The sequence below is a fragment of the Podarcis liolepis genome (assembly GCF_965112155.1).
Source record: "Podarcis liolepis genome assembly, chromosome: 13".
Lineage (NCBI taxonomy): Eukaryota > Metazoa > Chordata > Lepidosauria > Squamata > Lacertidae > Podarcis > Podarcis liolepis.
Genome location: NC_139573.1, coordinates 17,584,260 through 17,694,185, shown reverse-complemented (window position 1 = coordinate 17,694,185; position 109,926 = coordinate 17,584,260). Strand labels below are relative to the sequence as shown.

At 47.0% G+C, this 109,926-nt stretch overlaps 4 protein-coding genes and 1 long non-coding RNA gene across 7 annotated transcripts; 3 read left to right on the top strand and 2 right to left on the bottom strand.

Moving 5' to 3' along the window:
- Positions 1-36,733: 36,733 nt before the first annotated feature.
- ZG16 (zymogen granule protein 16) lies at positions 36,734-43,941 on the bottom strand. Of its 2 annotated transcripts, XM_083469270.1 has the most exons (5): positions 43,181-43,941; positions 42,321-42,723; positions 39,817-39,872; positions 39,549-39,681; positions 36,734-37,345 (listed from the first exon to the last, which is right to left on the bottom strand). In XM_083469270.1, exons 3-5 carry the CDS (start codon positions 39,869-39,871, stop codon positions 37,024-37,026), a joined length of 510 nt encoding a protein of 169 aa, XP_083325396.1. In that variant the 5' UTR covers position 39,872; positions 42,321-42,723; positions 43,181-43,941; the 3' UTR covers positions 36,734-37,023. The 2 variants fall into 2 exon arrangements, with proteins under 2 accessions (XP_083325396.1, XP_083325395.1); XM_083469269.1 differs by having other exon boundaries at positions 42,321-43,941.
- A 1,878-nt stretch (positions 43,942-45,819) lies between these two features.
- On the top strand, positions 45,820-66,208 carry LOC310690385 (serine/threonine-protein kinase NLK2-like). The gene is made up of 11 exons (XM_083469201.1): positions 45,820-48,091; positions 49,681-49,810; positions 51,176-51,231; positions 52,185-52,291; positions 55,325-55,410; positions 57,272-57,481; positions 58,468-58,569; positions 58,698-58,784; positions 59,724-59,922; positions 63,970-64,063; positions 64,532-66,208. The coding sequence occupies exons 1-11, from the start codon at positions 47,850-47,852 to the stop codon at positions 64,578-64,580; spliced, it is 1,362 nt and encodes a 453-aa protein (XP_083325327.1). The 5' UTR covers positions 45,820-47,849; the 3' UTR covers positions 64,581-66,208.
- A 391-nt stretch (positions 66,209-66,599) lies between these two features.
- LOC310690427 lies at positions 66,600-68,878 on the top strand. The gene is made up of 2 exons (XR_014518078.1): positions 66,600-66,978; positions 67,036-68,878. It is a non-coding gene; the product is annotated as an uncharacterized lncRNA (long non-coding RNA).
- Positions 68,879-73,195: 4,317 nt separating this feature from the next.
- On the top strand, positions 73,196-92,013 carry SPN (sialophorin). Of its 2 annotated transcripts, XM_083469197.1 has the most exons (4): positions 73,196-73,509; positions 75,668-75,797; positions 79,439-79,557; positions 89,024-92,013. In XM_083469197.1, the coding sequence occupies exons 2-4, from the start codon at positions 75,795-75,797 to the stop codon at positions 90,264-90,266; spliced, it is 1,365 nt and encodes a 454-aa protein (XP_083325323.1). In that variant the 5' UTR covers positions 73,196-73,509; positions 75,668-75,794; the 3' UTR covers positions 90,267-92,013. The 2 variants fall into 2 exon arrangements, with proteins under 2 accessions (XP_083325323.1, XP_083325322.1); XM_083469196.1 differs by lacking the exons at positions 73,196-73,509; positions 75,668-75,797 and adding an exon at positions 78,452-78,644.
- A 69-nt stretch (positions 92,014-92,082) lies between these two features.
- LOC310690376 (uncharacterized protein) lies at positions 92,083-100,104 on the bottom strand. Its single transcript, XM_083469167.1, has 2 exons — positions 99,879-100,104; positions 92,083-95,487 (listed from the first exon to the last, which is right to left on the bottom strand). Exon 2 carries the CDS (start codon positions 95,485-95,487, stop codon positions 93,781-93,783), a length of 1,707 nt encoding a protein of 568 aa, XP_083325293.1. The 5' UTR covers positions 99,879-100,104; the 3' UTR covers positions 92,083-93,780.
- Between the last annotated feature and the right edge of the window lie 9,822 nt (positions 100,105-109,926).

Genomic DNA, 109,926 nt, shown 5'->3' with positions numbered 1-109,926 from the left:
CTGCAATATCTAAGTAGAAAGTTGGATAGACTATATGTGTCCTAAATCTCCTCCTAAGTGTGTACATAGTGAATAGGGGGAAGGAAAGATAGCAGGTTGAAGAATTTTGCTTTAGTCTTAGGGTAGGTGGGGATTTTTGTTTTTTTTAAAAAAACAAGCTTTGCAAAACCACATGGAAAATGCAGTTTAAAACACCTACCAATGCAATGGATTGTCAAAAGAAGGAATGGGCTACAGGCAGGAGAAGGGGTCTGATGTGACAGACTGGATGGGAATTAATTGTGTGTGTGTGTGTGTGTGTGTGTAAGATAAAGAAAAGTATTTGCAAGTATGGAGAATGGATGGAAAGGGGGGGGGCACCCTGCCCACCCTGCAGCAAGACCCTGTATAGGAAAAAGTAAATAAAAAAGTGGTGTGTTTGTAGATGTGGGTGATTCAGTGGGGAGCTGGCCCTAGAGGTTTGGGGCCAGGGTAAAAGGATGAAAAGTCATTGGCTTAATTCCAAGGGTGGCTGGGGAAGGAGGGGGTGTTGTGTGCCCCATGGCGGGGCAGTTTGTACAAGTTGTGTGTGTGTGTATTGAACCTGGGCATGGATAAAATCGTGCCAGAGTTGGGCAAAAGGCAAGCAGGCACAGGAGCTGTAGGGGCACGCGAGTGACAGGAAGTCTGTGGAAGCAATTCTGTGGGTTTCTCCGAAGAAGTCAGCCCTGGACCATGGTCCTGCCACCTCAACCCACAAGTTCTTGCCCACCCCACAGGGGTGGGGGTGCCTCCCCCCCTCCCAAGACAGTGAATTCTACCCAGCTTGCCACTCCGTTTTCGTTTTATGTGGGTTGTGTCGTGAGGTTGCAAATGCAGCCCAGAGGACCTTTAAAATATCTGGAGCTGCGTGGCATTATTGCGTCCCTTGAGTTTTGGGGGACTGAAGTTTTTTCGCTCTCCCCCCTCCCCTCCCCTCTGTTACTATGGCAACCCTGTCCTGGACCTACTCCAGACCAGGAAATATTTGTGATGCTGCATATGCTGTTGAATGACATTTTAAGTGTGTTAGTCAAATAGATAAACCTGCGTTTTCAATAGGCAGGGGGAGCCAGGCCAGAAATCCCGAGTTTCTTGGAAAGTGGGGCTTAATCAGAGTCAGTTTGTGAGGGCCTACCTGGAATATGTGGAACAGAATAAGGCCCCCACTCCAGACTGGAGGATGTATTCCGCAGCATCTTTGTGACACAAGATGCTGTATTCGTGGTGTATTTATTCTGCTTTATCGGTCGTTCTGCAATGCTTCCCCAGTGCTGCCACATTATTGCTCTCCGGAGCGGGTATAGCATAACAAAAGCAGGGCAACCCTACCCCGCCCTCCACAAATCTGTGTTATCAAAAGTTATGGGATTTCAGCAAGAAGTTACAGGATATGCACTGATTGGAAATAAAGCAGTAGGACTGCCTCTAAACCTTTTGCACATGCAAATTGTGTATTGAAAGCAGGGTTGCGCCTGACCTCCCTGATAGCATCCTGTGCACAAATGATCATGAATAAAATGGATGTCTGGGGTGACCCAAAATGTGGAGGTTCAGAGTGCCTTCTGTCCCAAAGTCTCCTAGGTTTGGAGTAGGGGAGCAGGGGAAAATGAGATCCACAACTCCTGGGATCCCAGGAGCTGTATAGATGCTTAATTAACACATCTAGACTTATGATAAGATTTTAACTAGGGCTGGAAGCTGTGAAATCAATTAACCAGGGCAATTCATCAACTGGAGTTTTAATCACAGATTCGAAAAGCATACTGATTAACCAAATAAACTAACCTTGAGAAAGACAACTCTTTATTGTGCTTCAGAAACGACCTTGGATTGAGCAAAGGACTGTGAAGCACAGGTTTTAAAAGAAAACCCTGTATATTTCATAGTCACGTTTGGGCCTTGCAGCAAGTGTTCAGCATTGCTGCCATTGTGAAGAAGAGCCACACATATTTCTTGCTTCTGCTCGGCTTTAAAAGTCTGAGCCCCAAACGTCTGACTGATTGGAAGAACATTTACAGTGTCAGCTTGTGTTATCTCTGAACTTGACAGTTAAATTCATAACTCAAAGAAAGGCAGCGAGGTACCTGCCTTCGCAAAACTGTCAGAAATAAGATGACTTTCTGTTCTCTGAAAGTGAGCGGTGGCATTTTGTTTTGTCTTTTTAAAAAAATGTCATATTTGAAAAACTGCCATTTTCATTCATCAGGATGTTCCTTTAGTGATTGCATGTAGATTTAATTCATTCTGCATTCAAATTCATAATCCCTAAGCTAGGAGCACATTATTTCCACACTGGCAGCGTTTTATATATATATATAAAAAAACCCTCTCTCCATAGTGGTGTTTGCACACGACTCTAAATACATTTCCTGCCTCTTTTTATGTGAATGTAAAAGGTGCATTGGCTAGAATGTACATTGAACACCTATTTTTTCACTTCCCCTCTTGCATTAACCGCATTCACACATGCACTGGCATGAATGGTGCTCAGGCCATGTGCAAAAAATGCTACGAGAAACTTGGATTTGGGGGGGAGTGTCTTTCCCCTCTAGGGGGCACTGGAACTTATTCCTGGACAATCCGTCTGCTGGCGGCTGCGTTGGTGTTAACATCACAGGCCCCAGTATCAGGCCTTTACGGGTTTATTTCCCTCTGAACCGCAGTGAGAAAAAGGATCAATTTAATTCCCTTTGCAGCCATTAATTTTCTCCGCTATCTGTCACTTTCTGAAGCAAGAGGGGCCGAGAGACTGGAGAACAGAGAGTTTAATTAAGCAGATAAACAGCAGGGGGATGGGATACGGGCCACTTTTGCCCATTGCCCCTCCCAACCCCAACTTCTCATTGCCACCTGAAAGACAGTCCCAGGCTCCCTGCTGTGAAGCAGGGGGGGCGTGCGAAAAGGAATTATAATAGTTTTATGTGATATCTCTCTTTCTTATTAATTGGCTGCCTGATTATAATGCCGTTGCCGTCCAACTGGCGAGTGACATTTTGTCTCTGTCCCAGCCGCTGTACACGCCATGCCTCTGGCATTTGGGAAAGGTAGAGCGGTTGGCAGGGTGGCGTCGAGAAGCAAGGAGGGGGGAACCTCTGGAAATGGTGGATTCCTCTCCCCCACCCCGTGCCAAAACTCTGCTCTCCCCACCCCACCCCACCCCACCTTAACCGCTTCCCTCTTCCCAAGCCCCCTGATCATCCTAGCACAGTCTGTCCAGATTTTGCTTGGCACGTTTCTTTCTTCAGCTGCTATTCCTGGAAACATTTTCACTCCCGCCTCCAGGGCTGTATTGGGGGGCATCTTGAACAGAAGCGTCTGTTTGTGTGTGTGTGTGTGTGTGTGTGTGTGTGTGTAGGTGTGATATTTTGGTTTGAGGATCTGGGCGCTGACACCTGTCTCTGGAGGCGTTGAGGGAGCTGAACAGAGGCGGGAGTTGGAAGCTTGCATTTCTGCCAGGACCTCGTCCAAACTCCCCCCAAAAACAACAACAACACCTGATCCCTCCAGATATCCAGATGTGCCTCAAATCTCGGGGTTTTCTCAGTACTCTTCTTAACTTCCTCCTGTATGAGATCCAACATGGTGTGGTTGCTAGAGGGCTGCCTTCCAATGCTTCTCTATTATGGAGGTTGTCTTGATGGGTGGGTGAGGCTGGCGCTGACTGCATGCCCCCCGCTTTGCCCCATGGGCTCACGGTCCTTTCCACCTGTGTGCTCCCCAATAACGGGGAGAGAAAGAACCGTTACACTGGTGATGCAATGGAAGAGGGCCATGTGACCCTCTGCACACAGACTAAGAAGATTTGACCAATCGTATCTTTGCATCCTGGGACGCGGGTGGCACTGTGGGTTAAACCACAGAGCCTAGGACTTGCTGATCAAAAGGTTGGTGGTTCGAATCCCCATGACGGGGTGAGCTTCTGTTGCTCAGTCCCTGCTCCTGCCAACCTAGCAGTTCAAAAGCACGTCAAAGTGCAAGTAGATAAATAGGTACCGCTCCGGTGGGAAGGTAAACGGCATTTCCGTGCGCTGCTCTGGTTTGCCAGAAGCGGCTTAGTCATGCTGGCCACATGACCTGGAAGCTGTCTGCGGACAAACGCCGGCTCCCTCGACCAATAAAGCGAGATGAGCGCCGCAACCCCAGAGTCGGTCACAACTGGACCTAAGGGTCAGGAGTCCCTTTATCTTTACCTTTACCTAGCTTTGCTTTACCTAGCTTTACCTAGCTGTGACCTCCGGTACGATCACCACACCTGTCAGTCCACGTACGGGGCCCTATTCCTCCCTGTATAAAAGCCCCTTTTGTGTATGAACTGTGGGGACATGGGGTATCTCCCTAGAGGATCAGTGACCTGCCACTCCAGTGAAGTTCATGGCTGGCTGAGTAGAGGCCCTGGGTCACTGGTGGACGGTGGACTTTCAAATTTTAGCAGTGCTCTGTGTGACACCAAAATTTGGCGCCCACTGGCTTCTCGCCTTCCCTTCTAAGTCATTGTGGCATGGATGGTAAGCCTCTCTTGTTGCTTGGCTAATGTCCAGAGCAGAAATATCTCGGTGACAACGGAAGATTTCAGAGACAGAAGAGGACCTGAGAGGTCTGTGCATGCCGGTCTGTCTGTCTGCGTTTCTTTCAGGCCAGCCCCAATGTGTAAGTGCTGGCAGAAAATAAAGTGTGATTTATGGGTCACAGGTAAATGGGATCTCCAGAATACAGCTGGCTTTACAGAACTCCGGTGTCCTGAATCTGATCCTCCCTATTTTCTACTTTTGGTAACAGGCAGTTTCACTTTCGGGGGTTGATTTATAAGGAGAAGGGTCTGCTTTTATGACAGGATAAATGATTAACAGGAGGGTGGATGTGTCTGTTGGTAATGGAAAAGGCTGGGCCCTTTTCCCATTTGTAGTTTGGGGAGGGGGGAATTCATCCTTGACAGTTGCAGTTAGTCTGTCATCTGGGGGACAATTTAAGCCTCCGGAGACAGGAATGTAGCCAAGATGGGATAAAAGTCTGGATAACAGTCTGGGAGATAACAGGAAGAACACATCTGAAATGAGGTTTGGAAAGCATCTAGTAAAGTTGAGGTTTGTGTTAAGAGGGAATAATAGAGATTGCTCCAGAACAGCTGGGAGAGAGTATCTCAAAATAGATTCAGTAAAAAATTAGTCAAACATGGCTGTAAATTGTCCAACAAATTAATCAAGTACCAACTTGCCTCTAGAAAGTACTGTGGAAAAGCACACATTTTGAAACTTCCAGATATCTGTTCAGAAGAAAACCAGGAATGTGCCTGAAAGATATCTAAAGGGGAGGAAAGCTCTTTTCAAATCAGCTGATTGGTTTTAAATTATGTTCCGAGTGCCCTTTATGCAAAAGATTTTATAATGATTATTGAGCCCGATGCATTTTGAACTGAGCTCTTTCTCAGGGGCACTCTTAAACAACCAATTCCAGTCCAGTTTCAATGATTTTGCAACAGTGTGGAGAGACTAGGATTGAAAGTGGTTGCTTAAGTGTGTCCTGGAGGAAGAACTGAGTTCGTGTGGCACCATATTATTTTCACATACCTGGAGGTTCCCTAGAGTGACCTGAATAGTTGTGAAGAAGAGGGGATTTCAAGAGGTGTTGCTTGCATGATAACTGTGCTGGAGCCCTATTCTCTTTTTCATGCTTCTCCCAATAAGGTGCCCTTCTTTCCTTCTGATTGGTTCCTTGCTGTTTTTCCTTTCCTTCTCAGGTTGTTAGCATACCCATTTTACAGAGGGGAGCAACCGAGACCAAGACACAGGTGCTTGACTACCATGGCCAATCCGGCGGAGTTTGTGGTGGCTCTCTCGTTGATGGGCCCATCAAACCCTTCACTCTCTTCAAACACCTGCCCGGCGTCCAGTACCCTCTCTGTCTAACCAGTAGCTCCTCCGCTTTCCTGTGTGGAATCCTGACTCCTCTGCCTTTCTCGCTGTGTCCCATTAGGCCCTACTTTCCTCCCACAAAACCCAGGAGTCCTGTCATAAAGCAAAGGCAGGGAAGTAATGAGTGACGCATCTGCTTGCTTGTGTCCCAGCAGAGACCTAATTAAGTGGCAGGTTCCGTGGTGAGAAAGCAAGTCACACTGTGCTAATGAGATCCTAAAACATCGCCTTGTTAACCCTCCCTCCTCCGCCGAGGCTGACGCATTTCCCTTTGTCCCCACCTGCCACCCCCTGTCCGATGCCAACCTTTTCTGGACAGGTGCCAAAGCCCTCTTCAACAAAGCAAAGACACCCCCCCCCCGAAACACACACTGATACCCTGATAACCCTCCCTGCCTTTTTGGACCAGCCAATTCAATTTCTCTACCCTTTTCCAGCTGAGGCTCCATTCTCTGAGTGACACCTGTCATTTTGGTCTCACCTCACCAGCTGGGCCCCATTTCTTAATTATATCCCAACGGGGGCGGCCATTTGACAGGCAGTAGGGGAATTTTATGGGGAGTTGAGGAGAATCTCTAACCTTTAAATCCATAGTCTCGTTTGGCGGCTTCATGCTGGCCCAATTAGTCTTTTTCCCCCCTCGCACTCCTTTTGTTTCCTTCCCTGTCTAGATCTGTTCTTCGATCAATGGCAGCTCTGGCCTCAACCAAGGCTTTCTAAAACTCTTTGTTGTAACACTTGCCAGCCTGCTGATAAAACCTTCAGCTTCATTTCAGGAAAGAGTGTGTGTGTGTGTGTGTGTGTGTGTGCACGTGTGTGTGCGCACACACACACACACTCTGTCTCTCACACACGGAGATCAATGTGAAATAAAATATAAAACGGACGTGCAGCGATTTATTCCACCTTTTGAATACACACGCTGATTGATGAAGAATGCTGTGATACCTGAAAGCTTGCACTCCCCTTAAAACTGCTGGCTGGCCCAGTAACAGTGTGTTGTTACTCTTCCTATACAGTACAATAGGAGCTAGGCGTGGGTGACTTTGGCTTTAGGGATCCTCTGCAAGGTGCCAACAGTGCCTCCGAAATTGACTGTGTGGATATAGGCGGGGCCAGCTCAAGTCATTTTTTTGTGGCCTGAGGCAAAAACAGCTCATTGCTCCCTGTATCTCCAAGTCCTAAAGCAGAGTCCCCAGGACTAGCCAAGTTATTTTGGCACCTGAAGCAGAAAATCTCACCCACATTTCCCTTCCCTGGTAGTACAAGTACGGTATCTATAAATTAGCTGCCTGAGGCAGCTGCCTCCCTCTGCCTATTAGCTGGGTCAGCCCTGTATGTAGAGAAACCTCTCCTCCCTCCCTGGCCTGTGATACTGCTGTGCCCTCTGTGTGTGTGTGTGTAATGGCAGCCAGCCACAGGCTAAAAGGGTGACTGTCCTAAGGAGGGCGAAATCCCTCGACCATAGCTGCAATACAGCCGCAGCTGGGGGCGGGGGCGGCGTAGGTGGTGTTTTGTACAGGGATCCCTCCGTCAGCTCCAAGCCGCAGACACCTCCGTCTCTAACCTTTCCCGACTCTTTGTCTGACTGCCGCAGTCTCTACCTGAGATACCTTTATTAATTATAAGCCATCTCACCTTGCTTTCTGTGTCTCCCTCGCGGCGTTCACACCCCCACATCCTGCCAACCCGTTTACTTGTGCACCTTGTCCATCCATCCACCTATCCCTCCCTCCTTCCCCTCTTCTCTCTTGCTTTGTTATCCCCACACCTGCCCTCCCACTCTCTGTTTTGTGTGTCTCGGTGAGGGTACCTGAGGGTGAAGTTTGTGTGCGGTTATTTCCGCTGTTTATGCACCCTTTGGGATAATTAGGGCTTTCTGTAAGATTGCTCTCCTATCTGTGCGTCCTGTGACGATTTCTTCAGGTGCATGCATTTGTAATAAAAGTGTGTGTGTATGAGTGAGTGAGAGAAAATCCGTATGTGCAGGGATTGCTTCATGTGTTATATAACTCCTTTCCCTATCGCACACCTCCTTTCAACTCCTTTTTTTACCTGGCTATAAAGATTTTGATCTTAGGTGTCTATAATTGTCACTGGCACCTTTGCTGATCGTTTGTCAATGCTTTTCGTAGATAATACTGTGAGCCATTAGCATTTTGAGGTTCAGCATAATCCCTTGCAGTTTGTGGTGTGTGTGAGGAAGGGATGGAAGGGAATGAGTTTGGGGGCTGACAATTTCTGCTTTGTGTGAGTTTGTGATGGCGACAAATGTTATTTCAAGACGTTAGCGTACTTCTTTCGCTGATGATGGTTTTATGGCTTGCTTGGGAATGTTGTACGTAATTATTTTCTGATGCCTGAGCATGAATTCCCCTCTCTCTGGAGAATGGAGGAAACTGTGCCTATGTAGTAATAAGCTGAGGTGCTTGGATTTGACTAAGCTTGAGTTATTGCCAGGAGATTTTGTCACCGCTTTAGAGCATTTCTAATTGTGCAAGCACTGATAGTTCTGATTCGTTACCCGCCTTCACCCTCATTTCTAATATTTATGAGTCATAATAAAACAGGCCTTTGAGGAAGGCTGCAACGTCTCCCATTTTACAGGCTAGAAAACCGAGCACAGAACGGCATGGTTTTAAACAAGCCGTCACCCAAGTCATTTCCCTCTTCTTGCACTGCAGTTTTGTTACTTTGGCAGCACTGTACCTTGTCTTGTGTTTTTATTTTACGATTTTAATGCACTTTTTCCTGAATAGTCGTCGTAACATTAAAGTGATTCCAGTCTGAGTTTTACCAGTTCACCGTCTTGGAGGAACTCCAGCCCAGGTTTTGTGAAAGAGCTCAGGAGTCTAGAGATTAATTAGGCCCGGAGGCACTTTGAGGAGAATGAGATTTCTGGTGGGCTTTTCCTCCTGCCTCATGTGTGTTGGAGGTTGTTATTGTAAAAGTGACCTCTTACCATTTGTGGCAGATTTGTAACCTGCCTTGGGGCCACTTCTGGTGGTGCCTGTAAGCACAAATAATAAAGGATAAATCTATAATAAACAAGTACCGGACATAAACTTGCATTGGCTGCCAGTAGTCAGCTGAAGGGTATGCGAAGTAAGGAAGGAATATGAGAGCACCTTTTAGCATGCATGGAATGCCTTTCCTTCATTAGCGAAGAGACACCAAAATCTGCCACACATCTAGGATGAAAAGGCAAGGTTTCCAGAGTGTGGGATGTTTCAGAAAGTAGGCACAGTAATGTGCGGGTTGCACTGTTTTGTGATACGATGAGTCGCCGTATTATTCACAACCTCTCTCTTCCTCTCTTTTTGTACTGGCATGAATGCAGCAGCAGCATAACTGAATGTGAAATATTTGAGGTGAAAAACAGTCAATACCTGCTTAATCTCTTGAATCAACCATGGAGAGGAACACAGTGTCTGAAAAGGCTATTTCACCCAGCTATTTCTGTGCCAGGGAGGACTGAAGGCTTGATACTTTATTATTAAAGGTAAAGGGACCCCTGACCATTAGGTCCAGTCGTGGCTGACTCTGGGGTTGCGGCGCTCATCTCACTTTATTGGCCGAGGGAGCCGGCGTACAGCTTCCGGGTCATGTGGCCAGCATGACTAAGCTGCTTCTGGCGAACCAGAGCAGCGCGTGGAAACGCCATTTACTTTTCCGCTGGAGCGGTACCTATTTATCTACTTGCACTTTGAGGTGCTTTTGAACTGCTAGGTTGGCAGGAGCAGGGACCGAGTAACAGGAGCTCACCCCGTCATGGGGATTCGAACCGCCAACCTTCTGATCGGCAAGTCCTAGGCTCTGTGGTTTAATCCACAGTGCCACCCGCGTCCCTTATAGAGCTGTCTAAATGGCCTCTTTCAACCATCGAGGTGGGCAGGCTCAGGGACACAGGGGTAGACTACAACCACTGGATCACAGAATCTCAGAAATTAGTTAGAGTTGGAAGGGACCCTGAGGGTCATCTAGTCCAACCCCCTGCAATGCAGGAATCTCAGCTGTAGCATCCAAGACAAATGGTCATCCAGCCTCTGCTTAAAAACCTCCAAGAAAGGAGAGTCCACAACCTCCCGAGGGAGACCATTCCACTGCTGAACAGCTCTTACTGTCAGAAAGTTCTTCCTGATGTTTAATCAGACTCTCCTTTCTTGAAACTTGAAGCCATTGGTTCGAGCGAGTCCTGCGCTCCAGAGCAGGAGAGAACAAGCTTGCTCCATCTTTCATGTGACAGCCCTTAAGATATTCGAAGATGGCCGTCATGATCTCCTCTCTGTTGCCTCTTTTCCAGGCTAAACATACCCAGCTCCTTCAACCGTTCCTCATAAGGCTTGGTTTCTGGACCCTTGATCACCTTGACTGCTCTCCTCTGCACACGTTCCAGCTTGTCAATATCCTTCCTAAATAGCAAGTTAATGTCAAAGTGCCGCTGGCTTAATGAGTGAACTCAACAACAGTGTTGGTTTGTCTCGGTAAATTCTGTGGTAAATTGCTGCTGGGAATACATTTGCAGCTCTCTTGGGAATCCTAGTCATAAGAAATCTCATCCATCCATCCATCCATCCATCCATCCATCCGTCTCCACCCTTGTCTCCCCTTCTTCCATCTTAGCAACAGCACATTGATCTCGATCTTGTATAAACAGCTGGGTTACCTTAAGGGCAAAAGAAATATTGGCAGATGCTGACAAAAACAAAGAGTTCTGCACGCAGGGTTATTTCCACCCCTCAAGTGGATGAAAACTTCTCAGCAATAAAGACTGAGGAATAACAGGTTGCTCTAAAGCAAAAAGGCTGCCAGCCAAGATCCCTGGGGATTCTGGGAGAGGAATAGGGCTTAGCGGATTTGAGAGGTGGGGGTACATGCGCAGGCTGGGGGGTCGGGTGGGAAAGTTGTAGAAACTTTCTATTCTGCCTTTTCTACTGCAAAGGGACCCCCAGACCAGTTTTCAGACAGAAAGCGGAAACTTTCAATAAAACAATCATAGATCCTCCAAGTGTCCTTGTTTTCCAGGGACGTCTCTGATTTGGAGCAGCCATCTTGGTTTCTGATTTGATCCCAGAATGTCTTACTTTTCCTTAGGATGTCCCTATTTTCACTGGAGAAATGTTGGAGGTAAAGCGTTATCTGACCCCGAGCCATCTGAAGGCAATCTGGTATAGGGAAGTTTTTAAAAAATGTTTATTATTATGTTTTTACATATGTTGGAAGCTGCCCAGAGTGGTTGGGGCAACCGAATAAGATGTGTGTGTGGGGGGGGTATAAATAGTAAAATTATCATTATGGAATGGGATGTCCCTCTTTTCATCGGAGAAATGTTGGAGGGTATGCAATCATAGAATTGTAGAGTTGGAAGGGACCCCAAGGGTCATCTAGTCCAACCCCCTGCAATTCGGGGATCTCAGCTAGATCATACATGACAGATGGTCACCCAACCTCTGCTTAAAACCTCCAAGGAAGGAGTCCATCACCTTCTGCAGGAGTCTGCTCCACTGTCAAACAGCTTCCTGATGTTTAATGTGATAAAAACAACTAATATGCCCCAGTTAAATCATCATATTCCTTGATGTGCTGAACTAATGAATTATGTGAGGAAATAAGAGAGATACTGGGTCCTATCTACCCTCCCAGTTCTATATATGAGGAGATGGACAGACTTTGGCTACTGAGGAAGTGCACTCTGCACAAGCTCCAAGCTATTAAGTAGTGGGTGGACATAGCAGACAACACAGAGATTTCTCCAAGTAGTTCTTTATAAGTAAGCTGGAACTGAACTGAAGTGAACAGCTCAGCCGGCCTGCTTTGATAGGCAGCCGGCTGTCAACACTGTAACAACAACAACCCAGGGTTTCCTGCCTAAATTAACTGGCGTGGACCTGAGTGAAAACTATATACACAATACCCCTGGTGGCCACATAACACCGCAACTCTTTTCTTCCTTGTCCGCTTAATTTTTCTCTGACCTGTTGCATGCTGACATGACCCCCATCTCAGATGAACTCGTGAAATCAAGGCTTCAAAGCAAAGAGGGGAAAGGAAAGAACGGTAGTAATTAATAATAAAATATTCAGCTCCTTAGAAGACAGCTGGGATATGAGTGTTATACAGTATGTACCTCCAAGGAGCTGAAAGTGGCAAACATGGTTCTCCTCTTCTCCATTTTGTCCCCACAACAAGCCTGTGAGTAGTTAAGCTGAGAGACAGTAACTGGGCCGAGGTCACTCAGGGAGCAGAGATCTGAACCGTGGTCTCTCAGGTCCTAGGGCAACGCTCTGACCACCCCACCTCCTGGGTCGTCAGTGCTATAAAGCTTCACCGTGCTCATTATTTTGAGAGGCCCCCGATTTAAAGAACACGTTCAGCTTTAGACAAACCAAAAAGGAATCTTGTGGCATCTTACATATTAATGGACTTATAAATATTAACAGGTTTGCACAGAGAGGGCTCCGGTCCATGGAAGCTGATGCCATAATAAATCCATTTGTCTTCCAAGGGGATGTTCACATTAGTGGCATAAAATGCAGTGAGGTCAGCCCCCTTCTGCCGCGTTTCAGGCTGCATTTTGCAAGGATGTCTTCCCTTGACGGTGCATGAACATTGTGGTTTCCCTGGCCCTGCAATCCCGCCTCCGCTGCCCTTGGAACTGCTATTCATGAGGCTGCCACGTTACTGCTTACCCCACATCCAGATTTTGTTGTTGGATTGAAGCTGGGTGGAGTAAGAAACTCGCCGCAGAGCAGTATTTAACAAAAAACAACAGGATCCATATGGATTGTGCCTAACATCCTGTGAATGCGGCTTCAAAAACCAGCAGCGGCAGCGCATTGCATGCAGAGTAAGCAGTAACGTCAACATAACCTAAGTTACCACAAGACACATTTTTCTCCCTTCAGATTTAAGGATATCAGACAAAACGGATTTTTTCCAGAGGATGGTAATGAAGACACTGGAGGCAGGTATAAACAAGGGAAGAGTACCATATTTTTCGCCCCATAGGGCGCACCGCCCCGTAGGACAGACCTAGTTTTTTTTGGGGGGGGGGAATAAAGAAAAAAAAAATATTTCCTCCCCAGGTGCGGGGCTGGCGCGGGGGAAGCCCGAGCTTCCCCCAATCCCAGCCCCGAGAACAGCCTGCTATCCGCAAGCTTAGGGAGGCCAGCAGTAAGTCGCGCCGGTCTCCCCAGGCTTCGGAATGCAGGCAGCTCTGCGCAGCCATCGGGAGGTGGGCCCGACTTCGCGCCCGGCTCCGGATGGCTGCGCAGAGCTGCGCTCGCCCCGGGACTGCAGGCAGCTCTGCGCAACCCTCGGGAGGCGGGCGCGAAGTGGCGCCGGTCTCCCGAGGGTTGCGCAGAGCTTCCTGAAGCCTGGAGAGCGAGAAGGGTCGGTGCGCACCGACCCCTCTCGCTCTCCAGGCTTCAGCGAAAGCCTGCATTCGCCCCATAGGACGCACACACATTTCCCCTTCATTTTTGGAGGGGAAAAAGTGTGTCCTATAGGGCGAAAAATACGGTATGTGTTTATTTCAGAAATAGAGGCTTTCTTTTAAACTCTGGTTTTCAGCTGGTGGGTCTGTGTACCCTAGAGTGAGTTGTGTCCTGGCCTCACACCATTCATTCCATCACTATTTTCTTCTTTTATGATTTTTTTTAAACATAGTAACAAGCCCTAAGAAGGAAAGCATAGGAAAGAAGAAGAAGGTGTATATACACTGTATACATTATACACAGAAACAAACCAGAGAAGATCTGAATTATATGGTGGGAAATAAAAGCTGGAATCCTGCGCCCCACTGAACTCACTGGGACCTTCCCCCAAGAAAACTTGCATCAGGCTGAATCGGTGGGTCCTACGGTCTGAGCAAGTTCAATACTGTACAGTAGTACCTCAGATTACATACGCTTCAGGTTACAGACTCCGCTAACCCAGAAATAGTGCTTCAGGTTAAGAACTTTGCTTCAGGATGAGAACAGAAATTGTGCTCCAGTGCCGCGGCAGCAGCGGGAGGCCCCGTTAGCTAAAGTGGTGCTTCGGGTTAAGAACAGTTTCAGGTTAAGAATGGTACTTAACAAGAGGTACCACTGTATTTCTGTCTAAAGAGATGGGCTTTTCTTTTTGCCTCCCTTTCTCCTTTTCCTGCAGAGTAGCAAAGGTCTGGCACTTGGCACCGACTACGTGGTTCATAGCGCACCGCAAGTTGGATGCTGTGTGGCAAAAAGGTGTGGGTGGGAGATCAAGCAGCTCAGCCCTTGGGTATGTCACGAAATGCAAAACATCGCAGCTGGGATTGTGCAGACAGCTGTGTTTTCGCTGGTGGCAGATGGTGGGGGACCCAGGCTGGTGGCAAAGAGTGGGAGTAAGGAGAGGGAGAAATATACCTTTCCCAAACAACTGGTCCAGCCATGTTTGCAGTCATGTACAACTGTACGGATGGGGGCCGTGCAATATTCTGTGCCTTGATGCAAGCAAAAGAAAAGTTCAAAATGTAGTATCCCAAGGAGTATCTCTTTCATTAAAAAATAAATCAAGTTTCTAGTCTTTTTATGGCTTCAAAGGGTGGCTTCAAAGTGTGTGGCGATGTCAGGGATTGAGGCTGGTTTGGGGCTGGTTTTCAATGCCAAAGTACATTCAAGATGGTAATGCCTCTGATTGTGTTCAGACTGCTTTCCCCTCACACCTTCTTAGTTAAAAAAATCAGCATTTTCTCAGAATTTCTCAGAATGCTGTCAAGAGAACGCAGGGCAAAAGCTTTCTGCTGCTCCCTCTGATTACCAGAAGAAGAAGAAATTATGCCTCATGTCCTGCATATGTAAATTTGTTTATTCCATAATAAACATTATTCCACAATGCCCCAGAATGACTGAGGCAACCCAGTCACATGGGCGGACAACAACAGCAGGAGCAACAACAACAACATTTGAGAAATCCAGACTTCTATACCATAGAAACTGCGCATAAAGCTGTGCCTATAGGGAAGGATGGGCAAGGATAGACAGACTGCAAGAAGGTATATGAATCTGTGAGCAGCACAAAGTAGATTCTACTCCTTTTGAGTTTGTGAATCCCTACATAAATTTGAAGATATGAAGCTGCCTTATACTGGATCCGGCCTCTTGCCCGTCTAGCCTTGTCTGCTTTGATTGCCAATTGTTCTCTAGGTCATCTGACATCCCCACCACCTGCTGCTGGACCCTTTTAACCTTTACATCCCAAAGCACCTGGGAGCAGCGGCGGAATGAAGGTCAATACACAAAAGGTTACTCCTGACAAGATGGAGGCGTTGTTGGTGTCTGGCTCTCGTGGAATGGTCAGCTGGCGTTTGCTCTCCCCAAGGTGGGGTTGCAGCCTGACTTTGATCACATTCACAATTTAGGAGTTCTCATAAATCCAGCGTTGTCCCTGAAAGCCTAAATAGCCTCAGTAGCTTAGTCAGGTGGGCTGAGTTCTGCCTGTCCTAGACACAGATAATCCAGCCAGGGCCATCCATGCTCTGATAACCCTGAAGTTAGGCATCTGCAACACAATTCACTCTTCTTGGGAAGCTCTTTTTTCAGAGGGCATTTGGGGACTTGTGGCTATTCCTGGTATTTGAAGGTATCAGTTTTTCTGGCTTTTGTCGGCCTCCTGATTTTGAACGTGTGTTTTGTCTGGTTGTTGCCCATGTGGGAATGCAGTTCTTGGGCTGAAAAGGCTTCCTTGCCCCTGCTGAAGATATCACAATGGCAGACCAGTGGCAAACTAGCTGCTTGGGCGCCCAGTATATGGGGGTTGGGGCGAGGTGCTCCTCGGGGTGGGGTGGGCCAGCGCGTGCCAGAATCCCAGTGCCCAAACCCCTTTCTGCTCCAGCGCCCTACAGCCCCACGTTGCTTTTTCAAGCAGCGCAGAGCGTTTCAGGCAGCGCAGAGCCGGCAGACGCCCAAGCTACTGCGTCACTCCCAGGAGACATGTGTGGCTAGGGCGCGGTGTCACCCCCCCCACTGTGGCACCCAATGCCCCCCCCCAGCTACACCTTTGGCAGACCGTCTTAAGTGTCCCTATTTTCCAGCGACAGTCACGGATTTACAGAAGCTGTCCTGGTTTCTGATTTGATCCCAGAATGTCCTGCTTTTCCTTAAATGTGAAGGACCCCTTACAGTTCAGTCCAGTCGCGAACGACTCTTGGGTTGCGGCGCTCATCTCGCTTTACAGGCCAAGGGAGCCAGTGTTTGTCCACAGACAGATTTCTGGGTCATGCGGCCAGCATGACTAAGCTGCTTCTGGCGAAGCCAGAGCAGCACACGGAAACGCTGTGTTCCTTAGGATGTCCCTATTTTCATTGGAGACGGATTGGAGGGTATTGTGACCCTGCATAGGGAAGTTTTTTAATGTTTAATGTTTGATTATGTTTTATATATGTTGGAAGCTGCCCAGAGTGGCTGAGGCAACCCAGTCAGATGAGTGGTGTATAAATATTATTATTATTATTATTATTATTATTATTATTATTATTATTGAATAGGATGTTCCTATTTCCATCAGAGAAATGTTGAAGGGTATGCGATGGCAGCATGGGTCCTCTTTTTCCATAATTGCGTCCTGAGGCACTGCCGTAACATTTACAGGCCCTGTCACCACCTGGATGGGGGTGGCTCAGGTGGGCCTTGGTGCTCAGTTTTTGCCTGCCTGGCTGCTGTCAGGGACTCGCCTCACCTTTTAACATTATAGCATCTCTCTCGGATGAACCCACCAAAGTTTCTCCCAAGCCACAGCTTCTGCATCCGAGAGGGCTTTCTGAAAAGATTGGACAAATTCATGGCGGACCAGTCAAACCAAGGCTATTAGCAGTGGCACGGGTGTGTGGGACTACAACAAAATATTAAAGTGTGAAGTGCTGTCATTTGGGAATCCTGTCGTTTTATTCAATTCCAGTTTCTCTCCCCTCACAACTGTCAGTCAGTGTTGTGGGGCTGCTGATCATGCTCAGCACAGCACTTGGCTGTTTGATCCCTTCCTTTTGTGTGTTTGTGTGGCGCCATTTTGGGTACAAAAGCAACAACCTCTCTCTTTCTCCTCCTTAGAATCTTTTTGTGTTAAACCAACAGGTCCGTATTGTTGTGTGGTGTTTGGTGGGCAAAAAACCAATTGTTGCTCTGTGCTCAGAGCTGGATTCTGAACCTTTCTTCTCTCACTCTTCAATTTGCTCACTTTCCTTGTCAACTGGTAGCCAGGAAACTAGTCAAGTGTCAGAAGAATTGCATTTATTTTGGAAGGTGTGCCAGTCATTCTGCCCCTCAGGGACTTCTGAGGAAACAGGTTTTCTATTTGAAGGTGAAGCTGTCTCAAATTCAGGATATGGCCCATATCCCATATCCCAGAACCCAGAACCTTTTCAATTATAGCTTGAACTTTCTGTTTCTTCCCTCTCTCTGGGCTTCTGTGCTACAAGTCCAGTAATTGGGGGAAAAGGCCTAACAATCCCTCACTGTCTTTGAATCACCAAAGCCTATTATTCCCTTCCCCTTTTGAAAACATTTGTCTTTCATTAGTATACTCTCTTAAGAAGCTGAAAGCAAAATCCATATTTTATTTTTGCTTCTGAGAATGTTGTGGAGTCAGATGAGCTTTCCAGCTTGTTTTCTCATCCTTTTAAATTATCTCATATTTCTTATGCACACACACAACCTTGGGGGATTCTTTTTTTCCTAGTTGCTTTTCTTTTGTAACCATGATTACATTTTTAATTGCACTGCTTTCTTAGTCCTTGGCTCCTTAGTCACTCAAATGTTCTTAGGTGGGTTTTGTTTTTTTTTTGTTTCCCTTTCTTCAGGAGCACAGATTATGTTGAGGGATTTACTGGGCATGGCACGGTGGGGGATGACTGGATAAATGGACCGTGTTGTTCCCCAGAGTTGCCAGATCAGGAGCACCCCAGACCCTGAGAGTTCAGGGTTCAAATCTGAGACCTTAGAGTAAACCTTGGTGATGTGCTGATTTTCCCCTCTACATTTCTTCCCACCACTAAGCTCAGGAGACGGAGGTTAATTGGGAGAGGAAAGGAGGGATCTGAGGAAGGTAGACCCTCTAGAGCAGACTTTCTCAACCCAGATGTTCTCTGGGTTCTCTCTACAACTCCCATCACTAAGCCCTGCAACCTCTTCAGCTTCCAACACCTCCTCCTCTCAGTCTGCTCCATCTTCTCCCTCTGACCACTCATTGTCATCCCACCACTACTCCCTGGGCTCTGAGCCTTCTTCCCTTGGGTTCTCCAGCTGGCAAGAGGGCAACGCCTCCCCCTCCCACATACATCCTAAGGACTGAGCCTGCTCTGTAGAATGCCAACTGGAAAATAGTAATGGAGCACGGGAGGTTGGGGGTGGAACAGGGGTGGAATGTTCTTCTTAGATTCTGACAAAATCCTGAACAGCACCATTCCTTTTGGCATCACAATTTTGTTGCTGGCCCCACTTGTATGTCTGGTTTCCACCTCTCCAAAACAAACAGCAGGGGATGTCTGCCTATCGTGATCTACTTGTGATCTTCCATGGAGACAAATTATTAGCGAGGCGGTGCTGCAGTAGAGAGAGTTTTGATCCAATCCAGCCAAGATGAAGGGCATTTTTGGATAGCGCTGTTTCTTTCCTCCAAACAAACACCTTTTCCTATCCCATGGTGAGCACTAACCAACCACAACAAACAACCGTTCTGCAGGTTCTCACTATGGTCCAGTTTGAACTGGGTAAAGGACAGCTGTGGTAAGTGTCTGTTGTCTGGTTCCAGTGATATTGCCCTGAACACTTCCAGCCCTCTGATACCTTAAGCAATTTTGCAACTGTCCTTAAAATATTTGCACTTTATTTCTTTGGTAAACTGAAGGCTCAATCTATATATAAATCAAAATTCATGTGCCAGTCTGCAGAAGAAAATAAAAAGACAGCCTGCCTGATTCATGAGATGTTAATACAAGGTTGACAACCTCCTTGATAAGGAACTGTCTCACTGATCCAGCATTTGACTTGCTGATATGCATGCTTGTAACACAGAGTTTGAAGCTGGGTTCACGTTGTGGGTGAAGAAACTGTCTTAGTGCATATCTTGACCCCAAGAGAGTTCTTACACTTCATGGCGCTATGGCGGTGGGTGAGGGGTCCCTGATACAGAGACATGACTTAAACATTTGAGGGATAAGAAGCAGTCTTGAAGCCACCCTTTGAGATAAAGAGTGCTTGCATTCTGTGAGGCTGTGATCTGGCAAGAAGAGATTATTAGAAAGGAAGCACATGTCACAGTCACTAGCAAAATACTTCCAATCCATAAAGCAATGGATCTGAAACATAATTTACTCATTTCAAGCAAAAGAAGAAGACCCCTTGTTTCTTTGTTTGATAGGTAGGTTGACAACGATTAGCTGTTGGGTAACTGTCCTGGCCAGTAGACTTTCTCCATCTACCAGATTTCCACAGTGACCCTTGAATTCATCCCAGAGAAGGCCAATTTCTGTGAGGCCTCCAAGTATCTTGAATATATATGTGTATATTTAGGTATTTGTCTTCTTGAATTTTTATATTTCAGGCTGTAAGGAACTTTGTGCCGCAATAACACAGATTCCTCAGTGCGACACTTTTCTGCTGCTGCCGTCTCTTAGAATGCCTTTAAAGCCTTCTTGTGGCCTAGTAGGATAGGCTTAGGCATGGATTTGACAACAGGATGAACTAGTAACTATGCTTGTTTATTAAATGGATATAATGCATATTAAGGGATTCTGATATTTACCCTGGGTTCTTTAGTGTGCTTGATAACAGTTCCCCAAAACTCTGATCCCAAAGCTCCTCCACTTGTACTTCCGGCTGCTTGAGCAGTTTAGCTGATTTTTTGTGTGTGAAACTTTGGGCAAGTTTCTTTGGGTGAAGCCTTTCCACCAGGCAGCTTCTTCGCCTAATCCAGCCACAGGCTCCCTTCTTCTGATCTTCACCATCAAAGCAATGTGAACGCACTGGGGACGAATAGTTTAATATTCAGGCCTCAGCTATTCACTTTCACCTCTGCTTCCTCTGGTCTTTGCCTCACCCCTCCTTGATCAAACTGCCTTTCCCCCAATCTCTACGGACAGTTATTTCTCTTCACGGATCTTTCTTCGCTGACTAGACCCTCCAGCCCAATACCCCCTGTTGTTTCCCAGACCAAACACAACTTTAGTCTCTGGCCTTATTTCAGCTCTGGAGATGGGAGAGTATCTTCCTAAGTCTAGTAGTCTAGATTAGTGGGCATGGAGCAGGCTGCATGGCACACAGCTCTGCTGCTCTCTTCTACCCATGCACCTCCTGCCTGACAAAGCCACCTCATTCTGCCTAACAGTAGAGCCGGCTCTGATAATGTCCAATGCTTGTTGAAAGCTATTCACTTTAGCTTTCTGACTGTGGGATGTACAGTCAAGTACAACATTTCCCTGTTCCCTATTATGGATACACAGGGGAATGTGGCTCCAGAAAGGGAGGACTTTCTCCGTTCGACCGAGCTGACAAAGCTCATCCTCTGACGTTAATTAACGACCTGAGCCTTTGATGAGGCCTCAGGCACATTCCCGTTCAGCAGAGTTTCCAGCACAGGGAAGTGATGAGATTTATGGCTACATGGCTAAAGAGTTTTATTTCTCGCTATGCAGACAGCAAAGAAAAACACATCTTCTCTCTATGAAAGCAGAGAGCAACTGAACAACAAAGGAACAAAGGAACAGGAAACCACTAACGTCACATCCGTCTCCCTTTTCCTCAGAGACTTCCAACAGCCTGGACTGTCTCTGGAATGTAAACAGAGTCCTGTGACTCTAAGCAGCTGTACAGTAGCAAAACAGAAACTAACATTTCTGTCATATCTGCTCTGGAGCTTCCTCCCCCTGTGTGTGACCAGGTAGATGGGCATGACCCTAGCTGACCAGATAAAAGGGCTGGACACACCACCATCTGTCTCTTGGACTCTTACCCTCTTGCTCTTGGTCTCGTGCTCTCCTGGCTCTCAGCCAGTGCATGGCTCAAGCTTCACACAGGATGGAGACCACAAGCAGAAAGTCTGAGATTTCTTTTCACTGTAGCTCAGACTTCTTTCCACTGTAACCACAAGATAAAGCCTGCCTTCAGATTACTGCTGTGAACTGAATGTGAGTTAAACTTTATTCTTACTTTTAAAGAAGACTGTGCTATGTTATTATTATTTTAAGAAGGAAATAAAGGGGAAACTTACCAGGAACAATCCAGACTGGACAAGCCAGACTGGACTGCTTAATTAAAGGATTCATCAACTTGCTTCCAATAAGTTGCAAAGGGAATGTGCTCTGCTGTTTACTCAGTAGCACAAATGAGGAGGGATAATATCAATACAATATATCCTCCCCTACCTTCCTTAACGGGACACGGGTGGCACTGTGGGTTAAACCACAGAGCCCAGGGCTTGCCGATCAGAAGGTTGGCGGTTCGAAACCCCGCGACGGGGTGAGCTCCCATTGCTCGGTCCCTGCTCCTGCCAACCTAGCAGTTCGAAAGCATGTCAAGTGCAAGTAGATAAATAGGTACTGCTCCAGCGGGAAGGTAAACGGCATTTCCGTGCGCTGCTCTGGTTCGCCAGAAGTGGCTTAGTCATGCTGGCCACATGACCCGGAAGCTGTACGCCGGCTCCCTCGGCCAGTAAAGCGAGATGAGCACCACAACCCCAGAGTCATCCGTGACTGGACCGAACGGTCAGGGGTCCCTTTACCTTTTACTTTTCTTAACATCCCCACACTAAGAAGGATTTGCGTGGGGTTAAAACAGGGAAGGGAGCCTCCCAGTTCCTAAACTGGCTCATTGTTTTTTTTATCTCTGTGCTGACCTGAAACTAATATTCTCCGGTTGCAGCTCTCACTTCCGGCCTCCCTCTTCACTTCTCCTTTGGACCTTTTGAAGAAGGCTCAGCCTTGGGTCTATCTCTGCTGAGATCCAATAGCAGGCACAGCTCTTTGTATCTCCAACTTAGCTTGCTAGAACTAGGAATGCTTTGCTATCCAATAATGCATTTCCAGTAATAAACCTAAGCTCTCTTATTTTTCCTATCAAGTGCCTCTCTGTGTGATTGCAGACAGCTGAGCCAGCTATCTCACAGAAAAGGGATTCAATATGCAGTCAGCTTCAAGCTGCGTGTTAATTTAGCAAGTCAAACAACAGCCCTCGCAGGGATGTACAATGACAGAAGAAGATGCGAATCCGTCCTGATGCTGGCTTCCAGCCGTGACACACAGGGAGAGGAGGCAGCAAACAACTTTGGGAATTTTGGGGTTTACACTTTTTGAAATATGGCATCCCTACCATACACAAGGTGAAAAAATCATGGAGAGGTCACTGCATGTGAGGCTCTAGGCCCAAGTGTTTGTCTGTTAAAGCACTATGCGCCTCAGCAAGGACACAGAGCCTCCAAAGTATGGTTAGACCCAGGGAATATAAAAGGGCTCAGACTGTGTACACACTGCTGTTTGTGTGTTCAGACCCAGAGACCTCCCCGCTAAATAAAGACACATTTGACTCAAATTTTAGTTTCGTTTTTTTGGCAGAATTTAGGCCATCACTTTATTGATTACAGAAAGTGAGTGGTTGAATAGGCTCTGGTTCGACTAGCTCCCTGCACCCTTGCAGGTAGCGCTGACCCAGAGTTCTATCATAGGTCAGCCAAGGGTGAACACCTGAGGTAGGCAGAAAGCCCAGGAACCGACTATGTCCACTCCCCAGATGCTCCCCTGGCCTCAGGCATGGGCACAACCCCCTCTTGGGGGTTGACCAAACCAAGTTGAGCCCCTGGATTCCTTTAACATAGGGATGGCGAGACCGTTCTCCCATCCCTATCACCTGAACCAGTGCCTATCTGCAACCTTACACGTTGTGATGAATTGCTATGTGGCAGGCGAAACCCAAATGGCACCAGCCAATCAGTCAAGTGGGGAAAATTCCTGCTGTGCTCCTGTCCCAACGACAGACGACACACGACGGCATAGCAAGGTCAGTCGCAAAATACCCTAAATATAGGGAGAGGTGGGCAGGTGTTCCGATGCACGAGCCGAAAGAGGAAGCTTTGGGTTACGTGCATAGGCATATAGGTAAAGGTAAAGGTACCCCTGCCCGTACGGGCCAGTCTTGCCAGACTCTAGGATTGTGCGCTCATCTCACTCTATAGGCTGGGAGCCAGCGCTGTCCGCAGACACTTCCGGGTCACGTGCTGCATCTGGCGAGCCAGCGCAGCACACAGAACACTGTTTACCTTCCCGCTGGTAAGCAGTCCCTATTTATCTACTTGCACCTGGGGGTGCTTTCGAACTGCTAGGTTGGCAGGCGCTGGGACTGAACGACGGGAGCACACCCCACCGCGGGGATTCGAACCATGCGATCGGCAAATAGGCCCCTAAATTTGTTTAGACTGCACCCCATTGGCCAGATTAAACCCAGCAACGAGGGACCTACCAATTGGGTGTTGTGGCTTGTCCAATATACCCACCCACAACACAGGAGTTCAGCCTCCAGGTCTCACCGCAACACGTGCCCTCTTTGAGGGAGGACACGCTTTGCTCCCATGTGCTCCCACTGCTGGTTTGGGAACACAAAATGGCCACACACACCATACATTTGAAGCACTGCAATGCCACTTCAAATAGTCTTGGCTTCCCCCAAAGAATTATGGGAGATGTAGTTTGTTTTGGGTGCTGAGAGAGATGTTAGGAGGCTCCCTATTCTCTGCACAGAGCTACAGTTCCCAGAGTTCCCTGGGAAGAAGGGTTGACTGTTAAACCAATTCTGGGAATTTTAGCATTATAAGGAAAATAAAGGTCTCCTAGCAACTTTCAGCACCCAAAACAAACTACAGCTCCCAGAATATGGGGGAAGCCACGACCATTTACAGTGGCATTCAAATGTATGGTGTAGATGTGGGCAATGTTAGCCACAATCCATATCTATTCCCTGTCCTGAATTGATCCTGTCGTTTCTTATGCAATGCTGAGTTTTGATGTGTTCATCCCTGAACCAGCTTCGATCCAAACTGAGAAAAGGATGCCCTAACTGCATTTTAAATCACTAATGCAGTCAGCCTCGGTTGAGACAGCTCTCCTCAAAACAAGTCACCCATTAGCTGATCTCTCTGCGGGGGTTTGCCTCAGAACAGCTTCGTTTTGTACTAGAGTCCAGACGGATCCACAATGAGTGACCTGGCCTGTCTGTATCTTCTCCCGCTGCCTCAGATCGCTTGCTGGACCTACATCCTTCTGACCCATTCAGGGCTGCACCTGATCTGGGGAAAATTTTGTCACATCTCTCTCTCTTACGGAATGAAGTTTCAGGAATATAAACCAGACTTTGGTGGGAGATGCACATTGACATTTACAGCTGGGGAGCACTGAGAATGACAGAGAAGCTTCAAAGCTGTCTGATGAGCCAACAACAGAGAGTTTTTAAGTGCACACACACACAAAGCCACTGCTTCTTGAGTCTAGCTGCTCTTGAGAATAAATCCCCATATGACTAGGAAGCTTAAAACTCCCTCCCAAGCCGCCACAGGGCTCCGCAAATCAGCAAGCCAACCAACTCTGGAGTCTTTGTTGCTTGTTACAGCACCTTGGGGAAAGACCTATTTGCAAAAGAATAATAAGAGTTCCTGTACAATGCTTTTGTCCTATGGCCCTTTCTGCCACAGGTTCTATCTCTAGGTGGAGCTGGCAATTCCAGCTGTGCTCTGCATTAACCCTTGCCCAACCCTTTCATAGGTAAATAAATGTGTTTCTACGCAGAGCTTCCCAAGAGTCCGTGTTCTTCTAGCACTGTCTGCAGTTTAGGGTAGCTTTGTGCCATCCAAACCCCCGGTGGGCAATTGTTGTTTTTTATAATCTATGCTCCATATGAATCTTTTAACACGTTTGCAAAAAATTCACACTGCTGGAAATGTTTCCTGGCACAGTTTGGGGCAAGCCCAACCCCCCCAGCTGGCCGCAAGGTCCTGTGCTTGGGTTAATCTTTTCTGGCTTCCCCCATGGCTGCTTGTCTGTAATGGACTTCTCCAGAATGCCTTGATATTCAGCATTCATCTCGATTTGCTTGCACAAAGCTTACGCAGTGAAGCAGACCAGAAGCTGCCTCTCACTGAGCCAGGCCATTAAGCTCAGGATTATCTGCACCGACCAGCAGAGATTCAGACAGGGATCTCTTCCAGTCCTACTGGGAGATGCTGGGGACATGTGAATCAGATGCTGTATCACTGTAGCACCCTGCTTGTGGTTAATGCTTAGCTGGAATGAAATATTCAATGCAGCAATAGAGAAATTAAAATAATAATTTATTTGTCAGACAAATGATAGGCACAGTGGTATATGGTTACCAAAGCTCTGCCCCCTCCAACCCTGATGGCCAGCACTTATATTTCCTCAGCCCAGCCCCCTTGCTCCTCTGTTGGCTGCCTCTGTCCAATCAGCCTGGTTGAAATTCCTATTGGCTGTTTGCTTGAACCAATCATAAAAGATACACCCATTTCCTATTACCTTTTATGGGAGACAAAGAGCTATATTTCCTTCTATCCATAAATGGCAGACAAGTAGCCATATATCTTACATTTGCCTCGACAAGGCACCTTAATTACCAGATCACCTTTTGCCCCTGTTGCCCCTGCATTCCAAAACAAATGGCTAAAACAAATGGCTCATGGTATTAAATTCTATCTAAACAGAGATCTTGGGTTCACATTCTCACACACCATCAATGAAATAAGAATCTAACATAAGAATCTAACATTTCTTACTTTCTAAATCCTTTGCATAATTACATTAAGCCAACAAATCTCATACATAACATAGCTTTTTAGAAGAAAAGGCCTTTGCAAAGTAAAAAAGGAACTCAGTAAAAACAGCTTCAAAAGAAGCCTCTTCAGTTTACACCCTCCTTTCCCAGCCAGCTGCTTTTCCCATTAGCTCTCCCCAAAATGTATTGCCCTTTAACTCTCTCAGTATACCTTAAACCTTAGGAAAATATGGCTAGAGTCTGAGAGTCAGAGTCGGAGGCACATGGTATTATTTTCTGTTAAACAATAAATCTTACTATTTACCAACTCTTAATTAGTGTTTTTGCAGCTTGATTGTACTCTGTAATATGTAGGGTCAATGTAACATTTGCTCCCAGCCTGTAATTCCCTTTTACAACTTTGAGAAACTTGTCTCCTGCTACTGCTATAAATCAGGGAGGCCCTTGTTCAGGAGAGCAGGAAGATAAACAACTGCCAAAGTACTTAGCCAGCTGGTTTCTGCATGGCATGAAACATACAAACATTTGCAAATATATCTTTAAGCTCATTTTAAAATACAGGCCTTGATCAGATGCCTCATCACTGAGCCACTCCCGATTTCTAGACTTCATTGAGCATTTGTTCCGATTTGTTTACAGGGAGGTTACATGACAATGAGCATTCACCCGTGTTTGCTTGCGGGTTTTGTTTACGCCTTTTCCACTTAATCCTTCGTTCATCTCATTTGCATTTCCACACTGCAAAAAATCTTTTTTAAAAAAGTAGATTTGTTGCAATAGGGTGCCAGAGAGCTTTAAGCCAATCTTAACCGTTTCGGAAGGGCTCGTGCTTTATTCATTTCTTATTTTATTCATTTATTAAATTTATATACTGCCCTTCACCCAAAGGTCTCAAGGCGGTTCACAGACTTCAGGTGTTTCTATCCAGAGAAGCACATATAAAAGGACAACTTACAGTTATCCATAATCTATCACTCTTTGTGTAATGGCTGCCCAAGAACGTTGTGGTATTTGCCGAGTGAAGGAAGCCCAAGCCTGCAACTCTGAGCTCATTGGAGGAAAGATGAGCTGCACATGAAAAATAAAGAAATAAATGAATTGGGAGGAATCTAGGTGTTACAGACTCCGTTGTTCCTCAGACTACTTGTGCAGAAAGGCTAGTTGTTCTCAGTACAATTTCCACACAAGCTGTTCTCAATACAAGTATAATAATACTTCCTCTTTATTATTTATAGAAAGCTTTATATTACCTTCTGATTCTCATCACTTTCCCTATAATCTGCCAGGAAAGCTGATCTACAGGAAATTAAATATGAGATCAGCAGAGCCGGTTTATTGAATCTTGGTTTTTGGCCCAGGAACTCGGGAACTGCTGATCATGTCTTCTTCCACTGCCAGGTAGTGAGTTTTCAAGAAGCCAAAGTAGACTCCTAATGTATTCTCCAAAATGACTGACATTGTCTTTTCACAACAGTAGCCAACCCTGGGCTGCTTTGAGGGCAGGCCCAGGATTACCCAGCCATAACTTGAAGTCTTCTCACAGGTCATTTCCATGGTTTCCCAAAAAATGCTAGTGTTGACTTTTATAAATCGGCATACGTTTGTACTGATATGCGTACAGTATAAAATAATGAAACAGAACCGAAATCGTTACAACCTTGCAAAAGTATTTGACTACTTCTGCAACTGTATTTATTGGATCATATGCCTGACCATAATGTCCCCAGAAATAAATGAAAGAGCACCTTTTGTTCTAAAATATAAACACAAGCATAAAATGTTATGTAAATATATTTCAAATTGGTACACTTGTTTCATCCTTTTTACAATCGTGCTGTTTCTCTTTTCTGTTCTCTCCACTGGCTTCCACTTTTATTACGTCTTCTGCTTGAAGGTCTTCTACAGCAGCTTTCGCCAACCAGTGCCCTCTTGATGGTTTGAACTACAACTCCCATCAGCCGCAGTCTCAGCATGGGATCTGTGGTGCAAAACATCAGAAGGGCTGGAGAAGGCTGCTTGAGTGGACTAACTAGCCTTCCTGGTCTGTTGCAGTGAAAACAACAAAGAATCTTGATGCAGCTTAAAAACTTAACAAATTTATTGCAAAAGAATAAGGTACTAAATAAGCCTCGTGTATTTTTATGGGTATGAAGAGTTCTTACAGCTTTACAAGGAACGAGTTTGTGGCTTATAGAATATGCAGTAATAACCAATCTAATGTGGCTTTATGGAGACACTTTGCCTGTGTATGCACTAAGCCTAATGTAGCAGGGCAAGGCAGAATTAATCTGCAATGAGCTTTCGTTTTGGGACTGAAACCAATTTCTCAAGAAGCACTTTTCAGGGGCAAAAAAGAAAAAAAAGAAAAAAGAGTGCACTAGATATAGATTGTGTGTGGACCATGTAGGGGGGAAATCCCTGGTCCTCCCATCGCCATTGATTCTAGAATTAAAATGTGGGTACACGAGCTGTGTATAGTATCACATGAATATATTCTAAAATATCACAACTGTGTTGGCTGAATATATCTTTCAAATGCTGGCTGCCCCACAGCAATGAAAAACAGAAAGAGCTGCCCAGGAGTAACACATGTGTTTCAATCTATAAAGTCTCCTTTAGTGACATTTGGTTGTAAAAGGGCATCTCCTTGTTTTGTGAGCTCAGAGGACAAATTCATACACACACAATTTTTAATAACATACATTTTTTGGGGGGAGAATTAATCATTCAAATTTTTTTCAGTAAAGAAAACTCATTATGTGATATATATTATGCTGTTTCAGACTTTTGTAGTTCAAGGAAAAATTGTCTGAGGCTCTTCTGCAGCCAGTACGGCACTGTTTTATGTCCCTGTGGAAAATAATCTCTCCAAGTTATAATTATACAACTCATTTAAAAAAACCAAACACCTCTTATTAAAAAGCAATGCTAAGCGAAGTGTTAAATTAGCAGTTTCACACTGAAGTTTCTTTCCCCCCAGTATGGCTACCTTAAAGTCAACAACAGATTATCCGGGGAGTTTTAAACCATCTCCCACTGGTTTCTGAATATAGCAAAACTTATGTCAGAGTCGTGTCCATTTATTCCTACACAAAAGAATAAAGGCACTCCAATCTGACACAGGTTTTCCTTGCTCAAAGACAAGAGGTAGAGCATTCTCTGAAGCTCATTTTTGGAATATTGTTCTGCACCTCCATATATGTATTTATGCAGATGACCACTTAAATATCCTCTAGTCATCCACTCTTAAGTAAAATGCATAGTGGTTTTTTTATGCTTGGTCATTTATTCCACGCTTTCTACAAATGACACCATCCCACCACCACCAAATATCTCAGCCCATCCCCTCCAACCACTAGGCAATATTTCCTTCCTAGAAGCCTTCATATCTGTCTCCCGGCCCCTTCATGACACAGAAATCAGATCCCACATTTCTCCCAGTGAACAAGAGTTCAGAGATCACGGTTGCATACACACCACACATTTAAAGCATATTCCCCCTCAAAGAAGATTCCTGGGAGCTATAGTTTGCTAAGGGTGCTGGGAACTGTAGGAGTAAACTACAGTTCCCATGATTCTTGGGTGGTGGGGATGTGCTTTAAATATACGGCACAGATGCAACCTGCGGTCATTATTCCTCTTTCTATCATACCATTCTCCACTTCCGGATAAGCCAAGCGTCCCTGTTTCCATCTGATTTTGCCTTCCATTTAAGAAAAGTATTGGGTTCTTATTAATCACTGATCTCTTGTGGTGCAGCTGGCTTCTTGCAGCCAAATGTCTCCACCTGAAGGCTAAAGCTGCACATTGCAACCAGGTATTAACTTTTGATCGTCGTCAGGACCCTCACCGAAGGAGAGAGGGATTCTGGAGGTCCCCTTCAAGGCACAAACTCACGGGACAAGAGCAGGGGGCGACTGCAAAGAAGCGAGCAATCAGGTTCAGCTAATAAAAAGCAAACCCGAAGGATAGCCAGGCTTCCCCATCACACAGAAAACCAATCTCTCCCATTTCAAGCATCTTCCATGCACAATGGGAATACAGGCTAAATTTGAAGAGGTGAGTGGCCGCCTTATCTAAGTAGCAACCTTTCCCACGTCACACTTTTAATTTCTGCCTTCCTGAGCAGTGGAAGATTGCTAATGGCCCTTCTCCTTCAGCAGTCATGGAATCATAGAATCGTTGATTTGGAAGGGACCCTAAGGGTCATCTAGTCCCTCCCCCTGCAGTGCAGGAAGATGCCGCTGTCCTGTACGGGGATTGAACCTGCAACCCTGGGTTTTATCAGCACCACACACTAACCAACTGAGCTATCCAGGTGGTTCAGTTTTTGGAGCCCTACCTGTTGAGCTGTGCCATTTCCCTTGCAGTTTACCCAAACCCACATGGCAATATCCAGATTGGGGGGTCCTCTATCCCAACATCCCCCACCTGCTCTGATTCTACAGTGTTTTAAATGGGGACTATTTTCCCTTTAAAAAAAATTGTCGCCATGGGTTAGTCTTGCTCACCGGTGAGTTTGAGATTTCTCTTTTAAGATCGTCTGGTGTAGGCTATTTAGACTCCAGAGTGTAGGCTGTTTGTTTATTTTTATGCTACCAAACTGTTTTCTCCCTCATCCCACATCTTAATCAAGCGTCTTAATTTGGAAATGGGGGTTTAACTGGATGCTGTTTCATGAAGCTCCATCCTCCGCGTCTCAGCCTTTTAGATATTTGAAGATGGTTATCATACCTCCTCTCTGTCTCTTCATGTTTTCTTGAAAATGAAATAAATACAAATGCAATGGGTCTTATTCCCAGGTAAGTGTGGATACTGGAAAGCAGCTGTCTGGAAGTTTTGGATACAGTGGTACTTCGGGTTAAGAACTTAATCCATTCTGGAGGTCCGTTCTTAACCTGAAACTGTTCTTAACCTGAAGCACCATTTTAGCTAATGGGGCCTCCCACTGACGCTGCGCCGCCGCTGTGCGATTTCTGTTCTCATCCTGAAGCAAAGTTCTTAACCTGAGGTACTATTTCTGGGTTAGCAGAGTCTGTAACTTGAAGCGTATGTAAGCTGAAGCGTATGTAAGCTGAGGTACCACTGTTCTGTAAAGCAGGCTTTCAGAGGTTTTGGAGGGTGGAGGGGGTCACAACATTAACATCCCAATAGATCTTGCTTCCCCATTAGGTTTCCAGGGGAACTCCAAGTGCACCACAGAGTAAGTTGTGCCTCTGTGTATCCAGCTTCCAGCATCAGCCCAGCACACTCTCTTACAGCCCTCCCCCCCCAGCCTATTGTTCTTCCTCCTTGGATAACAAGGTACCCAGCCAGGTGGGGTAGGAAAAGACCCACTCCTTTGTCTCTAGGGCAAGCTATTTGAATTTGTAAATCGCAGTACATTCGTACCTTGGAAGTTGAACGGAATCCGTTCTGGAAGTCCATTCGACTTCCAAAGCGCAGCTTCTGATTGGCTGCAGGAAGCTCCTGCAGCCAATCAAAAGCCGCGAAAGCTGTGCCGGATGCTCGAAAATAGTTCGAAAACCGGAACACTCACTTCTGGGTTTTGATTGTTCGGGAGCTGATTTGTTTGGGACACCTTTCCAAAGGAAAATCCCTATCTTGAAATTATGTGAGAGCTTTTTATGGTGGTGCTCAACATGGGCCTTTCTCCTTTCATGCTTTTAGCTACTTTTTAATAATAAAATAAAAACAAGATCTCTGTGGCATCATCCCACAATGCACCTGCCTTTGGGGTCTGTAGTGCATCCTTGCCTGGACTGGGTGAACGCAGATCTGTGGTGAGCTGGTGTGGAAGAGTGGTCCTTGCGGCTGGAGGTTTGCCTCGATCACTGTTGTAACATGTTATATTTTTCAGCTCAGTTCAATAAGTTTACTGTGCTAGCCGAAGGCCATGACAAAACCAACACAGTCAACAAAAATATAGAACAAACCCTCTGTTTAAACTCACAGAACCATGCAATGCAAGCGAGACTATAAATGGGGAGCCCCAATGACTATATACAGTGTATTTCAAATTATACCTCCGAATCTCCCTTACAATTTACTACTATTTTGTCCAATTCTTTCTTGCCACCAGCATGAAATAGGCCACTTTGTGAGTCACTGAGGCGTTCGAGTCACTCAGCAGCTACAGAACCCTCTCCGCCAAGGAGAGATTGCTTTCTCTAACATACCGGGGATTTAGAAGGTGTCTCCTAGGTTCTGTGTATAATGGGCAATGTAACACATAATGAAGAATGTCTTCTATTTGCGGTTGCCTGCATATACAGAGTCTATCTGTGTATGGAATCTTGTTATAAGGCCCATCCAGCACAGCTGAGTGCATTGCTTGGAAACACACCTCAATAAAGGAAAATCTTAAGGGAACAAGCAAGAAATGGCTCTAAAATGCTCTGTTTTTAAGAGTGGAAACCACAGAGAACTTTTAGAAGATTTAACCACTTGTCCCTTCTGGATTCTGTCCAGTAGAGTCCATCATCAAAATCTCAATAATAATCTGAATAATAATACAGGCAACGTTGAATGTTTGATTTCCACCAATAACTGTCACCCAGTTCCATATAGCACATGGCAGGAAATCGCTCGAAGGGTAATGAAGTAATCTTTCCAGGTAGTTGAATTGAGAGCAGTCTACTCTTTTCTTGACCGTTGTCCATCCGGCTTCCGTACGTAGAAGTGCTGCTGATGTTTCATTGGGTAGGGAGAATAGTCTCCTAAGAAATTTATTTTGAACGATTTCTAACCCTCACCTCAAATTTCAGCTCCACACAATATTTGCGTTGAAGGAGCATATTACAATATAATTGTTCTATTATTGAAGGACATGCCTAAATGTTACATTGCAAATGGGCCCCTCGTTAGAATGTCTAGCCTGGGCAGACAGAGATAAAGAACAAGGATTTATTGTCACACCAGGATGAGGGAGGTTGCAGGAAGGAGGGAGAGAAGACCAAGACCTTATATGGTAATATAGGAACTTACTATAAGTTTCGATTTCCCAGAAATCAGGTGACTTACAAGAAATCAGGTGACTTACAAGAGATCAGGTGGTATTCTATTTTGCAAATCTATATAAAGGGGCGCACCCTGACTACTGTGTACAGGTTGCGTACTGATCGCCCTGTGCCTTTGTTCTGCATATGCACTTCAAATAAAAAATCCTGTTAATAACCTGCAAGAGCGTTTTGCCGCTTTGTGTGAATCTGTGCTTCAGGGACCCAAATAGCAGATATGTGTGGTCCTTCAGCGGGATCACTTTATTACCATTTTACTGTCCTTTGGATTTCACTGCCTCAATATGCCACTTCCAAGACAAGGATTCACTAAAAAGGACTCCAAGATATATGAAGTAGGGTTGCCATATTTCAAAAGTTTTTGTTTTAGTTTTGCCAAAAGTTGAGATTTTTAAAAAATAGTTTTTGAGCTATTTCTTATTAAATTAGTCAAAATCTACACTACCGTCATGGCCTGTCATACATCTGGATTTTCCCGGACATTTCAGCCATCTCCGCCCAGAGTTTACTGGCTATGTCTGGAAAATTCTAGACATATGGCAACCCTATCTGAAGGAGCAAGAATGCTCTAATTCATGTTGACCCAAACTCCATTTATATCTAGGGCTGTGTTTTCCAAAGACCATCAGCTCAGTCTTGGAATAGTTTACGGAGAGGCTTTCTTGTTTATAATATGAACTAAAAACCACCAATAGATTTTTAAGTCCCAAGTGGGAGACTTAAAGGAGCCCTATGTCATCTGCATACATCAAATTGCCAGAGAACATGGACTAGGTGAAGAACTGCATCATTAATATAAAGATTAAAAAGCATAGGGGCGAAAATACAGCTCTGTTTCACTCCTTCGGTCGATTTAAAGGCCTCAGGCAAGCCAGCATTAAGACCAACTCTGACCCTCATTTCTGTGCCACAGAACAGTCTCAAATGAGTAGGGTCTGTGGTCAATGTTAGCACTGAGACGTTCCCCCCCCCCCCCGCTATCTGCTGTGATTAACAGGCTCAAAAGCAGCAGAGAGATCAATAAAGGCTGCAAAACAATTGTTTTTACTGTTTTTGGTGTATTTTCTAATGATGTGATTCAACATAAAACACTGGTTGTTGTTACTGAATCCCTCTCCGAAGCCCGCTTGTCCTTCACACAATATATAATTTGTGTGGAGCCTGTCTAATAACTTATTAAATAGATATTGAGCATAAAGCTTGGAAAGGAATATCTAAATAAAAGGCCAACAGGGCGATAGGTTTTGAGGAACGGCCCTGTGTGCTATTTTTATAGAAAAAGAGGTGCTGGAACCCATTCTCTCAGAATGGCAATGGCACCAACCTGAGAGGTGCCGGAATTGAGTTCTGGCTGAAAAAAAACCCTGGTTCTAGTCATAATGGACAAGCTTGGCTGAAGGCACACCCCAAAATGGTGTGTGCATGTGTGAAGGGTAATAAAGACAGAAGTTGCCTCCTCTTATTTCTTCCCGTCAAACATCCACACCTAGAGACTACAGTATTACGGATGGGCATTAACCTTCCAATAGCAAAAACCTTTCCTAGGCCTTTACAGAAGAGGGAGAGTGTTCCCTCTTTGAAAGGATGCACTCTGAGACGTGAGCAGAGCCAGGGCCGGCCCTACCATTAGATGCTGGGGGTACATGGAGTCAGTGGCAGGAAGGTGCTGGAGGATGGAGTTGTGGGGGCAGCTTGCCCGGCCTTGCCCTACCTAAGCTAGCTTGTTGCCCTCAGGGGCAGTGGAGGGGGTTGCTTTACAAAGGCCACATTCCCAAGATAAGTGTAAAACACTGCCACCATCTTGCCCCCAAAGAATTATGGGAACTGTAGTTTGTTAAGGGTGCTGAGCGTGGCTAGGAGACCTCTACTGCCCTCCCACAGCTACAGTTCCCAGAGTTCCCAATGAATGTGGGAATGTGACCAAAGCAAGATTCAGTTGCCCACTAGTCAGCCTCAGGGGTGGCGGGTGGGAATGGCTCATCATGCCTCAGGCTGCAAAACGTCTTAAGCCAGCCCTGACGGAGCAGAAACTGGTGCAAATAAGCATCTGCACTTGCTGTTTCCCACCCCTGGACTTGAGCCTTTGTCTACAGTCATTTCCCTTTTTCTGTTGGGGTTGAGAGAGCAATGCCCACTCCTGGCAGTAGGGCTCATGGGCATTTAGTATCTGTGCCCTACCTTTTCTCTAGGGCAGCAGAAATGGCTCCCTCTTTTTTGGATCCCCAACAACCTTGTGAGGAAGGCTAGGTTGCGAGGAAGTGACTGACTTTAACAGCTGAGTAGAGACCCGAACCTGGATCTCACTAGACCTCATCTGATACTCTGATCCCTGTGCCCACAGTGGCTCTTTGAACTCCAAGACAAGCAGAAGTCCAGGAAGTAAAACCTGGAGGGCTCTCTCTCTCTCTCTCTCTCTCTCTCTCTCTCTCTCTCTCTCTCTCTCTCTCGGCAGCAGCATTCAGAGACAGTGAGAAATTTTCCAGCTGAATTTCTGTTTGCCATAAATTTGTTAAACGCCCAAGAGCCCTGCCAGGAAGCAGCAGTTGGGACTGTCATTCTTCTTTGTTCACCCAACAGTTCCATTTTCTTCCTTCAACTCTCCCTCTTTAAGCCCCTTCTTTTGCAAAGGTTTTCTCAGTCTGCCCACCTTACCTAATGTGCAATTAATTTCTTGAGCTATTACGATATATAACTATAAAAGCGGGGTGGGAGAAGCATTGCTTTGGGTCCAGCAAATTATGTGGGAGCTATGCAGGCAAGGGTTAGGTAAGTCCCTTATGTGGGAGATTACAGCGAGGGCCGTGTAAGAATAGAAGCTGAAGTATTACCATTTTAAAACTTGGGCTTGTTTACAGCTGAATCCAGGTGCAATTCTAAAAGGGTAAGGCGACCTTGAATCCTGCACTTCCAGTCAACAGTCAGATCTTCAAGGTCTCGTTTTCGCCGGCAGCTGAATGAGACGATAAGAGTTCTGAGGCTGCAGGATCACTTCAGACTAAACACGGGAAATCACATTTTGTTCATGCTCTTCTGAATTTAATATAAACAAAGCCTCCCTTTAACAAGAAAACAGGCTTGAGAAAGAGAGGCCCGTTTCTCACTCTTGTGAGATAGTTTGTTCTTTAAATAAAAAAACCAAGAGTTTTGGGTAGTTCTCATGGAACATTCCAAAATTGCCTCCTTGACTGCAGCAGTACAATCCACTCTACGACCTCAGGATTTCACCAACACATTATCCTACCTGTATGTAAGCAGGCCAGGCTGCAGATGACATTTGCGGCCTGTACAGATTTGCTCTTTCCTGACAATTCTCCCTTCTCCCTGCCATCACATATTCACTTCCCTATATTTTTACCAGATATATCATCACCACCACCACCATTTAGACAGCATCAGAGTGTTCCAAGCACCTCTCAGCAATCCATACAACAACCCTCTAAGGTCAACCAGTAAATGATTCTGCTCATATAGCTTTGATATAAGAATCGGCAGGGTTATGTGTGTGTGTGATGTGCTTTGAATATTCTGGTGCTAGATCAGTATTAATGATGGTTATTCGAATAATAATAACAATCACCATCATTTTAGGGGAGTGAATATTAGTAATAATTGTTATGATGGCACCCATCTGTCTCGAGAGACAATGGAGTGCGCCTCTGGGGGGTGTTAGCAGCACTAAAGTGACTCCCCTCTGGGGTGCAATGCTGGGCTGTGTGTAGGGAGGTCCTGGGCTGCTCAGACAAGAAGACCCGCCCCCCCGGTCTTGCTGATGTGGTCCAAAGGAAAGCAGAGCAATACATTTGGCACCAGCTTGGCTGAAGGAGTTGCCAGAAGGAGGCATAAAAGATGCCACCCAACTATCTTAGGGACTTCACTCTGGATTTGTGTAGAGCTTGCTCTAAAACAGAACCTCAGACCTCTGTCTAAGTCGCAGTGATGATGTCACACCGCCGTGATGATGTCACGTTCAAGACCGACAACAAATAAAGAGATCCACAATCCCTTTTTTCAAATTTGCTTTTTTATTGCTCGATGCCGATCGACAGCAGTGCTGCGCTAGCTGTTTGACAGGAGAGGAAGCTCTGAAAACATGGGGCAGGGTTGAGGTAGGCGTTGGTTCAACAGAGTTAACAAAAGAGGTGAGAGAAAATGTGCTGGAAAATTATTTGCCTCACGAATAATCAGTCGGTAAGGGGAAAGAAAATCCCCGAGATTTGGGTGGAAAGACATGGGCCCTGAGCTGTCCCTGTTCCCTGCCCCATTGATCAGCTAGTCTCTCCCTGCTGTGCTCCCTCACTTTCCACAAGAGGGGCAGTCACTGGGGTAGTAGTCCCAGTGGAAACCGATGGCGTCAATGACCGAACCAGAGCTGCCACTGAAGTAACGCAGGACGGTGTTTGGGAAGAGAGGAGCTGCGTTGAAGCTGGTGCCTGTGTCCTTCCCAAAAGGGAAGTAGCGCCCCTTGTCGGTGACGAACACAAGTTTGCGGACGTAGCTTTTGTATTTCCCGGAGACTTGGATGATGGACTCGCCAGGGTGCAGGAAGATTTCCTCCAGGTCGCCAGAAGAACCCCCCACGTAGTTGCTCCACTCCTTGCCGTAACGGACCTGGAGACTGGAATAAGGTAAAAGACAGACTTCTTAGGCCATCTTCTCTCTTCCCTGATAGGCCAACAGCCCAGTGCAGAGTTAGCCACGCTTATGCCCCTTAAAACAGAAGGTCTCATTGGTGCCTAAGTTTGCTCTTGATTCCTGTACACCCCTTTCCATCCCAAAGGATCTAGAAGTTCTCTACAGCCTTTCCATGTTATCATTTCTTTTGGCACAACCAATTCACATTTGTTACTCATTTGCCTTGCGCAATTCACATAATTGCGCTGCCGATTGCAAGGACACCCCCTATTCCCCCCCCCAATATTCCTAATTTGTTGCTGAGAAATGTGGCCCTTGACCCAGGAAACACTTGGTCATGTTGTGTGAATGCCTGATGATCGTCTTCCAAAGCAACTACTCTATTCCGAACTTAAAAATGGAAAGCATAATGCTGGTGGTCAACAAAAGAGGTTTAAAGACTGTCTCAAGGCAAATTTTAAAAAATGTAGTATAAACACCGACAACTGGGAAACACTGGCCTGTGAGCGCTCCAGTTGGAGAACAGCCTTCACCAAAGGTGTCATGGGCTTTGAAGACACTCGAACATAGGATGCAAGGGAGAAATGTGCCAAGAGGAAGGCACGCTTGGCAAATCCTGGGAAGCAATGTCCCCACTGTGGAAGGACATGTGGGTCCAGAATTGGCCTCCACAGTCACTTACGGACTCATTGTTAAAACTGTGTTTATGGAAGACAATCTTATTCGGCTACGAGTTATTGCCAAAGAAGAAGAAGACAGAAGAAGAAAGGTAAGTTGCAATAAATGATACAACTCCTCCTCTCCGACTATCAAGCTCTCCAAAGCAGAACATGTTCTCTGGCTAGTTTTATCCAACGAGGCATCAAGCATGTGACAGAAATAGAAGAATTTAGGTTGAAAGCTCTTTGGGGCAGGGTCCTGCATTTGACGACGCTGTAGAAAACAAACGAGGGATAGCAAACGAGTGAGTAGCCAATTTCAAACAAGAGCGACCCCAGTATTAGAATCTGGTTCAGAGTTCTGCACTGGACTCTTGGACCTCAAGTGTTCAATACAGTGGTGCCTCGCAAGACGAAAAGAATCCGTTCTGTGATTCTCTTCGTCTAGCGGTTTTTTCGTCTTGCGAAGCAAGCCCATTGACGGATTAGCGCTATTAGCTGCTATTAGCGGCTTTTAGCAGCTTATCTGCTGATCTGATAAGCGGCTTAGCGGCTTAGAAAAAGGGGGGGGGGAGGAAAAAAAACCAGCAGGAACTCGCAAGACATTGTCGTCTTGCGAAGCAAGCCCATAGGAAATTCGTTTTGCGAAGCACCTAGAAAACGGAAAACTCTTTCGTCTAGCGAATTTTCCGTCTTGCGAGGCATTCGTCTTGTGGGGCACCACTGTATAAGGAAAGCGAGTTCTCCATTTTCATTTCGCCATGGAGCCTTTGATTGCTCTGAAATGGTTTTGCTGCTGGGATCAATTTGGCAAACAAGCATATTCAGATATGAGGCTTAAAGTCACTTTCACAATTGAGGGTTAAGATATGCACACATTAAAATGGCTAGAAACACAGCAAAACTGTTTCACTCTACACACAAACATATCTTCAGTGCTCTCTGTCCTACAAAAGGAACAGATGGCACTTCCAGACTGCTGCTGTTTTGCAGGCGAAATTCAGCGGCATGCTGGAAAACTAAAGTCGTTTTTGTTTTATTTTTCAATTTCTTATTAGGCTTCTATCCTGCCCTTCCTCTCAAAAGATGCCACAGAACCATAGCATTGTAGAGTTGGAAGGGACCCCAAGGGTCATCTAACCCAACCCCTCCCACAACGCCCAGGAGCTCTTGCGCAACAAACCCCCTCCCCCTTCCCCCCCAAAATCCTGGACTATTTGCAGTAAGGTAAAGTGATGGGGAAATGTACTGGAAAGTATATGATAAGAATTGCTTGATTGTCTAATCTCCCTGCAAACAATCAGAATTAATGCTTATCTAACCTCCCTGCAAATTTTATTGAGGTCTTGGATATACAGGATGTGTGGAAGTGAAAAGACTTTCCGAAGACCACCCTAAATTTCCCTGCAAAGATAGGGTTTACCTTATTTTAAGGTCAATCTGTCCACCCATCGCTTTTTCTCCAAACCCTACAAGCCGCCAAGCCACGGCCTGTTCCCAGATCCCCACCAGCCTCCAAACACTTACCCCACGATGTACCACCGGTTCGTCCGGATCCTAATGGCAGTTATGGGCCCATCCAGCTGGTTCCCAGAGTGGGAGAAGCGTTTCCCGCCACCTCCGCCATACTCGCCAGAATAGGAAGAAGAACGTGGCTGAGCTGGAATAAGACCCAAAGCGACACAGAGCAGATGAGCTTCAGCACAGCAACCTAGTCCTGCCCTTGGACAGCAGCACGGCCTGGGGGACAGTGACACCTCCCTCCCCGCCCCGTCCGGCCCCCCTTGGGATTTACCTGTGTTGATGGTGATGCCGCAACAGAGCAAAGCAAGGAGAGTGAACCAAAACATCCTAGAAAAGAGAGTGTTGCGGTTTTAAAAAAAAAAATCAACACATTGATTTCAGTACTTTTACATGTTTATTCTATCCTCCCTGCCCTCCCACATCCGTTTCAAACTGTCATACACATCCTGGTCCCGTTCCTCTAATTTTATCCTTCACAAACCGCCCTGGGAGGTAGGAGATGGTGGGAATAGGTGAATTGGCCCAGGTCACCCACTGAATTTGAATGCTGAGAAGGGATTTGAAGACAGGTGTAGGGATGATCGGGGAGTGAGGTCCGGAGGGAGCACACTCCCCACCCACAGGCAGCCTCAGCCTGCCTGCACGCGTGACCTTGGGGTGCGGAGCACACACCCCCCTCACAGACAAAGCCACGGCTGTCTTAACATCGTTGCCTCTGTCTAACCTTTTGCAGTCTCAGCAGTTTGCCGTGTCCTGTCTGAGACCTTTGTCTCCTTCGTCATACACTGTGCAAGGAGAAAATGACGCGGTAGAAACAGGTGCCAAAATAACTTTGTACCACCCCAGGATCTCGGGACCGGAAGATGTGTAAAGGTCACAACCCAAAATGTATCTGCTTGGTTTGCATATTTGTCTCAATAAAAGGAGGCTCCACAGGGCTGGCCGGCAGCTTGCTTTCAGCTCACCTGTGTGCAGCTCACCTGCATTACCAACTCCTGCCTCATGTCCCTCACTTCAACAGGCCTCTCCAACCAAAGCCTACCCACTCACTTTGGATACAAGAAGCTACCTTAGTCCATTGGTCCATCTAGCTCAGGTTTCTCAAAGAAGGACTTGGGTCTCCAGCTGCTTTTGGACTACAGTTCCCATCATCCCTGTCCTGCTAGCTAGGGATGGTGGGAGTTGTAGTCCAAAAACAGCTAGAGACCTAAGTTTGGGGAAACTCTTATCTAGCTCATTACTGTCTATGCTGTCTGAATTGGCGGCAGCTTTCCAGAGTTTCAGGCAGAAACCATTCCTATCCCTACTTGGAGATGCCAGGAATCGAACCCGTGACCTTCTCTGTGCAAAGCAGATGCTGTAAGTTGTGACCCATCCCTCAGTTATGAAATAGCAGGTGTTCCAAAGAGGTCTGAGACACACCTGCCAGAGCACTGCTTCATTACACTATCAAACCTGATACCCAAGCCAGCTTTACATCTATTTCTTTTAAAAGGGAGTTCCTGTAATAGGATCAGGACAGCCGACTCCATGAAGGCTCTGTGCTACATGGACTTTGCCATGATTTGTGCAAAGTTGAGCTTCCATTGGAAATCAAACCAAAGCATAATTTGAACCAAATTAACCAAGCATAGCTCTGTTCTCAGCCCTGCAAAAACGTAAAGAGGGAGTGCTTTTGAGCATGTGCAGAGTGACTTGCATTCGCCCTTGAATAACCGCAACAAGCTTGCAATGAGTGGTAACGGCTTCTGATTAAGAACCATGTTAACAGTGCTCAGTCCAGGCTGTGCATATGTTGACGTGGTTAAGCCAGTGGTCTGCTCTCCTCTCTCTTTATTAATACCTCTTAATTTGCAGCTTTTAAACCATTTTTCTGGAGCGTGGCCTCTGGAAAGTTGTCCTGGCTCAAATCCCATGCTGGCAACCCTAGTTCTGTGAACTAGTGGAGAGTCAGGTGTTGGGAGACTCCAGCTCCCATTCTCTCTCACCACTGGTCATGCTCCAGTGATGGCCAAACTTGGACTGCCAGCTGTTTTGGGACTACAACTCCCATAATCCCTAGCTAACAGGACCAGTGGTCAGGGATGATGGGAATTGTAGTCCCAAAACAGCTGGAGAGCCACCACTGTGCTAGATGGAGTTCTTAAGAGTTTGGAGTCAAGCAACATCTGGAGGGCCACATACCAAACAGCTTGCCAGCCAGCTTAATCACAGAATTATAAGAGTTGGAATCATCTTTTTATGCTCTTATGTTCTTTGTATACTGTGTTAGTTTTATGATGTTAGCTGCCCTGAGCCTGGCTCTGACCGGGGAGGGCAGGGTACAAATAAAATCATCATCATCATCTAGTCCAACCCCCTGCAATGCAAAAAGATGAAGCTGTCCCTTACTGGGATCAAACCTGCAACCTTGGTATTACCAGCACCATGCTCTAACCAACTGAGCTATCCAGCAGGTCTTGAAAAACTCAGGGGGTCCAAATCCCTTAAAGCAAACAGTCAACCCCAGGCAGCCTTGAAGAGAGATCTCCAAGTTTCCATAGAAAGACCTTGTTCTCATAGAAGACCTCTTCGGAGCCTCCTGGAAAACAGGGTCCACTAGAAGCACCCCCTCCCCTTAAAAAAAAAACCACACACAAAAGATCTGTTGTGAGGCTAAAATGTGGAGGGGGAGAGGCATGTTTTATGCCAGCTTCAGCCGCTGCAAGAAAAAGTGGGATACAAATGCAATAAATAATTATTTGCGGAAAGGGTTGTGCTCAGCCCCCGACTTACCTTGCAGCCTGCGCAGTCCTTGGGTGGGCTGGGTGCTCTGTGCCTGAGCTCTGCAGAATCGGCCAAAGGGGAGCTTCATGTTTTATACTGTCCGTGAAGTACGATATGGCGCCACCTTATCTTGGGAACCTGCCTGCTGGGCAAACACCATCCATCTATTATAAAACACTTCAGTTGGCATTTTCCTGGGAGGGACCCAAACAAACGGGCCCTCCCTTTAATGGCCCACGGCAGCCACCTGCTGCGCTGGGGCCTAGTGAGGGATGCGGGGAATCCTGGAGCCCCAAAGATGGAAGGGAAACAGCCCTGATGTACCCTGATGTATCCTGGCCACCTTTGGAAAATGGAGGGAACTTTGGTCTTCACGTTACTGCAGCTGTGTGGCCAGTGAAGATCTTCAGCGCTTAAACGAAGAATATTTAAATGGCACAATCATTGGTTTTTATTTGAAATATCTGGTGCTTGAAAAACCCAAAAAAGAAGGTGCTGATAGAACTCGTGTGTTCAGTTCCTTCTTTTACACATGCCTTAATCCAGAGGAGAAATGGCACAGGCAGGTAAAAAGATGGACACGTTGTGTTGACATCTTTGAAGAAGATTTCATTTTTGTTCCTATTAATAAAGCAGCACCTTGGTTCTTGGCTGCCATCTGTTTCCCAGTCTTAAGAGAACCCAATATATGAAACCAATCCATACTATCAGGAAGTTAGACCTTCCTCTTCATACGTATCAAAGAATTATATGCAAACAGCCTTGGATTCTGCTCATGGTTTCATTGAGAGGCTGTTCCCAATCAAATGTGGGAAGTCAAAAAACGCACTAAAAGAAGTTTCTCCAATGATGTTATGGAAGGTTCAAACCTGAAAGTGCCACAACAGAATGACTTCAGTGATTGTGGAATTTCCACCTGATTTCCAAGTCTGGATGCTCCGTTGGTAATCTCCTGAGAGTGATCTAGTCTGGCTCAGCCCAGGGATTTAGCCTAGACTTGGAGCTGAAACCCATGGGGGGAGTGATTTGTCTGGGCGAGACTCTCTGGGTTGTACCCTGACAGGAACGACTCTCTCATTCTCCCTCTCCCGACATTTTGGCTCTCCGGGAATAGACCTGTAAAACAGCAAACGCAGAGTCACCACTATTTCCAGATCCCTTCTAACCACAGAGCACAGCAAGGAAAGACGTACTATGGGGAGAGAAAGGTCTGCTTTGTCTCAGCTTCTGCCTGTGAATCTGGGCACCCCATAGGGGGAGGTGACAGCTGGGATGCTGCAAGGCCTGGCCCTGCCTCTTCCTCCATGTAGTTCCCTTCAGGGAGAAGCACATCATTCTCTGAGGATGACTCCTCTGCTAGGGACATGGCATCAGCAAAGATGGGGATGGGGACAACCCAAGAACCAGTTGGCTGCACCTGCCATTGGTCCTGGGCCCTGCCTTTCACTGGCTCTGCGTCTGCCTGCTGTTGGGTGGTGTAGCCTAGTGTAGTGGTTATAATGAGAGACCGGGACCCGAGTTCAAATCCCTGCTCAGGCATGAAACTCGCCAAATGAACGTGGACCAGTCACCGCCTCACACTATTGTTGTGAGGAAGATTAAAGAGATGTGTGTTGAAAGACAGGGTCGTTGTGAGCCTAGAAGGGGAGGGTGGAGAGCCGGGAGGAAGCCTGAGGTAAATCGCTAAAAAGCATGTGGGATTTATTTTTATTTTTTAAAGATAATTAGCAGAGAGAAGGTTGGGTGAGATCCTCGGCATGCTTGCTCTCTCTACTTGAAGGGAATGTTTTTTCTGTAGTCAAAAGATTGGCATCCATGCCATTTCAGAACACCCCCTTCTGCCCACCCTACTACTGACCAAAGGAGAAAATGAAAATCCCAAAAGATTTGTGCTCTGTTTTCTTTCTCTTCCTGTTCACATCCTTTCTCAGCTTCAAAGCTCTTAACAGGGCTGCTCCTCGGCCTCTGGGTTTAAGATGGGCCTAGTGGCTTCATCGCAAAGCAGCAAAATGGTGGAGAAGGAAGGCAGAGGCAGCTGCGTGCCTGACAGCAATGAGGAACGAGGGACACGCTCCGTTCTGGGGCCGTGCCCTGATAATGCCCTTTGAGAATATTGCCAGAGACATCTGGAAAGTAGCAATTCAGGCAGACCTCGCCCAAGATGGGGTTGGGTGCCAGGCCTGGCCCACCCCAGGCATATGCTGTTCTGAGAAAACATGGGAATGTCCGGAGGGCGTTAGAGGACAAGGGCCTTCCGATGCCACCCCACCCTGTCCCCACGTCACAGCAATGGGTGACCATCTGTGTGAGTGTGTGTGGGAGGAAAGGAGGAGATCCAGTTTGGGGCAAACACAACCTTTGCCACTGGTTTGGCAAGGAGGAGGAAGTGGCTTGTCTGATTCTGGTTCCCTGCCACAAACATGCAACATGCTTTAGCTGAATTCAGCACAGGTTTGATGCATGCACCCATCGCCGGCTTTAAGGCGTACGTATTCAGAGTTTCATGAGTATTTATTATTGTTGTTTATTAAATCTACACCCATAGATCTCAGGGCAGTTAGCAACACAAAATCACAATAGTAAAAACACAAGATACGTAATAACAATATAGGTGTCTGCTATCTGAAGAGTTGGTGTGTGTGTGTGTGAGGAAATGGGTACAAAATCAAGGAACCCAGTGCCCCTTGCAGTCTCCTAGTTTTGAATACAACGCAGTCCCTTTCCACTCCCCACCTGTCCTAGGCCTTATGCCATGCCTCTTCTCAGATATCAGGGCCACCTGAGGCATAGCCCAATTAGCAGAGCAGGAGAGCCTTCATCTTAGGATTGTGGGTTCAAGCCCCACTTCAGGTGAAAGGTTCCTGCGTTGCAGATGGCCGTACTAGATGATCCCACCCGGATCATCCAGGTTGAAGGGTCTCAGATCCCTACCTTCAACTCTTGTTGAAAGCGGGGCGATTTAACACATGAAAAATCTAGTTGTCCAATTCACGTCCCTGTATGAAACATTCCAGGCAATATCTCTAAGGCGGTCCCCCCCCCCTTGCGAATTTCAGACCGAATTAAATGAAAAGAAACAATTTGTCCAAACAGATTTTAGGAGCCCAGTTGGTTCCATATACAGCACGGGGCTGATACGGCCAAGGTTGCAGGTTCGGTCCCCGGGCGGGCCAGCTGCATTGCAGGGGGTTGGACTAGAAGAATGATCCTAAATAAATCTACAAGTCAGTGGGAAAAGGCCATTGGCGCCTTCTCCTCCTAGGACCTGATCTCCAAATCCAGGCGGCCTCCATCTCTCCTTCCCCGTCTCACTTGCTCTCCCTGCTTTTCCCTTCCTCTCCTCCATTCCCCCCCTGCCTCCCTCCCTCCTTCCTTCCCTGGGCGGCCAGGCTGCCTCTCTCCCCGCGGCCGGTAGATGGGGTCCGCCCGACTCCCCTCTCCCTGCTGCTGCCGCTGCTCCTCCTCTCGGGCTTCTCCGCGTCCCGCCGCCTGCCTTCCCCTTCCTTCCTTCCTTCCTGCCAGGCTGCTGCTGCCTCCTTCCTTCCTTCCTTCCTTGCTCCCTCCTTCCCTCCCTCCTGCCTGCAAAGATGGACCCGCAGCGCCTCTAACAAAGACCCCGCCGCCGCCGCCGCCCGCCCAGACGCCGCTGCCGCCTCGCTCGGGTTTGCCCTTCTTGGCTGGGGGGCGGGGGGGCAGGTTGCAGGGGGGTCTCTCTCTCTCTCCTTCTCCTCTCCTTTCCCCGGGGAGCCCCTTTTGTCTCCGGCCGCAGCAGCAGCAGCGCCAGCAGCGCCCACCCACCCCCACCTCCCCATGCCTTGCTGAGGCTCTGCGAAGCCCACCCGGGGGGGCGGGTGGGGGGTGGACCCCATTCCGCCGCGATGGGCGCCCCACCTTCCCCCCCGCAACCACCGCTGGAGGGGCTTCCGCGTCGGGAGGGGGGTCTCCTTTAAGGCTCTTCTTCCCCCCCCCCTTGACACCCTCATTCATCCTCTCTGAGCACCCCGGAAATTATCTGATTCTATTTCCAAGAAACACCTTTTCCCACTAGAAGACACCCAGCCCCCCAGCCCCCAAAAGAACACCCCCTCCAGCACCCTAATATTTACCATCAGCAACCCCCAGGCATCAACATCTGCCCCAGTCAACAGCTGACCTGTGAGAGGGTTTTTCCAGGCACCCCTAGGTTTTATCAAACTTCTCCAAATCGTAAAGGAAGATCTTGAGTCTGCTGCACACACATTTAAAAACAGAAACCCCTTTCAAAGAGGAATCTTACTTTCCTGACCCCCCCCCCCCAATTCTCAATAAGCTTCCCCCAAAAGTGATTTCACCCCTCTGTGTAAGAGATCCCTTGTGGGTCTTATTTACATTTGCTGGTCATAATTGTAGAGAATCACACAAACATCTCTTTGGACGCTGTCCAGAATTTCTGCTGCTCTTGAATTTTCTGTTTACTTCAGCCACCTCTCATGATTTCTGTGGTACAACCCTGAACCTCTTCCTTCCCCCCACCTTATTAGAAAGGCAATAGATCTCCTTCCCCTATATTTTGAAGTGCACTTCTGAAATTGCTCCCGCTTCCCTGATTCCAGACGGGCGCCTTGCTTAAATTTCTTTCTCCCATAGCTATAGGTCATACTATCCATTTATGTCTACGGGGATCCCCAAATTTTCCGTCCCTCTAGCAGGGAGGAGCCTGGGCTGCTTCGCCACATTTCTATAAGGTCCAGCATTTGCATCTGTTTGTAAAAGAACAGAAACAGTAGTAATAACAGATTCCCTAAATCTCAGTTATATAGTGAGATAACATTTGAGTGCCTGCCTACTCTCTAGTAAACACCTAATCCCAGAGGTTCCTGATATAAAAGCCAACAATTCTTTCAGCCTATCCAACCTTCTGGAACCTGGGCTCCTAAAATCTGTTTTGACAGATTGTTCCTTTTCATTTAATTCAGTCTGAAAGTCGCAGGGGAAAAAAAACCTCCTTAGAGATATTCCCTGGAGTGTTTCATCTCTGATAGAGGGACGTGAATTGGACAACTAGAGTTTTATTGTGTTAAATCTCCCCGCTTTCAACGAGAGTTGAAAGTAGTGATCTGAGACCCTCCAAACTGCCTCCGTCGTGCCCCATAACCCAAGACACCCACCTACAACCCGCTTTTTCCAGATCCTTCCACATTCAAGGTATCCCTAAATCCCTCCCCTTTCGTCCTCAGTCGTGAGAGCTTTCAAGAACAGGTGCTGCTAAGGCCATACAACTGTCAAGAACACTCCTTTGCAGATTCTGGGACGCCCCAAAACTTTCGAGCACCCAATATTGGCAGACGTTTCTTCAGCCCTGTATACCTGCGTTCAGCCAGCCTTTCAATAGGCAGCCGCAAAATTTCCCCCCAGCTCAGAGTTTCCCCACTGTCCCAAGGGTGCCTTGAAATCCTAACTTCAGACCCAAGAGCACACCCCGCTTCTGATTCCTAAAGCAGGCTCTCTCTAGCCCCTTTCTCAAAACCATCATTTCTTTAATCCCCCCCCCTTTGTCCAATGGCTTTTCAGGACCCAAATCACCCCCTGCAAGCCCAGCTCTGTAGCAATGTTTTTGGGGCGCTCACTGGGTTAATACAACCCCCTTTAGCAGCCGGGCTAGGTGGGGGGCAGAAGTATTATTGCAATAATGGGGTGCAGCTAGCCTCGCCGCCGCCGCAGCAGACGCCACTCAGCAATGCGGTCATGGTGGAGCCGGAGCCCGATCGGCCCATCGGCTATGGAGCTTTTGGCGTGGTGTGGTGAGTGAGGAGTTTGGGGTCGCTGGGGGTCGTGGGCTGGTTGGACGCGGAGGAATAGTGGGGGAACGAGCAGGGGAACCCCCAAGGGAAGGAGGCTCAGAGCCAGCGGAGTGGTGGTGGGACGACAACCGTGAGTGGTCAGAGGGAGCAGACTGGGGGGAGGAGGTGTCAGAAGCTGAAGCGGTAACAGGGCTTAGTGAGCTGGGAGAGTCTGTGGCAGAGAGCAGTCCAGAAGTTGAAGCAGGAGAAGAGGGAGGCCGAGAGGCCGAGATGAGTCAGGCTGGTGAAGAGCCAGAAGGGTCTCCCGCTCCTGCTGCAGCAAGCTTTCCTTCCCCCGGTCTCCCAGAAACAGAAGAGGCATGAATATATATTTTTATTTTTAATTTTAAAATTTTCTAAAATTAGAATGGCAAAACAAAATAAGAGAGTACGCTGAACTGGCGAGATTATCAGCAAGGTTAAGAGACGTTGCGTATGAAAAATTGATCAGAGAGTGGGATATATACAGAGTATATGTAAAAGAACACTGTCAAAAGATCAATCTGTTGGCGGGTCTTGATTGAGCTTTGATGTGTAAGTAGGATAATTTTATAAAATAAAATTTATAGCAAGTCAAGTACCACAGAGAAAGTAAGTTTAAGCACGGGAACGCAAGGGGAAGATCACAGGTCTTGTCAAATTTAATCACAAATGGATGTACAGTGGTACCTCTGGTTACGTACTTAATTCGTTCCGGAGGTCCGTTCTTACCCTGAAACTGTTCTTAACCTGAAGCACCACTTTAGCTAATGGGGCCTCCTGCTGCTGCCGCCGCTGCACGATTTCTGTTCTCATCCTGAAGCAAAGTTCTTAACCCGAGTTACTATTTCTGGGTTAGTGGAGTCTGTAACCTGAAGCGTATGTAACCTGAAGCGTATGTAAGCCGAGGTACCACTGTACAAAGCAAGTATTAGTTAAAGAATGAATAATTGTTTGTTTTTTATTTCTTATTTTGCCTATAACATCCATTGCATATTTCTGTTGTAAAGTTTTCAACCAATAAAGCATTTAAAACTGGGGGTGGGGGGGGACGACAGAAGAGGCATGAAAAGGGCAGAGGAGAGGTTGGCTGCATGCAGGAGCAGTCTCAGATTGCTTGGGGGAAACCCTGGAGAGGAGGGGACTTAGGCAGCTGCGGGGAGGCGCAGACCTTCAGTCTCAGCTTCTGCTCCATGGGGACAAGACCTGTCGCAGGTCAGTTGCTGTGCCCAGTATGCCTGATACTCCTGTGCATATCTTGGGTTTTGCTAATAAAGAGTTAACGCCAACTTGCTCAGTGTGATTTACTGCTGGCTCGCTCCTGACACTGGGTTCTGTTTCGGTTTTTTGAGGAGGTTGAAGTCTGAAGCAGGGAAGGAAGGGGCTAGGGCAGGGATCAGGAAAGCTGGAGCCTTCTGGGTGTTTGACTCCCACCATTCCTGACCGTTGGGGTCTGCTGGGAATTGCAGTCCGACAGCATCAGGAAGACCACTGGTTCCACAGTCCGGAGCCAGAGGACTAGAGGAGCTGTGAACGGCCATTTCAAAGGCGTTCTGTTTTTCTTTCCTCAGGTCGGTGACGGATCCCCGAGACGGGTCGCGAGTTGCACTCAAAAAGATGCCCAACGTTTTCCAGAACTTGGTCTCTTGCAAACGGGTCTTCAGGGAGTTGAGAATGCTCTGTTACTTCAAGCACGACAACGTGAGTGTGCCGAGGGTGCGAGGGGAGGTTGGTGGGGCTCGGCAAAGTGTCCTCTGCTGGGCTGCTCTGCTAGGTCAGCACATCTCTCCATGGGCCTCTCTGTTGAGGGGTAGGGGAGCAAGTGGTCCCGTCAGTGCCAGCCGCCATCCAGATTTATTCCAGAAATCACTCTGTGGCATCACTCTGTGTACTTTTTCTGTGCTGTGCATGGCTTTTATACACATCTGCTGTGTCCCCACCCTCGCTCACCCTGTTTCTGAACCAAGGTTGCAGCATTGGGACTTTAGACAAAAGGTGATTAAGAAGTGATGTGATAGAATATTATAAAATTACGCATGGCATGGACAGTGGGTAGAGAAGGATGCTGGCCGAGGTGGGTCATTGACTTGGTCTTATGTTCTTAGGACCTTGACGGTACCTTCCCTGGTTTGTGGCACACGTTCAAGCTGAGCTTTCATCATAATTTTATTATTTCTACCTCATCCATCTGACTGCGTTGCCCCAGCCGCTCTGGGCGGCTTCCCACAGATATAAAATATAAAACACCAAATGTTAAAAACTTCCCAATACAGTGGTTCCCACACTCTGGATAGGTTTGGCCCTCTTGGTATTCAGCTGCCTTTGTACCAGTCCCTTCATTTTGGAGAGGTTTCCTCTTTTGAAGCCAGATGTGACTAGTTTGGGATTTCATTGGTACTTGTCTTGCTTCCCATAAATGTTGGTTTTGATAATGCGATGGTCACTTGTCCCCAGTTGGTTCTACAGAACTTACATCTTTTGCCAGGTCCTGGCTACCACTTACGATTACAGTCAAACCTCGGTTCCCAACGGCTCCGTTTTGGAACGTTTCTGTTCCCGAACGCCGAAACCCGGAAGTAAATATTCCGGTTTTTGAACATTTTTTCAGAAGCCGAATGTCTGAAGTTGCTTCCGCTTGAGTGCAGGAAGCTTTTACAACCAATCGGAAGCTGCGCCTTGGTTGTCGAACACTTCGGAAGCTGAGCAGGCTTCCGGAACGGATTACGTTTGACAACCGAGGTTTGACTGTAAGTCCAGGGTCACTGCTCCCCTGGCTGGTTCCTGGACTAGCTGTTCCAGGACACAGTCGTTCAGAGCGTTTAGAAACCTGACCACTTTGTTGTGACTGGAGCCCATCTGTGTCTCCGTCTTTCACGAGAGTATCTGAAGTAGCAAAATAACCTTTTCCCTGAGTGATAAAAGAGGGCTGAGGAGCCATAACAGCTACATTGGTTTGCTGATGTAATGGAAATACATTGAGTTAGCTCATCCCACATAACTTTCTATGACAGGACATCACAAAAACAAAAACACAACTGTTAAATGTTCTTTCTCTTGATCTCTCAGGTCCTCTCAGCGTTGGACATTCTCCAGCCTCCACAAATCGACTGTTTTGAGGAGATGTATCCTTCGTCCCACACGCAGGCACCCGGTGCAGCCTGTTGCTCAGTTATCTTCCCAGCATTCCTTTGCTTATCATTTCTGCCCCCCGCCTCTACCCTTTGCCAGAGAGGCCAATATAGGTATTTTCTTTTTGTTGTCTCCTTCCCACCCACCCCTTTTATGTGTTCGTTCATTTATTTATTTTTAAATTGCTTTTCTTACAGTTTTCAGGCATTGTGTTGGTTTGGGGTTTTTTCCTATAATTCTTTTGCCATGCTTTTTCCCCACCAAATTAGTTTTTGTTTCCTTTCTGTGTTTAGCTTCCTTAATTTACCGTTTGTCAAGCATTTCTCAGTCATCGTCCCCCCCCATGCAATTGTTTCACGGCTTCTTCTCGGCTCCATTTCAGTCCCTTTCTTTGTATCGTCTTCGTTTTCCTTCACTTCTCAGTGTCTCTCTTTTCCGGTAACCTATTTGCTTTCAAGAATATCATCATTCATTCCCCTGCCTGTTTCTTCTTATTTTACCTCCTTCTGCTGTTAACACTATTTGTCTGTCTTCCCCAATTATAACCTCCATTAGTTCCGCTTTTGTTTTCAGTAATCCCCCCCCCCCCCATTTTCATTCTTGGTGTCTCTTTTACAGCCAATGTTGGCCTTTTCCATCGTTTCAATTGTCTTGATGACATTCTTTCATTTTGCAGCGTGTTTTACTTTCCTTTTACCTGTCTTTGATCTGCACGGTGGTCCATCTGTATAATTATTATTTTTTAGACTTGCCTTAATTTTGCCTTGCCCTTGCCTTTGCGTGCTCTGTGCTTTCTGCCTCCTAATTTTGCTGGAAGCAGTTGGTTCAACTAAATGGCGGAGAACCAATTTTTCTTTTTTGCTTACGATGGGAAGGGGCTGGGCTCTCAGATACCTGGTCGTTCTCTGGTCCCATCTCCCGCATCCTCCTTGACGATGTCCACCAGTTACGTCATCACTGAGTTGATGCAAAGTGACCTTCACAAAGTCATTGTGTCTCCACAACCTCTCAGCGCTGACCACATCAAGGTCTTTCTGTATCAGATCCTCAGGGGTGAGTATCTATAAACATTTCTAAAGTGAGTTTTTCATTAACAATATGCTGCAAGGCAGTCAGTATACAACACATCAAATTACAGTGGTACCTCAGGTTAATTTGTTCCGGAGGTCCATTCTTAACATGAAGCACCACTTTAGCTAATGGGTCCTCCTGCTGCCGCCACGCTGCCGGAGCACAATTTCTGTTCTCATCCTGAAGCAAAGTTCTTAACCTGAAGCACTATTTCTGGGTTAGCGGAGTCTGCAACCTAAAGTGTGTGTAATCCGAGGTACCACTGTACAGTAGCTTCTAGAAAAACAACAATAAAAACTCGTTAGGGGATGGGAATCATGTTTCAAAGGCTCATCTGAATAACTGTTTTCATGACACCATTACCGTAGCAAGTGGACAGGGGTGATTCCTGCTGAACTTCTAGTGGCAGGGAGTTCCACAGCACAGCGCCTGCCACATCAAAGGCTTGGTGCGTAGTCAAGGCCAACTGAACCTCAGGGATATGAGAAGCCACTAGAAGTTCCCACCAGAGGATCTCTGTAGGATGTGGAGATGCCACAACCTTTTATTGTAGGAGGGTTGATGTCCAACCCATTTCTGAAGTTCCGTCCCTCGAATACCCCTTCCTTCCACCCTCTTAAATTCTTCTCCTTTCCTTCATGCTTCTCTTCCCTTTTGACTTTTATTGCTATTTTCTTCTGTCCCTCACCTGCGCTTTCTCAATTCTTTCTCAGCCTCGTTCTATCACGCTTCATGTATTTTTTACCGCCTTTCAATCACTTCCTTCCTTCCTTCTCTGAGGTTTTTGTTCTTTGCAGAGCTGAAAACCGGATTAACCGCAGTTTTTAGTCCATAAATCGTATGTTGTTAATTGATTTATCAATAATGCTGGCATATGGGTAAAATGGTAGTTCTGAAGCCAGAAGCGTACTTTCCTTTGTTTTTACATCACGCAAGGATGTCGTTTTAGAAGAGGCATTCCCTGCTTTGTAAGAGAAAAAGTGATGGGAGGAAAAATGCCTCTTTTAAGATAGTGCTAGCACTCTAGTTTTTATAAGTAGTTGCACATACCGTATTTTTCGCTCCATAGGACGCACCTGACCAAAAGACGCACCAAGTTTTTAGAGCAGGAAAATAAGAAGAAGAAAAAATCCAACTCAAATGTTGTACTAAACTATTTAAAACAGCAAAGTGGGTGGCTCCTGTCCACTTTGCTGCTTTAAAGCGAGCCACAATATATAATGAAGAGAATGGAAAAAGGACAGACATTCCATTATAATGTAGCTGTTTTCATCATCACTGGGAAGTCAGTATTGGCAACAGTCACAAAAATTAAAACTTGAGCATTTTACTGTTATTAATCAAGAATATTAATAGTCAGGGATTGAAACCAGGGCTGTGCAAATGAGAAGTGCTTGGAGTATGGAGGAACAGCAAAGAGATCAAATGATTGTGCTCCAGTTCCTAAATCTCTGAAGTTTTCTCAAAACAGGCATGGTTGTTTTGAAAGGAAGATTCAAAATGGAGTGACTGAGCAAAGAACAGAGGAGGAAAAGAGGGCAGATAAATAGCTTCCATTCAATAACAAGAGAACACAATGTTTTTGGTTTGGTATAGGTGGACTGTACTTGTAAGAATTTGTATAATGAATTATAGATTTGGAGTGGAATATCAGTGCCTCTTTTCAGCAATAAAGATTAGCTGCTAGAAACATGGTCCACACACAAACACACAGGATGTCTGGTTATAGTTGCAGTTACAGATAGGTAGCCGTGTTGGTCTGCCATAGTCAAAATAAAAAAATTCCTTCCAGTAGCACCTTAAAGACCAACTAAGTTAGTTCTTGGTATGAGCTTTCATGTGGTATCTGAAGAAGTGTGCATGCACACGAAAGCTCATACCAAAAACTAACTTAGTTCGTCTTTAAGGTGCTACTGGAAGGAATTTTTTTTATTTTGGTTATAGTTGTTTAGTTTAAACTGTTACTGAGCCAGATGCCTGCTCGGTTTTAGCTGAGCTCACTAATACTGAATTGTGGAAATGCTTTACATGTATTTATGACTATTTCTGCAAAACTGCTACCTGAAGAAATCCCCAAACTTAATATTTTTAAACTTCAAATGGAGCTCAGAATCCGGTTAGGCAATCCTTTGCAGTTGAATTAGGAGGCACTGAGAGAAAGCAATTTGCTGCTCCCCACCCCCCTCCACCCCAGGATCACACAGCCTTCCCTCTGCTTGCAAACCTTGTCGGAGCTTCAGGGGGAATGCAAACACTATAGGCAGAGCAGTGTGGCTCCCCCCCCCCAAAGAGCACCCCAGGAGCGCAGGGCAAAGACGCACAGCCTTCCCTCTGCTTGCAAACCTTGTCGGGGCTTCAAGGGAAAGCAAAGGCTGTAGGCAGAGCAGTGTAGCTCCTCCCCCTCTCCACCCCAGGATCACACAGCCTTCCCTCTGCTTGCAAACCTTGTCAGAGCTTCAGGGGGAATGCAAAAGCTATAGGCAGAGCAGTGTGGCTCCCCATCCCCCACCCCCAAAAAGCACCCCAGGAGCGTGGGGCAAAGACGCACAGCCTTCCCTCTGCTTGCAAACCTTGTCGGTGCTTCAGGGGAAAGCAAAAGCTGCCGGCAGAGCCGCTTGGCTCCTCCCCCCCACCCCCACAGAGCAGCCCAGGAGCGCACAGCCTTCCCGCTGCTTGCAAACATTGCCGGGGCTTCAGGGGAAAACGGAGGCTGCCGGCAGAGCACCGTGGCTCCTCCCCCCACCCCACCAAAGAGCACCCCAGCAGCGCAGGGCAGCAGCGATTTGGCTCCAGGGACCACACATTCGCTCCATAAGACGCACAGGCATTTTCCCTTCCTTTTTAGGTGGAAAAAAGTGCGTCCAATGGTGCGAAAAATACGGTATATATATATATATATATTTAACTGGAGCCACTCTAATCAAACTTGTCAGCCTTTTCCCTTTTGCTTCAGTCAGCCAATTTGTAGCAGGCAAGTTTTGTGACATTGCGAATTCTTTTCTCTCTCTCCGCCAGGGCTGAAATATTTGCACTCTGCTGGTGTTCTCCATCGGGACATCAAACCTGGGAATTTGCTGGTCAACAGCAACTGTGTCCTCAAGGTAATTCAGCCTTATAGCCTCTAGGGGGAGCCCTTAGGGTGCAATTGTCTCTGATCCCACTAATTAATATTGTGATTGCTAATCATAGGTTTGCCATATTTCAGAAAGTGAAAATCCGGACAGAAAAGTTGTTGAGCTTTTAAAGGCAAATTTGTGTTTTGTTTTTTGGCCAAAGTTGTTGAGCTAGTTGAGCAAAAATTTTTTCCCAGGTTTTAGAGCTATTTTTTTCAAGAAATTGCCACTTCCGATATGGGTTGCCATGCGTCCGGATCTTCCCAGACATTTCAGGGATTTTCTCCTGGACGCAGTTCTCAATGGCCGAATCCCGGCTGTGTCCTTATGGCAACCCTACTTAACGGGATATCTCACGGTTGTTGCTTGCGCACTGAAAACGTCTGTTTAGCTTGTGACCATTTGTGAAGAAGGGAAACTCTAGCAAGTGATCCTTTCTTTATTCGAAGCATTCATGCCCCCCTCCTTTAACTGGAAAAAGCTCCCACGGCGACTTGTAGGTCCATAGAAATAACACAGCTCTTGCTCTCAGGCTTGCAGTCTAAGAAAACATGTAACAAAAAATGGGATGTGGAGGGAAAGGAAAACAAGCTGGATGAGGCTGGATAGCTCAGTCGGTAGAGCATGAGACTCTTAATCCCAGGGTTGTGGGTTTAAACCCCCCACTGGGTGAAAGGTTCCTGCATTTCAGGGGGTTGGGCTAGATGACCCTTGGGGTCCCTTCTGCCCTACCGTTCTGTGATTTTAAGCAGACTTGGGTGACAAATCCTTCAGTACAGTGGTGCCCCGCAAGACGAATGCCTCGCAAGACGGAAAACTCGCTAGACGAAAGGGTTTTCTGTTTTGGAGGTGCTTCGCAAAATGAATCTCCTATGGGCTTGCTTCGCAAGACGAAAATGTCTTGCGAGTTTCTGCGGTCCCCCCCCTTTTTTCTAAGCCACTAAGCCGCTTATCAGCTGATCCAATAAGCCGCTAATAGCGCTAATCCGCTAATCCTTCAATGGGCTTGCTTTGCAAGACGAAAAAACCGCTAGACGAAGAGAATCACAGAACACATTCTTTTCGTCTTGCGAGGCACCACTGTACTACAAGGTTCTTATGATGAGCAGCTTCAAAGTATCTCCTAATGGTTAATCAAAATCTGCTTCCTTGAAGTTTCTACCAATTAATTCTAGTCCTCTAAAACAGGGTTGGGGATCCTGTTGCCGCCCCCTCTCCCCCCAAAAAAGTGGTTGCTGGATTGCAAGTCACTGGGCACGGGGTCCTCACAGCCCCACCCTGCGCTGGAAGACCTGCATCTTGTCACGGGGACAAAGGAAGTAAGGATTAAAAGGCAATTTTGGCCTTTGTAAATAATGACTAAATCTGCAGGGATAAACGTCCAAATTAAGCAATGTTGCAGATGTCCACCCTCATTTTGGCAGAGGGCAGCATTTCCCTGATAACGGAGGTGAAGCAGGAGACTTTTTCCCTGTCTCATTTTGGAGAGAAACAATTTATAGTGCCAGGACTGACGTAGAATATGTGAAACGACAGTGAAGGAAAGGAACGTAGTGTCATGCTCAGAAAAGCTTTTTCGTTTCTCACTATTCAATGAATCACCGCAGCCCACCAATACACAGCTGGGATCCAAAGGAAAATCCTTCCAGGTCAAAGGGCGTGATTTTCTGGTAGGCTTGAGCCCCAGCACCCCTAATGGAATCAGGGTCACTCGTGGCTTTGAAGGAAGTCGGTTCATTCCACCAGGGGGCACTGCACACCAGAAGGAAGTTGGAGAGGACTTTGGGGCCGATGTCTATGATCTTTGTCCTCCTTCTAGCGCTTGACACACTCCTTGTCTTCCCTTCAGATCTGCGATTTTGGCTTGGCCCGGGTAGAGGAGCCAGATGAGTCCCAGCACATGACTCAAGAAGTGGTAACTCAATATTACCGGGCCCCTGAGATCCTGATGGGCACCAGGCACTACGGACGCCCAATTGATATTTGGTCGGTGGGCTGCATCTTCGCTGAACTTTTGGGCAGGCGTATTCTCTTCCAGGCCCAGAGCCCAATTCAGCAGGTAATGTATAGGAAGCCAGGATTGGGGAAAGGGCGGGAAGCTGTTGGTGGCAAAGAGCGTGGCTGGATCTAGAAGCATTTCAATTAAATGTGTTGTAAACTTGGTATGAGAAAATCGGGTTGGCAAAAACGAGACTCCACAGCGCCATCTGGTGGCACAGTGTTAGAATGCATAAACAATGCATATAAAATCTTTGCCAGTGTAGCTGAGTCCCATATCACCGCTGCTTGTAATTCTACAAAACGGCCACCAGTGGGCACCAGACAGCAAGCCATCCATCCACCTACAATGCGAAAAAGACAAATTCTCATTTTCCTTAAAGATGGGTGACATCAAAATGACATTGCATATTAGGCTTCTAAGGATGTTGATCACTCCCAAGTTGACACCGGGTGCCTGGAAGGTGAGGCAGGGCAATGAGGGTGGGGGCAGATGGATGCATCAGCCAGAGTCCTGTCACATTGGCTGCTCTTGGTCTCACCACTCGTCCATCTCACTCAGTATTGCCTTCACAATCTGGCAGCAACTTCTCCAGGGCTGCGGACCAGGGGTGTTCTCACTTCAGCCTAGAGACGAAACCTGGGACTGGCGTGCAACTAAAGGAGGTCCGATTGAGATACTTTTGAATGGGTTTAGAAAACAAAAACACACATTAAAAATCTGGCATCGTAAGAATCAGGTGTGATTAAAAACAGAAAGGCAGGCTGGATTTCCAGCTGCTTCTGAAGACGTGTATTTGGAAGTGCCTTTGATAGTTCCATAGGGAGGGAGTTCCGCAACTGCAGGGCCACCACCGAGAAGGCCCCGTCTTTGGCTGGCAACGTAATGGACTGTACCTGTGGGCATTCAAGGCGGAGGGACTCTGTAGCTGATCATAACGCAGGAGCAGTAAATTTCTTTCTTTCCTGTCCTCCTGCTCCCTCTTGCCGCTCCCTCTTTCTCCCTTCCGGCCTCGTGGCTCCTTTGCACTGTTCTGCGGTCGGCAGCTGGACCTGATCACAGACCTCTTGGGGACTCCTCCTGTGGCCGCCCTCCATTCAGCCTGTGAAGGGGCTCGTGCCCACATTCTGCGGGGCAGCCACAAGCCAGTGAGTACAGCTGGGACTGTCTGTTGGGAGGGGGGAACTGTGAGGACGGGGAGGGAGGGAAAGAGGGAGAGAATGGGGCCAGGCATGTGCCCCTCTTCGCAGACTCAGCCCGCTCTGTCTCTTTCCAGCCGTCGCTGTCTGTCCTTTACATGCTCTCTGGAGAAGCCACCCACGAAGCTGTCCATCTGCTCTGTCGGATGCTGGTCTTTGACCCGGTGAGTTGGTGTCAGGGAAGGTCTTGACCCCGTGACGGCCTCTTGGGGTGGCCTACCTCACAGGAATGTTGTGAGGGTGAAACAAGAAGGGGGGAAAAACCACGACTGCATTTTTTAGCTCTTGGGAAGAATGGCAAGATGCAAAAGTAATGAAATAAAAACAAATGATGAAACGTTAGGCAGCTGCTCTCTCCCCTGCCGACTCCATGGAAAAGAAGCTGTTGTGGTGATGCTTCCTCACTGCCACCACCTGCAAGCACAAAGTGTGTAAAGTGGTACCTTGGAAGTCGAACGGAATCTATTCCGGAAGTCCGTTCAACTTCCAAAAAGTTCGGAAACCAAGGCATGGCTTCTGATTGGCTGCAGGAAGGTCCTGCAGCCAATCAGAAGCTGCGGAAGTCGCGTTGGGCATTTGGGTTCCAAAGAAAGTCCGTAAACCGGAACACTCACTTCTGGGTTTGCGACGATCAGGAGCCAAAATGTTTGACTCGCAAGGCATCCGGGATCCAAGATACGACTGTATGTTCTTCCGTTCCACAGTCACAACACAGCCTTCGCTTTCTCAGCCAGCCAGCCAGGCTTGAGCCTGAGAACCTGCTGGTTTCTTGGTACCCACTGCAGGTTCCTTGAAGTGCTAGATTATCTGATTTTGATAATCCAAACCACCTGAATTCCATTTGAGAGCAGATCGCCCAAAGAGCTACCCTCAACAGAAGCCCTGCCTTAATGCAGAAGTCAGTATAATTTTAGAACAGAAATGTTTTGTTGCAGACCAAAGGCAGTGCTTAAAGTGAACTGTGGTGAGCCAAGCTTTGCTTTTCAGGTGTGAAATGCCAAGTGCAAGGTGCTTCATTCTCATTTGAATATTCAGCTTCCGCTGTTCAAATAGCGGTGAAAAACATTCAATGTTTGTCTTGACTCTCCTCCTCCTGCCTGCAGGCCAAACGGATCTCTGCCAAGGATGCCCTCTCGCACCCTTACCTGGACGAGGGCCGGCTCCGCTACCACACCTGCATGTGCACCTGCTGCTTTTCCGTGTCCTCGGGCCGCGTCTACACCAGTGACTTTGAGCCCCGGGCCGACCCGAAGTTTGATGGATCCTACGAGAAGAACCTCACCTCCGTCTGGCAGGTCAAAGGTAGAGTGCCCTCTTCCCCAGGCTCCCTCCTGGCCAGGGACTCTGAGCACCCGGGCAGTTCCACCCGTGGCTTTATTCCTTCCTCCTTGTTGTTGTTATTGTTTAGTCATTTAGTCGTGTCCGACTCTTCGTGACCCCCATGGACCAGAGCACGCCAGGCCCTCCTGTCTTCCACTGCCTCCCGCAGTTTGGTCAAACTCATGTTAGCTTCGAGAACACTGTCCAACCATCTCGTCCTCTGTCGTCCCCTTCTCCTTGTGCCCTCCATCTTTCCCAACATCAGGGTCTTTTCCAGGGAGTCTTCTCTTCTCATGAGGTGGCCAAAGTATTGGAGCCTCAGCTTCAGGATCTGTCCTTCCAGTGAGCACTCAGGGCTGATTTCCTTCAGAATGGATAGGTTTGATCTTCTTGCAGCCCATGGGCCTCTCAAGAGTCTCCTCCAGCACCATAATTCAAAAGCATCAATTCTTCGGCGATCAGCCTTCTTTATGGTCCAGCTCTCACGTCCATACATCACTACTGGGGAAACCATAGCTTTAACTATACGGACCTATACGAATAGCCTATAACTATACGAATAGCCAAGGAGGAAGGACCTTCCCCTTCATGGATCACTGCCTTGACGTGGCAAAGGGGCTTGAATAACTGAGAGAAGCTATGAACTATGCCAAGCAGGGCACCCAAGATGGACAGGTCATAGTGGAGAGTTTTGACCAAACGTGATCCACCTGGAGCAGGAACCGGCAAGCCACTCCAGTATCCCTGCCAAGAAAACTCCATGGACAAAGACAAAAGGTCCTTCCTCCTTGGCTATTTTAATTTCTATCTTGGCTTGCCACACCAGGATCCCCGAGGCAACTGATGCTGATAGCGTTTGCAATTAAGTTGTAAGTACCGTATTTTTCGCTCTATAAGACACACCAGACCACAAGAAGCACCTAGTTTTTGGAGGAGGAAAACAAGAAAAAAAATATTCTCGATCTCAGAAGCCAGAACAGCAAGAGGGATCGCTGCGCAGTGAAAGCAACAATCCTTCTTGCTGTTCTGGCTTCTGTGATAGCTGCGCAGCCTGCATTCGCTCCATAAGATGCACACACATTTCCCCTTACTTTTTAGGAGGGAAAAAGTGAGTCTTGTAGAGAAAAAAATACGGTAATACGTTTTGAAACACAAGCAGCAGAGGGAAAAGATGAGCAGAGGAAAACTGCCTGGAAACAGAGACAAGGGTAGGAAACGTGATTCCCACCGTAAGTTGTGGGTCTCGAAAATCTGGAGGACCAAAGGTTTGCCCCACTCCCCACCTGCGCCCCACTTGGACTCCTGGATAATCCAGAAAGGTTGCACGGTTAGGCTCGCTTGCTAGGGGTGTGACCAGTTGGAGACAGCGGGACTTACTTGCATGGAAACACGAACAAGGCGGTTTGTTAAATTATATATACAGAGGCCCATCAGCAGGACATGTCCTGGCTTCAAGGAGGAGATAATCTAGAATCTGGCAGGGACCCACCCTCTGTCCCAGCACCCAACTGATACGTCTATGTGGAAAAAGCTGCTTGGGAGGATTTTATTATTATTATTGTTGTTGTTCTTCAGAAAGGCAGCATACACGTATCTTTTAAAATATTTTGTATTTATAAAGAAAGCACAGCAACGGTTTAAAAACAGGAGAATTTGCAACCATACATTTGCAGTGTACCGCCACGTTAGATTCCGAAACTCGCAATGTGTCTTTTAATTGTTGCAAAGCTTTTTTTTTGTTTTGCTTTGTTTTTAAGAAATGAAAAGTTGCTTTAAAACAAACAAGGAAGGCAGCATGTTAACGGTTTGAAATAAATAGCAGGGAAAGTGGAAGGAAATGGGGAAGCTTGTGTGTTTCTGTTGGGCTGAGTTACCGGCTGAGTCGCAGGAGGGGTCTGGGAACTCGGGGTCACGTGCCGCCAAACGGGTTGTGGAAAATGTCGTTTTTGAGGAGGAGGAGGAAGGGAGGGGCACCGTGGCGCTGACCTGGGAGGCCGTTCTAAGCATGGCAGGGCAGCAAAGGGTTGCTGCTCAGTGGTTAGAGCACATGTTCGGTGTACAGAAGTTGCCAGGTTCAATCCTGGGCATCTCCCAGGACAGGGCTGGGAGAGTCTCCTTGCCTGAAACCCTGGAGAGCGGCTGCCAGTCAGTGTGGGCAGTGCTGAGCCAGAGGGAGCAAAGGAGAAGACCGATTCCGACATTACTTGTAAGGGGGATTGCGGGAGCAGGAGACCCTCAGGCCCTGGAAGGGGGATAAGGAGGTGGAGGAGCCACGATTGAACTGAGGGAGAGAAGGGGGGAGGAGGCCACAGGGGGGGGCTCTGAAGATCAGGAGAAGGAGCGTTTGCTGGCTCTAGGAGCAGGCAGGATTAGGCCAGCCTTCCCTACCCCGGTGCCCTCAGCCCCAGCCTGCATCTCCAGTGGTTTTAAATGAGGGGCAGGGCCAGCACCAGACTGCAGGGGGTCCTCAGCACCGTGCCCTGACTGCCCCCCCCAGCCACATACAGTGGTACCTCAGGTTAAGTACTTAATTTGTTCCGGAGGTCCGTTCTTAACCTGAACCTGTTCTTAACCTGAAGCACCATTTTAGCTAATGGGGTTCCTGCTTCTGCCGCGCCGCCGGAGCCCAATTTCTGTTCTCATCCTGAAGCAAAGTTCTTAACCTGAAGCACTATTTCTGGGTTAGCGGAGTCTGTAACCTGAAGCATATGTAACCTGAGGTACCACTGTAGTTGGATCAGCCATCTTTCTATAGGGTGTAATGGGGTGCTTTTTCCCAGCCCCCTTAGTCCCTTTTCTCTCCATTCACTGGCCGGGGTTGGAATCTGCATCGGCCGAGGAGCATTGCATTCTGGGTAAATTAAGATGGCAGGTGGCTCCCCCGGGCAGAAGTTGAGCTTCACTCCCATGCCGACGTGCTAACCCTGCCTGCCCACCTCTATAACAGCAGTCTGGGGCCTCAGCGATGAGCAACAGGGCAGTGAGGGGCCCGCCTGAGCCCCTGCTACTCTTGGGCAGTGCCCCGCCATGTTGGCCAATGGCGCCAGGCTCAACGACGGGAGCTGCAGCCCCAGACTTTTGGAGGGCTCCAGGCTGGAGAAGCACGGGCTGCACCGTGAGTCACCGGTTGCGTTGGCCAACTTTGACCCACGTCTGTCACCCGCCCTGCAGGCTTGCTCAACTGTGGTTTCCTATGTGCGTCTGTGTGGGGAAAAACACACAGCAACAAGAAAAACAGCAAAAGGTAATAAAAACACCAGAGCACCAAATGGGCATTCTTGCCTGCCAGTGCCATGACAGGTGGGATATAAAAGCAACTAAATAAGAGGCCAAACACCAGCACACTGAACTGAGCTTGGAAACAGGCCTGTGGCCTGCAAGGCTAAGTGGAGAGCTGGCAAAATGGCTTTTCTTAGATCAGGGGGCAGCAAACTTTTCAGCAGGGGGGCAGCCCACTGTCCCTCAGACCTTGTGGGGGGCTGGACTATATTGGGGGGGGAATGACCGAATTCCTATGCCCCACAAATAACCGAGAGATGCATTTTAAATGAAAGCACACATTCTACTCATGTAAAAACACCAGGCAGGCCCCACAAATAACCCAGAGGTGCATTTTAAATAAAAAGACACATTCTACTCACGTAAAAACACACCGATTCCCATACCGTTCGCAGGCCGGATTTAGAAAGTGATTGGGCCAGATCCAGCTCCTGGGCCTTAGTTTGCCTACCCATGGCTTAGATTGGCCCCAGCGAGCAGCCTAAACGATCTGTTATTTTGGACTAATGGAAGTTTGCAAGCAGTTGTCAATAGCCACCCCCACGTGCCCACCATGGCAGTAAGTTTTGTGTCCAAGTGTGGTTGTTTGGCAGGCCTTGGGGCGGGAAAGGAGCGAGCCCTGGGTGGGAAGGAACAAGTTTTAAGGCAAAATTACAGATATGAAGAGCTGCTTTTGAACTCTGGGCATGGAAAAGAGACGTGAATAAATGGGAAGACTGGATTGACAGGAACCCCTTTCTTCCTTTCCAGAGCTGGTGCATAGGTTTATCTTGGACCAGCAGCGGGGGAAACGCGTCCCACTCTGTATCAACCCCCAGTCGGCTGCCTTCAAAACCTTCATCCGGTGAGTGTGCGGTGCTGCCCCCTGGTGGCATAGCTGGAATCCCCCCACACCTTAATAATAATGATATAATAATTTATTACTTATACCCTGCCCATCTGGCTGGGTTTCCCCGGCCACTCTGGGCGGCTTTCAACAGAATATTAAAATACAATAATCTATTAAACATTAAAAGCTTCCCTAAACAGGGCTGCCTTCAGATGTCTTCTAAAAGTCTGGTAGTTGTTGTTCTCTTTGACATCTGGTGGGAGGGCATTCCACAGGGCGGGTGCCACCACCAAGAAGGCCCTCTGCCTGGTTCCCTGTAACTTGGCTTCTCGCAGTGAGGGAACTGCCAGAAGGCCCTCAGCACTGGACCTCAGTGTCCGGGCAGAACGATGTGGGTGGAGACGCTCCTTCAGGTATACCTTAGGAGTGGGTTTCTGGCCTGGAAATGAGGGTCTTTAAACTCTTCTTGTTTCCACTCGGCAGCTCCACGGCCTGGCATTCCTCCAAAGTGTCCAAAAAGGAGGAGAGATGAAGGCTCCCAGTGGACGGGGTGGGGAGAAAGAGAAGAAAGGAGAAGAAGAAAAAGGGAAAGCAAAGGAGAAGGGCAGAATGAGAGAGCCTTTTCATCGGGTGATGGAGAGAGAGAAAGAAGAAGAAGAAGAATAAACAACCACTCTTCTTAATCCTGCACTCTTGAATATTTTGACTCATGGACAAACATTTGGGGTGGGGGGAAAACATCTGTGTCTTTTTTTATTATTATGAATATTAATATTATTTGGGCTGGGTGGGAGGGTTGGGAAGGGATTGTTTTTTGCATCAATTGATGTCTTTTTCCCTCCACCTTTATTGTTCTGCACTGGAAAACCCTTTAGGTTGTAGGTATTCTCTTTGTGCAACTCACCCCCAAATCTGCACTGTTCCCCGACACGCCTGTATTTGTCCATCTCCTGGCTGAGTTACCCTTCCCTCTCTGTTCCTGTATTATTAGGGTTCTGTATTGCTACCCCTAGAGGGTTTGCAGTTGTTGGAGCAAAGGGATGTTTGCTTTTCTCAGTATGTTCCGCCCATTTTGCACCAAACCCTGCTGTTCCCCCACTCCTTCAAAAAAAATCCTCTTTAGGATCATTGAAGGGTCTCCTTACTGGCTGCGTCTTCACTCCTATCTGCAAGGCACCGTCCCGTAAATAAGTGGCATGTTTTATTAGTTCCCCTAAATGCTCTGTCCCAAAAGAACCACAGGTGGGGGGGTAGAGGGGGGGGAGAAACCCAATTTCCTAGCTGGTATCCATACAGCCTTTATCAACCATATTGTTCTCTTAACAGTTCACACTGAATATTCTGCCACTTCTTACAATCAGAAGAGGGGACTCCGGGCCTAAGTAAATATGATCAGTGATGGAACACCAATAGGTTTTTAAGTAAAGTTACAATGAAAGCATGGGGCAGGGATTTGAAGTGTGTGTGGCAGAGAGGGCCCGATCTCTTCCTTGTCTGCTTGCTCCAGTTGTCCCACCACCAACCCCAGAACGAAAACACCTGAGGTACCACCTGGCTCCATTTTGGCATCTCCCAACGTGGCCTTTGAAAAAAATCACTGCTGGGGTTTACTGTATAGTTTAGTTAGGCCTTCATCCTGTCAACAGAATCTCTGGAAGTTTCCTTCTCCCACCACCCCACTCTGCAGCCAGAAAAGCACCCCACTTCTTCTTAGCACTCCTCAAGGACACTTATTCCTTCCTTATTTCCACACCCGTTCGAAAATCTACCTCTTTTCTCCTAGTGTGTGTTTGGTTTGTGTGTTTGTTATTTTTAGCCGGGGGTAGGGGTGTTGAACTTTCATACTTTTGTTGTTAATCTGTATTTTGTTTTCCTGGCTTTTTTTTTGCAGGGGAGGGTGGCTGTTGGATGTTTTTTTATTCTTAATTTTTTCAGTTTCATTTATTAATTTATGACCCTGTCGGTTTTTAGAGACTCAAATCCAGAATGCGTGTGTGCGTGTGTGCATTTTTCCTTTGTCCCTGAAAAAGAAAATGAAAAAAACAAAAACAAAAAACACAACCAACAACCTGGAAACTTGAACTGTCTTGGCTGTAATAATTTTTTTTCCTCCTAATTTAATTGTGCTCCATGGTAGCTGAATTAAATTTATGCTGTGTATTTTTCTCCTGTGATTTTTTAAATTTCTCTTCCTATTATTATTACTATTATTATTCGACCCTTTGAATGTAAATGCACTTTTCCTGGCAACTCTGTTGTACATCCGGATCCCTCTTCTAGTTCTGTTGGGGCGGCAGGTTGCTTTTGAGGGGTGGTTTGGGGGTGTGCACCTGCCCCAGTGAGATTGGAAGCAGGAAGTGCCCATCTGTGGGCTCCCGGCCTCGCAGGGCGTGCTCAGGAAATGATGCGATCAGGACGCCTCGACCACATCCTTTTCTGCCACTGTTGTCAAAGTGGAGGCAACCTTTGCTTTGTTGGGGAAGTTCCTCTAAGGCAGAACTGCACACTTGGGGGTCCGGAAACCAAGGAATCCGCCGTTTATCAGGTGAGGTTTTCTATTTTTTTGGTCTTCCCATTGATGTCCACTTCCCCACTCAGCCATTAGTAGGTGGGAGACAGTTTCCTCTTAATGTCCCAATGTGGAAAACACCCAGAGGAAGAGGCCCATGCAGGGGTGGGGAATCCGGGCCCCTCCATGCCTTGCTGCACCTCGGCTCCCATCGCCCCTAACCATTGGGCATGCTGGCTGGGGCTGATGGGAAGACCACAAACTCCCCAGCCCTGCTGTGGGAGAGTGGCAGAGCATCTACTCTCCTCAGTCAGATGGGCAGGGTACAAAATAAAAGTTATCACATCTTTATGGCTGCAAAGTTAAGCAGGGGGTGAGAATCCTAGAATTGTAGAGGTGGAAGGGCCACACGGGACGTCTAGTCCAACCGCCCCTGTAATCTTTTGCCCAACTTGGGCCTCAAACCTACTACTCTGAGGTGAAGAGTCTCGTTGCTCTACCAACTGAGCCATCCTGGGAGGGTCTCAGAAAACTGGAAGGGGACTGAGCGGGACTTCACAAGCGGGTTGAGCTTTGGGACTTGTAGCTGCAGAATAACAACTACAGTGGTACCTCGGTTACAGACACTTCAGGTTACAGACTCCGCTAACCCAGAAATAGTACCTCGGGTTAAGAACTTTGCTTCAGGATGAAAAAAGAAATCGCACACCATTAGCTAAAGTGGTACCTCAGCTTAAGAACCGTTTCAGGTTAAGAATGGACCTCTGGAACGAATTAAGTTCTTAACCTGAAGTACCACTGTATTTTTCTTTTCTTTTTTAAAAAAGGGCTGAGGTTTTATTTTTATTTTTTAATACCGCACAACCCTCGATTACATCAAAAATAAAGCCCAGTACGACCGCCCTGATACAAATCGGTGATTTGACTCCTCCCTCTTTCTTCACAGTTTCGCTTCTACCTGACGCGCCCATTCTGATTCTGGATGCAGCTTTGATGTGGCTCCATCGCAGTGGTCCACCCCCTGCTACGTTGTCAACGCCGGCCCCCTCGACGGGAACCCAGATGCCTCCTTCCTCTGTGGCCTCCCCGCTCAGCGAGTGTGGCAGCTGCCTGCTGATCATGACAGGCATCGCCTTCGTTGCCGGCCTTTTCATCGTGATCTCGGCCATCCTCTGCGACCGGGTCTTCCGTGGGTCCCTGCCCTCAGAAAGAAGGGGGCTGCCGTCTGTCTGGAGGCAAGGCGGGACGCTGTGGATCGAGCCTTCCAGGAGCCGCAGGGAGCCAGATCTCCTATCTAGGCCGTCAGAAACGGTGCCCCTTTGGATCCAGCGCTCAAACGACTGGTTTCTGGAGCAAGGCAGCTGCGATTCCCCCGAAGATACCCAGATGGAGACGCAGAGCCCAAGCAGCTCAGCCCCTTTCTGGGATGACGGCGAACCCACCTGGCGGATACAGCCACGCGTCACCATGCAGGACCTAGAGAGCTTTTTCCAGCACAGCGGTCGGGGTACCTAGAGTGTTCCGTGGCTGGTTTCACTTAAGGCGCCCAAAACCTTCCCTGCCCACTCCACTCCTTCCTGAATCCAAGAAAGCTCAAAAGTCACTGTGGGGTGTGAGATGGAAAATTTCACTCTTGGGGTTTTAGGGCTTGGGTGGGAGTGTGTGGGAAATGGGCAAGAAAACATCTGGGGGGTTTTTAATACCCTGCTGGTTGGTGTAAACATAGGCTATGATTAAAGGACACCGGGAAGGAGAATTCTGGGACCAAGGAGTTAACGTCTCGGTGTGCTAGAGAAGGAGGCAAAAATGGAAAGTTGTTTTTTAAAAAAATAAGTAATGAGAAAACCCACAGATGTTTTGCTTCATCAAATACCCATTTTTTAAGCTTTCCAACCTGACTCATTTCATACATCTCCCATGCAAAATATGCCATTTCGGCTTAAAGGGTTGGGGCCCTCTGGTTTCCTACAAGTGACCAGCCCTTAAGGACTTCCTCCCCGCACATTAAACTGCCCAAACAGGAAGATCGTACAGTCACAGTGTTAAAAGGGGCTTCAGAGCTCAACTAGACCAACCCGCTGCTGATGCAGGATGAAAGCAGGCTTTCAAAAACTGCAACTGTGCGTCTGACATGCGCAAGAGTGAATGTGGCAACGAAGCAAAATGGTGGATGTTTTGTAATGGTTCTTGTGCTCTTGGCAGTTTATGCTAATATGCTGATTAAAAAAAAATATGGTTGACCTGCGGCTTGTTTTATATTGTATTACAGTAGGCAGCATTTTAAGTTTGTATAGAAAATAATAAATAATTTAAAATAACTCCGTGATGGGCTGCTGGGTTTTTATCCCGTCATTCTCAGAGGGTTTTGTTACTGCTTTTTGAAGTGACGCAAAAAAGCCTTTTCTGTCATCGCCACCCAACACCCTGCCGTTGTGAGATGTTCTCAAGAAGCCTCGTTGATGGCAGGTGACGGCTCGGCTCTCTTTCCACAATGGGAAGCAGCAACACTTCGGAATACCCCTTGCCAGAAACTGCAGGAAGGGAGAGCGCTCCAGCCCGGCTTCTGGTCGACCACTGTGAGAACAGGATGCTGGACTAGATGGGCTGTTGGCCTGATCCAGAAGGCTCTCCTTATTGATATAGGGTGCGAAATGTCTGGGTTCAGCAAACGTCGGAATTTAATTAGAGCTTGTGTGTTAGAACCAGGAAAAAGCCAGACTCGTGTGTTTAAGGCAGATCCGTGTGTGTTTTTGACCTCTGCACTCGCTGCTTCTAATCATTTAATTAGCATGTGTGGAACCTAATTATTGCTGCACAAACTTCCTAAACTGTGCATTAGGTAAAGGTAAAGGGACCCCTGACAATTAGGTCCAGTCGTGGCTGACTCTAGGGTTGCGGCGCTCATCTCGTTTTTTTGTCCTAGGGAGCCGGCATACAGCTTCCGGGTCATGTGGCCAGCATGACTAAGCTGCTTCTGGCGAACCAAGCAGCGCATGGAGACGCTGTTTACCTTCCCGCCGGAGCGGTACCTATTTATCTACTTGCACTTTGATGTGCTTTCGAACTGCTAGGTTGGCAGGAGCAGGGACCGAGCAACGGGAGCTCACCCTATCGCGGGGATTTGAACCGCCGACCTGATTTGAACCGCTGACCTGATTGGCAAGCCCTAGGCTCTGTGGTTTAACCCACAGCGCCACCTGTGTCCTGTGCATTAGGTTCTCCTTAATCCTAGGAAATCAGTATGTGTTGAAAGGTTCTAGACTAGAGTCAGCCTAATTTCCTGGGGAGAATGAGCCATTTGCACATCAAAGGAGTGGGGCCTTGGCCGGTGTTAGAAAAGGCAGAGGCAATGAAAGCTTGGGAGGAGCATCGTGATGCAAGCTGACAGAAGTTGGGAGTCAGAAGGACATGACTTTTTGTTGCTGGGCTGCAAGGCTGCATCTGCGAGAAGAACAGAAACCTCTTGGAAAATGATGCTCTGAGCCGCCCCATCTAGACTCTGGTTGCGTAGATATGTATATAAACCATGCACCATAAAGACACCACAGTCTCTGCTGTGCCTCATTGTTCAAAAAGAAACACAGCGCTTACAACCCCTGGAATCTCTCACCACTTGGGGATAGAGTGTGTGTGTAACATTATGTCCAGCTTTTAATTTACCTTGAGGCCAGGAGTGCCAGCCTGGCCCCATGACTGCCCAGGGCCGTGGGTGCCATGCAGCGTGCATGGCCCTGGCACTGAAATTTGTGGGTGCCCATCCCCTTCATGGGGAGTTTTGTGGGTGCTCAAGGCCCCAGGGAGTTGGCAGCTATGCGGGAGGCTTTTCATAAGATGTTTTAGGACTTTTTAAATATCGGAGCTGTATTTGATTTGGAAGTTTTATTTGTTGCACTGCTCAGACTTTTAAATACCACGATTAAAAGAGATGATGGTTTTAACATGGTTCGCTGCTCTGAACTGTGCTTGTTCTCAAATATGCCAGCAGATGCAAGTTCCAGTTAATACCTGTACTCATGACTGATAACCGCACACACTTAGCATCTTTCTTTTTTTCTTCTGCTGTAACCTGTCAGGAACATAGAAGTAGGTGTAAAGCATATATGATGCTCACTCCAGTGAGGAAGGGAGCTGTTTCTGGCAGGGGAATTGAAAGTGACTAGTCTGTGGGGGAAGGCCCTTCACTCTACGCAGGCATTATGACTTTACCTCAGATGTGAAACTGACAAGGGCCTTCTACACACTTGGCCTCCTGACTAGGGCCCAGTTAGATGCCTCCATCTTAGTTTTTGTTTTTTAAGTAAAGAAGCCGTGGGAAGCTGCCTGTTTGAACTGACTAATGGGAGGTTAGGGCTGCTTTGCATCTGGATTTTTCTGATCCAAAGCCATCCTTGAGTGAGTGGATTACAGGAGGGATTTAAAATAAATGATAATTGTGTGCTTCACAAATGAGGCAGTCCACATGGACTAAAATTATGTAGCTGCACCACTGCGCTCACCCCCTCTGACTCTCACTGGCAAAATGGGCCCACTGGCTCAAATCATGACGCCAGATCAGTGAGGATTGCCTTATGGCCTGAAAATATGCCCCCTGGGGCACCTTGACTTCCACACGCACACCAACCCCCAACAGAGCAAGGGGTTGTATGTGAATAAGAAGCACATTCTGGCCACATTCACACTGAAAGCACTATGACGCCACTTTAAACAGTCATCATGGCTTCTTCCCCCGAAGCATCTTGGGAGCTGTAGTTTGTTCAGGATGCTGCTGAGAGTTGTTAGGAGAGCTCTGTTTCCCTCACAGCACTAAAATCCCTAGAGCGATTTAACAGATGATCCCTTTCACGGGGAACTCTGGGGACTGTAACTGGGAGGGGAATGGGGGTCTCTTAACAACACTTAGCAGCCTTATCAAACTACAGCTCCCAGGATTCTCTGGGAGAAGCCATGACAGTTTAAAGTGGTACCTCAGAAATTTCAATGTCTCATGCGAATGTGGCCTCTATATGTTCCGGAAGCAGCCGCACTGAGCACTGGCCCTCAAGATATTTGGCTGGGCTAGAGGGCCTGATCTTACCCTAGATTACCTGCATCTTTTCTCAACTATCTACTTCTTGCTTATATTAAGAAGCAGGCTTTTCAGATATAAACGCGCCATCACATCCTTCGAAACACACTAGATGCAGATTATCTCGCAAAACCTTTGCAGTTCCCATGCCCAGCCTTTCCTGTGGTTGGTCCTGTGGTGTCTTCTATGTTTATCTCAGCTCCTGCTGTACTCAAGCCATTCTCAGGTTGTCAAAGACCTCGCCTCCTCATGTTTCTTTTGTTTTTCTTGCCCCACAACATTTAAGGACAGGCTAACATGCCAAAATTGAGCAGGAGAAAATCTTCCCTTCACACTTTCCCCATACCTGGATAAATTTCTGCTAAATCTCACCATTTTTTAGACGGTTGCTAATGTCACAGGAAAACAGGGACAATCCCACCAATAATCCCTGCCCACACTGCTTACTCTTTCAAAGAAGTTTTTCAGAGTTTTAAAATAAGTTTTAACTGGTTTAGACGGTTTGTTTTTAAAACTGATTTTAGAATAAGGAATTGCATTATGTTATTGAATAAGTTTTGCATTTTAAAACTCTTTTGAATCACAGCACCAGTCACAAGTACAGGTAAAACGGGGTTTGGACTTGCTGCCCTCGATGCTAATACTATTTATTTAGGAACATGCACCATTTTGTTCTAGAAAAAGATACTACTACTACCTCGAATAATAATGTATGTTTCATATCAATTTTCTGGGCAACCAGTGGCTTTGGCGGGTGGGGGAAAATAGCTATTGAACAATGTAAGTTGCCAACATTTGGGGGGCCAGTGGGCATATTTGGAATTTTGAGAAAGTCTCCTTGGGCGCTAGACACACAATGGCTGCTGAGTTAGCATATCGCCAAATGACTTTGGTGATGGGCCCATGAAATGCTCCTGCAACAGTCAGCCCATCAATGCAAGGGAAGGCACCTACACTAGCTACTGCCAGATTCACTCAGAGAGAAAAACTCTATGAAGGTTAGTCTAGTGCCATCATACACAACACACAACTGTTTATTGTTGTTTAGTCATGTCCGACTCTTCATGACCCCATGGACCAGAGCATACAAAGATCTTAGCCACAACCACAGTGATGGGGGCAGAGAGAGAGCAGGTGACAAAGACAAGGCCCAAGGCATTTGCTGCCTGAAGCAGAGCCCAAGTACATGCAGCAACTATCTCGGACAGGGCCAGGGAGCCCATGCTTCTCCTTGAGTTGTTGGGCTGGGAGGCAGCTAGCTGTGGGACCACCCCTGAGAATGCCCTCTCCATTGTTGTTGTTTAGTTGTTTAGTCATGTCCAACTCTTCGTGACCCCATGGACCAGAGCACACCAGGCATTCCTGTCTTCTACTGCCTCCCACAGTTTGGTCAAACTCATGCTGGTAGCTTTGAGAACACTGTCCAACCATCTCGTCATCTGTCGTCCCCTTCTCCTTGTGCCCGCCATCTTTCCCAACATCAGGGTCTTTTTCTCTTCTCATGAGGTGGCCAAAGTATTGGAGCCTCAGCTTCAGGATCTGTCCTTCCAGTGAGCACTCAGGGCTGATTTCCTTAAGAATGCAGAGGTTTGAAATTCTTGCAGTCCATGGGACTCTCAAGAGTCTCCTCCAGCACCATGCCCTCTCCATAGCGGCTGCTGAATAGCGGTGGCACCATTCTCTGGACTGGATGTTAAGTTGCTGGGAGGAGGGCCTGGATAAAGCCCTCCCACCACCCGCAGTCCAGAGCCGATAAGGAGACAGGCAAGGGGAGATAAGCAGCCGAGGACGTCAACAAATGTTTGTCGCCTTGCAGATGTGCAGACACTCAGAGAGGGACCTTGCTAGCCTAGTCTGGACGCAACTGCTCAACAAGACCATTGGCAGGTATGGCGAAGAAGCCACCCCACTCGCCCCCAATGCACCCACTTGGTCTCTGCCAGTGCTGCCCTTCCCTGATGGTTTTTGCTTTTCAAAAGGGTGGGGGCGGAAACAGGGTTGGGAATGGCGTTTTTCAGTGGGTAAGGCTTTGCTCCGTTCCGAGTCCCACCTTTTCGTCTCTTCTTTTTCTTTCCTGTGATAGAGGAAGGCAGGAATTTGAATTTTTAATTTGAATTTTTAGCTGTGTTTATGTTCGTGCATGCCCACAATTTGAACTCAGCTTCAAGCAGCAAAAAATCTCAGGCCAGCACTGCGTTCCCCGCAGGACAGCCTGTGGAGCCCTGGCAAGGGTCTTCTGCAATTTAGCAGCTGGGTGGCAGGTAGAAATTCAACAGGTGTAGTATGCTGCCTTCATGCCAGAGGAGGGGAGCTTGTACCCACTGCAACCAAGAGCACAGAAGCTCTGCCAGAAAGGATGTTTCAGCCACAGATAAATCTAATGGGGCTAATAAAGTTATCCAGTCTTCCTCTCCCCGCTGCTCCCCAGCTGCCCTCATGCATTATGAAAGCTGAAATAGGCTCCTGTTTTCACCTGTGGGGGCCGGTCATTGCCTCTTAGCCTAAGCTACCTAACAAAGATGTTGTGGGGATTAAATGACGAGGCGGGAAACCATGTACACCACATTGAGCTTGTAGAAAAGGTGGAATATAGAACAATAATACTGATAATAGTATTAGGTCATAAAGAGATACATTCTGTTGTTTATGAAAAAAATTCATAACAAACCGAATTAATAGTAGAACAGAACTTTATCCTTTATGGCAGGATATAACTAATATATTAATATATAATATGAACAATAGGCCAAGGAGATAGACAGGTCACCGACAGTCAATGTTAGTTTTAATTTGCAGCTATACATATACCAGCTATACATATACATTTACACATGCAAAATCCTCATAAATCTATGCCATCTTTTGTTTGCTTTCTGGACCACGCAAATGACAGATGCCCGGCCTTGCCTGGTGGCGGCGCCAGCCGTGAGTTGAAAATGGAGAGCTGACAGCTGTCTAGAAACGATAAGATTGCCACATGATGAGGAAGGCCTGTTGAAACATGGCAAGTCCAGCGTCTCAGCCGGATTCTGCACGCCTGGCCACATTCTAGGATTCACCACCTGCACCCTTTTAATATGTTGAGCTGCGGGTTGCGAATGCTAATTATATGTATTTAAAATATTTCACCCCTCTGGGCACCTGGTGCAGCTGCTTCCCTGCATTCCCACAGACCAGGTTACAGCAGGGAATCAAGCCCTCGGACCACCGTGATACCACCTAAATAGGGCCGTGTCCCCAAGCGCTGTAGAAATCCTCGGTCCAGATCCTCGGTCAGTTGCTGCGTGGGGCAAGTGATCTCTCTGGAAGCCAGTGGAGACAGGCATCGCCATCCTTATTGATGCATGAAAGGGAAAGCTCATCTCCACCCAAACTCTGTCACACGGGCAGAGGCCATAACGAAACCCTTGTAACTGGAAGAACACGATGATGAACTGTAGAGATGGAGAGGAATTCATTCATAACCAATCAGGCAGAAATTCAAACGCATCAGTGAACCAAACTAGCACTTCTCTGATTTAAAAGCCTATGAGTTGAGGTAGCTGCTGGCTGCCCTCTTTTCTCAATGCATGCTCTTGGATATTTCTTTTCCCCCATTTATTTATTTATTTATTTATTTTTCATGTTGCAATACATATATGAAATCTTTACATAATGATACATATACTTTATATTCGTAAATTCACACTTTCACATTTCATTACGTACCAACATTTATCCATTTCTTATTTCTTGCCCTGTGTCTTCCCTCCACCTCTGCGTGACTTCCTTGTTATTATTTTGTAACTTTATTATTGAGATTGTAATTTTGTATCTTAATAATTAAACATTCAATCTTATATATCTGATTAGCTTAACTTAACTTTGTGAAATCAGTCTATACATATCAATAAATTCTTGTTGGAGCATCTTTTGGTCATGTATTCTTCTACACATTTCCATTCCTGATTGAGATTTTGATTAGATTGCATTCTAATTGTTGCCGCCATTTTTGCTAATTCAACCCAATTAGCTCTTGGATATTTCTTTTACGTTTTGTCCTCAGGTTGCTGTTCCTTGTTGCTCCACTGCCTTCTGGAGTTCTGACACTATGGAAACAAGATCTCTTCTCAGGCAAATAATGGGCTACAGCATGCCTTTTGGCTTCCTTATCCTTTTGGCCGTGGCCACAAATGGTGAGGAGAATGCAACCACACAACCTCCAGACAAATATTTGCCTCATCCCACTGTTGCAGCTAACGAATCGTCTCAAAATGCAATCGCTTCGGTTCATACATCCAGAGAAAATGTAACGAACAAAACCTCTGGAGAAGTGTATTCTCCTGCCAAAGAATTGACTGCAGCTGCAAAACGGCCTCCGAATGCGACCATCAGCACCACTGAGAGGTCACCCGGCAAAAAACCAAGCACAAAACCAGGACAGCCTATGGGAGAAGGAGAAATGAGGGCATTGCCTCCAGATGAGAGAAATTCAACCCAAACCCATGGTAACAGGGGCTGTGGGGCTGGCTGCCGACCATCAACTACCACACCAGCTGGAACAGCTGGATCTGGTGGTCTGACAGCAAGCCTTGGAATCCTCATGGCAGTGGTCCTCTCTCTCCTGCTCTGCTTCTGACCCTCGTCTGACCCCCTTGGTTGACGTGGGGCTCCCAAACCATGAAGTCCGCTCACTCAGGGATGTGGTAGGATTGTAGTAACGCTGAAAATACGCCCTGGGACATCTCCTCCGCTTCCAAACACCTAAGCCCCAAATATAGTGTGTGTTTGTGTGAAATAAAGTCTATGTTTTTTGAAAGAATCGCTCTGAGATCAGCCCTTTAAGCTCTCGGACTGTGTTACAGTGGTGAGACTCCTCTATTACCGGTACCTTCCTCTCACCTCAAGAGTTTCGTATGTACACCAGCGCATCCTTGAAGACCTAGATTAACCCGTCTAACTTTGCAGTTTAACCACCCAGCCGTTCCTGTGTTGGTCTTGCCTTATCGACTCCTTTTGTTGTTCAACCGTTGCAGTTCATGGGCCCTTATCAGGCTGCCCCAGACAGGCATCCCTTCTGTGACTTTCGTTTCTTCGTGCCCTGAAGCTTGAAACAAAACACTGCCATGCCAGAACTGAGCAGGTGAAAAGCTTCCCTTTGCGCTTATATCGGTGCCCGGAGAAGCCTTTTGCTCTGCCACCCCTGCTGAGGCCCCAAATGAGCCAGACATCTCATTTGGAATCAACCATTGGGGGGGCATTTTTACCGAGACTGCAACAGGGGAGAGAAGGCTTAAATTTGCCTTCCCAACACACCACGCTGACAGGGTCCGCCATGAAGCCCAAGTGCCGTAGCAGTTCATCGTAAGATTGTAGCATTGGAAGGGACCCCGTGGGCCATGTAGTCTGACCCGCTGCGATGCAGGCATCTCAACACGCCGTCTCCCATCCAATTTGAAACCATACTGGGCCCTGCTTAGCTTTGCAAATGTGCTAGCAGTTTTCTTGCTATGCCACTAGGGGTGGGGGTGTTTGTTCAGGGGCAGGGCGCACAAGGCCCTGGGTCCAATTCCTTGAATCTCCATGTTTTGGGCCACAATTCCGGGATAGCTGAGCAGGGAGTCCCATGGGGGAACATAGTGGTTTGTCTAGGGTTTCCACCAGGGGTGCTTCCAAGCCTGGAGATGCTGGGAATTGAACCGGCAAAGCAGAGTGTTTGCTCTGCCACTGAGCTATGGCCTTTCCAAGGTTCAGCTCCCTCTTCCAGCTCAAATACATAATGGTGGCGCAGTGTTGAAGACCCTGGAGAGCCCATACTGCACAGAGGGTACAAGACTAGGCGAGGTGGGCCAGGGGCTCAGTGTGTGCTTATTTTAAAATAGCCTTGAATTCTACTTCTGAAAGTGAAGCATCTATTTATATTGTCTTTATACTGTCTTCCCAAGAGTCGCTTGGGAAGAAACCAAGTCTTTAGTGTCATCAGCTCAGTCCTGGGAATACTCTGCCAACAGAGATTCAGCAGGCACCTTCTGTTTCAGCTTTTGAAAGCTTGCCAAAAACTTTTCTATTCAGTCAGGCTTATGCAGGCAATGAAGAATGCATCTTTTCAAAATGGTTGGGTGATTTCTGATATGTGTGTGATTATTTATATGATTGTTGAAAATGACTGATTTTTTTAAATGAATAGTGGAATATATAGATAGTAAATACAAATATATACATATTTTATGATCAATCAGATGAATAAATATTATTTGGGGAGTGTAGAGGATATTGGGGAAGGATTTTCCTGATCATTTGAGTTTGCTGTTTAATCATGGGATTGCATTTACTGTTCAAAGGATTTTGACATGTTGTACTTCCTGGTTTCCTCAGCTGTACTATAAAATAAATAAAACAGTATTGTAGATGATAAAAATTTCAAAAAAAATTCTTTCTTACCTGCACTGTTGATAGTCATTGTTTGGATGGGAGGCTTTTATCCATTTCCACAGTCACACAATCAATCAATGAATCAATAGCTGAACTGGGATTCACACAGTCACAAAAACAAAGTAACTGAAAAAGCCTCAAATAAAAAAACGCAAAATAAATAGCAAAAACAAAAGCACCAAATATAAGCTCCAAATATCACCTTAGAACACTGCAGTCGGAAATGGAAGGCTTGAATTACAATTGGGGGGGACGCAAAGTAGCAGCGCAACAGGAAACACACAGGGGGACACAAAACGGAGCACATTTGGCTTCCAAAAAAAAGTTCGGAAACCAGAACACCTACTTCCGGTTTTGCAGTGTTTGGGTTCCAAGTTCTTCTTTAACTAAGCTGTTCGAAAACAAAGGTGCCACTGTATTAGACAAACTAGAACCAGGCTGCAGACATGGGGCAGGCCAGAAAGGGACCCAGTCTAATTACAAACTTAATTCCACTTATCTGGGAGTAAACTCCCTAGAGTGCAATGCACTTTCCTTCTTAGAAGACAAGGTTAGTCTGGTAGTCTTACATGCACAACACACAAGATTTGCATACACCCGCCACAACACTGGTGGGTACAGAGACTGTGGAGGTAACAAAAACGTTTTGCTGCTTGAAATGAGCTTGTAGCACTTGGGCCAACCATTTAAAACGGGGATGGGGATGCTGTGCTTCTCCCAATGCTGTTGGACTCCAACTGCCATCAGCTAGTCTGATGCTCTAACCACTATACCACACTGACCCTCTCCATTGTGGTTGCCCAGAGATGGTGGAAGTGGAACCACCGAGATATTCTCAAGCCTGGATGTTCTAGAGGAAGACTTAGAGAAGTCACACACCCACACACATACCCCACCCAGTCCCACAGCAGTAAGGGGAAGATGTGCAAAAGAAGATAAGCGCTTGCCAGCTTCAGGGAGCCTGTGGTTGCCATACTGATATCTAGATGACTAAAAGGGGACGTTACTGCCCTAGTCTGAGCAGGATGAAAACCACCATCCACTTGCACGGCCAGTCTGCTTGCCTGGCAGCCCATCAACCTCATTTTCCTCGGCCATTCTGTGGTTGTGCCTTCCTCGGCTGTAGGTGCAGGAAGCGGAGCTGAGCAGTGGCTGATCGTGCTTGGTTACTGGTGAGGCAAGTGCACTCTGCATGAGCTCTGAGGCACCCTTTCTTCACGTCGGCCACCCTAGCATTTTGTGTGGGATGGTGGATAACTTTGGTGGTCCTTGGTTCCAAGAGCCTCTCGGTCTCCCCACATGTCCCAACGTGGGCAGGCCCCTCTCGCACCCGCAATGCATTGCCAAGCTGACTACACCACTTCCTCTCGCTGTGTGCATTTAACGGTTGCTTCTTCTTTTTCAGTATTTCTCCACCGCCACCTCCTTCTCGGTTTCATTCACTCCTTCCTGCCTGGCCAAACAGAATATTGGTGAGGCGAAGACAAAGCTGAGGCCTGCCCCACAAGAACCTTCCCTCAACAGGTGGGACCAGCGTTGCGTGAAGCCTTCTTCCTAAGCAAAAGGTAGAGGGGAGCGGGATGGTGGGGCATTGGACATTTGGGATAGAGCAAAATTGCAAAGTATCGTGTGGAAATGGTTGCGGGGAAGGTGGGGTGGCGGCTGTGGAAATGAGAGGTGCATTGTTAAAGTGCGTTTGTTGTATCGTCCACCTGGCATCCCTCGAAGGAGTTCTGTTGGGCATCTATTTTATCTTCACAGAAACCTGTGAGGTAGATTAGCAACTAGCCGAGGCGGGATTTGAACCTGGCTCTAAATCAAATACTTTGTCTGCCCCGAGCTGGGATGAAGAGCTGAAAGAGCTGGAAGAACAGTGGAAAAGAGGCTGCTATATGCAGAGAATCCAGCATCTCGACTAAGTGGCAAAATAGAGAAATCTGCTTCAGGCAGGACCATGATAGAGAGATGGGGAAAGGCAGGAATTTGAATTTTTGAAGTGCCGGCCCTAACAGAAGGGAGGCAGTACTTCTGGGGCTCAGCTTCAGGCGGCATAATGACTTGAGTTGGCACAGGAGTCTCCACAGGACTAAATCAGGTTTCTGGTCCTGATTTCACTCTTATAATCTAGGCAGCTATATAGTTTTATAGTCTACAGCCACATTTTCCTTCCTGGATGCTGGATGCATTTCTTAAACTCTTTGCTGCTCATGAATAACACATGCCGAAACGTGGAAAGTCAGTGAGCACGCTTTTTCTATAGTGATAAGTCACAGATTCCATGCTGCGTGGATGAGTGAAAGTGCTGCGCAGCCCTCAAGTTTCCCCTACAGCCGCCTTCGATTACGATATCTCACAGTAGATTCAGAAGAGCCGCAGTGGAGGAGACACAAAGTGCACACGCTTGGCATCTCCTGTCTGAGCTTCCTACGCAGGAACTGACAGAAGATGGTCCATTGTGGTGAGATGGGGGGAATCCCCCTCCCAAAAACTGCAGGAAAAGCACTCAGAGGACAAGTTTCTTTCAGGGCAGCCTCTCATAGCACTTCTCTGCTCCCTCAAGGGATGGGCTAAGGTAGAAATTTGTTTGCATTCTAATGAGAAACTTCCTAATCCACGCTTCTCAAGCCAATGCACAATTAATTATCCTTTGGAATTTGCACCTCTCCAGATTTTGCAGTGTAGATCTCCAAACCGAGAAGGTGTGCAAAAATGCATATGCTAGTGCTTCTCCAATTTTCCACCTCCCACATGAATTGTTGAGGGTCTTGGCAGACCACTTGATGATTCCCCCCCCCTGCCTGCTGTAGCAATTGCAATGCGCCATGCTAGATGCTGCATGATTTTGAAATGCATTTTTGTTGCTGCTTTTATTTGTTAGACTGTATGTGCTTGTACTGCACTTTAAATTCCATAGAATTTGATAGACTTCAGAGTGCAAGTGTCCTTTGCGGAGATGGCACAGCCCACCTGAATGAAGCTTATGGGCCACTGGTAATCCGCAAACACAATTTGGGAACCCTGTGTTATGCACAAAAATGCATACATTAGCAAAGATAATGTAGAAAAATCAATTGCATTATAGGAAGTCGCTTACAAAAAAAATGTGCCCAATAGTCAAAACTGCATACCTTTAAAAATATGGGGTTTTTTGGAGAGAATTTTGCATTCAAAAAACTGAGGAATTTTCATGAGGATTTTTTAAAAAAACAGATTGCAATTTGCTGTGGAAATGCAAAGATGTTAATTTAAGACTGGGAAACTGAGGAACTGAGAGAAACTGAAATGGGCAGATATATTCATCCTTTATCCTCAGGGTGGAGGATAAGCTGCTCCAAGGATTATTATACCAGGATCTTCCCCTGATTTGGAGCCTGCCCTGTAGAGAGACAACAAGGGAAACACATGAAATGGGTGTCCAAATGGCACTGCAATATTTGTTTAGAGGGTTGGGCCTAGCAGGGATGAGGCAATGCTTAAGGCAGAGAACTGCCGTGGGCTGGAACAACCCTGATCATTCAGCTTTCTTTCTTTCTTTCTTTCTTTCTTTCTTTCTTTCTTTCTTTCTTTCTTTCTTTCTTTCTTATATTTTATTGCTTCTATTTCTTTTAATTATGGCAGTATGAGAGAAACACTAGAAAGAGAAGCGGCAGGCTGTGGCAGGAAGAGGGAGCGGCCCTTTCCATCCACCCGCCTTACACAACTGCCACCCGGCTCCTCCTCTCCCCAGGTTCTCTCAGCGGTCAGCCATTTTGTGGGGCGCACACAGCGAGGCCCCTTCCATTGGCCTCCTTTGACCCATTTTTGTTTTACGTTCCTTCCATGAGACACACTGTGGTTTCCTGCTGAAAGGCAGGATAGAAATATAATAAACGTACACAACAGAACAGTGTTGCAGCACACAGGCAGCATTTCCACACAATTATCTCATTAAGATAATGTCTCAATGTCAGACTAGGATACCTAAAGGGCCGCCTCCTTTCGTAGGAGCCTGGCAGCTTCTTAAGATGAAGGAAACGTTCAAGGGTGGAGGGTGGCAAAATATCAGGAGCCTCTGATGGCCATAATTACTCTGGTGCCAAGTTGGTTGGCAGGGATATTTGGACTGGGCACATGACTTGGTACGTGAGGGAAATTCTTCGGCTGCAAGTGGCAGCAGGTAGGGCCTTGGGCAGTGCCAGTTTAAGGTTTCACAGCAGGCCTTGGCCAAGATGTCCCTCAATGGGCTTCAGCTTCCACTGCGTCACCCAACTCCCTCAGCAATACCACTTGCCCTTGAAGTATTCCCCCAAATACTATGTCATGTGCTCTATCTTAACTTTCTAGACTCCACCCTTGGATGTTTCTTTCTGGAAAGCCTAGCCTGGGTCTTCCCTGTTGATATGGAAGAGCAGCCAGGTTCCCATGAGAGGAAAGGGTCCTTTGTCTGAAGAAATCTCCTCATGGCCGCCAGCAGTTGCCAGCTTCCTATTCAACAGGCACACACATACACACATATTCCTAATCCCAGCTCTGGGGCATGGTGGAGGTGTCAGAGGTTGATATTGCATACCCCACAAGCGTCCCAGGAAAAAATGGGGCATCCTTTTTTTTATCATGAGAGAAAAGTGGCCATTTTGGTTGCTGTGATCTTGCATGGTTTGGCGGTGCAATCCCCCCACCCCCGGAAAAGCACTTTCTTCAGGGTGTGATCTCACATGGTATCCCCAAGCACTTGTTTTTGGGTGCCTTGCCCATTCTTTTTTTGGAGGGGGGGGGAACCATGGCCATGATGTTCTCATGATAAAAATGCATGGGAAAATGCAGCCCAGGAAGATGGCGTCCTGGATTTTGGCTTCAAGGTCTTGGAGGGTATGGTATAGCTTTGCAGGTGTCACGGCCCATCCCTGACCGGGGGACTAACCGCCAGCCCTGGCTGCCACCACCTTTTGCTAACCTTCACTGAGTGAGGGAGGAAAATGTGACAAGTGAGCTGAAGCAGTTGCAGTCTCTGCTAGCCTCTCCCTCTGGGCAGGCATGAGGACTGGGCCATTTGCTTGCTCTCTTCCTCAGCATCAAGCCAGCATGGGATTTCAGCAGGTTTGGGGTTGACTCCTACCGCCCTTCTTACAATGGTATCCTGCCTTTCTCTTATTATGGAACTCAAGGCAGTGTACACATGTCAGTTCTCAGCTGGTCTCCCATCCAGGCACTGATCAGCACTGAGCCTTCTTTGCATCCATAAGGGAGTAGACTCATGTGCCTTTGGACCACACCAAGAGCGGACTTTGCTCTTTCAAATTTCAGTGACATCCTTTGCAGGGCCAAAATTTGACAGCCCCACCTCTCGCCTTCCATTCTGATCTATTTGCTATATCACAGCTACACCGCTCCCTATCCTCAGCGCCCGGTGCGGCCAAATCTGCCTCTGACCACACCCACTGGACTGGAAAGGAATGATGGGTATTTTCAGTTACTCTCCATTTCTCATATCTTCAACTCTTCACATTTCCACATCAACTGACAATTTTTTAAAAAGAGTCTAGGTGAAAATTTCAGTGCTAATTTCTCCTAATATATGTATTTTTATTTTTGCATGCAATTGTGCCTAGTCTACACATTTTTGCAAAGCAATTTCCCCCAGTAATAGAATGCATTTTTGTACAATATTTTCACCCACATGTGCATTTTTTGTGTGCACACTTTGCTGCATTTCTGTACGTGTGACTCGGCTGGAGAACCGTGCTGCAAAATTGGCGAACTGCAAAGGACGGCTACATTTTGGTTCATGTATTGTTTCAGAAAGTGAAAAGCTCGCCTTTAAATGAGGACAGAATTGAATGGTTCCTCCTGCCCCCTAGCTGCCCGTTAAGACCGGATGGCGAGGTGGCATTGTGAGCGGTTAGCTCTGCCGCTCGTACTACAGGCCACTTCCGTCAGCAAAATGTGTTATTCTTCCTGAGTGGAAAATCCTGCGTGTGGCCTTGCTGGTTGGGGAGATTTTGTCCCTCCGAACCATTGAGTTGGGCAGCCTCACTGGCTAGGCCACGGCTTGGATGTCCACCAGTCCGGATGCCTGTAAAAGAAAATTAGACTTTTTCATGGAGGCAAGGCTATCAATGACTAGCTATGGTGGTGACTCTGTTCTGCCTCCGCTGCTGGAGGCAGTAATACTGCTGGATACCAGTTCCTGGAAACCACAGGAGGGTTGCACTCTGGCTGCGTGTGAGATTAGATGGGCCACTGGCCCGATCCAGCAGTCTCTTGCCACAAAAGAGCTCAGGCATGATATAACTCTGAAAAATGCATAAGCACAAATGAGATTCCAAAGATGGCAACTCCATCCTAGACTCTTCTCTGGTGTTTTTTTTTCTTTCCCCAAATATATGCATGGCATTTATACAGAGCCTCTCTCCAGGTCCCGAACAACTCCTGGTCTGATAGGTCTCATCTTACATTGCAGCTCCTGGGATCTTTAGTACTCAATGCACGGGCTCTGCCGCTGAGCTCTGAGCCATCACTCATGCAATCTGCATAATAATAATAATAATAATAATAATAATAATAATAATAATAATAATAATTGTACCCTGCCCATCTGGCTGGGTCTCCCCAGCCACTCTGGGCAGCTTCTAACAAAGATTGGAAGCTTCTGAAATGTAAAAAAAATGCTCGTGTCTATAATGCATTCAAATTAAAACCACAAGGGAAATCTGGAGCATGGAAACCTGTTCGTATGTGGTCTTCCTCACTTGTCTTTCTCAGCTATCGGCTCGTTCCACACCTTCCTCTTCCGATCCCTGCTTCCTTCCCCCCAAAAACCTCATCAGCCTTGCTCCCCGCCCTTTCCTGTCTCTTTCAGTTCCTCCGCGTTCAATTTGATTTGTGGGGTAAGACTTGAGAAGGCTGCAGAAATAAACTGGTCCTGTCTCCTACTTTACAGAGGAAAGCAGCCCTTTGTTTGAATGGCTCCTCTGTAGGAAGGTGTGTCCCGTCCAAGTGGCACAGTTTGCTAATTCTAGATCCTGAACCCTAATAAAAGAGATCCCTTCAGTCAGGGGTGGGGAACCACCAGTCCATGGGCCAGACCTGACCTGCCAGAGGTCCCAATTTGGCCCATGAGAGGTGTTTCCCCCCAAACAATGCCCAGGTGTGGCTTCACAGGAACTACTGGGAGCTTAAAGGAAATTCCCGCTTGTTCTTTTGCCTGAAGCAAGATGCGCTCCTGTGCCTTGTTGTGGAAGCATTTTGTGGGCTATACGAAGGAGTTCCCCTCCATGTTGTTGATACCTGAAAAATCTGAGCTTCTATCTCTGCCTCTATCAGCTGATTTTTTTTGGGGGGGGGGAGAGAGAAAGACACACTTTTCCAGCCCTTTGTTCAGTACTTCCCAAAGGGTCAAGCACTCCACACTGGGCAATAGATATAGGACACAATATCGACCTAAACCTCTGGGAGAAACACTGGAAAAGAGATTTGAAATTTGCCACACATTATTCTCTGAAAGAGAACTATTTGAGAATGATTCATAGATGGTATTTAGTTATGAGTAGGTTGGCTAAGATGTATAAAGCTGAATCAGATACGTGTTGGAAATGTAAAGAAATGGGAGGAACTTTTTTTCATATGTGGTAGACATGCAGAAAGGTAAAAGAATATTGGGAAATGATTTATAATGAGTTGAAAAAAATGTTTAAATTTACCTTCCCCAAAAAACCAGAGTCCTTTTTGTTGGGAATAACCCAGACAGAATTTCCCAGGTGCCAGAAGTTTATTTATGTATGCAACAACAGCGGCCCGTGTTCTGCTAGCCCAAGAATGGAAAGTGAGTGAAGTCCCATGTAAAGAAGATTGGCAACTTAAGATGTTAGAACTTGCAAGCTTAACACACAGAATAAGAGAGCAAGAAGAATATATATTTAAAGAAGAGTGGAGCATATTTATTGAATATATGGAAAATAATTGTAAGCTGAAAACACTGGCAGCATTCAACAGAGTAAACAATATTTGATTGGTGTAAAAGTGGAAAACTGATTTGAATGGTTATAGTAAAATATGCAGGAATGTATGATATGTAACATGAACCATGGAAGGAGAAGAAGGGAAGTCACTGGATATTTTAAAGTTTGTAAAAAAAATATATGTAAGAAACTGAAAACTCAATAAAAATTATTTATTAAAAAAAATAAGCAAAGGATCAAGCACCCAACAGTTAAGCTGGCTGTCGGGTGCTTGGGAACCTCACACAAGAGATTTTGACAGGTGGGAGGAACAACCTGCCTGTCAGTCACATGAAACCCCAGTGGTGTTACATGATTGACAAATGGGCTATTCTGCCCACCTGTCGACACTGGGCTGTGTTTCTCCACCTAACTGCTTAACTGGCCATATGTCATGAAACACACAATTAACATTTCTCTTCTCAGCCCCTCCCCATCATTCTAATTTTTCAGCTATGCCTATAAATTATATGTGCCATCATTTGTTAACTTTTTTTGAGTGGTGCATTTCCTGCTTTTCCGGTGATGCATCGGTTGCTGCCCTCCTGCAGATGTATGTGGATTTCAGACGTGAGAAATGTGTCTGTCAGGTAGGAAGTGCCACTCCTTGTGGTAACCCTTCCTAGAACAGTAGTAGGCAGTTCTGCCCTCAACCAAGCCCCAGACACAAAATAGTGAGTGCTCCTGTCCACCATATTCCTTAGGAATTCCTCTTGATTGGAGCCCCATTTTTTTAAAGTTCTCACACACCTGACTTGAAAATACTGCTGGTTTAAAAGAGAATTCACAGATGCCAAGATCCACGTTTGGCACAAGTACTCTTTCGTAAGAGAACCCAAGCAGAGATTTAAAATTTAAAAAAATACACAGCAAAGTAAAGCGTGGAAATATAGGCTGGTGAGGATCTTTAAAATATCCCCTTCTAAGATGCTTCCTAAGTCCTCCTCTTCCCTTAGCATAGAAAGAGACTATATGTTTGGCAAGTTAAAAATGGTTTGCATACAAAATCTTCAAAGATCAGGTTCATGTGCTTTCTCATATAGCAGTCAGAAAAAGACAGGCAGTAAAACTAAAGTTCTAAAGTGGTGAATGGTTATTTGCCTAGAAACAAAAGGATGGCTTGCAGAAAGCCATGAAGCGAAGCTGGAGCAGCCAGCTTAGCCTCCTTACTTGCAGGAGTGCAAATGGTGTAATGGGAAGAATGAAAGCTTGATAACCCTTTCTCCCAAGATAAGAGAGAGATAAGCCTGTCAGGACAGCTTACTCTATGGTCTTAACCCCTCCATGCATTAATTAGAGTTAAGCACGTTGGTTATATGGGACTGAGTATCCCACAAATACCTACATCCTTTTATTCATCATATGCTTCTGTCCTTCTAGATTTGCATACAACTCTCTTTCTTTCTAGCTATCTATATTTTTCTCTCTTACCCAGAGCCGTCTTTCCCATTGGATTTAGTGGTTCGTTGCGCCAGGGCGCTGGCCTCTCCCCCACGAGTGGGGGAGCTGCGCGGCTTTGCCGGCAGCCTCCCCTTTCCCTGCACGCCCGCCAGCTGCGCCCCGCCAACTATATGGCTGGTGGGCGTGCAGCTCCCCCCCCCCAATCCTCTGCATCTGCTAAAGATGGCCCTGCTCCTGGTCGCTGTCCTCCTCCTGCCTCCTGGCGAAAGGCAGTGCACTGCTAAAGGGAAGTCTTCTTTCTGCACATAACTGTTAGTCTCTTTCTGCACAAAACTGCTCCATTTTGGGGAAGCCTTGCTCCTCTTTTCTCTTGCTTTCTGAGAAGTCTTGCTCGTAGGTTTTTCCCTGCTTTTGCACACACTGTACGAACCTGCTCTTCACGCCTAGCTGACCACATCCACAGAACTTGATTGTTACATTGTCTCATGCTATGATCAATCATTAGTAACAGACATCCCAAGCTCATGGAAAACAAACTGTACCTGCTCTCCATGCCTAGCTGATATTGTTTGTGCCATATTAATCTCTAGTTATAATTCAATTAGGAGGCTTCATGCCTGTCTAGTTCTAGCTCCGATTCCCAGCCTTTATTCCATCAATGATAAATGATCACATGTAATCCCCACCTCTCACATGTAATTCCCGCCTTAGTACTTATGTTAACCAATCACAAGTTTCTGTGTGTATGTATCAACCAATCAGCCGCAGGCACACCTGTGGCAATGCTTGTAATATTCAATAAAAGAGGCTCTCAGGGGTCCGCCCAGACAGACGCCTCATGTTACACCTGCCTCTCTCGTCTCCCGTGATTTTTCATTCCTACACACTGCCTTCCCGGGCTGCCTTCTCGGACAGCCCGATGCTGGAGAGCATGTCCGCTAGCACGTTTTCCTGCTTGATCACTGCCACCACGCCAGGGATCGGGGCGGTGGAGGAAGCAGAGGGCATTTTCCACCGCCCCCTCCCTTGTTTTGGAGTTGCCGGGGGCAGCGCGGCAGAGGAATCTTTGCACACAGTGCTGGATATGCTTAAGATGGCCCTGCTCTTATCCAATGTATATCATGTTCATTTCAAAGCCGCTGGGGAAGGTTGATAGCACAGTGGTTAGAGCATCTGCTTTGAGTGCAGAATGTCCCGGGTTTAATCCCCAGGGCTGGGGAAAAGATTCCTGTCTGAAATCCCGGGGAGCCATTACCAGTGGGGACAGCACTGAGTTAGATAGACCAAGTGGTTTGACTATGTATAAGACAGCTTCCTTTTATGTTACTAGCGAACAACTTTTACATTAAAGCAATACAAATCAATTCACCAAATAAAACTAGTTTGCAAGACTAGAGAAAGGGTGCGGTCAGCTCCAGACCTTGTTAAACGCTGGAAAGGAATTTTGCTGTGGGGAGTCCTGAGCACAAAGTCTCCAACCCATCAGAAGGATTCACGGGTCCCTAATTTTAAAAACCCAGGTGTTTAGATATTCTCTTGCTCCCCTCTCTTTTCAGTGCAAACTTCCAGGGGGCAAAAATGTTTTTTAAAAACTTTTCACATTTTGTTCCCAGGTTGCTGTTCCGTGTTGCTCCACTACATATCACTAGCCAAGCAGGCCCTGCCCTCTGGAGTTCTGCCGCCATGGAAACGCGATCCCTTCTCAGGCAAATAATTGGCTACGGCACACCCTTTGGCGTCCTTATTCTTTTGACCGTGGCTGCACATGTTGATGGGCAAGTTTCTGCTACTTCAGACACACAGCCTGTGGGGACCACCGTCTTTCCCCCCAAGTCAACTTTCACAACTGAAAGGGTGGGCACAGAGCTTGCAACCTCTGCCTCTCCAGCCAAGCCTTCAGCTCTCCCCTTGTCTCAGTCCACTGCTGCAGCTAAAACACTGTCTCTAAAAGCAGCCACTACAGAGACTGCTCTCCAAGATAGCAGCACAGATGAAGATGAAACTATCACCAACAATACATCAGGCCCCCATCCCTCTACCGGCCCTGCGATCAGCCTTACCACAAAAACAGCTGCTGTGGGACAAAAATTTGCAGTCAGCCCTACCACAGAAGCAGCTGTTGTGGGACAAAAAACTGGTACAACCAGTGGCGTGGCAAACCCTCTCAATACAACAACAGCCCCTCTCAAGACTACTGTTGGGAATACATCTGGCATCAAACCAAGGTCACATTCAAAACAGACTACCAAGGGTGAAGCACAGCCAAGTCCGAAGCCAGAACAAGATGTGGTAGATGACACCAAAACAATGGACAACCGCACCCATTGGCCTGCTCAGTGGCCCTCAACCACGACAGCTGTCCCCCAAACAACAAGCGCTGTCCTTGGCCCAAGAGCGAGCCCTGAGAAGAAGAGCCAGACTGGAATAATTGTGGCCGCTGTCCTCTGTGCCCTTCTGTTCCTGATCCTCTTGATTGCCATCCTCCTTTGCAGGCGAAGGCGCCGCTCCGGCTCAACCAGCTTCAACGAGGGGTGGGCAGGGCAGGTGGCGCTGCCAGACGACTCGGCCTTGGATCGGGATGTCGAGCAAGGGGCAGTGCCTGCAAAGGAAGAGGAGACCAAGCGCAACACACTCATCACGTTCTCCGGCAAGCGTCAGTCGAGGGTGCCTTCGGTAGCCATGGAGGAAATAGGCGAGAAAGGAGAGAGCGGGGAGAACCAGAAACTGCTTTGTGGAGATGCTGGCGGAGGCTCCAGCCCAGAGGCTTCTGGGCAAGCAAATGGTAAACTCCCAGAATCCACCAAGCAGTCCTCTCAGGAGATCGTGTTCCCTCCACCCCCAGCTAACCAGGAGTAGCCTCTTCCTCAACAACCAACGGAGGACACACTTCTTATGCCCCTTTCTACCCCCATTCCAGTAGATTAGGACACTCCATTGGCCCTGTTCCCGGTCCGTTCAGAGCTGGCGGAAGGGCGGAGGAGCCCAGGAGAGAAACGCTTGCACCACCAGTGTTTCCGACCACATCCTTTTTCCTGTTTGTATGGTATCTGCAAGGTAGAAACAGTGATCTTAAACCAGGAGTCCTGGTTTCCCAGCCACCTTTGCCTTAGTCTCACCAAACCTCTTTTCCCTTCTAGAAGACAAGGGGTTTGAGCTGTTGCTTTTTCGCAGCTGTGCGGAAAACACCTTGGTGTGGTTGTACAGGTGGAAAATCCAGGGCTACAAAGAGGAGGGAGGTTGCGCTGGAGAAACAACGGCCTTCTATTTGTAGCAGAAAGTCTTGGTTGCCATTTTCAGAAAGAGGGTAAATTGACGACATCAAATTTGCTGCAATTTTCCACAACATTGAAAATGGTTGTGGGTGATGAGCCCTATTATCAGAACCAGTTTGCAGGGGACTTTTAACGCAGAAGTGCGAATAGGCTAACCAGTTATCGCAACCCTATTCTTTAAATCTATCCAGGCCAGTGGGCATGTAGGTTCATATGGACACTCTTCTCATTTAATTCAGGTATCATCCCAGATCTTTCCAACCAGACAGCTTACTGCTTTGTATCATATCAAAAGTACATCTTTTCAAGCAGCCAGCGAACGAACCCTTATTAGCCAATTCTCCAAGATCTGTTGCAGGGTAAGCGGAGTATAGATGTTCATAATTTAAAGTAGACCACAAATGGGAGAAGTGTAGCTGGAGTAATGGGCAATATTTATTTCTGGATAACCATTACAGTTAAGTGGGTTTTCAGGACCCATTATTACAGATTGTTGCCTCTTAATATGCTTCGGTCATTCTTTTGGACCAATTATCAAGGCGTTGGAGTGGGTGGGACGTGGGTTCTCCGTGATTTATTTACCCAGGAGTTGATGTTTCTAACTCCCTTGGAGTGAGAGGCAACAATTTCCTGAGAGGTAGATACATTAGTGTGCAGCAGCAAAAGCAACAAAGAGGCTTAGGGCACTTTAGAGACAAATGGATTAATAGCAGCATAAGCTTTCGTGAACTTGAATCCTCTTTATCTGATGAAGTGGCTTCTAATCCACGAATGCTTATGCCACATACAAAATTTGTTTGCCTAAGATGAAAGAAGCCACACTGTTGTTTTGGCTGAGTTAACATGTGGTAATCATCTCGTACTTATTAGTACAAAATAGTTAATGATACTTTTGTGAATAGGCACTTAGGGAAACCAAACCAAAGAATCTACAAAAGTTTTTTACTGGTTTTCTGAAAGCCAGTGTTAGGGCACCACAAGATAGATGCTTTAAAATCCTCACAGAATTACAGGTTCCAAAGTTCATTGGAGGAGAAAACATGGCAATTATTCTGGTTTTGGTCCAGTTTAGATTTCTGCTGCAGGTCATAATCTGCGACAGTGTTTGCCCGCACAAGCCCCGATGAAACAAATAGAAAGAGCTGTGCAAGAGGCCATCTGCCATTTTCCCTACTTGTCTCTCCTCCATTCACCCTCTGGATAACCCTCTCTAGTGTTCACTATATGTTCAATTGCTGTTTGCATCAATTTGTTGTGTTTTTTTGCAGAGATTTATTTTTGTGTGTTGCCGTATCAAAATATATCAATAAAGAAGTTTTACTTTGGTTTAATTTTTTGGAGTGTGGTTTGGAACGATGTCGAAACCCACTATTTCGATCAGTTCCGAGTGACAATGTAGCTGACACACAGTACACCCATCTTTTTATATTGTATAATACTAAAATTCAGGTTACAGTGGTACCTCGGGTTACAGATGCTTCAGGTTACAGTCGCTTCAGGTTACAGACTCCGCTAACCCGGAAGTACATTGAAAACAATTAAACAATAGCATCCATATCCTGATGATTTGAGCCTTTCAAATCTTGCCAATGAAGGTGCAAAAGTGATTTAACAAAAGTTCTTCATCTCAAAGAAAACAAAGGCGGCGTTCAGAACGCTGGAATTAATTGCTCTAATCTCTGCTCGTGGTGTTTATCTTGCATGCAATTAGTTTGCAGGACTCCTGGGCTCTCCTTAATAGAAACTGGTTGTTCATCTGTATGGGTACACAGGAGAAGGCCTGGTCCTGCATTAGGGGCCTAAATCAACCCTGGGGTTGATTTGCCTGCCATTATTACAGGCTGGGGTGGGGCACAGTTTCAGGGTGGCGGTTGTATGTACTTCTTACCTCTTGATTGTGCTTTCAATGAAGTTGTAACCCCTCCCTTTTGCTCAAAGTTGGTTAAAGGCTAATTAAACTAATGAGCGTGCTGTGGTTTAAAAAGAAATGAAATTATCCTTCCTTCCCTGTGTATGAATTCATTCTGCTCCTTCATCTGAACTTCATCCAAATTACATTCCTTTGATTCCAGATCTTAAGAGATTTCTTGAAGTTATTATAGGTAACTTGCTGCAGGGAAATGGCTCAGGAAGCATCTTGTTTTATTCTCTCCTCCCCGCCCCTTTAATTTTATACCACTCTCATCTACCACAAAAATCTCTCTAGACTAATTGGTACTCCCCGTTCGTTGAACCAGCATGAGCTGTCACAAATAAGCACTGCACTGAAATGGTACATTTTAAAACAAAAAAGGAAAGAAAGTAAAATAAATACATCACTAGCATTCTTTACCACCAACAATAGCACAAGAAAATCAAGTAACGTCTAAACTTTGCAAAGATTTTCCAACAACAGAAGTGGCGCCTATGAGAGAGGTGCCAGAACTGCGCTCCAGTGTGCTCCGGCTGATAAAACCCCCACTGACCTGGAGAATCTATTGTTTTTTGTATGTAAGAGATTTTATTTTGAACAGAAGAACCTTCAGTCACGTGAGACCCCGCCATCTACAGTCTAAACTTCAGACTGCTGCATGGGCTGCTCCCCAGACACACCTTGACAATCTCAGAGAGAACAAGGCCTGGAATAGGAAAACGGAGACTTTTAAGTTAATGTAGAAGTGACAAAATTCCACACTTTGCAGTTTCAGGGTGGCACATTGGAATTCACCAGACTGAGGCCGTACTCACACCTTACTTTTAAAGGATTGTGATACCACTAAACAGTCATGGCTTCCCCCAAAAGAATTATGGGAGCTGTAGTTTGTTAAGGATGCTGAGAGTTGGTAGGAGACCCTCCGTATTCCCCACTCATAGCTGCAATTTACAGAGCAGATTAACAAGCAACCCCTCTTCACTGGGAACTCTGGGAATCATAGCTTTGGGGTGGGAATACAAGTCTCCCAACAACCCTTAGCACCTTCGATAAACTACAGTTCCCAGAATCCTCCTGTGGATTTTTCCTGAGAGGGGACTTCTTCTTGTATGGAGGAACGCTCAGTTCTGATGCGAGCCTGTGATCCGAGGCTTGAGGTGGTTGTCTGGGCCTCTCGCCACCCTTCTCACACCCCCACTTCACGCCCTCTGTTGTCGTCATCCTTCTCCTCCGACTCCTCAGAGCACACTTCTTCATGGCTTTCCTCTTCCTTCTCCCCGCACATTCTCTGGCAGCTCTCGTTCCAGCACATCCGCAGGTGGAAGTAGCCGGCGCAGGTGATGATGAAAAGGATGGAGGTGAAAACCAGCCCCCACAGCGCCACCCGCTTCTCAGCCCTGCCATTTATGGTGCACTCAATTCTCTGCTGGCACCTGGTAGCCGACGGGGTGCATACCCAATACGCACCCCAGAGCCTGGGCATCTGGAAGATGAAAATGACACAGAGGAAAGAGATCTCCAAGGCAAGGATAAGTCCCACCCAGATATCAAAGAGGGGGACACCACAGATGTTAGTGATCCTGGGCCTCTTCTTCCGCCTAGAAGAAGATTCTCTGTGTCGGTCGTGGTGGTGGGCAGCTTCACACGGCGGGGTCGCGTGACATGGCTCAGCCTCGGTGCATGTGCAGGCCGTGTCTCCATGGTGACACAGCATCGGCCCGGCAGCCATGCCTGGTCCGGACATGACCTGTGCCTGGCCAACGGGTTTGCAGTGGCAGTCTCCAGCCATCCATGGCTGGTTGCACACATTGCCTCCAAAGTTCCCATCACTCCTGCCTGTGGTGTCAAAGGTTACGTGGCGTTGGCCGTGCACCTTACACCCCTGAGCCGGCCTGCGTTTGATGGCCATGTTTGCTTTGTCATCTACCCAGGGATGGGCAGGGACATAGCCCATGCTGCCTTCGGTGTCTGACTTGCATTTGGTGGCCGTGCTGTATTTGCCATCATCACGGATACCTTGGCCGATGTATCTTTTAGGTGTGCCCATAGCATACCCATCAGTAGCCAAACCACCCGATTCTTGAGGGTCGGCGTATCTCCAATGGAGGGGTTCTCTGTTCTCGTCACCTGACCAAGACTGAGGGGGCATTTTGCCTTTGTAAGGTGAGCCGCTAAGGGAGGCCGAGGTGCTCTTGGTGGCCACGTGGCACTGCTCCTTTTCGCCACAATAGGATGCCGCAGTGGTTTGCCTCATGTGACCTTGATGTGCAGCCATCTTGGTTTGCCTAGTGTCCGTTGGACCATAGCTCACACTGGGGCCATACCCTTCAGCCATGGGAGCCGCATGCCCCCCGTGCCAATCATCCCAGTGGGTATAGTAAGGATGGTGGGCATAGTGGGGATGGTGGGCATGGTCGTGGCCATAGTGCCTAGGGAGACCACGGCGCCCAACGTTGTAGATGGTGGATATGTCGGGGACACCACTGTGGGATGCTGTGGCAACAATGGCCAAGCCTTCCCCTTTATCCCTATCCTCTTTCTCTCTCCTCCTCCTCTTCTTCTTCTCCTTGGGGGTGGTGAGCCGCAGGAGCCCTACGAGAAGGATCAACGCGATGAATACCAGCCCCCATGTTGCTGCGATGGAGACGGGAAAATGTTGGTTGTAGCACAGGGCTGTGCAGAAGTCTCGCGACAGGTCGCCTTCGCCCTCGGTGAGACTGCAGCTGGTGTCGTCTTTGATCTTGTCCCAGGGGCCGTTGGCGAAGAAGATGGCCATGATGCGGAGGCCCAGCAGGAAGTACCATGGGTTCAAGCCCTCGCAGTCGAGTGCACCGGAGAGGGAGGATAGCAATGGTCGAAAGAGATGGATAAGACCTGAGAGGATGATGGACATCTGTGGAGAGACAGGGGTAGGGGTGGGAAAGGGGAGGTTAGGCCTCAGGCAGGAACCTGCATTGGAATTCTACCCAGGGCCAGCACTGGGATTTGGTACCACTGGGCAATAACTGAGGTACACTCCACAACAGAGGCCCCACTGTCAACCCACAGAGCCTTTAGCCCCCTCCTTGCCCTCACTTCTTGTTCACCTGCCCTATGCAAGCAACCACACAAGTGAAGAGAGGAAGTGGCTGTCTATATCTGCCTTGCCTTCTCCTTCTGGGTGTTAGCCACGTTGGGCTCATGGCCTCTGGGCTTTCTGTTCTGACATTTTCTAAGCTCTCCGTGACTTTGGAGATGGGGGGGGGGTGGATACTATCCAAAGTCTGTGAATCTGTTAACTCTCTCTCTCCCAGTGCTTCTTCTCCTAGCTGTTCCCCATCCAGTATTTCCCAGCTTCTGCTTTCTGAACTATGCCCCTCGGCAAACCACTGTTCTAAATCTATACTGTCCTCCTGCTCCTGGGAAGATTCAGGAGCAGAGCAGGGGGAGGAGGTGGCTCCCACCATTCCTCCTCATTGCAGCCCTCCTCAGCACGGTCCCTGACAGGTGCCTGCTCTCACAGTGGCCACGCAGGACCTGAATGCAACAGCACTTTCCTAATATCATATTCTCCAACATTCCTCAGATGAAAATGGACATTCCACACGCCCTACCAACTGACCCTGAACAACACCCCCTCTTTTTTTTGTCCCGTGCCCCGAAGAGCATTTCGTTTTAGAAGTGACACCACCAAGACACAGCACACACGCCCTCCATCGTCCTGAGAAAACTGCTTAATCCTGGTTTTATTTTAGTTTATTCTTTGGTAGATTTACAAAAAAGAAAAAAACACACCGATAAATAATTTTTAGAAAGGGGTGAGATTAGATATGGATGCACAAAGCATTTTTTATATTAAAAACTGCTCGCACTCCGCTCCATTCCCCCCTGGCTGTCACGTGGCAGCCTCTCCTCCTCCTCCTCCTTCTCCTCCTCCCTTGCTCTTCGAGCTGCCAAAGGAAGGCCAGCAAGCAGTGGCCATGAACAGGCAACGGGATGCTCCCTCGCACTACCACAGCGCCGGCTCATCCTCCTCCCTGAGCTCGGCACTGATGGTGCAAATAAGGACATTGCAGTATCAAATCAGAAACCGGGATGGCTTTTGTAATTCCGGGACTGTCCCTGGAAAATCAGGACACTTTGTTTGCAATTTGTGATTCCCAGGAACTAGTGCTCAGAGGCTTATTGCTGGCTTGTCGTCATTGACAGCCTTATCCTACATGCAACCCAATTTGCACGTGCGGAGGTTAGATGACTTGCACCAAGCAGGAGTTATGCCACACTTTCCAAAGCATTTCCCCAAAGCTTTCCTGGTTGGAAGAAGTCCAAACATTTGGGAAAGTGGTTTCTTTGTGCAAGACCTCCTGACCAACTGCAACTGGGCAACCTGAACTGGCAGGTATGTGATCGGATCCCAACCGAAAACTGTGGTGGTCTGGAAGTGCCCTGTTTAAGCCTTACCTGCCAGGTTCGCTAACGCCTGGCTTTCTGTCTCCAGCCTTCTGCTCCTTTCCAGAGTGAAACCTCAGTAAACAACCCAGGCTTGGGGAAACCTTTTCTGGAGCATACCAGCCCCGTAATCCTGCAGTGATTTAAGCATGATAACCTCTGGTCCAGCCAGCATTGGACTTCCCTTCCTCCCCTCTTCCGCAACTTCCATTTCCTATTGACTTTCACCGTCATCCTCTTTTGTCCACTCCTTTCTTCATGCCTGTTCCATCATCCGTTTCTTTCCTTTTGTCTCCTTCTCCCCCTTTCTCTGATTTGCCCACAGCTAAGGCCAACCTTTCACGAGGTCTTGAGGCCTTGTTCAGGCATTAGTCCCTGCCTTCCTCTGCTCCACGTGAAGCGGGTCACTTGGCCCAGATTGCAGGGCTAGGCCTGTTTACTTCCTTCAACATTAGCATGACAGCTGCTGGCAGAATATTCCTTTGTCAGGCAGATTGCTGGTTTGTAGTCCAGGATGGTTGCTTGATGTTTCATTCATGGGAACTAATAGTTAGGAGATGATCTCTTGACTGTTGGGAATACCTCCCTGAGCACCTCCAGACTCTTGACATTGCCGGGTGGGTTTCAGTCACACACTTGCAAACTCAGGTTGTGCAGTTTTTGTCGATTCCAAGGCCTTGCTCAGCAAACCCGCTTCCCCCCAAAGCTCAGAGTTTTTGTGATAAGCAAAACTATTGGGAAATGCACTGGGAAATGTAGGGTGACACTTCCTTTGAAGGAATGTCATCTAACCACTCCACAAGCAAATCACAATGAATATTCATTAAATAGCTTCTGGCTGCATATACCCTATACATTTAAATAACATGACACCACTCCCCACCTACCAAATAATCCCGGGAGCTGTAGTTTGTGATGGGAGCTAGGATTTGTAGATCTCTGACGGTACAGACTACAATTCCCAGAATTCCTTTGGGGTGCGTGCTTTAAAGATATGGTGTACATGCAGTTGTTGCCTAATCTCCCTGCAAACAAATCAGGATACGTGCTCAGTGAGCAGCTCACCCGGCAGTGCCCTTTGTTTCTGAATGAAAGACGGGAACACAGAGAGGGAGTTGTGTTGTGTTGAGTTGACTGAAGCTTGGGGTATTGGATCTCTCTCTCTCTCGAGATCTGATATAGGTACTGGATCTGATGCCATATACAGTGGTGCCTCGCAAGACGAAATTAATTCGTTCCGCAAGTTTTTTCTTCTTGCGAGTTTTTCGTCTTGCGAAGCACGGTTTCCCATAGGAATGCATTGAAAATCAATTAATGCGTTCCTATGGAAACCGCTTGCCAGGCTGGCGGTGCGGAGAAGGGCTTTTCTCCCCACTGCAAGCCTTCAGGACAGGTACGGGAACAGAGGGGAAGGGGCGCAGCGCTTCTCCTCTGTTCCCGGAGCTTGCGGTGGGAGGAGGGTTTTTCCTCCCCACCGCCAACATTCAGAACAGCATTCTGAATGTTGGCGGTGGGAAGGAAAACCCTCCTCCCACCGCCAGCCTTCGGAGCAGCCTTCCGAAGGCTGGCGCGGGGAGAAGGTCTTTCCGCCCCACCGCCAGCCTTCGGAGGAGGTCCGAGGACAGTGGGGAAGACGCGCTGCGCTTCCCCGCTGTCCCGGAGATTTCCCTATGGGGTTTCGTCTTGCGAAGGAAGCCCATAGGGAAATTCGTTTTGCGAAGCGCCTCCAAAACGGAAAACCCTTTCGTCTAGCGGGTTTTCCGTCTTGCGAGGCGTTCGTCTTGCGGGGCATCACTGTAGGTGTGTGTGCTTTCTATGCATATTTCTATGTAAATACAAATGCAACTGTTACAAAGCAGACCTAAGGCTCCATGTGAAAGCAGCATCTAGACACCTATGGTTCCCCCGGCAAGGACTGTAGGTTCTTAAAGGTGTCCAGAGTTGTTAGGTGACCCCCTACTCCCCCCTCAGAGGTACAATCCTCAGAATGGTTTAACAGTCAATCCCTCTTCACAAGGAGCTCTGGGAATACAGTTCTCCTAACAATTCTCAGCACCCTTAACAAAGTACACTTCTCAGTATTCTTTGGGAAAAGCCATGACAGTTTAAAGTGGTATGATATTGCTTTAAACGTCTAGTGCGGGTGCCAATGCCTCTGTGGCCCCCTCCTATCAGCAGGAAGCAAGACCTGGTAGAACTGTCTCTGGAAGTTTCCTTCTCTCTGATGTTTCTTTGGTGGGACATTTTCACAGCCCCCATATTCCTTCCTTCTGACTTGCCTCTCCTCACGTTTTCACTCATCTAATCCCAACAGTGGAATCTTTCAGCCACTAACATAATATTGCTATGGGTTTCTAGGTGCCAGGCTCCCCTAATTCCCTGGGTCCAGTAGGTGTTAGAATTTAGTCAAGGCTTGGGGAGCTAAACTGGATGCCAGACTGCTAAACCTTGGACCCAGGTACTTTACACTAATGTGGTGTCTTGTCTAGCGGTACATATGTTTGCTTATTTTTGTGAGATTTTTCTTTTAGTATTATTGGGGTTTTTTAAATGCTTTGATTTCTAATCCGCCTTCATTTTAAACAATCAGTTAATAAATGCGGTGGAATTCTCCTAAGCTGTGAACTGCTGCCTTCAAGGCTCTCTCAACCTCCGCTGCCTTCCTACCACACGACGTATTGTCCCGAGGTTCTGAGTTATCTTGCGCGAAGTGACTTAACCTGCCATGGAGTCGCCCCCTTCGCAAGTTACTTCTTTCGCTTTATTTCTACGAAAACAAAACCATTGGGCCACATTAGCTTCTTGTCCCTGTTAGCCAATAAATGTACGCGCCCCTGTTCACTCTCCTCTCCGTACCTGATAACTCGGCTACGTGGGTTTCCCCTTCTTCTTTCATCCGTCCTGCTTTGGAGTCCAGACCCTCTGGCCAAACCACAGCTGATCCTGAATCCTGCAGTGTATATCCTAGTTTGGAGGCAGCCAAACAACCCGCCAGTCAGACCGAGAGCACAGGTGAAGACACCGACAACGTGTGGCAGGGCCCGACAATATATTGAGTCACTCCCTGCTCACTTGGATTCCTGCCCTGGCCAGGGAGCCTCACTTCTGCTGCCAAGAAATTCCACAACCGCCCACAGGGCATCTCAGGCTGCTGTGGCAAAACAAAGGCTCCTCCTGATCATTAGTGTGATTAAGGCTTCTGCACAGAGGAGACTGCAACCGAGGATATTTTGCAAAGGTTCCTGTTGCATACACAGAGAAAACCCCAAGACTCTGCCCCTAAAACCGCAAATGTGGGAAAAGCTGACAGCTCCCGATTTTCCTAAAGATAATGGGAAAGAACCATCCATCTCCCAGATTATCCAATTTCCTCTGACTCCCGCGCAAACCCGCCTCTTTTGCAAACTTAGAATGGCAATGACAATGAGAGCCTTTTGCAGCCTGTAGCAAAGCACCAAACAGCTTCCTCATGCTAGGACCAATGCTTTTTTTAGGTGGTTCACCACACGTACCCTCTCACATTCCTCAGATGAAAATAGAGACATTTCTCACTCCCCACCAACTGACCCTCCTCAACCCATTTTTTTTTTGTCCCCCAACTGCAGAGCACTTCCTGTCAGAAGAAGGGCAAGTGCCGCCACCACTATGCCAATGGGACACAGCCCACATACCCTCCATCGTCCTGAGAAAACCCCTAAATCCAGCTTATATTTTATGCTATTCTTTGGTAGATTTACAAAAAGGAAAACACACACCAATAACTAAATGTTAGAAATGGGCAAGAAATGGGTTTCCAGCTCCGTCACAAGTCAATGGCGGTAACTCCTTGCTGCTCTCTGTGGGCAGTGAGGAGGTTCAGGCAGGGGAAAGCCAGGATTTATGATGCAAAAGTCCTGGCAATGTTCCCCAGTGGGGTCTGGGGAGCTCACTGCATCCCGCTGCGCCACTCAAGCCCGTGTCTGTCATGGGCCAGGAGTTGGCTTCATCTGCTGAGCAGCAGCCTGAAGGAGCAGAAGACGAAGTGACTCTACCTGCTGCTGATCAGCTTCTTGCTCCTGATGAGAACTAGCTGGCTCCAGCTTTTTAAAGCAGAGTTCCCAGCCTCGGTCAGTTGCTGGAAATGACATTCGTTGTTCCTGACCAGACCTTGCTGCTTCTTCCTTCTCATGACCATAGACCCTCGGCTTTCTTGACCCCCGTATCGTCTGACTACATGAACTGAGATACTCCTGACCTTAGGAAAGGACTGGACCTTGTTTGCCGACTCTGCCTCCAGGCACGTTCCCCTCTGCGACTTGGCTGGTTGGCTGGCTTCCCCCTCCACTGAGCTCCCCTCACACAGAGAGCCAGTGTGGTTAAGAGAGATAGACTCGTAATCTGGTGAACCGGGTTCGCTTCCTCGCTCCTCCACATGCAGCTGCTGGGTGACCTTGGGCCAGTCACACTTCTTTGAAGTCTCCCAGCCCCACTCACCTCACAGAGTGTTTGTTGTGGGGGAGGAAGGGAAAGGAGAATGTTAGCTGCTTTGAGACTCCTTCGGGTAGTGATAAAGCGGGATATCAAATCCAAACTCCTCTTCTTCTCTGCTGTGGCTGGCAGAACAGGACTATGACAGTGTCTGCCAACTTGAAAGGCAGAGTGGGTGCAACCTGGGAGTGTGTCCCTGCCATGGATGAGCCTCTGTCTCAGGCAGGATTTGTGGTTGGTTCCTCAATAATTTGGACAATTGGCATTAATCAAGAGGTGCTCCTGGACCAACAAGGTTTTACTATGCCTTCCTCATTTGACCAAGGTTGAATGCAATTTCTTTAACATTATTCCTGGACTGGACTAGGAGTGCTGTTGGAGGAATGGAGTGGGGGGGGGAATGAACAGATGTGGTGAATGAAGCCAATTTTGAGAAAAGATATTGCTTTTAACTGTGCGCTGAGGAAGAACTCCAAAGTGGAACTTTAATGGCGGAGTTTGGATATGCACTCTGAATTTAAGGCTGCAGTTCGTACGCTAGCCTGTAAACAGCGGAAGGAATGGAATGTGACCTTGTACCATCCATATAAACACTGCAACGAACCAAACAATGGAAGATAGTAATTAACTCGCCCAGCACACGAGGTCCGGAACAACAATGAAATGGATTATTTATAAGATGTAACGGAGGTGTTGTTTGTAAGGTGAAAAGAGCGGCCAGCTGGAAGAATGGTTTAACGGCAAGTGAAGGGTGTCAACTGGACTCGAAATAAAAAATGATTCGACTATGCGAGGAAATGATGATGATCGTATGTTTGGAACAGGGATGGGAAACCTCATTTTTAGGAAACTATATTAAATTCATTTGGTACGATTAGTAACAATTTGAGAAAATAATAAAAATAATTGGGGGGGGGCAAGAAACGAAATGGGCAAGATTAGATGGGGACTCACAAAGCATTTTACATATTAAAAAAACAAGACTTTGCTTCCTACTTCTTCCCACCCAGGGCAACCCTGACCTCTGCCTGCCCCTCAGTGTCACATGGCGTGTTGGGGGGAGGGCCTTGGCGGCCACAGTCTCCCCTCCTCCTCACCTGCTCTCCAGCAGCTGCTATGAGCTGCCCAAGGGAGGATGCCGGAAGCGGCAGTCATGCAGAGGCCATGGAGAGGCAATGGGATGGTCCCTTGCTGCTCTCACCACTCAGGACAACCACTGGCTCCTCCTCCTCCCTGAGCTTGGCGGTGGCAGCTCTGGCGAGGGAAATCGGGACATTCTGGGATCAAATCAGAAGCGGAGCGGCCTTCATAATTCCGGGCTTGTCCCTGGGGAATTGGGACACTTTGAGGGTTCAGGCACCCATGCTTCACAGCAATGCCTATCTCCCTCAACTTTGCCAAAGAAGCCTGTTTCTCCTTGCCCAACAGTAGGGCTGGGCCTGTCGATCATCATAGTGTCCCATTGTCTTTTCTATGCCAGCAGCTACTTGGGACTTGCTTCAGGTTTCAGGGGGCTTTGGGCAAAGTGATTTTGGGCGGATCCCTCCTCCATTGGTAGACTCTGGTAGCCTTTACCCGGCAGCTGAAGGTGGCAACAGTGTTCTGGGTCGCTTTGCAGAGGGCACTCCAAACCCTCCAATGAAAAGAGGGACGTCCTACCATACCCTAGGGACACTTGGAGGGTCTGTAGTTTTTAAGCGTTGCTCAGAACTCTGTGAGGCAAACTACAGTGCCCATAATTCTTTGAGGGAAAGAGTGTCTCTCAAATTTGCTTTAAAGGTATAGTGGGTATGCATCTCCATCAGAGGTAATGCAGGCAGGCAGACACAAAGGGCAGGGCCTTTTTGGTGGTGACACCAAAAGTATAGAATGGGGGGACTGCATCAACACCCATCTCTTCCCACAATGTTGAGAACTTGCTTATTTAAGCAGGCCTTGAGGGTGGTTCCAGACAGGGACTTAATGTTGGAAGTGGATCATTCAGATATCAGAAACAGGTTGTTAGGATCAGTTTTTTTTGTTTTTGTTTTTAAAGCATCTCTGCAGAGGAATTTGAATTAAACAGGGGGATGGAAAACCAGGCTAACATTTTATGACATCATGAGGCAGCTGCAAAAATTGTACATGAATGAGGAGCACTGATCCCATAAACGAACACTCGCCTGGAAGCACACCAAACCCACCCGAGGGATGAGGGAGCCTGGGGTTCTTCAGATGTTGTTGGACTCCAACTCCCATCAGCCTCTGCTAGCATGGCCAATAGTCAGGGATGATGGGAGTTGTAGTCCAACAAAAACATCTGACGAACCACAGGTTCCCCACCCCTGGTTTAGGGGGATCCCTGCCCTGTGGAACCTTTTGAATCCGTTTTTAATTATGCTGTTGCTATTTGGCAAGACTGTTTCTTTTCGTCTCACATTTTTATTTTTCATACTCATCGGCTGCTGCAGTTGTTAATGTTCTTGAACACCGTGCAAATTAAGCAGATAAAAGTCTTTGTCTCCAGTGGTGAGAGGAAAGCACTTTATTAAACTGGTGTTCAAAGGCCTGCCGCTTCTAGTGCTGCAGGTAAGTTATATAGGCCACCCTGACTACTAGAGATTGTTATATCATTCCCTGTGAATTTGCCTAATCCCCATGTAGAGGCTGTCCCAAGCCGACAGCCATCATCACATCTTGTGGTAGGGAGTGTGCGGTGTGGGAAAGGAGCATTTCAATTCACCTTTATTGGATCATCCAGGAGTCTAGTATTATGAGAGAGGAAGAAAAACTTCTCTGCATCGATTTCCTCTCTATACCATGTTTATTCACACAATCGACCACACTATGCATAACTTCAAACACCTCTGTCATGTCCCCTCTTGCCGTTTTAAAACTTTTCTCATAGATCCCAACCTCTATTTTGATTGCTTTCTTCCTGCACCTTTTCCACCAACAGTACATTTTTCGAGGCAGGGCAACCAGAACGGCACCCAATATTCCAAGTACAGTTGCACCATAGATTTGTACACTCATTCTGGCAGATTTATTTTTAATCCCTTGGCTGATGATTCCTGACATGGAACCCACCCATTTCACAGTTGCTTCACACTGAGTCAATGTTTTGGTTGAGATATTCATCATGACCTGAACATCCTTTTCCTGATCTGTCACTGTTAGTGATGGATATGTGGAGTTAGGCTTCCTACACTGCCCCACATGCATGACTTGACACGAGATACAGTGGTACCTCGGGTTACAGACGCTTCAGGTTACATACGCTTCAGGTTACAGACTCCACTAACCCAGAAATAGTGCTTCAGGTTAAGAACTTTGCTTCAGGATGAGAACAGAAATCGTGCTCCGGCGGCACGGCAGCAGCAGGAGGCCCCATTAGCTAAAGTGGTACCTCAGGTTAAGAACAGTTTCAGGTTAAGAACGGACCTCTGGAACGAATTAAGTACTTAACCCGAGGTACCACTGTATTTGATTCAGTTTGTATTTAAAGGTGAACCTTCACACGCCACGCTTGCCAGAACCATACATGGACCAATAAAACAGCCATCCTTCAAACTGTGCAATGTTCTGAATTTTGCAATACAGTTCCCCAGCCAAGTCATGTGTGCAAAATGCATACATTTGGGCAATTTTTACTTTAAAATGCATATATTAGCTGTGCCAGATTAAACCCTGTGGAGGTTCCTAGGCAGCTGAAATCTCAGGTCCCCCCTTGTGCATCACTCTAGTGGGATAACATTGAACTAAGAAAGCTTGGCTTTAGTTTTCTTTCTTTCTTTCTTTCTTTCTTTCTTTCTTTCTTTCTTTCTTTCTTTCTTTCTTTCTTTCTTTCTTCTGCAAATAATTTTTTATTGTTTTCAACATGTAATTCTTTTTCCAACAATCCTTATTGTCACATTATAATCCCTTTGATTCTGCTGAGTCCTGACTTCCCTCCCTCCCGACTGCTGGTATATACATCACATACTTTTTGCGTATATTATTGTCATAACTCTACTGTTTTACATTGGAGGTGTTATTCCAGTGCTGCTAGTGTCTTAATATTTTTGTTGTTCTCCTTAATTATATTCAATAAATTTATTCCAATTGTTATTGTATCTCTGGTCCTGTTGGTCACAGATCCTTCCTGTCAATTTGGCAAGTTCCGCAAAATCTATCATCTTCACCTGCCACTCCTGGATGGCTGGTAAATCTTGTGTTTTCTATCTTTGGGCCAGTAAAGTTCTTGCGGCGGCTGTGGCGTACATGAACAAGTTCTGGTCTTTTATTTTAATTTCTTTTCCCACCAGACCTAGCAAAAATGCCTCTGGTCTTTTAGGAAAAGTACAATTAAATATCTTTTTAAGTTCATTATAGATTAACTCCCAGAATCTTTTTACCTTGCCACAAGTCCACCACATATGAAAGTAATCTCCGTCTACTTCCCTACATTTCCAACATTTTCTATCTCTTTTCCTATACATTTTAGCTAATTTTATTGGCGTCAAATGCCATCTATACATCATTTTTAATACATTCTCCTTTAAAGCCATACATCCTGTAAATCTCAAACCAATATTCCATAATTTTATCCATGCTTCCAGCTCAATATTGGGCACAACAACAAGGTTTTAGTTTTCTTTCAAGATCAAATCAATATTATTTTGATCCGCTGTTGTGGGGAACCCAAAAGGCCCATAGGCTGGTCCCTACTCTGCCTATTTGGTAATCTGGTCCTGTGCATTAGTGAAAACAACATAACATGCATTAAGGAACTCCCTGTCCCCCAAAATGTGTATATTAAGGTGAAATTTGCTGAGCTTTATGAAGACTTTTTTTAAAAAAAGAAACAACAACCCCGAAGTAATATGGAAAAGTGCAGAACTGAACTTAAGGTTTTCAAAATGAGAAACTGAAACCAACAGGTTTTCCCCATCCCTGCTTCACGCTTTTTTACACTGAACCACATTTGTAATTTTTATGCCTCTTCCTCTAGTCTGGGGGAGGATCCTTCTGGACTTCTTCATGGTTACATTTTGCTTTTACTACTGTGTCATCGGCATCCTTGGCTGTCTCGCTGCTCACTCCTGTCTGCAGTTCATAGATGAGCAAGTTCAAAAGTTATGGTCCCAAAATAGAAGTCCTTCGCAGGGATGGGGAGCATGTCTTTCATCCGCCCATTGTGAGAACTGTTTAGTCTCTTCTTCCAGATGACCTGTTTATTGAGAATTGCCCTGATTTGTTTGCTGGGAGAGTAGACAAAGTTGCATCGAGCAAAAGCCGTCTCACTCTTTCTACTGCATTTCCTCACCACTTTCCTTGTCGCAAAACATAGAGGAGGCAGGGGAAGCAATTTTCTTGTTCAAGAGCTTCCGATTGATCTGAATTTGCCACTTTGTGAATGAATCCCTCATGAAAATCGCAACAGTCTGCAATCTTGCCCTGCACTTTAATTGGTTATCAACTGATGAACAGGCCCCTCCTCTTATCCCACGACTGTGAAGTTGGCACAGTTGTCCTTTAGCGAAGGACTACATCGAAAGCTTTTTGAAAGTCAAAATACATGCTGTCTTATCAGATCACTCCAATCACATGCTTATTTATTCTCAAAAACATTTAGTGAAACAGGACTTACCCTTCCCATGGTGATCCTTCTTCAACGAATCTTATTTTCTTCTGTAGGCTGGAATAATGTCACTGATAATAATGCTTTCTGCCAGCTTTTCCAGAACCGGTGTCAAGCCAGCTAGCCTGCAGTTTCATGGCTCTCCCCGAACCCCTTGTGTTTAAAATGGTTTCCCATCGGCTACTTCCCATTCATCAGCTACGGAGCTTCAGATCCTCCATCTGGAGATGCTGAGGAACAATTTTTTTATGCATACAAAGCTGTGGCTCATCAGCTAATCCCAGCCGCTGCATCCCCTGCAGCAAGGGAGACGAGGACATCCCAGGTTAAATAAGATGAAGATGCAGGAACAGGATGCACGAGGCACCGGCCCTTCCTGTCCCATCCGCATCTATGCCACATCTTACATTAAGATTATGTTTTTCTTAATGGAAGAGGCAAAGGATGGTTAAAAGTATGTTACGTGATTTTTAAAGCTTACCCCGCCTTTGCCCTCAACATAGCCTCCTGGGCAGTTTGCATGCTGTGCATCGTTCATCAACAAGAATAAACAAGGAGAGCTGCCCTTAGCAACAGCTTAAGCAAGGCTTAATGCTGAACACCATTGTGATGCGCAGGTATTGGCTAGCGTTAAAAGTCCAGGCAAACAGGATGGCCTGGCATCTGTAGTATAGGTAATACGTCAGCAGGCAAATGCAGTAGCTCTTTTGGGACTCTGTTCCACAACAGTTGAAAAGGCCCCCTCTTCCTATTAGTCGTTTTCCTAGTTTCTGAAGGTAGAGGCATCTAGAGTAGGGCTTCAGACGTATATCTCAGTTGATGGGCAAGCGCATCTGAGGCAACATGATCCTCCTGTAGAGCTATGGTCTATCTGAGGCGATTCATGCCCCCATTGCTGTTGCTATTTCAGTTTATTACCCATACTACGCCATCAGGTCCCAGGATGGGTTACAACAATGTAAAATCCTATAGAGAAAACAATTAAAACAAGTTACAGTCATAAGAATAGGGTAGGTCCTGAAAATGCCTATCTCAGGCCAGGGACAAAGGGTGTGTCTTCAGCATACGGTGGAAATTATGTAGTGAAGGTGCCAGGCACACTTTTTTGGGGGAAAACGACCAAGGAGTTGCCATGGAGATTGCCCTCTCCCAGGCCGCCACTCCCCCCAATATTTCTGAGGGGAATTACCAAGAGAGCCCCCTCTGCCACTCTTAACAGCTGAGAAAGTCTGTAGCGAAGGAGGATGTTTTTCAGATATCTGGGGCATAAGTTGTTTATGGCTTTAAGCTCCTGTGTGAGCTTCTTGAACTGGGCCCGGAAATGAACTGGCAACCAATGCAGCTGTTTTAAAACAGGGGTAATAAAGAGAACCTCAGCCATATGAAGTTTCAACTAGTATTGATTTGAATCAAGACTGTTCTTAGAAATGGGAGCCTCCCACATCTAACCTCATGCCCTCCGACATGCTGCAAAGGAAAACTGGGGCATTTGTTTTTCAGGGCCACGCTCCCATGTGAGTCACAGGACTTAGGTGAGAACATGGCCTCCAAAAACAGGAGTCTTTTGGGGCTGCACTCTTGCAGGACTTCCCGGGATCCAGTGAGAAGCTAGGATGGCTTCTGTAATTTCAGGATGTCCCGCTTAAAGCGGTTCAGTTGAGTGGTATGTAACCTTAGCTAGGTTGGCTGAAGAGAATACCTCTGAGAATACATACCGGTAGTATGTTCCTCCTTTGCAATTTAATCACAAGAGCCTGCCATAAGTATTATTTATTGCTGCCCACTTTGTAAACAATGCAAATGTGCAATGCAGCCCTGCATATGCCTGCTTGATGTAGTACAGTATTTTAATATTTTTTGGAAGCCGCCCAGAGTGGCTGGGGAAGCCCAGCCAGATGGGCGGGGTATAAATAATAAATTATTATTATTATTACTCATTGGCACGCAGACAGTTGAGCATGTGGATCAAGGTCTCCAACAGAGATCTCAACACACCTATACGTGACAAACTGGAAGCAGGTGATCATGAAACAGTCCTAGTATTTTTAGTTCAGGAGCAGCTACAGAGACTCTGAATCAGCCCCATCCAACTCTCAATGCTCCAGTCAAATCTGGACACAGCTACAACCACACACCTCAATCCCTGTGGCTACTTTAAAGGAAAACACAGAATGTCAGGAGATCTGATCAGAGATCTCCCTTCCACATCTCCTGTATTTTGGCCTTTCCTGCTTTCACTTCTCGGCCTGCCTTGTGCAACCCTTGAGTCAGGTTGCTTTCAGTTAGCGTTGCGACAGCAAATGTTAATCCACACATTCCAGTGCATTTCACTTCCGCTTTCCAAGAAGGAAAAAATGCCAGATCTTTTTGGGGGGGTCAGTGTGTTTGTTTCACAAGAGCTCCAAACCAGCTTGAGTTGCCCAGCCTGGATTTACAGGGGTGTGACTGAATACCACCACAAAACAGTGACCCAAATACACAAGCTTTTTAAACAGGCAGGAAACAGAGGGAGGAGCAAAGATCTGGAGTTAAGATTCTAGGGTTCTTGTTTTTCTAGGGTTGTTTTAATCAACAAGATCAAGAGTAAAACAGGCGTCTTCTTATTTTATCCTGAGCTTGTTTTTGCTTTTAATTATTCCTCCTAGGAATTCCATCGTTGAGTTTTAATCTGTCTCTTGATCTTTCTGTAATAACGCCAGAGATCATTAACATGTTACAAGCCTAGCTATGCAGCTTATGTCTGGCCCCATCTCTAACATACACAGATAAATATCTATATCTTCCAACCAACAAAGTGCAGAAACATTTTACAAACTTGATTGGGTTCCTGGATAA

Coding starts and splice junctions, on each gene's coding strand:
- ZG16 (XM_083469269.1), bottom strand. CDS start 39,871: ATGTTTTGGTTCACTCTCCTTGCTTTGCTCTGTTGCGGCATCACCATC. Junction 39,682..39,816: donor CGGCATCACCATCAACACAG/GTAAATCCCAAG, acceptor GTCTTATTCCAG/CTCAGCCACGTTCTTCTTCC. Junction 37,346..39,548: donor AACCGGTGGTACATCGTGGG/GTAAGTGTTTGG, acceptor ACCTTATTCCAG/TCTCCAGGTCCGTTACGGCA.
- LOC310690385 (XM_083469201.1), top strand. CDS start 47,850: ATGGCTTTTCAGGACCCAAATCACCCCCTGCAAGCCCAGCTCTGTAGC. Junction 49,811..51,175: donor GTTACTTCAAGCACGACAAC/GTGAGTGTGCCG, acceptor TTGATCTCTCAG/GTCCTCTCAGCGTTGGACAT. Junction 64,064..64,531: donor GCCTTCAAAACCTTCATCCG/GTGAGTGTGCGG, acceptor TCCACTCGGCAG/CTCCACGGCCTGGCATTCCT.
- SPN (XM_083469196.1), top strand. CDS start 78,603: ATGCACAACACACAAGATTTGCATACACCCGCCACAACACTG. Junction 78,645..79,438: donor ATACACCCGCCACAACACTG/GTGGGTACAGAG, acceptor CTTCTTTTTCAG/TATTTCTCCACCGCCACCTC. Junction 79,558..89,023: donor CAAGAACCTTCCCTCAACAG/GTGGGACCAGCG, acceptor TTTTGTTCCCAG/GTTGCTGTTCCGTGTTGCTC.
- LOC310690376 (XM_083469167.1), bottom strand. CDS start 95,487: ATGTCCATCATCCTCTCAGGTCTTATCCATCTCTTTCGACCATTGCTA.